Below are 144,179 nucleotides of genomic sequence, written 5' to 3'. Positions count from 1 at the left end.
TTCTTTCAGACCAAACCAGATGTCATTATTTTTTTGCTGACTGATCTGCATCACCAGCAGCAGTGGGTCTCTTAGGAAAATGTATTTTTTTCCTGGCAGCTGCAGAAACTGAAGGAGATGATGCCAATGCACATGCCGCTTGAGCTGACAATTTTTTCACCAACAGCTCTTTGCATCTTTTCAGATTTATGTCCGTCAGAAAGAAAGACACAAGGTATGACTTAAACCTAGGATTAAGTATGGTCACCAAAATATAGTGATCTGATTTCAAGAGATTGATGATCCTTGGCTCCTGGTGAAGCGAATGAAGGGCTTGATCTACCAGTCCGACATGCCTAGCGGAATCACTGCATTTCAGCTCCTCCTTCAGTTTCTACAGCTGCTTTTGCAAAGTCTGATTAGGTGAATGACCTGACTCAAGCTGGCAGTGTCTGAAATAACTTCACATGTGACAAGTTCAAAGGGGTTGAGAACCTTGCAAAACACAAAATTATTCTCCACTACACTTGACTAAAGTACATTCCTGCTCCTCTCCCTATGTCATAGGCTGTAGTGAAGCCTTGGATGGCCTTTTGCTGTTCCTCCATCTGCTGAAGCATATAAAGGGTAGAATTCCACATAGTTACTACCTCTTGCTTCAGCTGATGGCAGGGCAAATTCAAAAGTTCTTCCTGGTTTTGCAATCTTCGACACGCAGTTGCTAAATGTCGAAAATGTCCCGAAATCTTTCAGGTCACCAAGAGCATCTCCTGCGTGCCCTTGTCATTTTTTTTTAAATGTTGCACCACCAAATTAATTGTGTGAGCAAAACATGGGACCTGTTCGATTTGCCCAGATTTAATGCTCGCACAATACTGGTGGCTTTGTCAGAAATCACAAATCCCGAGGAGAGTCCAAGTGGGGTAAGCCATTTTGCAATGATTTCCCTGAGTTTTATAAGAGGTTCTCAGCAGTGTGCCTCTTAGTGAAACCATTGATACACAGAGTAGCCTGCCTCTGAATGAGCTGGCATTTGTTTGATGCTGCTGCTGTTTGCACTGTTGGAGGCAATACTCCTACACAGTGGGAAGTCACAGTCATGTAATCTTTAGTCTGCCCTGTATCACTAGTCCACATATCTGTGGTTAAGTGGACAGTGGGCACAATGGCATTTCAGAGGATATTAATAAAGTTTATTTTAATGTCCTTGTACAGATTGGGAATTGCTATTTGAGAGAAGTGGAATCTAGAAGGGACATAGTAGCGGGGACACAGCACCTCCATTAACTGTCTAAAACCAACTTCATTAATGGTGGATACTGGACACACATATAATACCAGTATAGCTGTTATGGCATCAGTAATCCACTGTGCAATTGGGTGTTTGCTATCATACTTGCTCGCAAATGCAAAGGAAGGTTTGACAGTCAATTGTTTGGTTAAACTACTAAAAGTAGTTTTCTTCCTGGTCCCCTTCTGAGATGAAAGTCCACTCACAGAAACAGAAGCAGCAGGTGTAGCACTCAAGGATCCTTCTGAGGAACAGTGGATAGGAGAGGAGTCAGTCCTTATGATATTGGATGCAGGACTACTTCCAAACACAAATGAGGATGTTGATGATGATGCAGGTGTTGGTGGAGGAGATTGCAGGCACTTGGATCCAGATAGAAGGAGGCAGCAAGGCAACACTGGACTGATTGTTGTTCATTTTTTTTACTTCAAAGTTTCAGAATTTGAAATACCCTTTCCAATTTGATGAATGCGCTGCAAGTGATGTAACAGGGAGGAGGTTCCTAGATGGTTCTACTCACTGTTACATGGCAATGGTTACAAATGGCTTGGAATAGGTTGTCTGGATCTGGGTGGAAATTATTCCACACATGAGAAGTGGATTTTTTGGTCCTTTGCCCAGGCATGGTAACAATGGGATTTTTCCCACCATGGGCAACAACTGTTGCCCGATTTACAGTTCTTACACAAACATACTCGGCATTAATATCCTCATCATCATCATCAACATCCTCATCATCCTTGTTGTTACCGCCAACTATGTAAATATCCTCCTCATCCTCCTGGTGCAATTTCACAGAAGCATCCTCGATTTCTACATCAGCATGTTGACTTGTGCTGCTCATCCCCACAATTGCAGAGGGCGCATAAATTGTGGAAGGAGGATCCTCTCCAAGTACAGTATTAGAAAGGTCAGGCTCACACATGGCAACCACAGACTCACTTGGATTTTCCTCGGGGATCTGTGACTATTCTGAGACAATTTTTATTTTTTTTGTACCTCTTCTACAAGCAGAAGGGCTTAATTCATCACAACTAGAACCACCAGTTATACATAAAGGCCAAGGCCTTATCCTTTCCCTGCCACTTCATGTAGTGAATGGCATATTGCCAATTTTTTGTTTTTCTAAAGCTGACTTAGCTTAGATTTTTTTTCTTTAACAGGGTAAAAGTGGATTTTTTTACATGGCTTGATGGCTGGTGCATTGGCCTTCATAAATGATGTTGACGGTCTTGCATCATCTTGACTGCTGCTGGCAACTACAAGACTGGTATGTGGATCCTGCTTTCCTGTCATGTGACTGTCCTCCATACTCACTGCAGTATTACAGCAGTGTCACCAAGCAATTATAGATCAGCTAAGTTGTGGCTAATGCACACAACACTGGGGATGAAGAGCACCCCTGAAAGAGGCAGCAGCCCCTTGATAAATGACACAGGCAGCACCCCTGCATGCCTACGTTGCTGACAAGTGTGGCTAATGTGCACACACACACAGAAAAAAAATGTTTTTCTTTTTTTCACACTGGGGTGAAGAGCACCCCTGAAAGAGGCAGTAGTCCCTTGATAAAGGACACAGGCAGCACCCCTGTGCACCTACATTGCTGATAAGTGTGGCTAATGCGCACACACATAGAAATAAAATACTTTATTTTTCACACTGAGGTGGAAGCACCCCTGAATGAAGCAGCAGCCCCTTGATAAAGGACACAGGCAGCACCCCTGTGCACCTACTTTGCTGATAAGTGTGGCTAACGTGCACACACACACAAAGAAAAACAAATTATTTTTTTTTCACACTGGGGGTGAAGAGCACCCCTGATGGACAGAGCACCTCCTGGACACCACAGCAGCACAGCCAGCCAGCCCATCTGGACAACAGCCAGCCCCTATGGACAGGACAACAGCCAGCCCCTATAAGAACAACAGCCAGCCCCTATGGACAACTGCCAACCCCTATGGAGTGGACAGGACAACAGCCAGCCCCACCCCTATGGACATTAAGCAGCCAGCCCTTGAGTGACAACAGTAGCCAGCCCCTATGCACAGCATCAGCACAGTGAACACATTCACAGCCCCCTCCCTCTTCACTTTCCACAACCAGAATGAAGTATTGCGGCGATCATGTGACCTTTTATACAATCCAAAACCCACGAGAATCCGACAGCAGGCTGATGACATTTTGCCTCATTTTGAGATCCAAGTCAGGCGAGAAAACTCGAGCCGACTTGGATCTGCTTCATATCTCTTAAGTTTGGGTGGGTTCGGATCTCTGAAATCTGAACCCGGTCATCTCTACGTGTAACCATTCATTGGATACACTGTCTCCAAGTTGAGGAGCAGCATAGTATATTATAAAACAGGACTAACTCATAATCTGTATTAAGAACTTGTGAATGTGTATATGGGATGAGTGAATACTTGACTGTATTGTGCTATAACATATATGTGACACGCTAAATCCTTAATTGTGATACTATAATATAACTATACATTTTTGCATTGATTTTAAATTAAATATATGATAAATTCACATGTTGCAAAAGCAATCAGCTCCTGAGGCAGGAGTAATTAAGCAGATGTGAGAGATCTATACGTGGTATATAGTTAAGTGTGGGACTGATCAGTTCCTGATTAAACACTAGGGATTCATCACAACATCATACAGGATGAGTCTCCCATAAAGAAGTGTCCAAAATCCACATACACCTTTCCTAAAATTGAGCCATGTCGCCAAATTTGCCATGTCTTTGAATCTGTGTATTATCCATGCCTTGTGATTTTTCTTAAAATTTGCTACTTTAATCTGATACTTTATATGAATACTTTTGCAGAAAAAAAAATTGGGATATATCTAATTGCTACTCGTCGTTGTGCATCTTAACTGTGACGGCATCTTGGGCCAAATTAAGAAAAAAAGGAAAAGTGAATATTCCGGAATATTTTTAGCATGACTGATATAGTGAAATCTTTGATTTTTGATGGTTCATGTACATAAACTTTGTTTAAGTCACAAAATTCTTAAAAATAAAATATAAAGTGACTTATAGGTTGTGTGTATAAGGTGTATATGAAACATAAATGAATTTCATATATGCACACAAACTTTGTTTGATGCACAAAATTATTGAAAGTATTCTATAAAATTACCTTCAGGCAGTGTGTATAAGGTGTATATGAATCATAAATTCATTATGTGTTTAGATTTGTGCCGTATTCCTAAGACATTTCAATATAGTATACAAATATTCCAAAATACGTAATATTCCGATATCCAAAATAGCCCAATAATTTATACTCTGCTTTAACTGTGGATGGAATTGAGCTGATGCTTTTTCAGATTGTTTAGGATAGCAAGTACAGGTTTATACAATTAAAATATAAAGAATTTCTGTTGTGATATTAATGAGTGGATGTATGTTGGACTCACTTAGACACACTATATGGGACTTACTGGATTTGTGAGAAATGATAATTGATTAATAGTCCAATGCAAATCTATGAACCAAAAGTAAGATTCTGAAGATTTACTGTGTTATTTTCATTAGATTATACACATAATACTCTGTTGCATTTTATTTCTCAATAATGTGATGTGTATATCTCTCATTAAATAAGGAGAATAACGAATCAGCAACTTTTTTGTCGATAACATTATTTTAATATAAGTATATACAGTTTTTAAAAAAAATAAACATAAAAATATTTTGCTGACCTTATTTTTAAGCATATAATAAATGTTATGTTTTTTATCTCATTATGGGTCACTATATGATTTGCTTCTGATTGATATCAGTCCATGAGTGCCCCTTATTAGGAATACTTTTTTTCTTTTTGTTCGAATTGTTACCTTATTCCTGGGTGCACCTCCTCCCAGATCAAATTAGACTATACCCTATTTTCAAGATTGGGGAAGGATGGTATGAAATTTAAGGTTTGTGCGAAAGTGTTTTTGCTTTCTGTTGGTAACATTGGATCCCAGAAGACATACTAGTGGGTTTAGGTCCTGGTCGGACTTCCAATTGGTGTGTATGCTGGGCAAAACCCGTGGAGCCTGTTTAGGGCCTTCCACAGGATGAATTTGGATAAAAACTTCACATGGGGGGTGTCAATTGGTCTGGGATTCCTAATAGAGTGGTAGTGGTCCCGGTCAGACCTCCCGTTGGTGTACGCTGTGCAGACTTTGACCCACAGAGCCTGTACTGAGCCTTCCACTGGATGGATTTGGATGACATTGCATAAAACTTAATAACTTGAAGATTTAAACCCAGGCAATGCCAGTGGCTTATAAAATTTTTAATATCAATGCTTTTAATAGCAAGACACCCCATGTCCTTTTAAACTTGGGATTAATCACACCAGGAAGCAGTCACCACTTAGTAAATAAACCTCTCTTTCTGTTTTCATTGCAGTTCAAGGCAATTAGTTCAATTATCTATAGTAACATTTTCAGATATACTATTCTAATTATAATCTAAACCTGCATATTAGACATTTTACACCAGTGATTCCAAAACTGGGTGCCATGGCACCCAGGGGTGCCTCAGGGCACTTGCATGGGTGCCTTGGGTTGGTTGTTCAGTACAAATAAAATAATTTTTAGTCAGTGTGATTGGCAGCAGCCAGCACTGGTTTTGCCTATCAAAAAATATGTGGACAAAAAAAAGTGAAGCCTTGTCAGCCACCACATGACTGAACCTAAGGGTGATAAATAAGCACAATTTACTTCATTTAAGTTTTGCTGAATCTCCGAATAAGAAACTTTTGCCCCAGGGGAGCCATGGAAAAAATGCTGATACTCTAGGGTGCCGTGATTCTAGTTTGGGAACCACTGGTCTACACCAATAGTTTATAATGTTTAAAATTACATTTACTTCCTCTATGCAAATACAATTATACTGTACCTACAAACATTGGCAACAAATTCATGTTTATTCAAGTACATTGAGGTAGTTTTTACATCAGAAACTCATCACATTACTCAATCATTTTAAACTGTTGATAGTACTTGAAAATTACAATATGATGATGTCAAACACCTTTTAATCCAAAGGTTATTCCCTTGTGCAAATCCATTAGTTACTTAAGGTGTTTTATACAAAACAATTTTCTAAAGAAAAATATGAAGTGTGCATCAAAAAGATATTAACTAAAATAGCATCATATTACCACTTAATGCATATTCAAGCATCTCAAAACAATATAAAAATGAGACAACATGCCTAAGAGCCCAATATCCTGGGATCCCTAAGGTATGTACAACATACATTTCTCGATATTTAATGTTTTTCTATTGTAATTTTCTTGTTATGCCTAAATATGTATATTTATAGCTGGAAAAATTTAATTTATTTTAGGTCAGGTATTTTATATTTAATCCTTTTGTCTTGTTTCATGTTTCATATTATTTGTTACTATTTAAAAATACTGAATATTTGTCTTTTTATTTTATTTTTTGAGTCATTGAGAACAGATATTTTATTCACTTTTGATCTAGTGGAGGAGAATTCTTAAGTATAAGATCAGGCATATCTAGGTCACTATGATAATTTGAGAAAACTGCTAATAAATGGTGAATTATACAACATTGATAAATGAAAGATGAATGAAAATAATGAATTAGAAAACCTATATTTTGAATGTATTACAAAAAATACACAAATAATTATTTTTTTAATATAATATTTCATTTAATATATGTCAATGATCATATACTTTATATCTTTTTATCTTTCCTCTAATTTCTATAAATCTCATAAGCATATATCATGAGTCAACATATAGTATGAAGGCATTTGGGACTTGATAAGTGTGTTCAGAGACTTTACACACCACAATTTACAATCTCAACAGTGATGTGAGTTATACCATAGAATGCGCAAATTATTTGCACTGGTGCTGCCCCAAATAACACAAATTGAAGGAACACCACCTTCAGAACATACAAGGATAATGCAAATATTAGTGATATTTGGTTGGCGCTCCTTGCCAATTAGAATGTATACATTATTCTTAATTGAATGACCATTCAATTAAGAATTTTTGGTATTGAAATAGAATGAATTACACAACATATAGGGCTAAAAAAATAGAAGGTTTATTCAAAACAGTACATATAACAAATAAAAGCTTTCAAATATAAGGAAAAGATACAATAATAACGCAAATATCTGGTGGGGTATAATTCCAATTATCAGCTTCTCACCATAGTTGTGTGCTTCGGTTGGCTAGTGCTTATTGCAGCATATGGTCCCAGGCTCAGCAGCTCAGCACCACCGCAGAGAGCATTTGTGTCCAGAGGATCTTTGCTTGAGGAAGGATCATAAGATCTGAAACGCATTGCAATGGACTGCATGTGAGATGGAGGGGACATCTATAAACAGCATTTCTGGACATATATTTGCTCTCTGCGGTGGTGCTGAGCTGCTGAGCCCAGGACCATATGCTGCAATAAGCACTAGCCCACCACGGCACCCATTGATGGTGAGAGGCTGATAATTGGAATTATACCCCACCAGATATTTGCATTATTATTGTATATTAAGATTATTATATGTTTTGCTTATATTTTAAAGCTTTTATTTGTTTTATTTGTTATATGTACTGTTTTGAATACATCTTCTATTTTTAGCCCTATATATTGGGTATTGACTAATTCAGTAAAAAAAATCTTAATTGAATGGTCATAATGTCACAATGTATACATTCTAATTGGCAAGGAGAGCCAACAAAATAGCACTAATATTTGTATTACACCACAATTTACAAACAGATGTGACATGAGCACACTGTTCTATAAAGCATACAGTTATTATGATTGCTGAACCCATGTCTGAGTTTTGTAGTTGTGCTGTCTATTTCCATTATTCTGACCCACAGAAGCATTCAAGGACTGGAATTATCCATATGTCTATATGAGTCAGAACATTGCTCTCATATCATATTCTCAATATACCAGTCTAAAGATCCCAAATGAAAATTGTTTTGTTATACTGTATTTTGCTACCACAAGTACAAATTCAGTTTACAGCTTGTCAAACTATAATATGATTTCAACCCATCTAAACAAGCTCCATGTCATTGTCTCATTGGCTGAAATTGACTAAGTGCAGTTGTGTGATCATTGACAGTGTAGCCTATCAAATAACATGAGAAGAAAGTGATGTCACAAGACATGATATCCATTGTGTGCCTAATATACCTTAAGTGGAATTGCTTATGTAAATTGTATCTCTTCCATCAGAATAGGATGGATGTAATAATAATTTGTTACAGTATATAGTTGCCTCTTGTCTGTACTGAGCCCTGTCATTTCATTATGAACAGATTTCCTGCTAACTATCCATAAAGATGTTCCTTCAGGGATCTCTTCTCCTCTCTGTATTGGTGTGTCTGGTGACTTGTCTTCCTCAACCATTTGATTACTGGGGAAAACTTCCTGGAGTTCCAGACGCTCCAAAACTAAATGTGCTTCCCAATGTAGATACAGAAGTTCAGGGTGTAGAAGGTGGACTAATTGAGAAAACTTTACTGAAAGGTTTGTGATTTTCTTTTTATAATCCCTTCATAATCAGAGGTAGTTTGCACGCAGAATATTTTTACATTATACTTCTCTTATAATACTAGCTCTTCATTTCTGATTTATGTATTTTTTCAGAAAATTTATGGCTATAATTTGCATATTATATTAAATATCCTTGTAATTTATGGGCATTAGATATATGGTAAAATATGGGGGGTAAAAAACTATTTTCCACCTGACCTCTTCCCACATTTCTTTTAGTACAATTAGTGCAACTGGTGAAAACAAGTGTGACATAACCCCCTAAATTCGAATCACATGTAGATATAAAATCATTATGTAGTTGATATTATTGTAAAATGATTCCCTACAGGATTTGCATGTGTTAATTATTGTGTTTGCTATCAACAGAAAGTTGACTAAACACTAATGGTGTTTTTGGTCATTGGCATTCAATCAATAAGCAAGTAATTACAGCTAATAACACCAGAATCAATGATCAATAATTTAGGAAATTCCACATACATATGAAACCAGCTAAAAGATAGACTAAATTGATCTGGAAGATATATTTTAGATAGTGTTTCAATAGGACATTATGTTTTTTGCATTTCTCCCTAAAGGTCTACTGGCAATGTTTGGAGGAAATATACTACCTAAAACTGATGTAAAGGATAGCCTTCCACTACCTAAAGGAGATTTAGATGTGCAATGTGTTAATGTGGACAAGTCAAGCTTACCATACATAGGAGATTCAGGTAGATAAGATATAACACATTGGATTTGACTTTTAGTTACATGCAATAAATTAAATGTACGTTGAATATTTTTACTGGTACACAAGTTTTCCTAATTTACTGGTACACAAGTTTTCCTAATTTACTGGTACACAAGTTTTCCTAATGAACACTAGAGTGATTAAATTAGATATCTCAGATATCTAATTACATAAATGTCTAACTATATTAGTGTTTTTTCTAACCTTTGTTGAATATTTTTTTGTATTGACTTCTTGGTAAGTATGTGGGAATGCAAGCTAAACAAGAACTAATAAGAACTTAAGACAAAAGATCCTAATACTACATTTGTTTTTTTTTTATTTTAGGTGTGCCTGCTGTTTCAAATCCATCTGTGCAACTGCTTGATCTAAATAGACGTATTAGTAGGCTGGAAGCAGGCAAGTACAGTAGCACTTTTTTAATGTGTATTTGAGGCTAGGCGCTTTTGAGTAGTAGCTGATCTCTTTATTGTTTTCAGTGTTAACCTCCTAATAATAACAATAATAATAATGTGAAAAGGGAAACTGAGCAAGATGGAATACACAGACTGGTAGTTATGGTCCATCTTACAGTGGGGTAATCCTTCTTAGTTGGCTCAACCAATTTTCACAATATTCAAGGTATCACTAGTAACTAATAACATCACTGATTCATACCTTACTAATGTCACTACTGTAGTTCCTATTGAATGAAGAATGCAGATATAGTGTACCTCATGCATCAGTGATGTAATTAATTCCCAAACTGATAACCTGAATGTTGATTCTGCCTACAAACTGGTGTCTCCACTTATGTACAAATAAAACAGAGTTTAACACAGGGAACAACTTTACAATGCCTTGACATTTTTTGGCAGTTAACTCAAATTTATCAAGTTATTTGTAGCTAAACTAATAAAGAGCAACTGATTCTCCACATAATCCTTAGCCATAGTGGATGCGCTGTTTGCAGTTTAAAAACTTTAAAATTGATATTATACAGTCACTAAACCTACTACAATTATTTTGTATGTTTCACTATTTGGAGAAAACCATGAATGACTAATGGTCAGATTCACTACGTAACGCTAAAAATAAAAATACTGTCTGCACATCCACTGATACTTAACCCTCTCAACATGCCCTGATATATGTGGAAATTGATTGGCACACTAAATTGTATCATGAACCATCGTGACTATCTAATAGTGTCACAGTATGATTCTATGAGTATATATAAGTAAAAATATCTAATGTACTTCACAACACAAACATAGGATAGTCAAGATAGCAAAAAATTATTTAATATACCATAAGAACTAACATATAAAATAAAGAATGAATTAAAATAAAATAAAATAAAATAATGAGAAAATACACAAGTAGTATCACATATTAAAAAACATATGACCCTAAAAACCTCTGGTAAATATTAATTGTACAATTGTTGCAGACCTCATGAATAACAAGCAATAAAGATCGCTCTCAGGATTAAAGTCCCATCAATGTGGATACTTTTCTGTGAAAGCGTATCAAAGAGTACTCTCCGGCTATATACATTTAAGTCAGACCAACAAATTGGTGAAGGTAACTTGTCACAGGTACATATAGGCCTTCCTTGAGAGTTAATTAGTGGAAATGTCAAGCATAGACCTATATAAGAGGTGTATGGTTACTCACAGGATCTCCTGCTGTCTGGAACCGTTGTGACCATTTACATCAATATACTCACAATCCCAGTGGGTGTGATCCTTATGTTAGGCAATCAGTGGTTGGATAATTCAGCTGGTTATGTGTTGCAATATCCTTGCCAGTGGCAACACTCGGGAGTAAAGTATGTTCGTGTAATGCGGGGGGTCCTCCTGCCGGTCATACACCCAGGCTCTACAGAATGCAACTGCGAATGTAATCCATTGTGATTGCTATCCCATCACAGCACTACACAAGGACACCCACTTTACTTAGCACACACCCGTAATGTTTAGCAAGACTGTGAAACCATTGGTACAATTGAGTACCATCTCAGTTCACGCACACTTGCACAAGCTCTAACCTTACTCAGGAATTGCTAACTTCCATGCACACTATGAGACCTCAGGCTGCATAGGCTATTGAAATGAATAATTTATGCACGCCCCTGCAACGGAGTTCAAATGTACTGGTACGGCTGTGGTTCGCCGACTACCCACATCACCACCAACAAATGGCATTTCCTGTCAATCACTCTGCAATGGGTCTGCATAGTCACTGCGATCGCAGTCCTGATCGCAGTGGGCGGATCATATAAGTGCATACGCATGCACAGTACGCAACAATCGGCCCATTACATGATTATTACCAACTGCGTTCCTTGCTCAATCAACCCGAGTCAGAAATGACTGCGCAACTAGTATTTTTATTAAAATTAAGATATTTTAATTTGCCCTCAACAAGTTTACAAACTTTTCTCAATGAAATGTTAACTTTGTCTTTTAGTACTGAAACTGGAAGGAATGATCCAAGTGGCTGGAGAAAAGATAATGGCCACTAATGGAAAGCAAGTGGATTTTGAAACTTCTGCATCCACCTGTAAAGATATTGGTGGACATATTGCTACTCCCATAAATGAAGCAGAGAACAATGCTATGTTATCATTTGTGAAAAAACATAATAGCTATGCATACCTGGGAATCAAAGCGGGGTCATTGCCTAACACCTTTAATAATTTAAATGGTATTCCTGCAGTTTACACTCATTGGAATAAAAATGAACCAAGTGGCAAAGGACAAGAAAGTTGTGTTGAAATGTATACAGATGGTACCTGGAATGACAAGGCTTGTAATCAAAAACGACTCACCATCTGTGAGCTATAATTCCCCAGAAACATATTATGGTCTTGAAGGTTAGCTCTAGCCTAGCATAGCAAACATTATAGTGTGCAAAGTAAAAAAGAGATTATTGTGTATCGCTTGCTTCAGCTGGGCACGTATTTAAAATCATTGTCAATAGTCCAGAAAACTGAGTGATATATTTCAATATTAGTGTTTATTTTATCCACTATATTTGAAAAAAATTGTAAAATGCCTTATAAAATAAATCTACATGCATATACTGTCTTTATTTGGTTTGATATAACTCATTTCCTTTCAAAGCTTTCTCTCATTTAAATGTGAAATAAAAAACTGGGAGCTTGACTTAAATAATCAAAAATACATTGTAAAATACTAGGAAATTCTTGGTTAACCATTAATCAAATTCTATATGAGTGATTTTTTGTACATCCTGCTTTGCATTAAAAGGCCAATTCATACATAGATACATATACACTCAGAACATATGTATAAAATATGCACAAAAAGGCATTTTTTATACATATGTTCAGTTGAATGCATCTCAAAACAGAAGCAATTGCATTGTGCCAGTTATATTGTAATTTAGGCATAATTAGTATGTATACCTCAAGTGTGACATGACAGTGTTAGTCATAAATACACATTAGCCTATTTATACACAATATAACATGTAAATAATTGGCAAATACACAATATACATTATGGTTAGTAATAAATGTGAAATCAAGAAATAAAATTATTGGCATGTACTTAATGTGTACTCATATATATTAAAAAAAAATTATGTGGACACAAAATTACCAATTTTCTAAGTATTAATGACCACAGTTGAAGAAATCACCTCAATGGGAAAGATCCATCACAATACCATTAACCACATTTATCAGTATCAATGGTGCCAGCCTCCCCCTATGTTATCAATAGTACCAATAGTTTATCTCTGCCACTGGGAACTGGAATTATGATACTGAATACATTATTCATACCTTATCGTGATAGAAATGCCAATATGATCTTTGTAATATATGGTGGTCACTAGAAATTTATAGGATGTTTGGTTTATTGTTTGGTGGTAACAAGATTGTTCTTTGTAGTGCATGGTAATCATGAGAATGCTCTCTTTATTTTGTGGCCTTCGCAATGAGGCTCTCTGTATTTTGTAATAGTCAAAAGGATGCTCTCTGCATTATGTGCAGGTCACAAGGATGCTCCCTGTATTGTGTGGCAGTCTCAAAATGTTCTCTGTATAGTGTAGTGGTTACAAAGATGTTGAATACTGGTCATATAGGGCTGGTATATGTTGTATGTGATTATAGCGCTTTGGCATAACAATTGTTAGACATTTTATTTGTTTAATATATATACACCCACATTTTGTCACACCCAATTTCTGCTGCTGGTGAATTGGCAATATGAGTTTGGAATGTACATGATAATTGATATTCATGAGCACACTCTTTGTAATGCCATGAGTATGCCACCTGTACTTTCTATTTTTTACATATTGTCAATGTATTTTATCATATTTACATATTATTAAAATATAACATATATCGGGAAATTAAAATGATTAAATCCTGTTTTATATATATAAAAAAATTGAAGGATGGTAATAGAAAGAAAGGAACATATCAATGTGAGATAAATTTTATGTTAGACTGCATTATAAGAATAGTTTGTAAATGTCACCTAAAATGTAACTAAGCATGTATAACTCACTGTGCTGGATTGTAGGGAGAGATGTATTAAGCCTTCTAAAGAGTGGAAAAGTGGACTAGTGGAGAAGTAGCCCATACAAATCCAGATACATACTACATGTAAATATATAAAAAAGCGAGAACCACACTACTTTATATATAAATATACAGAACATGCCAGATCCATACTGATTAGACTACATGTAAATTTACAGAAAAAGATGGATCCGTACAAAATACTAAAACTGATCATTTTGTTAGCAGGACCATATCAATGGCTGTTAGTAAGCATAACTAAAGTATTGGAGTATTTTTCAATGGTGTCAAATGGCTTATATTTGCATTGTTTGAATTAAAGTTAAAAATTCTAAAAAGCAAACTTTTTTTATGTAATCTCAACAAATTAAATGAAAAATGCAAAATAGCAGGAAACATGATTTTGGGGTAATTTTTGGTAAAAAAAAATTATAAAAAGGAATAATTTTTTCAAATAACAAAAATACTGTAATTAGATTAGGGTGTCTAAATTAATGTAAAAGTTGATGTGAGGGTTATTTGATGCCATTTTTTAAACACCCAAAAACTGTAATTATTGGGCCACTTAAGCTAATTGAAAACTTCCAAATGCCTAATTAGTCATTGGGGGGGCTCTCTAAGGTGTTCGGCGCTGTGCCTGAAAAAAAATGAGTTTAGAATTGGATTGCAAATGCAATTCGCAGTGTGAGTTTGCCCTAAAAACGGCTCAAACAAGCCTACTCGCACCAATTTAGGTTGACCCTATTTAGTTTGTGTTAAAGACTGTTTGAAGACTGCTTTTTCTGTGCATTTAGTACGAATTCAACTGTTTTCAGGTGATCTGGCTTTTTCTGTTTATTTTGTATTAAGGACTGACTAATAAAGCTTAAAGTATCCACAGATGGTACAAACCACAGGTGGTACTTGTGCTTATGTGATGATCAAGCATACTGTATGTATTGTACTTAATATTTACCACATCCTGTTGCTAAACATCAATATCATAAATCAGATATTCTTTATAATGTCCTCTTCAATTCAAGCAAGAGATATGACTCATCACCACAGACCATTCCACATACACTGCTGCTGGCTGGTCATTCTGTTGCCATCCAATGCCAGAAGCAGATGATGCCTGGCTGCTCAATGCACTATTTTATGATGGTATTTGAGTCAGGTCACTCATCATACAATATCTTATGTACTATCATATCATATCTCATATAATACTTAGAATTATCAGGCCACTTATAGTATTATCAGTATTATGAGACAATATTGTATATAGGATAAATATTAAATGTGCCTACACTGTAATTGTATTAACACAGGTATTAATTTCCTCATATATATGATAGTACAGGTTGAGTCTCCCATATCCAAAATACTTGGGACCAGGGGTATTTTGGATATTGGAATCCAAAATACCCCTGGAATATTCCGTTGTTTGGAATATGTGCATACCATAAAGAAATAGCTTGGAAATGGGACCCAAATCTAAACACAGAATGCATTTATGTTCTATATACACCTTCTACACACAGCCTGCAGGTCATTTTATTCAATATTTTTAATAATTTTGTGTATCAAAAAAAGATTGTGTACATACATGAAATTCATTTATGTTTCATAGTCACCTTATACATACAGCCTGAAGGTTATTTTATATTATATTTTAATAATTTTGTGCTTTAAACAAAGTTTATGTACATTGAACCATCAGAAAGCAAAGGTTTAACTTTCTCAGTCATGCTAAAAATATTCCGTATTTTGGAATGTTTGGATATGGGAGACTCAACCTCTGTGATTATTCTTACTGTTTATAGAGTGTGTTATACATAGCTAGTATCATATGCATATAAGTATTTTGAAACCGTACATGGAAAAGTCCATTCATTCCTATGGAGGCGCATCTGCGTAGGCAGTGTGCGCGTCTCGAGCTATGCGTGACCTGATTTGGATGACCCAGAACAGGCTCCCTGGGACACAGTTCTGCCCGTTGCACTCCACTGTGAGGTCTGACCAGGACCCCAGCCACTACATTAGGCATCCTAGACCAGTTGTCACTCCTCTGTGAAGTTTTCATCCAACTTCATCCAGTGGAAGGCACAGAAACGGCTCCCCAGGTCAAAGTTCTGTCCAGCGTACACCAATGGGAGGTCCGATCGGGACCTCAACCCCCTAGTATGTCTTCAGGCATCCAATGTTACCAGTCTGGGAAGTTTTTGTCCAAATTCATCCAATGAAAAGCCTAGAACTGGCTCACTGGGTCAAAGTTCTGCCCACCAGCGTAAACCAATGGGAGGTCCGACAGGGACCTCAACCACTCTATTATTCATCCCAGACAAATTTCCACCCCTATGGCAAGTTTTTATCTAAATCCATCCAGTGTAATGCCCAGAATAGGCTCCCTGGGTCAAAGTTCTGCCCAGTCTCCCCAGGTCAAAGTTCTGCCCAGCACACACCACTGGGAGATCTGACCGGGACCTCAACCCCCTAGTAGGTCTTCTGGGATCCAGTGTTACCACTCTGGTAAGATTTCATCCAAATCCATTTCAGTGGAAGGCTCACAACAGGCTTCCCGGGTAAAAGTTCTGCCCAGCGAACACCAATGGGAGGTCCAACCGGGACCCTAACCCCCTTAAAACCTGTCCAGGATCAAACTAGACCACCTTGTGTTGGTTTCAGGGGTGTCCAAATGCATAACCGGACAGACAGACATACAAAAAGACCAATTCATTTTATATATAAAATGAATTGTAATCTGCGCATGTACTACAGGGATCATTAGTGTACAATACAACGAACACAAAATACACTTCAAATATTTGCAGTAGTATACGAGTACAGTATATGAGTATTTTTGTTAATCTTACAAGCACTTTTCCTGTATTTGACCAAGTTTATAATTTGTATCTGTCCCCTTTTAATTGGTAAAGCACTTTGTAGTCAAATTATTTTTTCTGCCAAGATGCTGTGTCACTTTAGCTAAAAACACATGACAGTCGATGAGGGGATAAGAGTGGAAGTTAATCAAATTCAAATAAAATGATGATAGATACTGTAGATACATAGATACTGTAGATACAGTAGATAAATACTGTAGATACATAGACACTGTAGATAGATAGATAAAATGCCAACAATATATAATTTTTAAGAAACCATTTGGGAAATAATAATATGCTGGCGGTACACTCCAAGGTTGTTAGTATACAATGTATACACTTATAAGGAGTTTTTCTGCAAGATCAAATAAGAAAAAAAACTTTTTGGGTGGAATTCCTCAAAGAGAAGATAATGAGCATTTGTTATATGAAAATATTATAAGTATACATTCATTTATTAGTGATTGTCATATAAAATACAGGGGAGATAATACTCCTGGGGTAAATTAACTAAAGTGAGAGTTTGGGAGAGTTTGCAAACTCTGTAGAGTTTGGCCATTTTTTCCCACTCTCAAATTTACTAATGTCAAACTCGGGAGCGAGATCTCCTTTGCTACGGGAAAATACTGGAGAGTTAGCAAACTCTTTTCAATTCACCATTGGCAAAACTCGATAACCTTTTCACTGGTGAAGATAGGATTCGGGAATTTACCAAGCAGAGAGTTTCTAAACTCTCATGAGATGGGAAAACTCTCATAAAATAAATACATCTGCCTGTGATCTGCGAGTTTGGCAGAAACATACACAGACCAGTGTGATCCATGTATGTTTCTGCCTGTAAATTGTGAAAACATGGTTAAAAGTAACAAAAAAAATGACATAGGGTCCCCCTCCTAAAGCTTTACCAGCCCCGCCCTTGCCAGCCAGTCCTGGTTTCTAAAATTATGGGGAACAAAAATGTGTAGGTTCCACCGTAAATTAGAAAGCAACACCAGGCTGCAGGACCAGTCCTGGTTTTAAATATAGGGGGAAAAACTAGTGTAGGGTACCCCCTATATATAAAACCAGCACCAGACCCAAAATGGCCGGCTATAATGCCACAGCCTGGAGACCGTATTACCGGGTCTCCAGGGCGAAAGCAATATCAGCACAAGCCGCTCAGGCCAAACTGGGGATCTCAGGGGAAGTGGGGACCACCCCATGAAGGGGTCCCCCCCAAAACCGAAGGATTGGACTTAAGCCCGGGGCTCTTCCCCGCACCTCTGGAGTATTGGGTACGGGGGTAATAATATAAAGAATAGAATTCAACTATTGTATTTTGCAGTGGGACTACAGGTGCCAGCATGCCTACCCTTTGGCACTTGTGGAACTACCAGTGCCAGCTAGCGGCCAGCACCCGTAACTCCACTGTAAAATAAATAGTTAAAGAAAGACAAAACACACACACAGTGATAAGAATAACTTTATTTTATAACCCTGCCCACTCATACATACTTATCTATACCAGCCGGTCTGTCCACTTACCTATACCAGCCGGTCTGTCCAGGGATGCTGCGGAGACCAGCGCCAGGATTAAGGTGAGTATAGATTCTTTTTTGCAGGGCCAGTCATTATGGATTCTACATGGGACAAGTGGACAGGCCAGCTGGTATAGGTAAGTATATGTGAGTGGGTAGGTGTATGCAATAAACTTTTACTAGTCACAGTGTATGTGTTTTGTATAATTATTTAACTATTTATTTTACAGTGGGGGTACAGGTGCCACCCATCTGCTGGCACTTGTAGTTCTACAAGTACTAAAGGGCAGGCATGCTGGCATCTGTAGTCTCACTGTAAAATACAATAGTTTAATTTTTCACTTTATTGCCCCCATATCCAACACTCCAGGGGTGCGGGGAAGAGTCCCAGGCTTCAGTCCAAGCCTAGGGTTTCGGGGGGAGACCCTTTCTTGGGAGGTCCCCACTTCCCCTGAGATCCCCAGCTTGGCCTGAGCAGCTTGGGCTGATAATGCTTTGACTCTGGAGACCCAGAAATAGGGTCTCTGGGCTGTGGCATTACAGCCCGGCCATTTTGTGTCCGGTGCTGGTTTTAAATATAGAGGGTAACCTATGCAATATTTTTCCCCCTATATTTAAAACCGGGACTGGCCCTGTAGCCTGCTGTTTAAAACCAGGCCTGGCCCTGCAGCCTGGCGTTGGTTTCTAGATTACGGTGGAACCCTACTCATTTTGTTCCCCATAATTTTAGAAACCAGGACTGGCTGGCAAGTCTGGGGCCGGTTAAGCTTTAGCAGGGGGGGGGGCTATGTCATTTAAAAAAATAACTTTTAACCTGTTTTTTTTACAGGACAGAACAAAAGCAGCCTTCACATATCTCACTGATATTTTATTTGCAGGCTGCTTGCTCAGAAAATTTTTGCAGAGAGAAGACACTGCAATCTCGGGTGAGCAATCGCCTGTAAAACCCGCTACTTGGGGGAGAAATCTCGTTCTGCTTCACCATCGGCCATCTCACTCTCACCTAAACTCACTTCTTGGTAAATTTGAGAGTCTCAGGAGCCTCATATCACCCAAGTTTCGGCGTAGCTAATCAAGTTTAAAAAAAAAAAGCAATCTCACTCAGACTCGATTCTTGTAAATTTACCCCCTAGTGTTAGTGAACCGAGCTGTTCCTCACTATGGCCCTGATTCAGTTATGGTATGCCTTCAACACAGATTGTGATAGACCTGTGCATGCACAGATTGCACAGCCCATGTGCAGGTCTCTCTCTGTGAGATTGCTTGCAGTCGCACAAGCCGCCTCATGATTGACATGCTGCTGCGTTTTTAGGGGGTGGAGTGGGAGTGGCACCCGGGACCTTACTTAAAAATGGGAGTGTGTCATCCCCATTTTGTAGGCATGGCCAGAGTCTGCGTCTTATCAAGCAGACTTCCTGTCCCTAGCTAAGCAGTCCCCTCAGTCATTCTGAGTAAACTGAGGCTTACTCAGATGGCAGATGGCTGCAACCATTTATGGTCTTGATAGTGATCTGATGTTGCATCCTAGGATGCAACACTTGGACCTGCAATGCCAGCAGTGGAGGTCTTTACCTTTAGACGCTTCCTGCTCATTAGCAATATTTAGCATGACTGCTGCATGCAAAGATGCAGTAGTTATGCTCTTACAATACAACTCTGAATCAACACCTATGTACACTCACAAACATAGGGCCTGATTCAGAGCCGTTCGCTATTTGTGGTCGCTCGTTTAAAAACAAGGGGTGGCTATTCAAATGATCCGTACGCACATTGCAGTCTGTTCACACCTCTAAGTCTGAACGAGCGAGCAAAACATACGCTCGTTTATTTGTTAAAAACGCCCCCTGGCCGCTCGCATCCTACGTCATGTCCGCTATTTATTAGATTAATCGAGTACATCGACCAGCGTATAAACTGCTCGCTATTCTTGTGGTTGGTGTTTGCTACCACAAATTTGCGAGCAGTTCTGGCTATAAAATAACCCAGTGACGTGGTCAGTGACGCTGCTGTTTTAAATATGCACACCCATAAAATGCCCGTTTTGACCTTTAAGCACGCCTGCGTTCGGATCTCCACTCCCCATTTTCAAACACCTTCTCCTGTTACCACCCACATACGCCTCATTCTGTCACTCAAAATAGCAGGCCCTCGCTATATTGTGTACCAACGATTTTCGGCCGCACTGACTGGTTCGCGCATGCGTACTAAAAACCGTACGCATGCGCATATGTGCAAACATCGCTCGGAACGAGCGTACTGCCGCTAACGAGCGGCTCTGAATGAGGGCCATAGTTTGCAAATCCATTACTAACCAAGAAATTACCATAAAGTGAATCTTCAATTTTGTATCAAAATGTGGTAGGTCAGCATTTAAGCAAATATTGGTTCACAAATGGGTTAATAAAATATATCTATAGAATAGAACATCAAATCCTGGCTACCATCATTTGCGTTATCTAAGGGTAAATATTTTATATATAGATGGTCAGTGTTTCTTTCTTGGGACACATCATTCCAAGACAAAGAAATTATAAATACGCAGGCCAGCAATGTATGATATCAAGGGCTAAGAAATCAGGATGCAGAACCTAATTCCTCAGAATAGCTCATTTTACCCATTTGGGTATATGGCTCTGATTCAGAGCCGGACGCTCTGACAGAGCGCTCGCTCTGAATCAGAGCCGGCCTTCTTGTTTTTTAGAGTGGCCTCCAGGCCACTCGAATAGCTGTGGGTGACCACCCACAGCTATAGCGAGCCGCCAGGAAGATGGTCGCGATGGTCAAGACCATCATGACCATCGGGCTTGTGACAAGACCCTTGTGGTAGGGTCTCGTGGCCACAAGCCGCAGAGAAATTTTGGCTCTCACATGGGAACGCCTATGTTTGGGCAGCCACTCCCCCGGCCCGCCCACCAAATGGGGCATGCTGTCACTCAACAGCGACAGCACGCCCCCTTTGGTACGAGACCCGGAGCGACGGCTTGCTACCTGGGTCGCGCACATGCGCACGATGGAGCCGGCTCCATCATGCGCACTGGGCCACCATCGACCCGCTTGCGAGCTCGCGAGCGTGTCTGAATTAGGCCCTATGTTTTGTGTGTGTTTCAAAAGTATATAATGTAAACTGGTTTGCAAACTACAGGTAATCAGGTTGTCACAAAGGAAATTAAACTTCAACACACAGAAACCACACAAAACTCATTATCTATCTGTCTATATATATATATATATATATATATATATTTTAAGGGCACAGTCATGCCCTTATATTAAGGATGAATCAGAAAAAAATGGAAATCTCCATAGAGAATTCTGGAGGGGGTCATGGTGTTTAAGGGGCTACACCTCAAAAGCTATTAAGAGTACCAGGCTGAAATTTGGCATGGGGCGGGTAGAACTGTTGCTTGGTGCTGCTTGCGAAATTTCAGGGCAAAAAAAAAAATAATAGGATTTGGGAGTGATTTCCAACTGTCACTTTTTTCTGACACTTTCAGGACAACTTTTCTGCTGTTCTCTATGGGGGATTTTTGGGAAGGCATAACACAGGGTAAGGGGTTAATTTAGACTTGGGGTTTGTTTTATTAGATAGCTACTGTTCCAGGGTAGGGCATTTCCGGGTTCAGATAATTGAGAAAGTTACAGTTTTTAATTAACCTATTACTTCACAATTGTGCTATTATAGAGATAGGAAGATTTAATTCCTTGCGCAGCCTCAGTAGGAGCCTCCAGCAGGTGTACTCACTGTGGCTTAACTTGGGTGCACCAAGATGGCTGGCCAGTGCAGGCAGTAGCACAGGATGGCTCGAGGGAAGAAAGCAGTTGTTAGCTGTGGCCGGGACCTGGGGGAGGGGGCGTGAACTTGGGGATGGTAGTGGGTGTTAGCAGCGATGCAGTGGTAGTGCGGTCAGCGGTGGTGCAGGCGGCAGGACCCAGGGGAGGTAGCAGCAGACAGATGCAGGCTTGGACCTGAAACATCCGTGAAACCTGCATCTGTATATAAATAAACACAGAAGCAGGGATCAGGTCAGTGAGACCTGTCTGTGCTTCTGTGTTTCAAGAAAAAGAAAACTTGTGTAAAAAAAATGGCATAGCCCCCCCAAAAAAAAAATACAACAAGCATCGGGCTTTGGAAAGCCAGTATTGGTTGTGCTAAATACAGGTGACAAACGATGTAGGGGTCCCCTGAATGAAGCATAACAAGCACCAGGCTTTTCAGAACCAGTCCTGGTTGCCAAAATATAGGGGACAAATGACATAGGGGTCCTGGTCCTGGAAATACAGGGGGGAAATGTGTAGGGTCCCCTTGTATTTACCAGAACCAGCACCGGACCCTTTCTAGTGGGGGGTCATGTCACAGCCAGGGGAGCTCTTTCACCGTGCGCCCCAGCCAAAGCATCACCCCTGGCCGCTAGTCAGCCCAGGCCGGAGATCCCTGGGGAGCTGGGGAACCCCCAATAAAGGGGTCCCCCTCTCTAGGGCACAACAGGCCAAGGCTGATAGCCCGGGGCTATCCCTGGCACCCCTGGCCAGTGAGTGCCAGGTTGATTATGTAAAGTGTTGTGCAAGTAAAGAGTTAAAAAATGTGTCTTTTGCTGTGGAACTACAGCTCCCAGCAAGCCTCACCTGCATGCTGGTACTTGGAGAACCACAAGTACCAGCATGTGGGACATTATGGGCCTGCTAATACCTGTAGTTCCACAGCAAAAGCAATATTAAAAAACCACAGAGAACACACACCATAGAAAGAAAAATTTTATTCAAACATACATGCACACACACACATGTATACACACTTGTACACATACTCTCCTATGTATCCCTGTGGCCCATCGGTCCTCTTCTCCTTGTAGATAATACAATGGTGTACCTGTAATAAAAAAATCCATACTCACCTCACCTCATATGCGTGGGTCTTGGCAAAAAAACAAAATGAAATATGCAGACCAGCGAACTTTAGTACTGTCCTCTAAGAACAGTTCTACCCTAATGACATCTCTGATGCGGGATTTCAGCACAGAAATCCTGTTGCGGAGCAGTCTTTTGGCTTAGAGTGGTGAGCCTTCCACCTGTCAGCCAATGAGCGGTTCTCACAATTGACTTCAATGGTAGGAACAGCGCGTGCCCATTTAAAAAATGGTGACTCAGCACCATTTTTGAAATTCAGAAATGGCCGTCGTGAGCCAATCAAGGCTCGTGACGTCATTGCCCCCGCCCCCTCTGCTGGCTTATATAAGCCAGTGTGAGGAGACGGCATGGTAGTCTGTCGGCCGGATGGCAGCAGAGAAGACCTACCGAAGCAAGAAGACGACGGGGAAGTCCTGAATGGACCGTGGGCATGAAAAAGAGCTTAAATGCCACCACCCTCCAGGTGAAGACACCATGGAGGTCCTAGGGGAAGTGGAAGCAATGAAAAAGAGCTTAAAGGCTGCCACCCCCCAGGTGAAGGTGCAGAAAAATAAAATGTTAAAACAATCGGTGTCCTTGTTTTATTTTAATATTTCTTTTAAAGGGGTACTTTAGATACCAGCAGGCCCTTGTGGTTTTCCAAGTACCTTTATTGGGGGTCCCCAGCTCCTCAGGGATCCCCGGCCTGGGCTGACTAGTGGTCAGGGGTGATGCTTTGGCTGGGGGGCCCAGTGAAAGCGCTCCCCTAGCTGTGGCATTACCCCCTGACTAGAAAAGGTCCAGTGCTGGTTCTGGTAAATACAGGGGAAAGTTTTGCATTTTTTTCCCCTGTATTTGAAGAACCAGGACTGGATCAGAGCCCAGTGCTGGTTGCACTGAATACGCAGGACCCCTACATCATTTGTCCCCTGCATTATGCAACCAGGACTGGTTCTGAAAAGCCTGGTGCTGGTTGTGCTTCATATGGGGGACTCCTACATGTTTTGTCCCCTATATTTTGCACAACCAGAGCCCAGGGCTGGTTGTTCCTGGGGTGGGGGAGGAACGCAGTTTTTTTTTTAATATACTTTTATTCATTTTTTTAACAGATCTCACTGACCTGTCCATGCATCTGTGTCTTATTGATATTTTTTCAAATGCAAGCCACACAGATTGCACTGATCCATGCGTGCATCTCTAAATCATTTATTTTACACAGATGCCTGCATCACGGATCTCACTGACTCGTGTATGCAGTCAACTTTCTTCAGATCTTGCACAATAGTTCCCAAGTCAATATGTGCTGTTTAAGCACCATATCTTGTCCTGTAGTGACGGGGAGTGTTCAAGGGAAATCGTTCATGATATCACATCGTGAGCACATCGTTTTGTGTTTAGGGTCTTAAGAAGCAGTTCAGAGCTGGGACTATCAGTGCCCGTGAGCCTTTCTGTCCCCCACTGCTGCCCCTGTTCACTGCTCCACTGCTGCCACTGCCCTGCATTCATGCAGCCTGCCCCCTAAGCCGTCTCTCCCTCTGCACCCCCATAACACCTCCTGTGTGCTGTCCCCTCCACCACCAGTGCTAGTGTACCATTTTGTTGCCCTTCTCCCTTGCAGGTGGCCTGGTTTGCTGCTCTCATCCCTGATGGTTAACAAATTATAAAACAGCAATGAAATTCCATAGATAAAAAATCTTATAGTTTCACATGTCCCATTAAGGATTCTTAGACATGATCTGAGATTTCACAAAACCTATAGAATTTCTGCCAATCAAACTTAAAAAAGCAATGAAATTCTACTCATTAAGGCTGATGCCTTAATGGATGTATTCCTTGCTCAAAACAAAGGATGCCATCTCACCCTGTGGTTTACTGCAGATTCAGCACTCTCACAGAGTGAGATTGCTGTCACTCACAAAATGGTGGAGCTGCTAATTCACAGAATTGTGTGCTCATTGGAGAACACACATGCAGTCTATGCAACTGAGGTCTGAGCAGTTATGTGGCGCCCACATCCTACTCAGTGCCCACAATCTTCCCATTTGATCATTACTACAATCTCACTGGGTTCCAACATCCGTCTCACTCCATACATCCATGTTTTTCAAAATACACATTCAGCTCCCTAATTGCTAATAATAATTTAATAATGAACAGATAGGTTTATGTGTCTCTGAAAAAGTATTTGTTGCCAATTAAATGGTCGACACCTGAAACTGATGTTAATTAGAACTAACACTAGTGAACTGAACTGCTAGTGATCTTGCAAGTAAAGGTGTCTAGCTGACTATCAAAACCTATACTTACAAGGGATCTTGTCCAATGCTACAACACACACAGAAGACATAGTGGAATGTTTTGACCACAAAATTATAGATCTGTATAGGGAATAAAGTGCTTAAATTAATTGAAACAGTAGAGGACAAAATAAAGATCTCTTCTACTTACTAAAGTAGTTGATTTTAAATATGTTACTGTTTATTAATTGAGTAAAATAGTCTGTGTATAAACAGTTATATTTCAATGATATCTCAGACCAGTGCACTGAAAACACTTTTATCTTTTTGTTAATACTGCTGTTCGACTACAGTGAGTTGCACCCCTCTATAACATGCTGAATTTGATGATAAATTAATTTTGGTATATTTAAGAGAAGCAGGATCTGCAACTGGTGCGGCTGATTCCCATGTTGTACTTAAATAATAATATAAAATATAGAATAGATGTGTAGGAAAGGTTAAAGATGTGTTTTAAAACATTATTTGAACCGCTGGTCTAATCCTAATATCATAAAAATCTACTACTATAACAAATAACTGTCTGGCTTATCTGCCAGATATCTTGCACTGTCTGATGTGATAAGAAGGATTTTGGTGCAGCTTCCTCACTGTCCATACATGCTGTACGTTACCACTGAGAGCTGTTGTGCCTTCCCCTACGACTCACCACTCCCCTGAGTTGCCTTACAATTTCTTTAACTCCCTGTCTGTGGTTTTACTGCATTATCTGTATTTATGCTTTGTACTTCTGCAACTATCCACTGCTGTGCATTGGATTTATGCTGTTCACTTGGTTTTATGTCTTGTACTGCGCTGCGTACACCTTGTGGCACGTAACAAATAAAAGTTAATATTAATTCTATAATATTATAGAATAAGAATAATATTCCCCACAGAATTGACCTTAATATCTGTGTGTATGTTCCATGTGAGCCTTGTATATTTATATTATAGTTAAATTTGATAGAATGGAACACAAACATATGCAATGAGGAAATTGCCCAGATTTACCCTGCATAATATAGAAGGCCTTTGGAATTTCATAATACTAATATGTAGACAACAGAGTTATCATGACTGGGTTACAGATGTGTCTTCATACATTATGGCTTCATTCATACCATAGTCCCTCTCTGTGCGACTTGGCCTCATGAATGTCTTGTTCGCTGAAAATGTACATCTTATTTGCTACTTTGCTAGATTACACTGATCAATTTGATTTGTTACATTTGTACATCATGGTGAAAATTAAGTCTGAATCTTTTCTCGTGCCAAATTCCTTTGTGGTTAAAGGGCCTGATTCAGCAAGGATCGCAATTGCAAAGCTGCACACAAGCAGCTTTGCAATGCGATCCTTGCAATCATGCAAACACAGCAGGAAGTGTATGACACCCCTGCTGCATTTGCAATCCCAGTACTGCAACAGATGTCGCAGTGCTGGGATCAGCATCGCAAACCATCAGCGGTAGATAGTCGCAATGGTGGATGGGGCCCATCGGCAAAACGGGGTGGACACGCCCCATTTCCGGGAACGTTGGATGACCCCCAACCCCACACCGCTCCTTAAATGCCTCGGCCTGTCAATCAGGCAGAGGCATTCAACGGCTAGCATGCATGTTAGCAGGACCCATTCTGCACACTCGTAGAATGGGTCCTATGCATGCGCAGATTCCCAATAATTGGGAATCTGTGCACTGCTGAGTTAGCCCCAAAGTCAAATCTCAGTGCCTGTAGTACACTCTGAGTGGAGCTTTGCTGCAGCTGTGATGAGAATAAGACAAAATTTAAAGAAAAAGATGATACACCTACACCTCTCAGATCGGCTCAGTGGCACTGGGCATCTTGAGCCATATGGTGTGTTGATGCTAGGTGTATGAGAACACATCTCTAGTTTTTTTTTTTTTGCAATTCAAGGCATTTTTGTGCAATTAAATATACAAAAATACTTCAATTATGCTATTTTAATCATGTACCTCCATATAATGGAATTTCCAAAGGCAAATTCATGATTGCCTTACCTTCCATCTGCACAAATACAATTATACAGTATGTACAGTACAAACATTGTTTAATCATTCAAGTTCTTTGCTCAGGTGCATTGAGGAAGTCATTACATCACAAACTGATACATTTAGTGATGAATTGCTTGAAAAATACAATTTGAAATGACCAAATATTTCTTAAACTAACATTTATTGACCTGATCAACTACATTAGTTAATGTAGGCACTTTATGAAGAAAAAAAGTATTGAGTACAGTTAAAGATGACATTTATTTAATATCTGACCAGCCATCATCTCAATATTAACCACTTTCATTATTTTTAAATACTTCTTAATACATAAGTTATTGCCAAATACACTACCGTTCAAAAGTTTGGGGTCATCCAGACAATTTCATGTTCTACATGAAAACTGACTTTTATATATCAAATAAGTTGCAAAATGAATATAAGATATAGACAAGACATTGGCAAGGTTAGAAATAATGATTTTTAAATTAAATAATAATTTTGGCCTTCAAACTTTGCTTTCGTCAAAGAATGCTCCTTTTGCAGCAATTACAGCTTTGCAGACCTTTGGCATTCTAGCTGTTAATTTGTTCAGGTAATCTGAAGAAATTTCACCCCACGCTTTCTGAAGCTCCTCCCACAAGTTGGATTGGCTTGATGGGCACTTCTGCATACCATACTGTCAAGCTGCTCCCACAAGAGCTCAATGGGGTTGAGATCTGGTGACTGCGCTGGCCGCTCCATTACAGACAGAATACCAGATGCCTGCTTCTTCCCTAAATAGTTCTTGCATAATTTGGGGGTGTGCTTTGGGTCATTGTCCTGTTGGAGGAGGAATTTGGCTCCAATCAAGTGCTGTCCACAGGGTATGGCATGGCATTGCATAATGGAGTGATAGCATTCCTTATTCAAAATACCTTTTACCTTGTACAAATCTCCCACTTTACCAGCACCAAAGCAGCCCCAGACCATCACATTACCTCCACCATGCTTGACAGATGGCGTCAGGCACTCTTCCAGCATCTTTTTATTTGTTCTGCATCTCACAAATGTTCTTCTGTTCATCTCAAACTTCCATAACATTCTGTCCATAACATTTTTTTCCAATCTTCCCTTGTCCAATGTCTGTGTTCTTTTGCCCATATTAATGTTTTCCTTTTATTGGCCAGTCACAGATATGGCTTTTTCTTTGCCAATCTGCCTAGAAGGCCAGCATCCCAGAGTCGCCTCTTCACTGTAGACGTTGACACTGGCGTTTTGTGGGTACCATTTAATGAAGCTGCCAGTTGAGGACTTGTGAGGCATCTATTTCTCAAACTAGAGACTCTAATATACTTGTCTTTTTGCACAGTTGTGTATCGGGGCCTCCCACTTCTCTTTCTACTCTGGTTAGAGCCTGTTTGTGCTGTTCTCTGAAGGGAGTAGTACACACCTTTGTAGGAACTGTTTAGTTTCTTGGCAACTTCTCGCATGGAACAGCCTTCATTTCTAAGAACAAGAATAGACTGTCGAGTTTCACATGAAAGTTCTCTTTTTCATTTGGAGAGTATAATCGAACCCACAAATGTGATGGTCCAGATACTCAACTAGCTCAAAGGAAGGCCAGTTTTATAGCTTCTTTAACAAACAAACCCGTTTTCAGCTGTGCTAACATAATTGCCCAAGGGTTTTCAAGGGTTTTTTAATCATCCATTAGTCTTCTAATGCGCTTAGCAAACACAATGTACCATTTGAACACTGGAGTGATGGTTGCTGGAAATGGGCCTCTATATACCTTTGTAGATTTTCTTTTAAAAAACACGTTTGCATCTAGTAAAGTCATTTACCACATTAACAATGTATAGAGTGTATTTCTTATTAATTTAATGTTATCTTCATTGAAAAAAACTGTGCTTTTCTTTCAAATATAAGGACATTTCTAAGTGACCCCAAACTTTTTTTAACGGTAGTGTACTTTAGTTAATAAAGGAATTGATGGATTTTATTTATTAAGAATACAACAAAAGAGAACATTTACTAAATCTCTCACCAAATCTCATCTGAATACTGACCAGTTTTTTTAATGCTACTGTACATGTTTTGTAATACAATGGATATTGCCTTGAGCATGACCATTAGTTTGTTAAGGCACTTATGGAAAAAAAATGTTCAATAAAAAAAGACATTTACTAAAGTAGCATTAGATTAACTAAAACTCTTCAAATGGAAAAGTTTCTAATTACCATTTCAAGAATATACTAAATAAATGATAGCAACAATCTTTGTTGGTTTTTAAGCACTGTCATATCTTATCGCAAGAGGTTTACACCTCAAATTTATAATAAAATGAGAATAAAGCAAAAATTATAATTATTACTAGATATGTAACATTAGATTATTTGTGTGTCTGTCTTCTCATTAAAGCTACGAAAGCAAGATAAAATTACAGCAGATCAGACCTTCTGTTTATAACCTATAACCACCATAAGATTTTAATCATTCTCATAAACTCATTCTATGGGTAATCCTACCTTCATGTGTTCATTCAGACAATGTAGCCTGTTAATTGACTAGAAACTAGTGAGACCACTGGCACATGTTGTGTTGCTTCCACTGTAGGTGTCCATTTTTTTTAATTCAAACTAATACTGTATAATAAAACAAGTGCTGTGATCACACTTTCTTCACCTACATTGGAACTGTTAATCCAGAAGTACTAGGAAGTTGTTACACTATATACTGTTTTTGCAATTGTCTACATTCTACATACTGTATCTACAACCATGTTCCTTCAGGCTTCGCTTCTGCTCTCAGCAGTGGTGTGTGTTGTGACTTGTCTTCTTCAACCGCTTGATAACTGTGCAATACTTCCCGGAGTTCCAGGGTTTAAAAAGATAAATATGCTTCCCAAAGTAGACACAAAGGTTCTGAATGCAAATCAAGGAACACCAAAGAAAACTGGACTAAAAGGTATGATATATGTAAATACATATCTGTATTTTTCTCAGAATAATGTAGGTATGTTGGATATGATGTGTGTGCAGGTGTTGAAATTGCAGAGTTATGTAGGCACACACCAGTGCATGACTCAAACTATGAACAGCCCAGTTATTTAACAAAGGGTTTGGGTTTATTGATAGTTATAAGGTATAGCTGTACTCACTGTTACATGTACACTGGTAATGGAGTGCAGCTTGAGTGGAGCAGGGTTCAGCTCAGCAGCTGGTGAGTGTATGCTGCAAATGGATAGTGGTGGAGCATGCTAGAAAAGCTTTATATGCAACCGGGTCTCTCATAGAAACGAAGTTGGAGATTGCCATCTCTAAACATGTCACTCTTACACAGGTAAAGACAAGATGGCCACTGAGCATGTTCAGTAGTGATCTCAGCAGCCATCTTGGACCAGGACATGAAGCCTCCCTGGAGGGACAGGAAGACTGGAGTCTGGGCTGTAGTGCACTCCTCTTTCAACAAGATACTGTATGGCTGTCATTTGTTATCATATTGAATTAAATATCCTTGTATTTTTGGGCCTTATATAGGAAAACATGGGGAAGATAACAAAAATACACACTTTGGAAATAATAAAATAGGACAACAGACCTGGTGCAAAAATAGGGTTTCTAAGCTGCCAGTTTCTAGTCAGGGTTAACACCTTTTAACCCAAAGCACTAAATGACAAATAATACAGTTGACAAGAATTCCGGCGCTAACCCCTTCTCAATCTATAAAGCATATGGTATACACAAAAAGAAAGAGAAAACACACTTCCCTGTTTATGATGATCTTCTCTTCCTCAGCTTTATAGGAAGTTTTCAAGGTTTATATGTTGACATGTTTCATATATGAAAAATATAAAGTATAAAATAGCAACATAGTGCAATAAAACAATTTATTATAAACAATGATATGTAAAATCGATGAATTTCCAAGCAAATATCAAGCAAGTTCCTGACAAACTGCGATAATCACACAGGTAATGAATGGAGATGTTTACCAGAAATTGGTGATATTCAGGCATATAGATGGAAAGAGAGAGTTGTAGGCGCCGAACCTCCAGTTCAAATGCCTTTATCCCAAGTCTCTGGTTCTGCCTCTTGCATTCACCTAGAAAAAGGTTTCTTCTGTCACAGACCTTGTTTGTCAGGAATTTGCTTGATATTTGCTTGGAAATTCATTGATTTTACATATGGAAACAATTTTAAGCTTTCATTTATATGTAAACACTGTTTATGTTGCACTCAGATAATTTAGTGTTTTTATGGTCCTGATTTTGAGCACACAGCTCAGATATGCTGTACAGTTCAGTATTTCAACACAGCACCACCAATGACATATTTTAGAGACTTTCCAATTAAATGTGACATAACTCCTAAGTCAATTTCTTATATGCATATTATGTTAAGTAGGTTGTAGATCATTATGAAATGATTCCCTACAGGATTTGTATGTGTGAATGATTAGTTTTTGTTATCACTGGAAGGTAAGCAAAAAGCCAGTGTTGTGTTTACTCATCAGCCTATTGTCAATATGTTCCTTTGTATGCAAGTGACTAAAGCTAATAATATCAGCATTTGTTAGCAATCTGTGAAGTACCACATACATATGAAATCTGCTAAATACATAAGGGGGAATTCAATTAGCAGAGGTAAATTATTGGATGTGGAAAAGGGTGGTAGTCTTTGGTTATAATGCTCAGGCTATTCAGTTAGATCCCCTTTTTCTCGACTGGTAAATAACTGTTAACGAGCATTAAGCCCTAGAATCTGAGATAAATCCATTGGCTTATGGGTTCACAAGGTGAGACACCCACTAACAGGCTTTATAACATGGATTTCTTTTTGAGACGGCACAGGCTCATAAAATATTATCCTCTGCAGTCTGTGGTCTGCCTTTGACTCTACTCTAAATGAATATCCCTGCTGCTTTAAATTTCCATGGTTAATCGATTCCTCCCATAGACTAAATTGAGTTGGAACTCTTTACATTGTCATTATAACTTATATATTTCTTTCCAAAAGATGTACAAGGAATTCTTGGAGGAAATAAACTACCCATAATTAATGTAAGAGATAGCCTACTACCTAAAGGAGATTTAGGTGTAATGGGGAACAAGACAAGCTTAACAAATGTAAGTCTTCCAGGTAAATAAGATATATAATATGAATGTATGGATCTTCAAAGATATGTCATTGTATAGTTTGTGTTGTTGTTAACTTTAGATTAAAACCAATAAAATAATTATAACATTAATTTGAATTTCATCACAACATATCACCTACATTGCTCAGTGTGTATGCATGTTTGCACTCTCCCAAGGTTACTAGCAACGGTCACCAGGTTTGATGTGCTGCACATTAAACCTAGTGATATTTCTAGTGGCCAGTGCATTGTTAATGAATTACATAATGGTGATCGTTGCATCATTCAATAAAATTGTCCAATGTGGACGAACAATTATTGTTGACTGGCATAAGTTCCGATGTCGTAACAAATGCCTGTCCCTCCACTGTGTGCCTAGCTTTACTTAAGTTAATTATATTTTGATACTGCACTCCAACTGTCATTTGTATGGATATTAGTAGTCACTAAAGGGTTCTGTGACCATATAGAAATTAATCTTTAGCTTTAGTTCTTTTATAGACTGTAGGTCATGGAAGTCTATGGGTGTATTTTGTCATTGGATACTAGTGGGTGGCTGTTACCATCATTCTTTATTGCTACAGATGTGCCCAGCTAGTTTGTTGCTCCATACAGCCATGTAGTGCGCCATGTATCTCGTGCAACACAGAAGCCTTGAGTCACGCCACACAGAATGTTTCTTAATGGAACATAGTTTAGAACTGGAAAACAGTCACATTATGTAATACAACTTTTTGTCCACCAGGTGTCACTTTTCCTAAACTACACAGCATATGCTTCAGTGTTCCAATGCATTTTCTGTATCACCACCCAATGATTGACTGACAGAAGCTGTGATTGGGTACACTACATGACAAGTGCAGCTCTCAACATGGCTAGAGTGTGTAGGCTAGTGGGTAAGGTCTGCACCTTGCACCTTGAGGGCTGGGGTTCGAATCATGGTAGGGGAGTTTTTTTTTCTTTTGAATCTTCTTTACTATCACTTGGTGGTGTGTGTGAATTCTGTTATGACATGGCGTGACTCGGTAGCGCAAGCATCTTTTATGCAACTTTTTACCTTCAAATGCATCTGAATTATAAAGCAAATTGAGCTGATAGCACAAGCAGCTTCTGCTGATTAAAATGATATGCAGCATGCCTATATTCTGTGAGCCAGTTCGGGTGTATATGCACGCAAAACGTTACGTTACACTAATAGCGACAATAACACTTTAACATGGTGATTTGCTTGCAGATACACCCATATTGGCTCACAGAACATAGGCATGCTGCATATCATTTTAATAAGCAGAAGCTGCTTGTGCTAATACGTTGCATTTTAGGGTAAAAAGACACACAGCAATACAGAGTCACACAGCACTCCTGCATGTGTGGAGCAACTTGTAGCACACGGAGGATAGATATATGTGGACACATCTCTATTACTGTGCTGCAAAGTATCTGTCCCCAAAAGTGACCCTACATTAGATGCATATTACTGTACTGAGTCCCAATAAAGCAGCCGTACAGTAGCTATCATTGACCAGAAGATGCACACTAAGCATTACATAATAACAGAGCAACTAAAGTTCAGTTATTTTAATGAACTCTACGGAACTAAAAGCATTTCTTTCAACATCCCACCACAGTACAAATTTTATTAGTGGAGCACTCGCCACCTAGAGGTTAAGCAGTGTAATACATGCCATGGCTTATCTTTCATTGTAAAATACCATGGTACACCACAGTACAGCCATCACGTAACGTTCCATGGCACGACACAGGAGGACTGAGTGGTGCGCTATGAGCAACAAAATAGCTGGGCACATCTGTACATACCACAGTGATCTACAATAATTTATTGCAAAAGGAAGAGTTTTTAGGCTATTTGATCTGGTAAGGGACCCAGCCTTACTTGCAGCAATTTCATTGTGCCAATTTGGAGTATACTGTAGATATGCCAGGAAGAACTAGTAACTAGATTAATGTTGGAGAAATCTCTGATTTTCCTGGTATTAACCCTCTGTAAAATAGCATAAAACTTTTTTTCAACGTTACATAATAAAACAATACACTGCAGACATTTTTTTCACTAAATAATTTGTTACATTGACTGTTACAATTGGATACAAAACACATTGCAAACAGCAATATCACAAAATAATCAAGTTATATTAACTGTAAACACCTGATAAAAAAACACATTGTAAACAATTATATCACAAAATTAAGTTATATTAACTATTAATAGCTTTTTTTCTTGAATATATACTATTTCACTGAAGTTTAATTATCTGACAAGTTCTGATCTCACAGCTAGCAAAGAGAGTACTGATAGACAATCTAGGCCCATGGTGATTCTTGTTCAAATTTGAATCTTTTTAAACAGAAAAATTACCTCTCTCTCCACTGGCATTTTCAATAGATATTCATAGAACAATATGTAGCATTGTTTACAAGTCACTGTCACAACTTGAATCCTTCTAACAGGTTGCCCAGACAGGACGGGGTTACTTCAGTTGTTCCTGTTGCTAGGCAATCTGCATGCCTCAGGATGTGATGTATTCCACAACTGCAAACCTGATTGGGACTTCAGCCTATTTATACTCACTGGAGTATTGCAGCTGTGCCGACTATAGAGTATCTGTGAGTTCCCTCAGCCAGGCTGCATAGTCAGGTTGTTCCTGTTTTTTCTTCATAATACTTCTTCCATACGCTTTCCTAGCCGCACCAAGCAGCCCCTGTGCTGCCATCTGTTCATCAAGCCTCCATACGGCTTCTCAGCTGCACCAAGCAGTTCCCATGCTGCCATCAGTTCATTAGCTTCCTAAAGGCAATTGCCACACCATTAGTACTATTTCCGCACCATCGGCTCCCAAACTGCTGTCAAAACCAAACAGTATTCTAACAGCTATTGCCGCACCATTGGCACAATTTCCACACCATCGGCACAACTGCCGCACTGTCGGCTCCCAAGCCATTGTCAAAACTAAACTGTATACTAATGGCCATTGCCGCACCATTGGCACTATTGCCGCACGATCTGCTTCCAAGCCATTGACAGAACCAAACTGTATACTAATGGCTATTGCTGCACCATCGGCTCAACTGCCGCACCATCGACACAACTGCCATACCATCAGCTCAAAAGCCTTCAGTAGCACTAGTTTGGTGATGGTTTGGGGTCTTCAACTCATTAAGTGCTTCAATAATATTTTATAGCCTCTTTTTTAAACATTTGTAGCATTAACATGAGCAGACCATCTTGTATTAGACAAACACTAGACAGCCTCTGATGACATCAGTACTATGATTCTGCTGAGCAAAAGGTGTCAGAGGATCATGTGCTAGGCTCCTGCAGTCACACCCCTGATTCTACATCATGGGACTGATTCACTGTGATCGTGACTGTGTCAGCTCAAGGGACCTCTTTTGCAGCTCTATGTTTCATGCCTCATTAGCATGTCACCCTCACTAACCATCCTCCCCTGCTTTCCACATTGGTGCCACATGCCCCTCTCCCTCAATGTTGGATCCACCCTTGAAATGACAAGTCCACTTTATGTACAGATGGAGCAGAGTTTATTGCAGTGAATACATGGCAAGGAATGTATCTTGCAATTAAATTAAATATACCAATATATTTACATCTAAATTAATCAAATATCAAATGTTTAATGACAAATTTAAAATTATAATATGCAGTCATTAATTTAACAAGTAAAACTTCATATATTTAACTATATAGAGCAAACAATGAATGAATAAGTACAGTAAGAATTGATTTGTATGTTTAAAAAACTGTAATTGTTATTTTGTTTTTGTCTTTTAGTACTAAAACTAGAAGGATCCAGGTGGCTGGAAAAAAAGATAATGGCCACTAGTGGAAAGGAAGTGGATTTTGAAACATCCTTTTCCACCTGTAAAGCTGTTGGTGGACATATTGCTACTCCAATAAATGAAGCAGAGGACAATGCTATCTTAGCATTTGTGAAAATAGCTATGCATACCTGGGAATCAAAGCAGGGGCAGTGCCTAACACCTTTTATTATTTAAATGGTATTCCTGTAGTTAACACTCTTTGGAACAAAAAGTAACCAAGTGGCAAAGGACAGGAAAGTTGCATTGAAATGTATACAGATGGTACCTGGAATGACAAGGCTTGTAATCAAAATCGACTCACCATCTGCGAGTTATAAATTTCCCAGAACATGTTCTGGCCAAAAAGTTTAATTCTAGTAAAATAATTAATTTAGGGCCTCATCTAGAGTTAGGAGCAAATTCAGGCAATGGGTTCAAACTTGCATCTCAACCAAACCCAAATGGTAGACTTTACATTTTATATCAGGTTAGGCAACATGTGGCACCGCTGCTGCTATGAAACATGCCCTAACAGCAATGTGTCAGAGCATGCTGGGATGTGTAGTTCCAAATGTTTTCTACCCCTGTTTTAGACTGTGCATTAGTGTTTAGCAAGGTCACTCTCTTCTATCAAGTCTAAATGTATTCACATAGTTTAAAACTGTCACACTGTAGTAAAACGTGATTTTACAAGATTCATCTTTAAGCTGGGATTACTGCTAATTCTAAATGAGGTATTTGTAGATGGTTAATGAAAAAATCAAATATCTTATACAGTAGCTTGCTTCAGGAGGACAGTTATTTAAATCAACTTATATAAGAGCACATACAAATTATTGTGTTTATAAACCAAGATCAAAACCTATTTTATCTATTAAATGTGTCAAATTATTTTCTGTGATAAAAATATACTGTAAATCAAAATTCATATAATGTCTCCATGTGTTTTCATATGACCCATTTTTCTTTAATTTAAATGTGAAATAAGGGGGGGTTGAATGATCACAAAGTAAAGTAAAAATGAATTACTTGGAAATATTTTGTCTTTCCTTTATCCAATTGTAAAACTGAGAAATTGTTGTAGAATTGGATTTTCATGAAGCACAGACAGTGTCAGATGACATTGATTGAAGCACATACCAGAAGCCAGTTCTAGGGGTAATAAATCCTTCAATTTAGCATTTTAGTAAATCTTGAGCATAAACTTCATATAATGGCAATCCATGATAAGACTTGAACAGGTAATCATTTTTAAATATTCTAAACTTCACACAATATTTTTGGAAACTCAAGAGTTTACCAAAATCTAACATATGGGAAATATTGTCCATCGCTGTGAATAAACCCAATGGTGCATATATGCAAGGATGTACTTATTGAAAACTTTGAATGAAGATTGCTAAAACATGGAAAAACTATTATAGGAGGACCTTAGTTTCCAGAACAGAGATTTTGTGGTTTTTACCAACTGTTGGTTATGCTGCAGATATTATTGTGGAGAATGAGACTACAGACTGTTTTGGTTGACACCTTCATTTTGTACTTTGTATGAAGAGAAAGTAAACCTAGGACCTTACTTGTAGCAAAAATGTTTGAGGCAAGTTGGGTCTTGATGAATAATTATATCAAGTAGTGGAGCATGCAAACTTATGTTGGTAATTGCAATTACCTTCATTACGCTAACAATAAGTAGAGACGTGTGGGGACCCCATGTTTTGATATTGGTTCTAAATATTCATTGTGTTTTGGTTTTAACAAAACCACCCTCAAATGTTTTGGTTTTGGATTTCTTTCAAATTGATAAAAACAACTGAAATCAAGTAAATTTGACTTGTTTTTATTACTTCAGTATTATTGACATCAATGACATAAATTTCCAGTCAATGTTGACCACTTTAAAGCTCACAATATTGTTTTACTAATATTGGCCAAAGGATGCAGGAAGCTGGCAGGCTAAACTAAGTGACAGACCAGCGGCACAAACACAACATTTTAAAAGAATATATAACATATTTGAAACATACAGTAGCAACACTGCAGTGGCAGACAGGATGGCAGATTAGTAAACTATACAATCCTATCAAATGTTTTCATTACTTAAGAACTTGATCAGAAGCCCGAGGCCATCAAAGTTAAATGGAGGTGAAGTATTTAGTGAAAGCCAGGTAAAGCACTGATGGATTGATTACTAACAGTACTAGTAATAACAATAAAGAAAAACAAATATTGTGCATGGAAAAAAGCTATAAAAAAAAGCTTCCAAAATCCCAATGAGATTTTTAAAGTGGAAACTGAATCTTAACAGCAAATCACAGGCTTCAGGACAATACATGGGATTCAAGGCAGAAAAACAGCCTAGTTGAAGTTACATTATCAATTATCTAACTATATGATTTGATAATACTACTCTTTATCTGTGGGTAAAGCTGCAGGAAATGCTATATGCCTGGATGAGAAGCTGATGATGGTTTTGCAAGATGCAAGAGAATATAAATGCTCCAGTAAAGTACACTGCCTGTCAAATGCACACAATTTTGGCAAAGCCCTTAATGAAAAGTGGTGCATGATGGAATTTTCCTTGGGACCTCCCATTTTGTTTTACACACCAGCAACAGAAAAGATCTCCTTTACAATAATTGTTTTGGGGTGCAGATGATGGAGATCCCACTGCACACAGAACAGTAAGACTGCAGGGATTTTTTTAGACAAAATGAAAATATTTTTTTAGCAATTATTATTTGGGGTGCAGCTCAGACACAGTACAGTATTTTTTGACAAATAATCTTGATATCAACACTGCATCTGCCCTAATACACAACAGTCTATATATATATATTTATATTTATATGTATATATATATAGAGAGAGAGAGAGAGAGAGAGAGACAGACTACAGAAGGTGGCACTCTCAAGACTTTCAATAGTGCATAGAGATGAAAACGCTTAGCCCAAGCTGTTAGCCGATGTTTCAATCTCCTTTATTTCATGTAGATATATTTCCTTGTAAACAAAAAGCAGAGAAATGGACAACAGTATTAAAAAACATGCATTCAAAATGGATGGCATTGCAAGATACAAAACAACACTGCAAGGTACAGCAATATCTGTCAGACAATCACATTCTTGGCAAAGCTCATAATGAAAAGTGGTGCTTGATAGAATTGTCCTTGAGCCCTCCAACCCACGCTTATGTTATACAGTTAAAAGTAAAAGCACAGTTTAACAAACCAAGCAGTTCAGCGACAGGGACTGCCACTTTTGTGGCTGAAGTGTTTGGTTCGTTTGGGCCCCCACAAAACAAGCTACAAATGAGTTTAAGGCAGCTAACAATATCTTTTATCATCTCTATAGTTGTAAGATGTCATTATCATCCTCACCCTCATCAGTGTTGTTATTATCATCACACAATATTAACTCATCCCCACTAGAATCCACCATTGTAGAAGTTTTTCCAATTTTGAGGAAGTAGCCTTCTATGCTGATTGCATACAAAGTTTCTGACTGTGCTAAACACTTTCCAAGTACACACTAGAGGGGGGTGGGGCAACTTAAGTACAGCAAAGCTAGTTTGAACAATAAACAATGGGATCCAATTTTACTTTTTTCTTCCCAGTAAGCAAAAAGATTGTGTGACATGCTAATTTGTTCATAGTCATTTATATAATCCTCCACCATTCTAATAATGCTTAGTGTATCTTATTGAGTCACAGTAGAGGTGTCAATAATTTTGCCATTTTTTAAGCCTCACCAGATGTCAAAATGGTGTTTTACTTTGGTGCACTGAGTTGACTCATCCTCCCCACCAGTGGGTTTATTGGAAAAGGTAATTTTTTCCTGGCAGCAGCATTTACAGGAGAAAAAGAAGCAGGATATATCATTGTGTCATGTGTCACTTGAGCTGAAAACTAGCAGACAAGCAGCTCTTTATGTTTCTTACAATCTATGTCAGTTTGAAATAAAGACATTACATATGACTTATATCTAAGATCAAGCATGGTTGCCAAATTGAAGTGATCCATTTGCAAGATGTTGACAACCCTTTCGTCCTGGTGATGTGAATAAAGAACTTGATCTACAAGTTTAACATACTTGTTTCATATCCACCTTAATGTTGTGTAGCTACTTTTCCAGTAGTTGTATTAAGTAAATCACCTGACTCAGGTTGGCAATTTCTAAATTTACTCAGTCATTACTTCATATGTTTTCAGTAGCTTGCAAAAAACAGATAGTATTCTTCAGTGTTCTAGACTAAGATGCTTTCTGCCTCCTCCCCATTCGCTGAAGCATATAAAGGTGGAATTCCACCTGATCACAACCTTTTGCTTTGCTTTAGTTTGTGGCATGAAAAATGGAACTCTTCTTGCAGCCACTGCAATATTCTACAGGCAGTTGCTGAATGGCAAAAATGTCCAGAAACTTTCAGGCCACAGACAGCATCTCCTCCAAGTCCCTGTCTTTAAAAAAAAAAAAAATTCTGAACCACCAAGTATATTGTGTGGGCAAAACATGGGACATGTTTAAGTTCACCAAGTAATGCTCTCACAATTGTAATTGTGTTATCAGGAATTGCAAATCCTGAGACGACTACTAGAGGGTAATCCAGTTTGCTATGACATCCCTGAGTTTTTCTAACAGGTTGACACCAGTATTCCTGTTAGTGAAGCTGGTGATACAGAGAGTAGCCTGCCTCATAATTAGCTGGCGATGTGTGTGTGGGCTGTCATGGTCATGTAATCTTTAAATTGACCAGTAACATTTGTCCACATATCTGTGGATAAGTGGATAGTTGGTACAATGGCATTTTCTAGGCAAATAACTATTTTTTTTAACATCCCAGTACAGGTGAGGAATTGCTAATCTGGGAAATTGGAGTTGAGAACAAATTTGGTAGCGGGGACACAGGACCTCAATTAACTCTCTAAAACCAGATGCATTGGTGGCGTATATTTGATGCAGATTTAATGCTGGCATAGTTATCATGGCTTCAGTGATCCGCTGTGCAACCGGATGGCTGTTTTTGTACTTGTTTCCTCTAGCAAAGCATTGTTTCACAGTCAATTGTTGTTTGAAAATAGTAGTCTATTTGGTCCCCTTCTGGGATGAAGTTTGAGCCCCAGCAGTAGCCACAGCGCACAAGGATTCTACCGGGGAATCCTGGATAGGAAAGCAGTTAGATAGCCTACACAAATTGGATGCAGGAGGACTACCTCCAATTATTAATGAGGAGATTGATGATAAAGGTGTTGACAGTGGATATTGCATGTGCTGGGATCTATCCATGCTGCTACTAGCTGATGATAGGCTGCTTGGTATTATTTTAAAACTTTTTTGAGATTTTACCAAATAATTTGCATGAACTCACTGCAAATGACATAACACAGAGGAGGTTCCTAGATGGTTAACATTCCTACCTCTACTTACTTTAGCTTCATAATCAGTACATATGGTTTGGCATGTGTTGTCAGGATTTGGGTAAAATTAACTATTTCTTATCATGGGTAATAACTGCTGTCACTGGTGGCTGACTTACTTTGCAACAAACAACATCCTCATCATCAACATCCTCATTAGTGGTAGATGAACAAATATCTCCCTCATCCTATTGCCCTTCCACAGTAGCATCCTCAATTTCTAGGTCACCATCTTTACTTTTACTGCTGCTCATCCCCACATTTGTAGAAGGTGTGGAAATGGTGTAGTGGGCTTTGCTAGGAATACAGTGCCAGAAATGTCATACACACATAGCACTCATGGACAAAAATAGGGGGGAATTCAATTAGCCCTGATAAATTAACAGAGGTGAAAAATGGAGGTTGCCGTGGGCTTTATCACCCAAGCATATTCAATTAGGCTCCCTTTTTCTACCAATTCCCTGTGTTAACGCGCACTAAATAAATGTGTTAATGGGTGTTAACATGGGTTATCAGATGTTAGCACTCAGGATCCATGAAAAGTTCACAGATTTGGGCATTAAGTGTCTGTTATCACTGATAACTGTTAAGTAAGGCTAATTGAATAGCTGCCAGTCACCAATTAGCCAACAGTTAATTGCCATGGCTAATTGAATCTCCTCCTTAGACTCAGGGATTTGTGAAATTGTGAACACACAGTTTGTTCTTCAGTCTTAGTTTATTTTTGGTGAACTGATTTGCTTGTTTTAAAGGTGACACCTTTAGTAGATATTGAAGTACCATCATGACTGACAGCAGCTGCTGCAGCACTAGTACTGGGTTGCTGCTCCTGCGCTTCTGTTGACTGATCCATATGTACTCTCCTACTAATAGCACCTAAATTATGTATTTTTTAACAGTGTTTTATTTTATTTTTTTCACAGTGTCTGAACACACAACACAGTGCCTTACTGTACTTCAATTTTTTTCAATAAGACAGTACCCGTCATGTCATAAATTAATGCCTGGCCCTGAACACACAACACAGTGCCTCATAGTGCTGCAGCCTGCTGTCCACTGTGCCTCTATAATGACTCAATATCCCTTTAAGTTAAACACAGTGCTCCTAATGAAATTTTTAATAACACTGTGCCCCTACTGCCTTTAACACAGTGCTCCAGTCTTAATTGAGTTTTTAATGCTTCACAGTGCTGCAGCCTATAGTCTTACACCCTCTCCCCCTGGTCTCCTGAGGGGAAATGATGCCCAACCATGAGGGATGTATTTTATATGCAATCCAAAACAACTGAGATCTGATGCTGGGAAGATGACATTTTGCCCTGCTTTGGGCTCCATGTATGGTGGGAAGACACAAGCCAGGGCTCGGTTTTACTCTGAACCGCTAAGTTGGGGTGTATTAGGTTTCCATGGATTCCGAACTGCATATCTCTATTTATTAGGGGGTTTAGGTAAAGTTCACTACAGTCTTGGAAGGATGACTTCAAGAAGATTGGTAGATCTTACCTTTAAAAAATTCTTAAAAAAGACAACAAATACCTGAACTAAATATTGTAGCCTAATATATCTACAGATTATCCATGTTTATGTATTTAAAAGAAGCTGTCTGATCCCAGAATCTACATAAAATCATTTAGTACTTGGGCCTTTCACTATTTGACTCCAACACAGAGACACACACTGTGCTTGCATAAACATTAATAAACAAGTGAGTTTTTAGTCTGCTTTAAAACAATTGAAGTGCCACTTTTAAAAATAAAAAAATATCTGATACTTCTCCTGCAGAAGCCCATTATTCACAATGCAAAATGTTTAATGAAAACATTACATTTTTGAAAGAACAGCAGCATCTATAGGTGGCAGCCCAGCTGCAACTTTATACAGGGCCGTAGCTAGGGTAATGCGGCCGGTGCCATCGCACAGGGCACCACAGGGGCACTGTTTGGGCCTGCCAAATGTCTGTTTATTATCATTCTCATTTGTAGCTTCCTCTTATTTCATCCCCAGCATCTCCTGGCCTCCCCTATCTCTTCCCTGGCCCTTCCCCATGAGGCCATTCCCCTTTTTTGGGTGCATTATGTCCCTTTGAAAAATGAGGGGGGCACCAATGCTCTTTCTGGCACAGGGCACCAAAAAGTCTAGTTACGGCTCTGCTTTATACAAATGGCCTACAAACTCCTTCCCTTTTGTACACCCATGAGGGCGAATAAGCAAGGATGATTAGAACTTGCACTAGCCCTATGGCTTGTACAGCTTCTTCATCTGACCACGGCCTCCTAAGGCTAATTGTGTGTATCTGTGAATGCTTCCACTTGCATTGACATGCCTGTGATACTCCCATAACATGCCCACTGAATTACCCACTTTTTGCTTACGCTACAAGTCACCTCCCAGTCAGCACCCATGCCAGGGTTATATCTATGATGGGTTCTGGGTGTGCGATGCACACGGGCCCCTGGGTCCAGGGAGGCCCACATCGCACTCCCTGCACCCATATTTTTTAATACTTACCTCTCCGAAGTTCAGCATTGGCAGTATCAGCACTGCACTAAACGCCTGGAAAATGTCCACTGTGATCATTTTCCCGACATTTTGTGTGTGCGCAGTGCGGAAATCGCCAGGAAAATGGCGAGGTGACCTGCACATGTGCAGTAGACTCTTGGCACAGACTAGTGCCCAGAGTCTACTGCTGCAGTCAGTGTGCTGCCAGCTGCCAGGGAGAGAGGAGGGGCCCTGTATGGGGAATACACAGGGCCCCCTCCTGTCTTAATATGCCCTTGACCCATGCCCATCACTTTTCCACCACCTTTATGATACCGAATGTACCATTTGCAACAGCAACTTTGTGTTGTACACTCTGGGCCTGATTCATTACCGACTGCAACTGCAATTATGCATGCAGACGGCTGAATGTTGCGTTCTGTGTATGCATCGCAGTGCATGTGCGCAAAGGCTCCACTGCGATCGGACTGTGATCAGGCGGTGTTTGAACGTCATTGCAGGGGCGTGCATAAATTAATCATTGCGATGCCATATGCAGCTTGGGACTTCACTACGTGCGATGAGGTTAGACATTGTGCAAGTGTGCGTTAGGCCCCCGAATGTACCCAATGTTACCGGTTTGGCAGACTTGCTAAGTATTACGGATGTGTGTAAGGTGAAGTGGTCGTATAGTGTGTGACTCAAAATCAGATCCTTTCATTTTTCATTAAGTAAAAAATACTTATCCAAGGTGAATGAATATAATTGACACTTTCTCAGACCTTTCTCCTATATGTACCTTAAATAGATGTATTCCAACTCAGTTTCATGCATTAAAAGCCTACATACTGTTTAACTGTTTATGGCGCTGACAATCACCTAAATAAACAACCTAAGGAAAATGTTGATGGGCGAAACAAACTTGTTCCTGTGTTTAAATAAAAACATCTGCAATGTTCTGTCTATTCCTCAATCATCTTGTGATACTAATCAGAAGTACAGGAATACTGCTATGGCTGAGGAATTTATTTCAAATACTTCCAAATATGCATACTATTCACACATTATAATCCAAGGCTTTCAAAAGTATTATGTTTAGAATAACTGACTCCAGCTGGTTTTGCCTGTCTAGTCTCTTTTGTCAGAGAACATCTGAAGGCACACTAGCATGTAATGTTAAGAGACATTCAACCCATCATTTGCAGTGCAGCTAACATACTTAAAGTACCAACAAAAATGGATGAATTTCTCATTTAATAAGGTGAGGGTTTTTTAGTACTATTGCTGTAAAGTTTAAACTTACAAAAAGGGCCCTACTGTACTTTATATTGTATCTGCCTTTATTTCTATCATATTGGGTCTGCCTTTATTTCTTTAATATATAAATGGCCTGTGCGTTAAAAAAAATTAAATAAACATATGCTCAAAATATGGTTACAATGTCAAATGTAGTAGCTTGCATAAAATGGGGAGTATTCTCCAGTGTGCTTTACTAAGGTAACATGCTCCCCCTCATGGCTTGTTCTGTACTTTTGGATGGCTTGTTGCTGTTCCTCCAGTCACTGAAGCATATATAGGGTGGAATTCTACCTTGTTACTACCTCTTGCTTTGGTTTACAGCATGGCAAATTGCAGCTGCTGCAATCTTCTATATGTTATTGCTGTATGCCAAAAACGCCCACAAATTTTATGGGCCACAGCCAACATTTCCTGCAAGGAGTGGATATTTTTTAAGAAATTCTGAACCACCAAGTTTATAGTGTGTGCAAAATACGGTACTTGATGACAGAGCCGTAACTAGACTTTTTGGTGCCCTGTGCCAAAAAGAGCATTGGCGCCCCCCTCATTTTTCAAAGGGACATAATGCACCCAAAAAAGGGGAATGGCCTCTTGGGGAAGGGCCAGGGAAGAGATACGTGAGGCCAGGAGATACTGGGGATGAAATAAGAGGAAGCTACAAGTGAGAATGATAATAAACAGAAATTTGACAGGCCCAAACAGTGCCCCCTGACCTGTGGTGCCCTGTGCGATGGCACCGGCCGCACTACCCTAGCTACGGCCCTGTTTGTTGAAAAAGAAAATAGCCACAGGCACTATAGAAGGAATAAAACAATTTTACAAAAAATACTGAACACAAATTTAAATTATATGAGACAAATACACCAAGTTGCTGTAATAAATGGTTGCTGACCAAATTATCTAAAGTGGATAATAAAGGAAAAACAGTGCTTTAGGAGTATGAAATAATAGATGATAATAAATAATATATAAAAAATATAGAAAATGCAAATATGCCAATCTGAAAAATGTATTAAACATCCAATGCAACAATAATTTGTCAATATAAAATGATCACTGAAAAAGTACACTGAATACCAGCAAGAAAAACAAATGAATACATTCATAGAAGTCAATAAACCAATAATAAACAATTTGTTGAACCATAAATGGTTACGCTTCTGATATCCCAAAAAGGTCAATTTCCTTTCAACTGTGCATTTAAATGTGAGGAAATACGATAATATATGGTATGAGTTAGTGATAGTATAGGAATAAAATCAATCACTTTTGTTCATGGTTTAGAGTCTCGAAACAGTGCAGTACATAAATGCAGAAATCTGCTTTTAATATACTCAACTCTGCAGCCGCGTCCGGCTGCAGGTATAAAGATGGATCTCACCTATTGTTATCAGTGTCAATCTGAGGTTATCATTTGCTTAAATAAAGGTAATGGTTATGCCCTGTGTGTTCCATTGGTATAAGCGAGAAGCTGCTGTGGTGTGCGGTCTGTGAGCCTGTCCAATCATCACCGTTAGGAAAGCTCGCTCCTATTACATCAGCTGCCTCTAGCCGCTGCAATATACTGTTAGGGAGGACTGGATACACTGTTGCATTCGGCAGAATGAAAGGAGAACCATGTGCTGTATGAGTGTTACTCAGTTGTTCCCTGGATAAAAGCCCTAAATGCGTTTCTTCCCTTTGGAGATTTCATCAGAGGGGTGTCACAAAATATATGTATTTTCGATTATGTGAGAGTTAGTATGCAACATATTTATTGGACCTATGTTTTTTATGTTTTTTTATGTTTTTTTCAAATTACTGTCTAAAAATTACTATAGAACCCACAAACCACCCTAAAAAGATGACACTATCTCAGAAGATATAAAAATAAGCTCAAAACACAATCAGGATATTTTGGTGATTAGGTCAGCCATAGCAAATTGTAAAATCACATTTTGTTAAACAACTTACCGTTGCCACACTTCATTCACTGTGCGTACTATGGGTGTCTCACTATTAACATCATCAGTAATTTCTGCCCATAGTTTGTCCTTTGCTGAAGCACCCATATCCCTTTGTCCATGATGTATTTTCTCCATAGCCCTGGAATCAAGTTCTTTGACAGAGAAACAGGGTTATTATTTTTTTTACCTTTGTTGGTCAGTGGCCTGACTGGTCACTGGGATTGCTTCAACCACAGCATTGTTATTTTTTCTTGTGAAAAATATATAGTTTTTGTGGCTTGAGAAGCTTATATATTTGTGTTGATTTACCTAACTCGCCACTTTTGAATATGTTTAAAACATTTATAAAAATTATAGACAAAAACATGTCTCCTTCTATTTAGTCCTTGCATGTGATTATGTAGTAGTGTCTATCTCTGACTCAGGCCCAGTGCCAGCAATAGTTAGGTAACACATGCATGTGCTCAACAATGATGACATATTTGAACTCCATAGAGAAGCTTAGCATAGATAATAGCCATAACAGGATGTGGTCATAATTCCGATGATGGGGATTCCGGCACTCAGAATGCCATTGCCAGCATCCTATAGGTAAGTAACATGTTTAGGGGGTTAGGCACTAGGGGGAGGGTTAGGATGCGGGGAGGGGGATATTAGGTTTAGGCACTAGGGGGGAGATTAGGTTCAGGCACCGGGTATGGAAAGGGGGAGGGTTATGATACCTACCGACAGGTGTCGGTATCCTAACTCTTTTGGGACTCCGGCATTGGGATTCTCACCACCGGGATCCTAAGCACTGGCATCCTTTACCCAACCCAGCTGTAACATAGTCTTGGTAGTAACCCATCTACTGTATCCCAAGCCATGATTTGTTACTAAAATGAGGAAACATCAATGTGCCTTCAATTTAGAGTATCTCTACAACATATAGATGAATAATAAATAAAGCATTGTGCACAATTTCTTAGAAAAAGGAAACTCTACATTTATTTTAATGTTTTCTAGTTCATGTATTTACTCTTGATGTACAGCCAACTTTCTGTCTGTGTGACGGTATTGTAATAAATCCTCTGAATGCCATTGTTCGGCTATTGTGTAATTTTATTGAAAAGCTTCCGTTCACTTTTCCAATGATCCACTATATTGGGGAAGGTGCTATCAGACAAGGCTGCATGGTTAATTAATCCTTTCAGTGTACTTCCTGTCTGACGAAAGACAATACAAATCAGCTTTGTACTGTGTTGTATTTACATAATATATGTGCACATCTCCGCATTCCAAATCTGTTCTACTGTAGATGTTGTTCAAAAAAGAGGCTTCTCCTGATCACCAGCAGAGTTATTCTCTCTCAGTCACTTTCTGGAGTAAACAGTAAGTAGTTTTATTTATATACCATTGGATGTTGCCTGTCAAATTCAACTTAACTTGTTGTGTGCTACAGTAATTAATAAGGGGCCTAATTGAGAGTTGATTGCTATCAGATTCTCACGCAGTTCAGCGATTATCAGTGGTCTACGCATGCATCACAGCATTGTGCTCGCATGATGAATTAATTGTTATCTAGCTTGCTGTGAAGTTACTCACAATTGATTGACAGCCAGAGACCATTTTGTGGGTGATAACGGGGAGTTCCGGCCAAAACGCAGTCGTGTCAGGGCAGTTTACTGGGTTTGTACTAGCCAGCGTCTGCAATTGTTCACACAGAGAACAAAGCTTCAGTGTCTCAGTTACTATGGCCAGTCTGAGTGACCATAGACTCCCTCAAGTAGTCGATGTTTTCCTGATCTGCCTCCAATGCTGCGTTTGCATATGCAGGTGCGGGCAGCTGCGAGCGCTCTGGTGGGCATCTCAAAACAAATTCCGCCACGCTGATGCATTAGCTTATTTTAGCAATTGCTAAGCGTAAAAAATGTAAATGCGTTTGCATTAACATACAACTCTAAATTATGTGTCTTTATTTACACTAATAAAATATTAAAATTGTACATAATCTAATGTATTCTCTTGCAATGCCAGGTTGAACATATCTGTGTTAATTGAAAGGTCTAACTGTGATCTATAGAAATATGTTTAAGTTGTTTTTGTTTGACTCCAGGATTACCCTGATCATTTTACACTTTGGCTCTATGTTCCTCGTCTATGCCTATGCCAAATACAATGTAAGCATTTGATTAGTGTTTGATAAAATAAGTTACTTTTTGAGTAAGTTTAGTTTTATCGTTATGTAATACACAAGTGATGCCAATATATGTATAAACTGCTGTAATAATATCCATATAAATGGTGAGTTCTGATGTCATTACTCAGTAGATCTCAACCTGAACCCCCCAATATTCCCAACAGGTCATGTTTTGAGGATCTCTCTGTGGATGCAGGTGGGATAATTACTGACCCAGCAACATAGATTAACTCACTTGGGCATAATTAAAGAGATCCACAAGACATGACCTGTTGATGGTACTTGAGGACTGGAGTTGAGAACCCCTGTCATTACTTATAATAACTTTTGAAAATACAGTAGGGGTCCATGGCCGAGCCCCTAGGCTTTCAGGTATTTTGCGACCCCTCCAGCACAAAAATGTTTTACCCCCACTATAGGTTCCGTATGTAAAGTGGGTCTGGTATGTTTGAGTGGAAAATGAGCAACAGTATGTGGTCTAATACAGCATGGCCAAAATATGAAATTGAGCAGAGTGTATGGTATCTAAGGCAATTATGGAGTGATTTGATTCAATATAGAGTTAGTTTTTGTTTATTAGATTGCTAAAAATTGAGACAAGGTGCTCCAGACATTCTCAATAAGATGTACATTAAATTATTACTGTTGTCAGGTTTAATATTGGCGCAATAAGCTGGCTCCTTTGTATGTATACAAAATATTGGTGATATTTCCCTGTGGCTTGTCTGCTGTGTAGTGTCTACAGATAGCACAGTCACACACTGGGAATGGAATGTGTAAAATGACCCTTCTCCCTCACCCTGAAGGAGGTCATCAGGGTTTTTTGATGTCCTTGTGTGTGTTGTGGTGGCACCCCAGATTACCAGTAGGCTGAAGAATCCATCCTTGTGTGTGCACTCTGGATCTTCAATCCATTTGGCTCTACCCCTATGCTAGGGTATTCTTGCTCTGCACTTGGTGGTGGTTCTCAGAATCCTCGCAAGTCCAGTGAAATCTCCTGTCCCTGTGTGTGCTGAGGTCTGGAGGAGAGAGAACTTCTTCCAGATAGTGGCGGTGACAGCAGCTGTGAAGGCAGCAGTCATGTGTCCTCTCAACCTTGACATTAGTGTGCTGCTGGTCCACTGTCTCCCCCCCCTCACCGTTGTCTCAAAACAAATCGCTGCTAACTACTAGTGTGCCTTGCAGCTTCTCCCTAGGCTTCAGTCTAGTCAGCCTTGTGAATAATATGGCCCTGTAGGTTGTGCATTTTTCCAAATGTGGTGGTATTAAAGTTTACTGAGGTGAGTATGTCTGTGTTATATTATTATTATTAAATTTTATTTATAGCTCACCACAAGTGGTCCGCAGCGCCGTACATACAGTAGAGGGTACACAGAACATTACATTACAATACAGTAACCAAATTATAAACAGAGCACAAGTAACAATTAGCAACACAATTCTCCATACACAATACAGCTGGGAAGGTGAAGGCTGTCATAGAAGTGCTAGAGAAGGGCTGTGAGACAGTGGGCAGGAGGAACTTGCTCCTAGGAGCTTACAATCTAGGGGAGATTTCAAAATAAGTTTCTATATTTTGTAAAACTATTCACCTGATATGTGGTTAACAATGTTGGAAGAATAGGTAAATATAGATTGAATATACTATTCAACCACACTTTAGTAAACTTAATGATTTGAAAGCAATGTACTGATTTAGAATAGTGAAACATATTGAATTAATGCACACCTATTACTGCTAGGATTAGTCATGCCTTAGCTATTCAGATTTCATTGATATGTTGATTATTTCTGAAGAAATTCACTGTGACGACAGTCAGCTATTGACTTAATAATTATAGAGTTAGCACTCCAGTGCTTGATGATGATTGATAAGGAAAGCATTGTGAAACCCTACTTAAGAAGCTTAGCGTATAAGCCTAATAGATCCCAAGGATGTATTTCTAAATTATATGTTTTGACCAATTGCCAAGTATGTTTCAGTTACTCTACCTCAGATAACTTCTGGTGTGCAAAACTGTTTGGGTCCCTAATGTATACATAGTGTTCTGTCCTGGATTTATATTTTATCACACATTTTTCTATGTCAGTGTCCAGTAGGCTAGTTATTCTGCGTAACAATTTAAGTGCTACTGGACAGTGGCCCTGATTCAGAGCCGGATGCTGTGACAGAGCACTCGCTCTGAATCAGGGCCGTCCTTCTTGTTTTTCAGAGCAGCCTCCTGGCCGCTCACATAGCTGTGGGTGACCACCCACAGCTATAGCGAGTGGCCAGGAAGATGGTCACGATGGTCAAGGCCATCACGACCATCGGGCTTGCAACGAGACCCTTGAGGTAGGGTCTCGTTGCCACAAGCCCCAGAGTGCTTTAGACTCTAACAGAGCTGAAAGCACTCCCACTGACATCACTTGTGATGTCAGTGGGGACGGCCCCAGATGGTAGGCATTCCCATTGAATGCCTCCGTCTGGGCAGCCACACCCCCGGCCCGCCCACAAAAGGGGGCGTGCTGTCACTCAACATCGACAGCACGCCCCCTTTGATACGAGACCCGGAGCGATGGATTGCCCATCGCTATCCAGGTCTCGTGCATGTGCACAACGGAGCCAGCTCTGTCGTGCGCATGCGCACTGGGCCACCAGTGCGCATGGTTCTTAATCAGGCCCTCTTGCCATATAATATATGACTCAATAAAAAGAGTGTTTTTATTTTTTCTTTGTATTGAAAGATTTCTATTTTTAGCTAGGCAGTGATTTCTGATCTGCCATATGATTAAAAGAAGAGTGGTAAGGTAGCAAATTGATGCTGATATACATAGACACACAAATTGATACAAGTAAGGTACTTTTTCAGAGTTGCTTATATATGCTGGCAATCCATCCTATAGCTACTTACTCTGTCATTTGTATTCTATCTTCAGTTTTTGTATTGAAAACAAAATTTTAGCACCAGGATTAGGTCACTTTTTTAAGTATTTAAACATTTCCACCCTCTTTCACTTTCATTGTACACTTCCATACTGCCAATATGAACTAATGTTCTGTTTCTATTATTTCGACAGGCTGATAAAAAGGTTTGTAAAAAATAAATGTGCTTCTATAAAATAAAATACATTGAACCACAGGTACCTATTGCAGACATTTAGCAGTAAATTTATTGAAAATTTTGTCTGGTCTGAGTTTAAACTCTCACAGCATTGGTCGAAACTTGGGTGACTTTTGTCAGCTGAAACTCTCAAATTTACCAAGAATTGTGATTTGCTGAATCAAGTTTCTCGATGGTGTATGTGATTGAGATTATCCCCAAGTTTCCTGAGTCTGACCACAGGCAAACTCATACGGACATGCATCCTGCACATAGTGTTAAAGGTGGAGACTGCTAATGTGGGATTAAAAAATAAAATCAAGTGTTAATGTTAAAAAATATTATGTATGGTTTCCCCTCTCAAAAGCATAACCAGCCCCAGGCTCCTGAGCCAGTGTTGGTTCTAAAATTATGGGGGAAAAAGTGTAGGGTTCCTCCTTATTTTAGGAACCAGCACTGGGCTCCCAGAGCCAATCCTGGTTTTAAAAATAGGGGAAAAAATGTTGTGGGGTTCCCCCTATTTTTAAAACCATTTCCAGACAAAACTAGCCAGGGTATAATGCCACAGTTATAACCATCTGGTTAAAAAAATAAATTGCAGTCTCTTTACGTGTTTCTCCACCTCCTTAGCACTCAGTGGCTTCCTCAGAAGCTTCCTCTGAGGAAGCCGCTGAGTGCTAAGGAGGCGGAGAAACGCGTAAAGGGACTGCAATTGATTTTTTAACCATCTGGTTGATTTTCACCATATATCTCCCGGGAGAACTGTGAGTACAGGCTTTTTTCTAAAATGAGCAGAGGACTGGATTTTGTTCGTTCCTGATTGCCTACAGATGTGGATTGAAGCCTTTGCTGCATGCTGTTAATAGCCTTTGCTGCATGTTGTCTAAAACTTTTTTACTAACCATGCAGGCTCTTACTAACAAATGACTTCACACTTAACAAGATATAAATCCAAATCATCCACTTACCCACCTGTTGGTTTTTTGCTTTAACATAAAAAGATGGTCGCTTTATTGATTGCTGTTATGCTTCATTACTAACATAAGCAGTAAAAAAGCCATATAACTGCTTTTTTTGCTTGACTAACAATTTAAGCAATACTATAGCCACCGCTGGAGCCTTGTCTAGATTATATCCTGAAGGATACACAGCACCTCTGTGCTAATTGATATATGTTATTATACAGATCTGTATTTGTTTTTTAATATAATGTTTTTTAATTGTTGTCTCTTGGGGTTGTTATAATATATTGATTCAACCAGTCGGTTTTACAATTAAATATTCTATGTTTATATTTAGTTTTTTTAATTTGTTTTCTTATATTATGAAATATGTGCAATATTTAATTATTCAATTTTATATGCAATATAATAAATAATTTCTGATCTAGTAGCGCTGTCTACCCTTTTGTTTACTTCTTATTTTGTATAGGTGTCAGAGATTACACCTATATTTGATAGCAGCTCTAGAATTAGAAATGTATTATTTATTTATTTATTATTGTTTTATATATTGTCCTTGCATTGGGATTTGCTTTTAGTTATACTATAGTTACGTATCTGATACTGCTCGGAGGAAATGCAAATCAGGAATAGTCAACTCTAAAGTATTTAATTTCTTTTCTAGATGTAAAGATTAATTGAGTAATATGTGCTTGTACAATTGCGAAAAGTCAATGTTCTGTTGCAATCAAGAATTTCACTTGACAAGAGGAAATATCTTCTTTTAAAATAACATTACAGTGTAGCATTATAAAACAGTCAAAGATCTTCAGCCATAGTAAAATTTTACAGTAAACTGAAGTAGGCGCTTCTACCACATTCTACCCACTTCCTAGTGAAATGGGCAGAGTGGGGAAAATTTTCTTGCGGATCCCTGATTATGGGGCGGAGGCTAATGATGCAATTATATGATAATATATATATATATATTAATATCTAGAGAAGAAATTACTAAAGTTTGCTTTTCGCACAATATTTATTAAAAATATATACGCCATTTGATTGAATTAATCACTTGTAATAAATGGAATCTTCACCTAAATCTACACTGCAGCATTGGTTGCTCTCCATATATTAATGAATACAAACTCCCTTTTAGGTATGTAGTATCACTGGAGTTTAATACAGCAGCAATTGTTAAAGGGCCTAAGTATTTATGTTAGATTAATCTATCTCTATAGGATGCAGTACAAAATCTGCAATAGGCTTGTTCACACTGATATAGTTCTTTGCAGCTTTTATTATGTATTTATTTATGCCTTGAAATAGTTTGTACATATAACACATAATTCCCTGTGTAGCAGATCCGATGAATGCATTCTGAAGCATGGATGGATAAAAAGTTTGAAGGTAAAGTTGACAATTTTTTTATTTCTTAAAGACTACCCTTCCCTGACACACAAAGGAGGCTGCCATTTTATGTGCAATACCAGTAGTCCAGCAAATGAAGCCCTCAACTGGTGCCTTATGAACATTAAACATGGTTTCTCAATCGAGGTGCATTTTCAAGAACATTGATATAGCACAAAAATGACTGCTTCCAACTTTGTGTGCACAGTGAGTGAGACAAAAACATGTGTGTGAGCGTTGTGTCTGTCATAAAATGGGGACAAGGCATAAGGGGAGCTATGTCACCAGTCCCTGCCCACATACCCATATACAGGAAGTAGAGTCCCCGGTCTCCCCTGTATAGTTAGGAGTCAGTACCCAGCGCTACATCCACTTTGATCTCATGCCCTGCAGAGAATCTGGGGAGCTGAAGTCACCGTACAGCCACCTGGGAGGTAAGCCTTGCAGCATGCTGAGATCTGTAGTCCTCTACATGAGTGACATGGGGAGGGGGGGCTGGGTTCAGAGGAAGCCTGAAGAGACACAAAGGAAGCCCGGAGTGACACATGGACTCAAAATGATACAGGGGAGCCTGGAGTGACACAGAGGATCCTGTAGGGTGTAGGTGGGAGGTGTAGCTAAATCAAAATTTGGTAGTTCTTATAGAAGAAAAATTATATTTCTATTAAAAATAAGTTGAATAAAGAGTTTAGTTGTGTTTAAAACCTATTTATTATTTTAGCAACTGTGTATGTGTCAACTATCAATAAACACTGTCTTTATATACAATATAAACATTTAAAATACTGGTTTTCCAACCTGTCATTAGTCATTTTCCATATTTTCTATTTGGAGTTAGAGCAGGTGTATTTCAAATTTAGAGGCACACAGGTGCTTTGTGCATCATCATTTCACACTTGGCATCCAAACATAGCAGGCATTGTAAACACTGATATCCAGTCACAGGACGCTGGTAAGCTGCCAGCAACATTCATACTGCAGAGGTTACCAGGGCTAATGAGCCAGGAGATTGACATTTATATTTCCACTATGTGCAGACAGTGTGTTAATACCTTTTATTACAGGGACAGTGCTAAAGTAGGACATTTTGGTTCCTTATTAGAGCAGGAGAATCCCACAAGTTCATACAAATCAAATATTCATTCAGAAGGGATGTAGTTGGCATCCCGTTGTGCAGGATGCCAACAGTCTGAATACCTGCACAGAAAACCCGACAGGTTGGGATCCCGGCACCAGTATTCCGACTGCCGGCATCCTGAAGGTAAGTATCGGGGTGTTAGGGGGAGGTTAGGGTGTGGGGTTGGGGTTAGGCACTAGGGAGAGGGTTAGAGTTAGGCATCAAGGAGGGGGTGTTAGGTTTAGGGTGCGGGGAGGGGGAGGTTATGTTTAGGCACTATGGGGGAAGGTTAGGGTTAGGCACCGGGAAGGGAGGGTTAGGGTTAGGAAAGGGGTTAGGGTAGGGGTTAGAAAAATACTTACCTGTCTTCCCTATGGGTGTCAGGATTCTGGCTGTCGGGATGCCCCTGTCGGTATGCTGACCAGTGGCATCCCTACAGCTGGCTATTTCATACCCAACCCATTCAGAATGTGGTTGTGTGTATGCAATATGCCTTAGCTTCTTATACTGCTTAGACTTCAATATACTAGTGTTTGGTAAATTAAGGGGTTCGTTTGTCACTTAATACTGCGATGGTTTGCTCATGTCAAACACGACTACATTAGAAAGATCATAGAGTACTCAGAAGATCATTATTAGTTTAGAAATTATGCAGTCATTCTCAAGCCCCAAATTATCAGTAAAAATGTAATCATCTGTTTGATCTTTGAAAAAATAACTTTAAATATACTACATTTTGTGCGATCAGTTTATTATAGTAGGTAAGCTTTTTTGAGGAGTATGTAGTAGTGCACAGGTTCTCAAACTCGGTCTTCAGGACCCCACACAGTGCATGTTTTCCAGGTCTCCTCACAGAATCACAAGTGAGATATTAGCTCCACCTGTTGATCTTTTAAAATGTGTCAATGAGGAATGACTACACCTGTGCACCAGCTAGGTGACCTATAAAACATGAACTGTGTGGGGTCCTGAGGGCTGAGTTTGAGAATCTCTGTAGTAGAGCACTCAAGGAATACAGAGAAAACCAGATCTTTCTCTAAATATAAGTTAGTATATGTTGAGCATTGCAAAATCCAATGATATATATAGCGAAAAAATACTGCATGTGTGAATAATCCAATATTAGGGATAACAAGACCACCTTCACTTCTTTTTTGGTATAAATGAAAATTCAGTTTTTTTCCCCAACCATAAGAATTTTGAAAATATCTTAGCACAGTGTGCAATATCTGTAGGTCACCATACACCTACCGACCAGTCACGCAAGCCTGCAATCGGATCATAAAAAATGATCCGCCGGTCACAAATGCCGACCGGCGGCCATCCCTGTTCTGCAATCCATCGGAGGATCAGTGAAATTCTCCATATTGAATTTCACAGATGTGCAAATCACGATCATATTTTGATGAATTCCAACATGCTGGATCTCACTGATCCTGCAATGCCGGGTTGCAGGATCGCAGGAACGCGGTGATCCATTGGTAGTGTTTGAGCCCTTTAAGTTAGTCAACCGCAGAGGAATCATCTGTATAACATAAGTTAATTTCGGGAACATGATGCTTTTCAAAACAGCCATCTGGCTCAGCAGAGACAAAAGCAGATTAGTCCAGTCCTCTAGTTGTTTAGTAATCTTTCGTAATAAGGGAGGAAAATTGGATTAATTTAAATCCATCAATTTAGAAGGGATGTTCTGCATCAGGCCCATTGTGACAACAGATGGAAAATAATTTATTTGCCTCAACTTTTACTCTTTCAGATGTAAAAGAATTGAACTCAACACACTTTACGGAAATGCCCAAATAAATTCCATTTTAATCAGTAAGCTAATCTTATTTCTTTTGCATAATAGTAACACCGTTTTTCTTTTCTACAGGTTCTTCTACCTCAAGAGAATATGGTGTCCACCATTTTGGAGCCATGGCTTATTGCGTTTCTTATCTTGCTGACTGCCCTTGTGATGTTTTCCTTGGTCCTGCTGCCTCCAGGTATTGTCATTTTATGGAGGAGAAAACACATGCCAGTAATCTCTTTAGATGGAACTGTGTAACCAAGACAACTGGACTCTTCACATTTACATGTGATAATAGTATAAGGATGAGAGATGAAAACAATTAGATGGAAATTCACAACATAATAGCATATTCCAAACGGAGGTAAAACACACAAATGTAACAACTAAAATCGATGGAACACTTGAGCAAGAAAAAGACTGACAGCATATTGAAAGCAGGTGATCCCATACTGGTGTGGTTCCTGAGTTAATTACGCAATTAACACCCCAATCATGTTTATAATCATGAACTGTATCAATATGTTGGACAGGATTGCTGCCAAATCTTTGTAAATAAAATATACATACTCACACTAAATTGACCTTAATAGGTGTGTGACTGTTGGAAAATACTTGGCAGGAACTACAGGGACAAATATTTGTCAAATTACAAGGAAACAATCTTGTTAACTACTTGAATATTGTTGCTGACTATTTGCATCCCTTTCTAATCACAGCCAACCATCTTATAATGGCAACTAACAGGACAGCATGTCATGTCAACAAACATGTCCTCTCAAGCTTATATCACATATATGACAATAAGTACACAATCACCAAATCTCAACCCCATAGAGCACCTTTGGGATTTAGTGGAATGCTAAATTGGCAGCATGAATATCCAGCAACTGTGTAATGCTATCATGTCAACATGGATTAGGATATCTAAGGAATATTTCCAGCACGGATCTCAATACAAGATTCAAAACAATTCAGGCTGTTCTGAGGGTAAATTCTTGTTCAATCAGTCTCTAATTGCCTGAATCTATTGGTTCCTTTTATATAAGCAATGGGGCCCAAGTCCAGAAAGAATTTGTCATGGAAGTGTTATCCGTTTCTTCGGTTCCAGAGGGTGTCCGCTGTTACCTAATGCTACTGTATCTGTAGAGGCTTTGCATCTTGTCTTGACTAGTTTATTTTTTTACATCAACCTGGCTTTCTTTCCTTCTCTTGATGAATACCTACCGATGGCCTCTGATGCTTGTTGGTCCAGTTCACACTCAAGCTATAGGTCAGTGAACCAGACAATCTTAAGATTGTATAGAAGTCTGTATTAGTCACCAGAAACAAAAACATTACCCCACAAGGTGACAAGGCAATGCTTTGTCTTCTAAATGAAAGCTTGCTGCACTATGTTGTATTGGCAAATATGCATGATTATGCCTAATAGTCTTAATTTTTTGAAAGTGTAAATGTCCATTAATTATGCAATGTAATACTAAAACTAGTCAACATGGTCTCAAGATTGAAATGACATTCATTTGTTAGCAAACCTCTGCCCACATGCATATTTTAATATATAAATTTTTTTTATTTATCTACATTCCTTCTGTGTTTTAGTCATATAATTATGTTACCAGCAGATTGTGTCCCCTGCATTGGACTCTTCTCTGCTGTGCTCTCTACATAGTTTATGTCCATTGGCAAAGAAGGTTGAAAAATGGCTGATTATAAAATGACATGGATGAAAAACATATTTTCCTAGCATCTGTGTTCTCTGTGGGCTATTGGAGAATGGACCATGCTAAGGAAATGCAGTTCAAGTTTACTTTACTTCAGTTGGATGCATAGGGAACATAAAGTAGGCGCTAGGATCACTGCTTGTTTAAACTAGAGATGTGTGCGTACCCCCGTGTTTTGGTTTTGGATCTGGTTGAATATTCAAGTTTTAGTTCTGGTTTTGCAAAACCAACCTCAAATGTTTGGTTTTGGATCTGTATTTTTTTAAACAATTGATAAAACAGCTAAAATCATGTAGTTTGGTCCTGTTTCTGTTCCTACAGTATTATTAACCTCAATAACATTAATGTCCATTAATTTCCAATCAATTTTGATCAGCTCACAATATTTCCTGAAAACCAAACATCGCCGTTTTAAACAGTGGTATTCTATTATATGGTTCCCACAAGTAGATCAATTTTAACTTAATTTAGAGAAATTGGCTTATTGCACAGGAATAGTATAATTCATTATTATAAGCAAACTTCTATCATTAGATGTTCTGTTTCCAGTGGTAGTCAGTGGCATCTAATATTACAACTTTAGATAGCATTTTTCTTGAAAGAGGAGTGTGCTACTACAAAGATCACCACTTTATGTCTCTCCAAGGCAGCTGAGATCAGTACTGAACATGTGCAGGAGCCACTTATCTTTGATGTGTAAGTCTCCTAATTAATTCCTATGAGAGACCTGTGTTAATACTTGCATATAAAGCTGTCCCAGCATCCGCAGAGCTTTGACCCAGGGAGTTTGTTATAAGCCTTCCACTGGATGGATATGGATGATAATTTCACAGAATGGTACCATTGGAACCCAGAATACATACTAGGGGTTGAGGTCCTGGTCAGACGTCCTGTTGGTTTACACTTGGCAAAACTTTGACTTAGGGATGCTGGGCAGAACTTTGTCCCAGGGAGCATATTTTATACCTGGATGAAAACATCATAGGATTGGCAATTGGTCTGGGATGGCTAATGGAGTGGTTGGGGTCCTGGTCAGACCTCATGGCAGAGTGTGCTGGGCAGAGCCTGTTCTGGGCCTTCCACTGGATGGATTTGGATGACATCACATAATTTAGATCAAAATTTCACGGTGGTAACATTGGATCCCAGAAGATATACTAGGGAGTTGAGATCCAAGTTGGACCTCCCGTTGATGTTCATGGGCAGAACTTTGACTGCCTGTTCTGGGCCTTCCACTGGATGGATTTGGATGACATCACATAACAACACTTAATAACTTAAAGATTATAGCCGGGTAATGTCGGGTACTTCAGCTAGTACTTCAATAAACCAACATCACTGGCTAAGTAACTGGGCTGTTCATAGTTTGAGTCATCTGCTGGTGTGTGCTTATAAAACTCTGCAATATCAACACCTTGACACACATAATTTCCAACAGTTTTGTCTTTCTTATATAACACTGCTAAAGATACAGATTTTGAACATTCATATTTATGTTGTTTAAACTAGTTAGATAGTAGAGAAGAATAATGTTTGTTGAATGCATTAATTTATTATTATTATGATGATGATGATGATGATGATTACATTACACCATTTCTTATCCTTTTTGGTAATTGAACCTGCAAAATATGGGATTTTGGAACCTTGAGGCAGACTTGGATTTCATTTTTTTTTTACTTTTGCCATTTTATCAATCTCCACAAACAACAAAATCCAAGTTGTTCTTGTGATCTTTGTTTATGTCATAATTTCCCAGTTCCTTTATGAATTCATCTATATATTTCTGCTCCGTGCTCTCTACCTGTTCTTCTTTCACCTTACAAACAACGTTTTGACACTTTTCAGTCTTGAAATAGGCTGATGATACTCCGCTTACTTCATTATTTGAAGCTAGAATAAAAAAATTGCATATACACATTATTGAATTGATCTATAGATCTGCAATGGACCATATTATGACAAACAGATAAAGACCCAGTTTCCAGAATTAGTTATTGTATATTATGTAATTTCTGCTGTATATTAGAAGACAAATAGGAACTCATTCAGAGATAGATGCAATGCTGATTTTTACAGACTTAAGCAATGTTTTTTGTATTGCACAAGCATTTTAGTCACACTGAGCATGCACCACATTTGATTACCAATGGAAGTCGCAGTGAGGACTTGGACGCAGTATAATTGACAGTCAGGAAGCATTTGTGAGTGGTAGCAATTTAAATGTAGGTGTGTCTCAACCATTATTGGAGACTTTCTCTGCCTTCGACTGCGAATTCAAACGAAGTTGTAAAGGCCCTGGTGTCTTACTTCCGATTGACAGTCAGAGTAACCACAGGAACAACCCTGTGGTTGCTCTGACTGTCAATCGGAAGTAAGACTTCCGCATAAGATTGCTGTGCACCCAATGTGTGACTGAAGCGCTGTACGCAAGTAACAGAGATTAGATGCAGCCAGTAGGCTGTATCAGTGCAAATACCAGTGGCTGTGACATTTGCACATTTTTGCTGAACCACTGCTACAAAGCTGCAGCTCTGACGGGTTTAGCATCCACTTCTGAATCAGGCCCTCTGTTACTTCATAGAGGAAAATATTACAGGTCCTATAGCATAAGAAGTCGTAGGCATAATGAATCACTCTTTTAGACAAGTGAGTACTCCTGTGGTGCAGCACAGCTAAAGGCACGTGGGGCCTGACTCTAAATAGAATGCATCTGCAGCCATTTTTCCATATGGCCGCAGTAGCCTGAGTATACATCCATCTTCATGACGGTGGACCAATGTTTTACCATCTGCAGCCACAGTTATCATCAGTGTCGGCACTTACACCCACTATATGCTGAGGACTAAAGATCTATCTAGAACAGGTATCCCAGCTCCATCTACATGTTGTGAATGAGCACAGAAGTTTGCTTACAATCTCATGGCCCTCCCATGACACATACACAAGACAGATCAATCTGTCTGTACAATCACATAGTTGCTGTCCAGAAATTTCCAATTCACAGAATTGCTCTGTTGATGGAGGGAACAACCCATCCACACATACAATCTATGTCTTTGTGCATATGAATGGCATAGTGCATGCACAGTCTGCAATCGCCAGCCTGGTGCCCATCGCAGTCCATGTGAGTTGTAAATAAAATGCATCTAAAAACCAAAAGAAGTTGTTGTCCAATATAAATGAGATCGTTGGACATCTCCTCCTTATCTAAAAAGTATTTTACACCACTAATACCTTTTTGATGCTGAATGATGGTATATAAAAATGTTACATCTGCCGTCACTAACCAGTTTCCTGGTTCCCATTTTACTGAGGAAAGGTGTTATAAAACAGAAATGGTGTCTTTTAAGTATGATCTAGTTTTGATCACCATAGGTTGTAATAGATGATCTAAAAAATTAGAGAGATTCGAAGTAATAGAATTTGTGCCCGCCACAATAGGATGCCCTGGCGGAGTTTTTATATTTTTGTGTATCTTGGGCAAGATGTACAAAACGGGGACGGCGGGCTTTTCTATTTTCATATACAATTTCTCTTTTTCATCAAAAGCTCCCTTATTTGTGTAGAGGGTCAATAGTTTATCTAGGTGTTTTCCTATCCTTATTGAAGGATTTCCCCTAAATTTCTTATTATTGTCTTATTATTTCAGCATTGTAATCATTAAGATCTAGGATTACCACACCACCCCCCCTTATCCACCGGCATCACCACTATATCTTTATTATTTTTCAACAATTTTATGGCTAGACACTGTTCTTTTGTTAAATTAATCTTTTTATTACCTTTTATTTCTAAACGGTCTAAATCATCCCGTACTAGTTTTTCAAAGGTATCAATGAAACACCCTTTTTGTGGATTGCGTTAAAAGTTGACTTTCATCTAAAAACTGATACAGGTTCTTGTGGAACTAAAACAGTATCATTATTTATTTTCTCATTATCAACATCAGAGAAAAACTTTTTTAATGTGAATTTACGAATACATTTCTGTAAATCCACAAAAATTTCAAACTGATCTGCCCGATTACTCGGTGTGAACTTTAACTCTTTTTCCAGAACCTCCTGTTCATGAATATTCAGATTATATTTGCTTAAACTGTAAATGTTTGTTTTTCCTTCTTTGTCAAGGGGTATCTCATTATTTACTATTTTTTCCGTACTGGTTGAACTTGTTTGGACATGGATTTTATTCCTATGAATGTTTCTTCTTTTACTGTTGTATTGTTTTAGTGTCCCTCTCCTCTTGCCCCTCTTTTTATGTTTCTTAAATTTGGGGGTCTTGTTTGGGTTGGGGCTTTCCCTAAAAAATGTTCCTCTATTCTGGGGGATTGGGAACTTGTTCTAACTGGGGAATCCTCAGGAACCTGAAGTTCTTCCCTAGGCTGAGCATATGCATAGTCCTCCTTTTCAGAATTTCTCCTTATGTGGTATTTATTTCACCTGAGTGGATCCCTTTTGTGATTAATTGGTCGTCTCCTCCCTGTTCCTTTCCACCTAAAGCGGTTTTCGACATCCTCCGCTGGAAACAACCTTGGAGCTCTATATTTTGGAGTCCTATGTGTATAATATGGAAGAGTATTTCTATAATTGAAAGATGGAACATTTTTATAGGAATCTGGTTTAGACCTGTGCTGTCCATTAAAGTTTCTGTACTCATAGGGATCCTCCCTTATTGTTTGGTTACGTTGTTGAAATTTTTGTTCCTTTCTAGTTATATGGTGTTGTATACCTTCCTTATAGTAATTTCTGTCCAGGGCATATTTGTTTTGTTTCTTTAACCTAATATCTTTCTAATTTTTTTCAACTTTATGGCTAATTTCCGACTCTATCTCGTTAAAATCCTCTGAACCCGCATATGGTTTTATCAGGGTACTGGTACATTTCAATTACTTCCTCTAATTTTGCTAATTCTCTCTTTTTTTCCTTAATGATTAATTCCATTAGTGAACACGAACAGGTGTCCAGGATTTTAATGTGACCGGACGCCTTTTGTCTAGGCCAGCCCTGGTCACGGTTTAGCGCTTTTGGACTCCCACTCACCATCAGTGACCGCCTGTCATTGACTCTGCCCACTGCGCCGTGGGCATTTACTGAAGCTGCCACCACCAAACTCCTTTCAGCGGGGCTTGGAACTGCTTTCTATGTACAATCAGGCTCCTACCTCGGCACCTGGAACTGCATCTGCTGCATATGCGCTTGATTAGCTGTGGACACACCTCCTCTTTGGTGTCAGCTGTTCCCACCTGATCCCTTGCAATGGACCAGGTCTGCATGGGCTTGAACTTGGAGATGCTGAGCTCTTACCCAGAACAGCAGGAGAACAGAATACCATTTTGGTGCAATTCTGTTGGTCGCAGGGTACAGATGTAATTGAAGTAAAGGCAAAAAGGTGTTTATTGCTCACAGTCTTAAAGAAGACTCAACCTTCCAAATGAAGGGGAATAATCAGCATAGAGGATTCTTATCAACTCAGAAGTTCTTCTCCTCAAAGAAGTTACAGGGTTGTATACATACAGGGCTCACAGGCCCTCCTTTTATATCATTCTACACAATATCACAGGGGGGTAAATCCGCCCTGTGTTCAACTCAACCAATCATGCTGTCTCACATAATATAATTTAACAACATATTACAGTAAATTTCAAAGGAGTCACCCAAACCTAAGCACAAAACTGATTTATCATATAGCAATAACTGTCTCCTAAAATGTTGATATAACATTTCACAGGATATAGTAAATGACATTCATCCTTCCCAATGGAAGTATCAATCAGTTTGGCATTTCCAACCTTAATACATTTAGTGACCTCCAAAAGGGGTTTCTCAAAACAAACACTTTTTCCCCTGAAGTGCACACACATAGGAGACAGGTCTCAGGCCATTTCAAAGGAAGATTTAACAATTTGACTCTCTTCAAAGGAAGCTTTGTTAAACAAAGGGTTTGACCACTACCATAGGTCAGGATGATTAACATATCACTTCCTATGTCAGGAGGTGAGAATGTCTCATAACCATTTGACTTAAATGTTATAGCCTCCTAAAACAAAACAACTTATACATTCCTTATAAGTGCATAGGCTAAACATTTTAAAAGTACATTTCCACAACTGCGCACAGCACATTGAATGACATGTTCAAACACATTACTTATACATTCGCAGTACGTGGCGCACTGCGCCTAGAGGTCCTTTTAAAAATGGTGCCACGGCATGAGAGTTAATCTCTTCAGTGCCATGACAGCCATTTTAATCATGTGTGGTTGGCCTCTGGCCACAAATGCGTTCTTGAACTCCTGTGTTTCTGTATCGAACGAAGGTCATTTATTAAGTCTAAAGCCCCCTTGGGATCATCCCTTCAGCTAGATACTTCTCAAGGGATACCATTTCCCACCAAGTTTTGCCCTCTTTAAAGAACAATTTTTCTAGTGTATACATAGCACTTTCTAAATTCACATCTGTGGCAGAGATCTCATGGGTATCCATATTGAATACATCTTCCATATATAATTGTCTCCTTTTTCTATGATTAAACATGTTATCTACAAGAGACAAAAAATATGTACAAAATATATAATAAAAATGTATTCAAGTACAATAACAGAGCAATAGCAGCAGGTCTAAACAAAATAGTGAGGTGCAATAATTTTCAAATAGACCATGTAACTTGCCCTCCTTCCGTCGCAAGAGTCTGAAACCTGGTTCACCACACCATATGTTATCCAATCCGAAAATAGGTAGGGCCACCAAGCGCTGGATTCTGTTTATGTACTCAAGGATAGAAGAATTCTTTATCAGTAAACATGTATTTCAACAAAGATTCCAAAGTCTTTAAATTTCTAATCAGATTCTCACCTTATATAGGTGAAAGGAGTTCCTTGAAAGGTATCTTTTTCTTCCCTTTATACCATCAGCATATATCCACAAATGGGGAAGAAACCCAATGCTGGTCCTTAGTATATGGACATCAACCTACAATGCAGACAAACATGGAGAAAGAAATCTCTCATAGTGTTTTAAAAGTTTAACAAACTATTTTATTCCATAACACACAAAAAATCAAACAGTAAGATTCCTTCGTACCATATAGAGCCTTGTCCATATACTAAGGACCAGCATTGGGTTTCTTCCCCATTTGTGGATATATGCTGATGGTATAAAGGGAAGAAAAAGATACCTTTCAAGGAACTCCTTTCACCTATGTAAGGTGAGAATCTGATTATAAGTTTAAAGACTTTGGAATCTTTGTTGAAATACATGTTTACTGATAAAGAATTCTTCTCTCCTTGAGTACATAAACAGAATCCAGTGCTTGGTGACCCTATCTAATTTTGTATTGGATAACATATGGTGTGGTGAACCTGGTATCGGACTCTTGCGACGGAAGGAGCGCAGGTTACATGGTCTATTTGAAAAAAAGTGGTAAAGTGACCAGTTGTATTAGTGAGTTCCGGATTCCTGGATTATATTTATTTATTTATTTATTTTTTACAATACATTTGCATATGGCATCAGTAACATAATTATAGGCACCCATCAAGAAATTGAGTATGAAAAATTAATTAATAGATGCATCTAAATACATATAACTATTTAAATGTTTATCAAAAATGTTATGATATATTGTTTACCATTTATATAACAGACATTGGGATAGATTTATCAAAGCTTGGAGAGAGAAAGTACCAACCGATCAGCTCCTAACTGACAATTTTCAAACTGAGCCTGTAATATGGCAGGTTGAAGCTGATTGGTTGGTATTTTATCTTTCTCCACTTTATCTCTCTCCAAGGTTTGTTAAATCTACCCCATTATTCCTTCTAAAAGTTGCTTTATTTTATGACTAGTTTATTCAGCCAATAACATATGGGGCAAAATTATATTTTAAATAATACCAAAGTAATTTGTATCTTAGTGTGCGGCTCTGTATTTCTGAAATCTGAACACACCAGAATTTAGGGGTTGATTAGAACCAGGTTAAGGCTCAGATTCACTTTTTTTTCCCGGTTCGAATCTAGGGCCTGATTCAGACCTGTTCGCAAGGCTGCGTTCGCATGTAGCCAGCTGATGTTTGCAATCTGCGCATGCGTATGCATTGCAGTGCGTGTGCACGAACTGACCGATGCGAATGAGAAGCCAATCGCAGCGAGAGTGCCAAGCCTTCACACAGTGATTGACAAGAAGTGACCATTCAGGTGTGAAGAGAGGGGTGGTCGGTGGAACGCAGGCATTATAGGGGCATGCATAATTAAGTCCCTGCGATTACATATGCTGGCAGAGGTCTAGCAGGCAACAGGAAGTTTAGCAGCTTGTGCGGCAGGGTCAGGTCAACCATAAGCGGTGCGAGTGGGTCCAATGTTACTCAATGTTACCAATGTTTTCGCTGACTTGCGGATGCATGTCATGGGAAGTGAGTTGCTTTACAAAGTGATCGGCATCTTGGTATAGTGCTGCAGTTTACGTGCGATTGGATTCATTAGCATATTTTTACACCGAGATGGTGTGCGTGAATGCAGCCTTGCGACCGGGTCTGAATCAGGCCCCTAGACCCAGTTCTGTCTCTTGCCAGTTTGGAACTCAGGGCCTAATTCAGAGACGGACGCTCTGAATGAGCACTCACTCTGAATCAGGGCGTTTTTTTTTTTTTTTGTTCGGCCTCCTGGCCGCTCACATAGCTGTGGGTGACCACCCACAGCTATTGCGAGTGGCCAGGTTGATGGTCGCGATGGTCAAGACCATCGCGACCATCGGGCTTGCAACGAGACCCTTGTGGTAGGGTCTCGTGGCCACAAGCCCCAGAGAGCCTCTGGCTCTAATAGAGCCAGAAGCTCTCTCACTGACATCACTGGTGATGTCAGTAGGGCCACCCACGAATGGCAGGCATTTGCTTGGGAATGCCTCCATTTGTGAAGCCACCCCCTGGCCATGCCTACCAAATGGGACGAGCTGTCAATCACCACCGACAGCTTGCCCCCTTTGGTGCAAGACCCGGAGCGACGGAGCCCCCATCGCTAGCTGGGTCTCGCGCATGCACACGACGGAGCCGGCTCCGTCGTACGCATGCTCAGTAGGCAAACATCGACCCGGTTGCGAGCGCTCAGTGCTTGCGACTGGGTCTGAATCAGGCCCTCAGTTTTAAAAACCGATCTCAGGTTTTGGTTTCAAACATTTTAGCTGTTTTTACCAATTTTTATCAATTTTTAATTGATTTTTAACCAAAACACTTGACAGAGCCGGCCCTAGGCATAGACAAATTAGGCAAATGCCTAGGGCATTTGGAATGCCTCAGGGCAGGCATTCCAAGCTTTGGGCCAGCTCATTTTGACAGCAGCGGGACCAGGACGGGCAGACAGCGGCTCTGCTCTGGCTGCCCTACCACGATCGGAGCTCTCAGCCCACCTCTGATTGTGTGGCAGCACATAGAGCTGGCCGCAGCAGGAGTGGGGAGGAGAGACAGTGGGGGTAGCAGTGCAGTAACAGAAATGGCTGCTGGAGGAGGGCTGCTTTGCATGCCCAACTGCAGAAGCTCCTCCTCCAATGGGCCTTTGTGGAGTCCAGCAGACTGAGCCTCTCTTCAGGGAGACACACAGTGCTGACACTGATGAGCTGAGCATAGAGTGAGGAGTGGAAGCATGGCGGTTTCAATATCTGCAAAATCCAGGCAGGCTGAGGTGACGATGTCACAGTTTTATTGGCCAGGGGAGTGCTGTGCAGTGAGTTGCAGGGAGGTTGGGGTGTAATAATGTGTGGCATGATGTTTAAGGGGCATTACTGTGTGGCATTATGTGTATAAGGGCAATACTAATGTGGGGCATAATATATAAGGGGCATTACTGTGTGGCATTGTGTGTACAAGGTACACTACTGTTTAGTGTAACATGTATAAAGGGCACTACTGTGTGGCATAAGGTGAATAAGGGATATCTGTGATATCTACTGCCTTACCTTCTTGATGACTGGCCCAAATACTTTTATTAATTTTTACAATTGTAGGTGAAAATGCTGATTAAGTGATGATGAATAGTCCCATAGTCTTTTTTATCCTCCTGGGCTCCAGGAACTCTTTGTTGGCTGTGACCATTTTCTATTTTACTGGTATATAAAATTGTGGTTACACACATGTAAATCCTTTTGTCATCCATCAACATGGCTAAGAGCTGGAAAAGTTGAACCCAAAGATTCCATTTTCAGAACTGCGCAGTTTAGTTGAATCTTTAGGTTTTAAAATTTCAATATTCACTATCAGATGCCACTGCCATGACAAGAAGCTGTTTAGAAGTGTTCCACGGAAAAAGCTTTTCCTAACAGAAAGATATTGAGGGCCTGGACTTTCAAAATGCCATTTGGAACTGCAAATGGAATCATATGATATGGTCAGATGAGGCACAAATGAAACTTTTTTGCCATGTACATCATCATCACATTTGGAGAAAAGGACCTAATATGGTGGGAGATCATTGATGCTTTGGAGTATTTTTTCTACTAGTAGTCCAAGGTTCTTGTAAAAATCATATCAATTATAGCATAATGAATTCCACTTTAAACCAGGAAACCTAAAATCTACCCTCCTCTGCCAAAAGGCTGAAACTTGGTCCTTGGTGAACCTTTAAGCAAGATAATGATCCACACACCTATTAAAATCCATGCTGAAATAGTTTTGGAACACCAAATAAAAGTCCTGCAATATCTCTCTGTCTCCAGATATGAACCCACTTGTATTGTGTATTGAAGAGGGGAGCACACAAGCAGCAATCCAAGAATATCAAAGAACTGGAAATGTTCTGCTTGGTGGCGTTGTCCAAGATCTCTCAACAAGTATTCTCCAACCTTGTTAAGCATTACAGAAAGTATCTCAGCACTGTAGATGCACTGAAGATAATTCACAAATATTAATAATAATGGGAGTTCTAATATTTTTGGAACCTATATTTAAAAAAAAAAAGTTCCAAAAGCCATTGTATGTGTGCTTTATTATTAATTTTAGCTAATTTCCATGAAGAGTGCCAATAATTTTTGGTTATCTTCCATCTGAGTGCACTCATTCATGGGGCTGGAAATGTTGTAGGGTAGGCAATACATGTGATGCACAAGCCCTGCCACAATGTTGCATCTCCTTTATTATGCTTGTTAATTGGAGAACATATGGAGCCGGGCCTGAGCATGGTCTCAGAGTGGTTAGCATTACTGCTTCATAGCACTGAGGTCATGAGTTCAATTCCTGACCATGGCCTTATCTTTTTGGACGTTGTATGTTCACCTTATTTTTGTGTGGGTTTCTGCCAGGTGACCTGGTTAAATTGATTCTGACAAAATCGACCCTAGTGTGTAAATGTATATGTGCTTTGTATTTTAGGAAATTTAGACTATATGCTGAAATGGGGCACAGACTGATATGGATGAACACTTACTGGAAATACATGGCTACAACATGCGTGATTATTGTCAGAGCAATACATTTACCAATACATTCCGCTAATCTGGATCCACCAATATATTGAGATGTCCAAGAAAAGCCAGTTTCACGCCCACATTTCTCATATAACCTGCTTCTCCGCAAAAAGGAAAAGTCATAGCCCTAGGGAAAAAAAAATATATATTGTACACAGCATTATTAATATTGTGACAGTTTTATATAGATATACATTAGATGCATCATTAGAAAAGTAGACATGGTAAAGACAAATGAAACACTGCCATACAATACTCCTGGTTTCCAAAAGACTTCTAACTCCCTGCACACTACAATTGTAAAGCACAACAGAATATACTGCAGTATATAAGAAACTGTTATTAATAATAATCATAATAATAATAATAATAATAATAATAATAATAATAATATAATTAATATTCTACACAATGTGAATGTATTTTTACTGTCATTACTGTCATGAATACAAAAATCATATATTATAAGTTCTATTGATTAAGAAAACATAAATGATATACCTGATTACACATTGGTTTGCAGTAGTAGATGCTGTCAAAATAAACACAAACCAAACCGCCATTTTTCGGAGCCAGAGGCATCTTGCAGTTGGTTGAATTCATAATCTTCTCATAAACTTTAAATAATGACAACAAAAATAATTAAGCAGATGCCTCCTTAACAAATCTAAGGTATATTTCGTTTTATTTTACCTAGTAAACTATACCTTTGGACTGATGCTCTTTATATGTGGAAAGTGCTTCTTGAAGCAAAGATATTAGTGTGTTAATTTGAGACCGGTCCATGTTTGAGGTATCAGCATCAATGCAGTCCTGAAAGTACAGTAATAACCTACCAGTTACAAACAGTCCTAGCAAAGCAGGTTTTAACTTACTGTAAAGGACATTTCTGCTTCCAAACAAGTTGTTTCCAGTAACTACGAGGGTGGTTCGATAAATGCCTGCCATTATAAATTTATTCAACTCGTAAATACAGTATACGTAAACTTAATAGTATGGCCTTGGTACAGATAATTTTTCCACAAAGTCCTCATACTTGTCTAAGCATTTGTTCCAACAATACACCAAGACATATATCCGAGCATAGAAAAAAATCAGTGTCAAGCACCTGAAGCTTCGAGACTCAGCGTGAACACTTTTTCCTCATGAACAATGTTGTGCACAGTACCCACTGAGATGTTCAATTCATCAGCAATATCACTAACTCAAATGAATTTGTCTTCCTGAATCAGACCTTCAGAGCGGCACATATTGTCATCTGTGGTGGACACGCTTGGCCGGTCAGATCGCTGCTCATCTTTAACGTCTGTCCTGCCGTTATCTGTCCTACCATTATAATGGCAGGACACCAAACACAAACCTGTTTCTGTAACATGATGTACTGACCGCACACCTTCGACAAGTTGGCGATGATTTTCAGCGGTTGATGTGCCCTTTAGAAGCAGAAATGTAATCACACTACGCAGTTCAATGTTTGACCTTGTTTTCCGCAGCTCTGCCATCTTACAACTGATGTTGGGACAGTATGACTGATATGAGGCGCAATCTAATGGCTGTGAGGGAAAGCAGTGCTCTACCTGCTCTGGCCTAGTGGGAAATTAGAATTAAATAGAGAACATTACACACACAAGAGGTCTTGTTACCTTACTTATTGAACCACCTTTGTATATTAGGCATAGGCATACTGTACATATTTCTCAAGACAACATGGTAGCTGTGAGCTCTAACTTAGAGGACACATCACTACCTGGTTGCCTCTAGAATAGTAATGGTCAATATTATATTTTTCAAGGGACACATGTGCCCTAAAGTTCAGTAATGAAAAAGCATCCCTAAAATGACAATGGCAACACCCCATCACTCATCTTTAACTACACCCATATGTCATGCTGCCACTTGCTCTACAATTGCCCTCAGACATCCACAAGCCCTCATATTCCTCATGTACTGCAAATGTACCCCACATGTCACTCAGGTCCATAACCCACTCAGATCTACCCCCATGCCACTATTTTCACCCCACATACTGTACCACTCACACCTCATCTTATGCCTAATCTACAGTCTAAATATAGATTATCTTCACAGCAGGAACCCACAGAGGAAGGAGAGAAACCACATGTTGCAGCATAAATTTGCTCCCTTCTCCTCTGGTATACAGTGTGACTTCTGCATTGTTCAGGAGTTCCCAGGTCTTGTCATGGCTCTGATAATGACATGCTCCAAAAAAAAGTTTTCCTGTACCCTGCTAAGCATGTTCAGTATAACTTTTTTTGTAAAGGCCCAAATTCATCGAGTGTCTCCATAGCTCAGAAATATGGGGTCAGCACCAATGAGGTACATTACTCTTTTTAATAATAGGAGAGCAAATGTAAAACTTATTATTTTAATTACAGGACAGGACAGGACAATGGCAGCACTACTGTACTGCCCCGCTGTAAGTGTCTGACAAATTTGGAGCAGCCAGCATAACCAATACTCTATCTTCCAATAATCCAGTCAGATGTGATCTGAAGAACTAAGTTTATTATTCGATAGAGGAACTTGCGTGGAAATGATAAGTAATGACAAGTGATGTGAAGTAATGATATGACAAGTGATGTGAAGTAATGTGTTGGTAAAACATCGGATGCTGTACCAGGTTGAGCATATGTAAGGATGACTGTCTGGGACCATGTGAAAAGGAAAATGGCTGTTTACAGCTTAACCCAGAATGCATTGCTAGACGGCTATGGAATGTTAAGAAGGACAAAATAAATCAGATTTAAACTGCTGCTGTCCTGACCACTAGGTGGGGCTGCTAATGTGAATTAGTGCAACATAACAAACCCTATGCTGAAGGCATGACACTCCCTGTCTGGTATCATTGATACCACAAATTTAAATTCTAAGTAGGTAACAGTAAAAACAGTTCAAACACTGGTCTGAGAAACAACTTAGTCTCTCCTTGCTTACAGATCTTGCCCTCGACCTTACAAACTTTTCCGTCCTTGCTCGGGAACTTGGTGATAATACTCAAAGGCCACTCATTATGCTGTGACTGACAATCTCTGACAAGCACAATGTCACCAAGTTTTAGGTTGGATTTGGCAACTTGCCACTTGGTCCTTGGCTGCAGGGTAGAGATATATTGTCTTTTACACCTGTCCCAAAAGGTGTTTGCTAGGCTTTGAACTGCCTCCATTGTCATTTGAATAAGTCTTTGTTGGTGAACTCTCCAGAAGGAGCACAGATAGTCCCGGTCTTCTGAGTAAGAAGAGTAGCAGGAGTAAGCAGAAACGGATCTTCTGGGTCATTAGAAACTGAAGTCAAAGGTCTGGCATTGACGATAGCTGAGACTTCAGCCATGAAAGTTGTTAAACTCTCGTAAGTCTTGCAGTACCTACTTGTAGGAATATGGAATCAAGGATTCTGCGTATTATGCCAATCATCCTTTCCCATGTACCTCCCATCTGAGAGGATTGAGGCGGGTTGAAAGTCCATGTACAACTTTGCTCACTGAGGTATCTCTCTACACCTTTAGTGTTGATGTTTGAGCAAATTTGTAGTTCTTTGGTTGCGTAAATATTTTGACAGCAATGCCAACCTATACATTCAGTCACTCTTAGAAATGTGGCATGTTTAAATCAATGGGCTGTATGAGTTAGGCAGGTAATTGCTCTAAGAAGTGATTTCCAAGTTGAGAATCTTTGGAATCTGTGTGGCTCAAGTTGACAATTTGAGATCATGGTATGGATCGTTGTCACAGCTAGAACTGCAGCACAAAGTTCTAGCCTGGGTATGGTATGCTCTGGAAGTGGTGCTAACTTTGCTTTGCCCATGACAAACCCAATATGACACTGGCCTCTAATATCCACAGTTTTAAGATATGCAACAGCGGCAATTGCTTGGTTTGAAGCATCAGAAAATACACATAGTCTCTGGTTTTGTACTTCTGTAGAAGGCACAGGCGCATATGAACATGTAATATAAAGGTTGGTTAAGGTGGACAGAGAACTTTTCCACTCCCCCCACAAATCTCTTTTCTGAGGAGACAGTGGCGCATCCCAGTCAGATGACTCGCAGGTTAGGTCTCTGAGCAAGGCTTTACCTTGGATAGTGACAGGAGCAGCAAATCCTAAGGGGTCATACAAGCTGTTTATAACAGACAAGACACCTCTGCGGGTGTAGGGTCTTTCCCCACTGTTCACTTGGAAGGTAAAGGAGTCAGATTTTAAGACCCATAAGAGTCCAAGGCTATGTTGAGCTGGTGGAGAATCAGTTCCTAAATCTAAATCCCTTAAGTCACTGGTATGATCTTGAGAAGGGAAGGCTTCCATCACTCTTTTACTGTTGGAAGCTATTTTGTGAAGCCTGAGATTAGAGCAGGCAAGCATTTCCTGAGCTCTCTTGAGGAGGCTGATTGCTGTCTCATCCATTGGCATAGATTTTAAACAGTCATCTACATAGAAATCTTTTTCCACAAGTTGTCTAACATCAGAACCATACTCTAGCTCACCCTCTTGAGCTGAACATCTGAGTCCGTAGATGGCAACTGCAGGGGAAGGGCTGTTACCAAAGATGTGTACCCTCATGCGGTACTCCGCAATATCTTTAGAGGGGTCATTGTCTCTGAACCAAAGGAATCTTAGGAAATTCCTGTCACTTTCCCTCACGAGGAAGCAATGAAACATTTGGGGAATGTCAGCTGTGAAGGCAATAGAGTCCTTACGGAAACTTATGAGTACTCCAAGGAGTTTGTTGTTAAGGTCTGATCCTGTCAGGAGAACATCATTTAAGGAGATGCCTTCGAACTTGGCACTGGAATCAAACACAACTCTGATCTGACCTGGTTTCTTTGAGTGGTATACTCCAAACATTGGTAAGTACCAGCATTCATCTTTGTCTTTAAGAATGGGAGCTATCTCAGCATGACCGTTCTCAAATATTTTGTCCATGAAAGAGAAGAAGTGATCTTTCATTTCTGGCTTCCTGTGGAAGTTGCATTTTACTGAAGAGAAGCATTTAAATACTTGTTCTCTGTTGTTAGGTAGGCACCGTCTGTGTGTTTTAAAGGGTAGAGGTGCTACCCAACTGTTGGCATCATCTTTAACTAGTCCCTTTTTCATTATTTCCAGGAATAGATTGTCCTCTATGGACATTGTAACTTGGTTATCACTTTTTGTTCTTTGGAAGACTGTGCAAGCCAAATGTGCTGTCACAGATGTGGTTGTCACTAGGAGAGTCTATAACAGTGCAGTGTGGTAGTTCCTTTATGAGGAAGTGATTGTGACATGGTTGAAATAGAGAAAGGTGTCCATTTTCTAAAGTACAGGTAAGCATGCTGTTGACAGTAGCTGGTTTATGCACTTTTCCAAGACATACTTCTCCTATTATGACCCATCCTAGGTCTAGTCTTTGAGCATAAGGAGCATTGTGTGGACCATTAATCTGACTTCTGACTGTGGACTCATAAGATATCTCTCCCAATGAGTAGAATTATCTGGGCTAGTGGGTCCAGTTCTGGTATCAGATGTGCTATACATTTCAAATGTGCATGATGTATAGCTGCATCTGGTGTAGGGATATCAGACCTATTATCAGGGATCTCATTGCATTCAGTGATAGTGGGTAAGGGAAGGCATGTCTTTCCGTCTAAGGACTCGACTTGATAGCCGATTGCTCTTCTCCCCATTGTCTCGAAACTCCCTGCACAAGTCCTTAAGGAGTATGTAGTGCTGGGTCCTTTGATATTAAAGGTCTCAAAGAAGGTTGATCTTACTAGGGACTTGTTACTTTGGTCATCTAGGATTGCATAAAGTTTGACGCCTTTCTCTGGTTGACCGTTGGGGTAGGCTCTGACTAAACAGATTTTGGAGCAAGATTTGCCACTAATAGTGTCTTTGCAGACTTCAGTACATTGTGAAGTTATCTCTGGTATTACCGCAGTAGTGTCTCTTTGCTCCACACTGAGCTCCCGCCATGCTCTGTGTCACCATAACTGTATTGTAAAGTCAATGGGGAAGGTCCAGGGTGTAGAGCTGTGTTCTGTTCTGTGCTGTGACATTCTATACAGTTAACACTAACCTTACAATCCTTGGCAAGGTTGGTTGTAGAAGAGCAGCACTTGTAGCAGATGCCGTTTTCTCATAGGAATGCTTTGCGGTTCTCCAGGGACTTTTCTCTGAAGGCTCTGCATGTCAGGAGAGGATGCGGTTTGTTATGCAGGGGACACTGCTTGGCAGGATCTTTATCTTTATTCTCTTGACGAGTAGAATAGGTAGACCTGTGGGAAGAATCTGTATAATGCACATTAGTCTTGTGAACTATGACTGACATTTTGCGGGGTTTAGGTAGAATAGGGGTTAAGCTAGTCAGGGTAAAGGCAAAACTAGGATCATTCCTGGTCTTAGCTTGTTGTGCTGCTGCTTATATTTGGAACCATGGATGAGCCATTGCTCCTGCAGATTGTTAGGTAGCTTTAGCACTATAGGGTTAATGCCTCTGGCTGTGTCGAGGAAGGCAAGTCCTGGTAAGTCTCCCTTGCACTTGGCTACTTGAAGCTCCATTAGTAGGTCACTTAATTCTCTCAGTCTCTGATAGCTTTTGTTAGGTAACCTAGGGAAATCATCAATTCATTTGAATAGTGCACTTTCTATTATCTCTGGTGAGCCGTAGCACTCATTTAATCTATCCCAGATCTTGTTAAGGCCATTCTCAGGGTGGTTAATATTGATCACTCTTATCCTTCTAGCATGTTCAGCGGATTCATTCCCAAGCCATTTAATTAAAAGATCTATCTCTTCACTATGTGAAAGGCCTAACCCTCTGATTACATTTTGGAAAGAGGATTGCCAGGCTCTGAAGCTCTCGGGGCGATCATTGAACTTTGAGAGTCCGTTTGTGACCAGCTCACGGCGAGCAAGAAACTTGGCAAAGTCTATTGTGTCTTGATTGGCTCTGGAAGATGCTGTTTGTGCATTAACATGGTGAGTAAATGGTGCATGGTCATACCTGTTAGGATTGTATGGTTCCTGCTGGTTGTATCATACCACATTTGTATGCGGGCAGTGGTGCCTTTGTTGTAGTTTGCAGATTCAGACACCTGGTGTGGGGGAGAGTTGTCTCTCATGGGTTCCCTGTGCCTAGAATTCTCTTGTTTGCAAGTTTGCAGTTCACTGTTGACTAGCGGGGGCACTGCATTGTGTGTTTGGCTTGTTTCACTGACGAAAGCTGAATACATGGTTTGTACTGATTTTTGGTTTGCTGCTCACTTTGGATGCTTGATTGACATATTCTGATGTGCGTTGCAATGAATTCTGCGATCCAAGCTCTGCGTCAAGCACATTGATCCTCCTTATATTAAGAAGTTTTACAGACTCTAAGAATTCTGCTTCAGCCATGGCTGCTGCCGCTTCCTTCTCTGCTTTGAGCTTCTCACTAATAGCTTCTAGGCATTGTTTGTCCATAACTCTTTCTGCATCCAGACGTGACCTCTCCATATCTCTTTCTGCATCCAGACGTGACCTCTCCATATCTCTTTCTGCATCCAGATGTGACCTCTCCATATCTCTTTCTGCATCCAGACGTGAACTCTCCATATCTGTTTCTGCTTCCAGACGTGACCTCTCTATTCCTTTCTCTGCTTCTAAACATGATTTTTCTATTTTCAATTGCATCTCTTGTTCATCAAAGGTGGCCCACACTTTTGCAGCTTCTGCTTTTGTGCGCGCCATTATGGCTGCAATGCTGACAGATAAAGATTTGGAGGAACTAGAGACTTGGGACCTTGTTTGGTATGAAGATGTCGTTTTCTGTGGCATGATGATGGAATGGAAATGCTTGACTGTGTAGAGGCTGCTGTATTGTAATGTGCAGATAACTGAGCTGACACTGTAGCAGGTCTCTGAGTACTCAGGGTCTTGGGACTGTTGTTAGGCTGTTTGACTGTGCAGGGACTGTTGTATTGCCATATGCAGGTGGCTGTATTGACAGTATGAAATTCCTGTGTAGTCAATGGTGGTACTCCTATTGCTGAGCTGTGATGGTTAGACTGTATAGAAACTCTTGTATTGTCATATGCAGATAGCTCAGGCTGGCAGTGTAACAGATCTGTGAGTCAGTATGTGTCCCACTTGCTGACAGAAAGTGTTGCTGATGAAGTCAGATATATGCATCACACGCTGGGAGCCCGATGTTTTACTGTACTGCCCTGCACTAAGTGTCTGACAAATTTGGAGCAGCCAGCATAACCAATACTCTATCTTCCAATAATCCAGTCAGATGTGATCTGAAGAACTGAGTTTATTATTCGATAGAGGAACTTGCGTGGAAGTGATAAGTAATGACAAGTGATGTGAAGTAATGATATGACAAGTGATGTGAAGTAATGTGTTGGTAAAACATCGGATGCTGTACCAGGTTGAGCATATGTAATGATGACTGTCTGGGACCATGTGAAAAGGAAAATGGCTGTTTACAGCTCCTTTAGCCCAGAATGCATTGCTAGACTGCTATGGAATGCTAAGAAGGACAAAATAGATTAGATTTAAACTGCTGCTGTCCTGACCACTAGGTGGGGCTGCTAATGTGAATTAGTGCAACATAACAAACCCTATACTGAAGGCATGACAACTACCAAATAATAAGTTATAACTTCATAAAAATCATGTGGACTCAATTATAAAGAATATTTTATATACAGTATTAATTTCACAATATTTGCAATAGACATATTCACATGACCTCTATATGTTCTATAATTAACAACTGTATTTAAGAAATTTCTCTCTAGATTGTAAACTTGCGAGCAGGGCCCTCTTACCTTGTCTCTTTAAGCCCAATTGTAGAGTACAATGTAATATGCTGGTGTTACTGAATAGAAGTATATGTTAATATATATAAATAAATAATTTTTGGGGGATTGCTGTTGTTTCAGAGGAGCCAGCCAGGATTGCTGAGCCCGGTGGCTGCTAGAAGATTACATTCCTTTAGCCAGCGGCAAGCATCTCTAACATGGTCACATCAGATGAGACAATATCATGGAAAGCCCTGCTTGGCATAATCACATCAGATCCTACAATGCCACTCAAGTGATTAAAGGGCATAATTGATCTAACTATAATGATTAATTACCTTGTAAAAGTATAGTTATAATCCTTTGAATTTAAGCTTATTTTACCTTTATTATATTTGTTAGAAATCCATAAGTGAGAGGAGTATTCTTGATTTTGACCAAGTCTGAAAGAGAAAGAAACATTTGCTATTGACATAACTAATGCTATTTATAAGGATTGTTACATTTTATGCTTGCACACTCCTCCATTTGAAATACTTATCACTATTTCAACAGTGCTTCACAGGAGAAATTTGAAAGTGAGAGCAGTATACAGGAATGGTAGCATATTATTGGATAGTGTGATTATCATATCCAGGGGCAGGTGTACTAAGCTCTGGAAGGTGATAAATTAGAGAGTGGGGAGATGAGTGGCTTGTAGTTTATCATTCTCTAATGTATCACTTTCCAGAGCTTAGTACATCTCCCCCCCAATGAGGATGGGTTTTAAATGTTCGACTTATAATTATGTACATGTAGTTTATTGCAGTGCTCCCTTTTTATAATGCTAACTTAAAACACAAGCTGGAACTGTAATAATAATAAGAGTGGCATTATAAAAAGAATGCAATGGAGTACTCTTTAATGTACTTTAGTGTAGAGAATATAGATCTGTACTCATACACCTAGTATCAATACGCCATATAACTCAAGATGCCTTATGCGACTGGGTCGCACCGAGAAGTGTAGTGTAGCAATGTTTTCTTTAACACACAGATGCTACAAAACACCAAAGTGTACTAAAGACACTGGGCTGTGACATTAACCACACAGGAATTAGTATTAAACACATACAAAGTCACAGATGAAGCACAACAGAACTTTAGAAAGCTTGTAGCACTTGCTATACAGATTCAGACTCATTCACATACTGATGTACAAATGTTGCACATTAAATTGTTTAGTGCAATCTAGCAAGGTAGTTTTAATAAGATGAACATTTTGAGAGAAAAGGCGTTCCGCTTGGCTGAGTCACACTGGACTTGTCACACTGGGGGCGATTCAATTCAGCGGAAATTGAATAGCACTGGGAGGGAGCTCCCAGAGCTATTCAGTTCAGCGCACTATTTAGTCCAACTAATGATTTCTTCTCGCACCCTCTTGAGAGTGCCGGCCAAAAGATTTTTCTCTGGCTGGTGCAGCGCCAACAGACTAGTGGCCAGCACTTTAGTTGGAGGATGACAGTTCTCATGACTAAATACCAAGGTTAAGGTGCGAGAACCAGCATTCTCTGACTTACCTGCTTTCCGTCGGAGTAAACATTGCAGTGAATTGAATAGCGCCGTGAGCTCCCTCTTGGCATTATTCAACTTCCACTGATTTAAATCGCCCCCATGTTTGGTGTGAGTAAAGCCACAGTATATGATCAGACATCTATATACTGTATGTGGTGGCAAGTAAGAATGATATTATAAAAGGGGAATTGTAAAAAGAAAGCACTGTGTTATTTATATATATATATATATATATATATATATATATAATATTCGCGTTACTGTAAATTACAGCACACATGAAGAATAAAAATCTCCGTGTGTGCTTTCATGCACCTATATGATCATGGAACCCCATGTAAATTTCTGAAGGGTTACATTTTCCTATAAATGAACACTTACACTGATAGATTAATAAAAAAAATGTATTTTGATGCATGTTAACTACACTATAAGATCATCCCACTAAAATCAGATCAGTTGCATTACTACATATTAAGATTGTATGAAAAAAATAAAATATAAAATTCTACAAGTTTCTTTGCTCATCAATAGCATCGCAGCATTCATTACACAATGTTTTCATATTTACCTATGGCATAAGTGCCAGACTCTTCAGGGGTTGTGCTACCTAAAGAAAGAAAAAATAAAAACACAGCTTTTACAAAAAAAGCACTTTTTATTTAACTGAATCAAAAAATATTAAATATACATTAGTATATTTGCTTCACTATTCTATATTACTCAGTGCTAAATCAGATAGAATAGTACACCCTTTAACACTAGGGTTGTGCACTGGCCACTTTTCGTGTTTTGGTTTTGGATCTGGATCTTTCTTCATGTTTTGGATCTGGATTGGTTTTGCCAAAACCACCCTTCCGTGTTTTGGTTTTTGTGTTTTGGATCTGTATTTTTTGGGAAAAAAGCATAAAAACAGCTAAAATCACAGAATTTGTGTTTTTTTTGTTCCTATGCTATTATTAACCTCAATAACATTAATTTCCACACATTTCCAGTCTATTCTGAACACCTCACACCTCACAATATTGTTTTTAGGCCAAAAGGTTGCACCGAGGTAGCTGGATGACTATGATAAATGACACAAGTGGGTGGCACAAACACGTGGCCCATCTAGGAGTGATACTGCAGTGGCAGACATGTTGGCAGTTTGAAAAACTAGGCCCAAACAGTACATAATGCAAGAGGTGCAAGATGGAATTGTCCATGGGCCCTCCCACCCACCCTTATGTTGTATAAACAGGACATGCACACTTTAACAAACCAATCATTTCAGCGCCAGGGTCTGCCACATGACTGTGGCTGAAATTATTGGTTCGTTTGGGCCCCCACAAAACAAGCTGCCAATTAATCTGTCCCTGCACAAACTGTCTCTACGGAGGCAAGAAGTCGTCCTCATCCTCCTCATCCACCGATTCCTCACCCTCTTCATTGTAGTGTACATCCTCACAGAGTATTAATTCATCCCCACTGGAATCCACCACCACAGGTCCATCTGTACTTTCTGGAGGCTGGTCTTCCTGGAAGAATTGATCATTCATTTTGATGAACATCATCTTCTCCACATTTTGTGGTAGCAACCTCCTACGCCTTTCACTGACAAGGTTCCTGGCTATGCTAAAAACTCTTTCAAAGTACACACTGGAGGGCGGCAACTTAGGTAAAATAGAGCCAGTTTGTACAGGGGCCTCCAAATTGCCGCTTTTTCCTGCCAGTACAAGTACGGACTGTCTGACATGCCTACTTGGGTGCTGTCACCAATGTAATCCTCCACCATTCTGTCAATGGTGACAGTATCATATGCAGTGACATTAGACATGTCAGAAATTGTTGCCAAGTCCTTCAGTCCAGACCAGATGTCCAAACTTGGTCCTGCCTGCCCTGCATCACCACCAGAGGGTTGCTTAGGATATCTAAGTTGTTTCCTGGCAGCCCCAGTTGCAGGAGAAAATGAAGCAGGAGCTGTTGACGTGTCACATTCCGCTTCTGTTTTCACCAGCAGGTCTGCAGGCTTGTGTCAGCTGGAAAGTGAGACACCACATAGGCTTTAAACCTAGGATCGAGCACGGTGGCCAAAATGTAGTGGTCTGATTTCAACAGATTGACCACCCTCGAATCCTGGCAAAGCAAATGAAGGGCTTCATCCACAAGTCCCACATGCCGAGCGGAATCACTCCGTCTTAGCTCCTCCTTCACTTTTTCCAGCTGCTTCTGCAAAAGCCTGATGAGAGGAATGACCTGACTCAAGCTAGCAGTGTCTGAACTGACTTCTTGTGTGGCAAGTTCGAAGGGCTGGAGAACCTTGCAGAACACAGAAATCATTCTCCACTGTGCTTGAGTCAGGTGCATACCCCCTCCTTTGCCTATGTCATAGGTGAATGTATAGGCTTGAATGGCCTTTTGCTGCTCCTCCATTCTCTGAAGCATATAGAAGGTTGAGTCCCACCACGTCACAACCTTTTGCTTCAGGTGTTGACAGGGCAGGTTCAAGAGTGTTTGCTTGTGCTCCAGTCTTCGGCACGCAGTCGCTGAATGGCGAAAGTGGGCAGAAATTTTTCGGCCCACGAAAGCGTCTCCTGCACGCCCTTGTCATTTTTCTGAAAATTCTGCACCACCAAATTTATTGTGTGAGCAAAACATGGGACATGCTGGAATTTGCCCAGATGTAATGCCCGCACAATATTGGTGGTGTTGTCAGATATCACAAATCCCCAGGAGAGTCTAAGTGGGGTAAGCCATTGGCGATGATTTCCCTCAGTTTCTCTAAGATCTTGCTGGTGGTGTGCCTCTTACTGAAACCAGTGATACACAGGGTAGCCTGCCTTGGAATGAGCTGGAATTTCTGAGATGCTGCTACTGGTGACGCTGCTGTTGTTGCTGTGTAAGGCGATACATCTACCCAGTGGGCTTTCACAGTCATATAGTCCATAGTCTGCCCTGTTCCACTTGTCCACATGTTCGTGGTTAAGTGGACATTGGGTACAACCACATTTTTTAGGACGCTGAGGACGCTTTTTCTGACGTCTCTGTACATTCTCGGTATTGCCTGCCTATTGAAGTGGCATCTAGATGGGATTTGGTACCGGGGACAAGCTACCTCTATCAATTGTCTAAATCCCACTGTACTAATGGCGGATACCGGATGCACGTCTAACACCAACACAGCTGTCAAGGCCTCAGTTATCCGCTTTGCAAGAGGATGACTGCTGCCATACTTCATAGGGAAGGACCTTAGCCGTTCCTTGCCACTCCGTGTCATAAATGGCATATTGGCTATTTTACATTTCTCCTCAGAAGATTTAAATTTATTTTTTAAGGTCATTTTCCTGATCTTTGGCATATGGAATTTTATATGCCCTCTACTATGACATTGGGCATCGGCCTTGGCATAGGCATTTCATCATCTATGTCATGACTAGTGTCAGCAGCTTCAGTACTTGGAGGAAGTGGTACTTGATCTTTCCCTATTTTATTTTTATTGGACAAAGATTTGTCCTCCATTCATGTGATATTGATACATGTGGCTAAGGCGCACACAAACACAGAATTTTTTTTTTTTCCGGCACTTTGGAGGTTACACCACCCTTCAACAGATGAGCCAGCCGGCCCTTGACTTATGACACAAGCACACGCTTGGCACTGCTACTTTGTTGATGCACATGTGGCAAAGGTGCACACAAGTCGCAAACACAGAAATTATTTTATTTTTTTGGCACTTTGGGGGTTACACCACCCTTCAACAGACGAGCCAGTTGGCCCTTGATTTATGACACAGGTGCACACTTGGCGCTGCTACTTTGTTGATGCACGTGCGGCTAATGCGCACACAAACAGAAACAAAAATATTTTTTTGCATTTGGTGGGAGCACACCTGATGGACAGAGCAGCCCCTGGACAACACTACAGCACCCCTTTGGGACTACAGACTTTATGGACTTTGGAGTGGTCACAGCCCCAATGGACAACAGCAGCACCAGCACAGCAACCCTCACCCTCCCTCCCTCTATGGACAACACAGCCTTTATGGGACAACATCACTGCACAATACAGCCCAGACAGCCCCTATGGACTTTGGACACAGCCCTATGGACAACAACAGCACCAGCACAGCAAACCCCACCCTCCCTCTTCACTGTCCACAGCCAGAGTGAAAATTGGTGCTGACACAGGGCCCTTTTATAGAATCCAAAACCTGCGAGAATCCGACAGTGGGATGATGACGTTTTGCCTCAATTTCATATCCGAGCCAGGTGGGAAAACCGAGCTGGACACACATGCACTCATTCTGATCTTCAAGGCCTAGAGGACTAATAATTATTTGCAGAGAACTTAAATGGATGTTCACTTACAGAAGTGGCTTTGTGACAGTTATACTATTTTACTAATTGATATGAACTGTATTGTGGGTTTACTCCAGTGTGGTGTTACCCAGTATCCATTTGCATTATTGGTTCTGAGCAATACCACATAGCTAGATAATGGATTTGGCAACAACATGATGTTTGTTCATAATTGTTTTTCACATTGGAAGTTATACTTATAGTACCAGCATGAAGCACAATTTAAAGCATTATAACCCTGTGGTATTTACCAACAAGGGTGAGGGAGGACAGACAATAGGATCCCAGAAAACCAGAGGTTTGTGTCATACAGTAGAATTATCTTGGCAAAAACCATTGCCTATACTTGCAAAAAATTTGATAGATGTGTGCTCGCAGAACATTTGAGTCTGTATCAAATATCCTTAAGAATATCTGAAGAGTCAATTATGTATTTATTTGATGTGCTGAAAATAGCATGAAAGTTGTACTTATTATATGTTAATTTAAGAAGTTTGGGTTGATACAATATTTTATGTTTGTTAAAGGTTTGTTTTATTACTATTATATACCTCTTCTGTAGAATAGCTTTGGACCAGTAATACATAATTGTCAGATACTTGACAGTTTTTGTGAAGGCTGCAGGCTTAGTCAAGAATGGAAGTCACGTGGGTCACTTCTACTGAAATTTTAGTTGATAACAGCTGGGATTCCAGGTCTGGTTACAGTGGTACAAAATAAACATTTTAGAAGGCTGTAGAAACATGCCTCTATAGGAACATCTGAGTATAGAAATTCACAAATTGGAGTACTTTTAGGGTGATACAGTATTTTGGGATAATTTGTAAGTTTGTTTGTTTGTTGTTTGTCTGCTGTAGAATAGCCATTAAAGTAATTTCCAGTCTGTATTTTAAATGGTACATGCTTCAGCAACACTTAAAATAATGAGCAGATCATACGCAATGTTTGCCCAGTTAAGGCAATTATTACCAATTTGGCTAAATTTGAATAACCAGGACTGTAACATTAATTTACCAATCAAATATAGGATTGAAGACTTCTTTTCTTGATGCAGGACGTGGGAATATTTACAGAGGTTTCTAATAAAGTCAAGGAAAATCATAATTTAACAGAGAGAAGAGTATATTCTTCAGTATTTTAAGACATCTACAAAGGAGGATATGTTTGAATCACTTGTTTAGTTCTGCAACAAATTTATCATATTCATTGTTATGGAGAATATAATCATGTGATCTACCATTAAGTAGAAAGTGATTACGATGACCAGATCATATAAAAATTGTGAGTCCTTTAACAAGAGTTTGTAAATATGAACAAAGTTAACATGTTGCAAATGTTAGTACTTAGAATACATTTTTAATTAAGTAAAGAATGCCATGAGGTAGGCAGGTAGGTATGTATAAAATTTAACTAAAGCAAGATGTTTCAACAGAATGCGCCTAGGCTGCTAAGGTCAAATCCCCCAATAGGATGCACCCCAATCCTTCAATCAACTGTAAAAATATATAATAGGAGGACCACACCCAAGCACCATTAATTTATTAATGGCGCTTGGGTGTGGTCCTCCTATTATATATATTTACAGGTTTGTATGTATGTATGTATAGAATACATGACTAAGAAACAAGGTCAAATATACAACTGTATAATAAAACTGACCGATGATAACACAGCACATGAATGTCACACTTAATGTGCATGGAGTGCACAGTATAAGCTGGAGAAGAGGCCTGGGAAAGGCATGTAAGTATAGCAAATGGGAGGGGGCAGGATGGGACATGGTATAGCAGGGGAGGCTGCAGATGCAGTGTCCATTTACTAGTAACATTGTAAATAATAAGAAACAATGTATTATATTTAAACTAGGGGTGAGCGGGTTCGGATTTCTGAAATCCGAACCCCCCCGAGCCCCCCCGATCTGAGGCAGATCCGAGTCAGGCTCGACTTTTCCCGCCTGACTCGGATCTGAAATCGAGGCAAAACGTCATCATCCCGCCTTCCGAGTCTCGCGGGTTTTGGAACCTATATAAGGTACCCGCGTCGGCGCCATTTTCTCACTCGGCTGTGGACAGTGAAGAGGGAGGGTGGGAGTTAGGGCTGGCTGGGCTGTGGAGTGTACAGTAGTGTAGTGCAGAGTAGTAGTGTTGTGCTGTGCTGTGCTGCGCTGTGCTGCTGTTGTTCACTACTTCAAAGTCCATAGGGGCTGGCTGTGTTGTGCTGTGCTGCTGTTGTTAATAGGGGCTGTGTCCACTACTTCAAAGTCCATAGGGGCTGGCTGGACTGTGTTGTGCAGTCAGTTGTCCAAAGGGGCTGTGTCCACTCCAAAGTCCTGTGCAGTGTCCCAGTCCTAAAGGGGTGCTGTAGTGTTGTCCAGGGGGTGCTCTGTCCACCAGGGGTGCTCCCCCAAGTGCTAAAAAAATTATATTTTTAGTGTGTTTGTGAATTGTGTGCGCAGTAGCCGCACGTGCATCAACAAAGTAGTGCCAAGCGTGCGCCTAGGTCATAAGTAAAGGGCCAGCTGGCTTGACCGTTAAAGGGTGCTGTAACCCCCAAAGTACACTCCAGTCCAAACCAAAAAAAAAATTATTTTCTGTGTTTGTGAATTGTGTGCGCAGAAGCCGCACGTGCATCAACAAAGTAGTGCCAAGCGTGCGCCTGTGTCAAAAGTAAAGGGCCGACTGGCTTGACCGTTAAAGGGTGCTGTAACCCCCAAAGTACACTCCAGTCCAAACCAAAAAAAAAATAATTTTCTGTGTTTGTGAATTGTGTGCGCAGTAGCCGCACGTGCATCAACAAAGTAGTGCCAAGCGTGCGCCTGTGTCATAAGTAAAGGGCCGGCTGGCTTGACCGTTAAAGGGTGCTGTAACCCCCAAAGTACACTCCAGTCCAAACCAAAAAAAAATTTATTTTCTGTGTTTGTGAATTGTGTGCGCAATAGCCACACGTGCATCAACAAAGTAGTGCCAAGCGTGCGCCTGTGTCATAAGTAAAGGGCAGGATGGCTTGACAATTAAAGGGTGCTGTAACCCCCAAAGTACACTCCAAACCATAAAAATATATATTTTCTGTGTTTGTGAATTGTGTGCGCAGTAGCCACACGTGCATCAACAAAGGAGCAGCGCCAGGCGTGCGCCTGTGTCCCATAAGTAAAGAGCCGGCTGGCTCATTTCTTAAAGGCTGGTGTAACCCACAAAGTGCACTACTCTCCAGCAAAAATAAAAAAATATTTTCTGTGTTTAGCGGCACGTATATATCAAATCGATATAACAAAAATGGAGGACAAAACTTTCTCCGATAAAAATAAAATAGAGAAAGATCAAGAACCACTTCCTCCTAGTGCTGAAGCTGCTGCCACTAGTCATGACATAGACGATAACATGCCATCAACGTCGTCTGCCAAGGCCGATGCCCAATGTCATAGTAGAGGGCACATACAATCCCAAATGACAAAGTTCAGGAAAAATGACCTTGAAAAAAACATTTAAATCAGCTGAAGAGAAACGTAAACTTGCCAATATGCCATTTACGACACGGAGTGGCAAGGAACGGCTAAGGTCGATCCCTAGTATGTTCATGACTAGTGGTTCAGCTTCACATGACGATGGAAGCCCTCCTCCCACTAAAAAAATCAAACAAGTTAAGCTGGCAAAAGCACAGCAAAGAACTGTGCTTTCTAAGAAGATATCACAAATCCCCAAGGAGAGTCCAAGTGTGGTGGTGGTTGCGATGCCTGGCCTTCCCAGCACTGGACAGGAAGAGGTGGCTCTTTCCACCATTTGCACGCCCCCTGCAAGTGCTGAAAGGAGCACCCACAGTCCACTTGCTGATATGCAAATTGAAGATGTCACTGTTGAAGTACAACAGGATGAGGATACTGGTGTATCTGGCGCTGAGGAGGAAGTTGGCGAGGAGGATTCTGATGGTGATGTGGTTTGTTTAAATCAGGCTCCGGGGGAGACAGTTGTTGTCCGTGGGATGAAAAAGCCCATCACGGTCATGCCTGGGCAGAAGACCAAACATTCCACCTCTTTGGTCTGGCAATATTTCTATCCAAATCCGGACAACAATTGTCTTACCATATGTACCTTATGTAAAGGTGGAATAAGTAGGGGTAGGGACGTTAACCACCTAGGAACATCCTCCCTTATACGGCACCTGCAGCGCGTTCATAATAAGCTACTGTCAAGTTCAGAAACTTTGGCTAAGACCGTAAGCAGTCCAGGGACACCTAAATCCCGTTGTCCTGTTGTATCCAAGCGCCTGCAAACCACACCGTCAACTCCCTCCTCGTCAATTTCCTCCTTAGTCAGGATCGGAAGTAGTCCTGCAGGCCATGTCACTGGCATGACTGACTCTCCTATCCCGGATTCCTCCGGAGGATCCTACATTGCTTCGCCTCCTGCTGCCACTGCTGCTGTTGCTGCTGCTGGGAGTCGTTCATCATCCCAGAGAGGAAGTAGGTACACCACTACTTTAACTAAACAATTGACCCTCCAACAGTCCTTAGCGAGGAGGATGAAGTACGACAGCAGTCATCCTGAAGCAAAACGTATAACTGAGGCCTTGACTGCTATGTTGGTGTTAGACGTGCGTCCGGTATCCACCATTAGTGCAGTGGGATTTAGACAATTGATGGAGGTAGTGTGTCCCCGGTTCCAAATCCCGTCTAGATTAAACTTCACTAGGCAGGCGATACCGAGACTGTACAGAAACGTCAGAAAAAGTGTCCTCAGTGTCCTGAAAAATGCCATTGTACCCAATGTCCACTTAACCACGGACATGTGGACAAGTGGAACAGGGCAGACTAAGGACTATATGACTGTGACAGCCCACTGGGTAGATGTATCACCTTACGTAGCAACAGCAGCAGCGTCACCAGTCGCAGCATCTCAGAAACGCCAGCTCATTCCAAGGCAGGCTACGCTGTGTATCACCGGTTTCAGTAAGAGGCATACCGCCGACAACCTCTTAGAGAAACTGAGGGAAATCATTGCCCAGTGGCTTACCCCACTTAGACTCTCCTGGGGATTTGTGATATCTGACAACGCCACCAATATTGTGCGGGCATTACATCTGAGCAAATTCCAGCACGTCCCATGTTTTGCTCACACAATAAACTTGGTGGTGCAGAATTTTCTGAAAAGCGACAGGGGCGTGCAGGAGACACTTAGGGTGGCCCGAAAAATTTCTGGCCACTTTCGCCATTCAGCGACTGCGTGCCAAAGGCTGGAGCGCCAGCAAACACTCTTGAACCTGCCCCGCCATCACCTGAAGCAAGAGGTTGTGATGCCATGGAACTCAACCCTCTATATGCTTCAGAGGATGGAGGAGCAGCAAAAGGCCATTCAAGCCTATACATCCACCTATGACATAGGCAAAGGAGGGGGTATGCACCTGTCTCAAGCGCAGTGGAGAATGATTTCTGTGTTGTGCAAGGTTCTCCAGCCCTTCGAACTTGCCACATGTGAAGTCAGTTCAGACACTGCCAGTTTGATTCAGGTCATTCCCCTCATCAGGCTTTTGCAGAAGCAGCTGGAGAAAGTGAAGGAGGAGCTAAGACGGAGCGATTCCGCTCGGCATGTGGGACTTGTGGATGAAGCCCTTCATTCGCTTTGCCAGGATTCCAGGGTGGTCAATCTGTAGAAATCAGACCACTACATTTTGGCCACCGTGCTCGATCCTAGGTTTAAAGCCTATGTGGTGTCTCTCTTTCCGGCCAACACAAGCCTGCAGAGGTGCAAAGACCTGCTGGTGAACACACTATCAGCTGAAGCGGAACGTGACACGTCAACAGCTCCTTCTTCATTTTCTCCTGCAACTGGGGCTGCCAGGAAAAAACTTAGGTATCCTAAGCAACCCACTGGCAGTGATGCAGGGCAGGCAGGACCAAGTTTGGACATCTGGTCTGGACTGAAGGACCTGGCAACAATTTCTGACATGTCTACTGTCACTGCATATGATACTGTCACCATTGACAGAATGGTGGAGGATTACATTGGTGACAGCATCCAAGTAGGCATGTCAGACAGTCCATACCTGTACTGTCAGGAAAAAGAGGCAATTTGGAGGCCCCTGTACAAACTGGCTCTATTTTACCTGAGTTGCCCCCCCTCCAGTGTGTACTCCAAAAGAGTGTTTAGTGCAGCCGGGAACCTTGTCAGCGAAAGGCGTAGGAGGTTGCTTCCACAGAATGTGGAGAAGATGATGTTCATCAAAATGAATTATCAGCTCTTCCAGGGAGACCAGCCTCCAGAACGCACAGAGGGACCTGTGGTGGTGGATTCAAGTGGGGACAAGTTAATACTTTGTGAGGATGAGGATGTACACACTGTAGAGGGTGAGGAATCGGTGGATGAGGAGGATGAGGATGACATCTTGCCTCCGTAGAGACAGTTTGTGCAATGACAGATTAATTGCCAGCTTGTTTTGTGGGGGCCCAAACGAACCAATCATTTCAGCCACAGTCGTGTGGCAGACCCTGGCGCTGAAATGATTGGTTTGTTAAAGTGTACATGTCCTGTTTATACAACATAAGGGTGGGTGGGAGGGCCCAAGGACAATTCCATCTTGCACCTCTTTTTTTTCTTTGCATTATGTACAGTTTGGGGCCTAGTTTTTCAAACTGCCATCTTGTCTGCCACACAAATTCTGTGATTTTAGCTGTTTTTATGCTTTTTTTCAACAAAAATACAGATCCAAAACACAAAACCCAGAACCCAAAACACGGAAGGGTGGTTTTGGCAAAACCAATCCAGATCCAAAACACGAAGAAAGATCCAGATCCAAAACCAAAACACAAAACACGAAAAGTGGCCGGTGCACACCCCTAATTTAAACTCAAAACATTTAACATGTAAGTGCCATTGAAATGTAGCTTATAGGGCATAATACGAAAAATAAGGAACTCAGAATATGTACTCAAGGAGACATCCTTGATATAATAACTAGAAATCACAACAGATTAGGTCGTAAGCTTTTAACATTGTCAGAGATATATGCAATTGTTCTTAAAACTGTATACGATGAAAATATGGTGGCATTACAAACCTGCTCATTGTAAAAAGTTAGGTGTACAGATCATTTATAATAGTATATTGAGGGTATAATAAGTAATATATATTCTTAGCATAAAAACAACACTGTTGCAGTATGTATTGTAACCCGAATTTTATGATTTATAAGAATCTGAAGTTCATTTACAAAAATATTTGAAATTATATTTTCATATATACACAAAAATTTAAATTGAAAAAAAAAACTATTAAAAGTGTTTTGAGAAGAAAGTGGTGACATAAAACGGAGTGATATAACTGTATCATGTAACCTAAAATGTCTTTTTATTTCTATCCAATTGATAAACAAATCATTGTAAAAGTGAAAAGGAGGGGTTATATAGCAAGATATAGGGATAGATTTGCTGAATATTTTCTGTTTCCCCATCCTGCCCCTCTTACCAACACCAGGTGGACAACTGCAGAATATCTGAGTGCTATAATTAAAATTGTTGTAGAATATAGCAAATGGGTAGGAGAAAATAATTCTAAAGAAAACTGCTTCTCAATTCAAGCGCTGATAAAAAAGGGTTTCCCAGTTAAAACAGATGATATCATTGACACATGACTGAATGACCCTAAAATGATCATATGGAAACCTGAGTGGCACGACCTGGACACATATGACCCGAACCAGATGCCTAAAGATGAATGGTCCTCACAAGAACCCCATCTTACTTTACAAAGAAGACATTATGAAACACTAAAGAAGTTACATTTAGAGGGATAATAGAAAGGGGCTCTCCTCATTGTGTGGAGGCTTTTCCTAAATAACACCATACTATGAGGATTTTCATATGTGCATAAAAGAAAACAGGAGAAACCATTTAGACAGTTCTCTCTTTTTTCTCTACCATTAATACAGTAACTTAACTGCCTGTCACTTTAAAATGTAAAATGACATTGCCAAACTTCTGGTGCCATGGTGGTATGCTGCTTCACCGCTGGACATGCATGGACAGAGACTGTGAACCTGGTGTCCATTGAGCTGCATGGCTTTATTCTCCGGCAGCTGCAGTTTTGTCTTATTTCCTCCTGACTGCATCAGATCTCCTCAGTAAATTTGCGCCCTGCTCCCCTCAGCTTCTCTTCTGGAAGCGTTTACTATACCCCCAAACTTGATCCCAGGACTTCAATGGCTACGTTGGGTCCAAAATGGATGATCTAGACAGCAGAGGTTGGGGAAATAAGCATCAGAATTAGAGGACTTCCCATGGCTATCCCCACGCATTACTTAATTGAGTCTCTCACAATGATCTCAGGAGAATCATGGATCCTAGTGATGCCATCGAGTTTGAAAGAGCTCACCGGGCCTTGAGACTGAAAGGGCAAGATGGTCATGATCCTCAAAATGTGATGTGCAGACATCACTACTTTACACAAAAGGAGAAGATCCTCAAGAGAGTAAATGGTATTGTGTGTGGATTTCAATGACAATAGATTCCAAATCTTCCAGGATCTATCCTGGTGCATGCTTTAGCAATATAGGTTGTTGAAACCACTGAATGAAGCATAAAAATGACATTACATATTTTTGGGGATTCCTGCTTACCCTTCAAGAGCTGCACGATGAGAAACTAAGCCTCAACAAGATCACTATCCCTGACTGGCAAGTCCTTGTAATCCCTACTACTTTCCATTGAATCCTTCCTCATCAGGAGAAATAGCAGACAATCAAATCACTGTCTGACTTTGGGATGGCACCAGCATGAGGCACCACCTGAAGAACCAAGTCTGCAATACTCATTATCTCTCTTTGCGATTTGACTGTTTTCAAGTTTTCTCCTCTCTCTTTTATATGTTCTGTGATTCTTCCTGGTGGATGGTCTTCCACTTTTAGGACCCTCTGTTGATATCTATTGTCTTAGTATGGGGTGTGCCTTACTGGGGTGCTGAGAGGGTGGGGGGAGCGGGTACTGATTACCAAGGCCCTGGCACAGGCCTTACATTAGGCCATGCCCCTTCCCAATACCCGGGCCCGACAAGGCTTTCTACAGCCCTGGTTCCCTATTTCTCATAAGGTGTAAGATACTGTTCTCTTATGCGGCAACTATATCTATTAACCTTTACTGTGTTATTAAGTAAGTATGTTTTTTCTCCGTAATGCCTCCCATTCATTCTCATTATTAGTGAAATAAAGATGTGTCTTCATACACCAACCGTCTATATGCTCTACAGTGCAGGATGCCAGAAACAACTGTGATGCTTTGAGAGGTGTAGCGTACCATCTTTTTCTTTAAATTTGCTTCCTATTTAATGATTGTAATTTCATTTTTTTTTTAGTTTGAGTGGCACAAATTCAGTAGGTTTTGTAAAATTTCAGATCATGTCTAAGAATCCTTAATGGGACATGTAAAACCGTAAGGTTTTTTGTCTATGGAATTTCATAGCTTTTTTATAATTTATTAACCATCAGGGTTTTGATAAGCAAACCAGGCCACCTGCAGGGCAGAAGGACAACAAATGGATACACTAACATGGGTGAAGAAGCAAATGGCACACAGAAGGTGTTTTAAGGGTGCAGAGGGAGAGACGGCTGTGGGGGCAGGATGCAGGGGTGTGGGGCAGTGGCAGCAGTGGTGGTGCGGAGCAGTGGCAGCAATGAGTGTGCACAGAAGCATCAGCAGGTGACAGAGGGACTCACTGGTGCTGGACATGCACTTGAGAAATTCAAATCAAGAAGACACAGATGCATGGACGTATCAATGAGATCCATCAAGGTTTTGTTTTAAAAAATGAATGTGTAATATAAAAAAAACAATTAGGTGCCTCCACAGCACAACCAGCATCGGGCTTTGGAGCCCCAGTGCTGGTTGTGCTAAACACAGGGGACAAACGACGTAGGGGTTCCCTGTAATAAGCACAACCAATACCAGGCTAATCAGAGCCAGTCTTCATTGCCAAAATACAGGGGATGAGCAACGTAGGGGTCCTCTCGAAAAAAAAACGTCATTTCCCATAGAAAATTGCTGTTCTCTATGGGCGATTTTGACATAACTCAGGGTAGGTGGCAAATTTACACTTTGGGTTTGTTTTATTAGGTAGCTATTGTTCTAGGGTAGGTGCTTTTGGGGTTTAGGTAATTGAGAAAGTTATAGTTTTAAAACTATTACCTCATGAATCCGCCATTATAGAGATAGGAAGTTTCAACTTGATGCACAGCCTCAGTAGGAGCCTCCATCAGGTGTACTCACTGTGACTTCACTTGGGTGCACCAAAATGGCAGGTCATTGTGGGTGGTAGTGGCGGTGGACTCAGAGGAAGGAAGCAGCTCTAAGCTGCAGCTGAACCTGGGAGATAGCAGATGTTAGCTGCAGCTGGGACCCATGGGTGTTAGCGGCAGCAGCGGCAGTGGTTCAGGCAGCAGGACCTGGAGGAGGTAGCAGCAGACTGATGCAGGCTCAGATCTGAACGATCCATGATACCTGTATTTAAATAAACACAAAAGCAGGGACAGGTCAGTGAAACCCGTCTGTGCTTCTGTTTCATTTAAAAAAACCTGTGTAAAAAAAAATGGAGTGACCCCCCTCCCCATAAACAACAACCAGCAACGGGCCTTGGAAAGCCAGTACTGGTTTTGCTAAATACAGGGGACAAATGATGTGGGGGTCCCCCGTATAAAGCACAACCAGCACCAGGCTTTTCAGAACCAGTCCTGATTGCCAAAATATGGGGGACAAATGATGTAGGGGTCCCCCTTATTCTGCGCAACCAGCATTGGGCTCTGAGTTGGCCATGGTTATGGAAATATAGAGGGAAAAAATGCTATGTACTCTCTCTGTATTTACAAGAACCAGCATCGGACTCTTTCTAGAAGGGGTGGTGATGCCACAGCCAGGGGAGCCCTTTCACTGGGCCCCCTGCCGAAGCATCACCCCTGACCACTAGTCAGCCCAGACTGCATGTGTGTATTCCAATGAGCACACAATTCTGTGAATTAGTAGCTCCACTATTTTGTGAGTGACAGCAATCTCATTCTGTGAGAGTGCTGAAACTGTAGTTAACCACAGGGTGTGATGGCATACTATATCTGTATTGCACAAGGAACACGTCCATTAAGGCAATTTCAGATCATTAAGGAAATTTACGATCATGTCTGAGAAGCCTCAATGGGACATGTAAAACCGTAAGGTTTTTTGTCTATGTAATATATATATGATAAAGCAAATTAAAGAATACTGGAAAATGTCTTCTGTCAAACCTGCTAGAGGAAATGTAATGGTCTGGTTCCGGTAAGGTAGTAGATTTACACAGTGCAAGGACTTGTGGACCAGAAAGGCTACTACTCTACTTGACAATGTCATGCCATCCACTGTGTTCAGCATTTTTCTGTATGGCCATGGCAGTCGGCTTACTAGTTTATACTAATGTGAGAATCTGCCTTTGTATACTACAAACTGTGTGACTGCATGTGGGAGCCTATCCTGTCCATGGTTCTTACATCCACAGCTGCAGAAATCATCATTAGTGTTAGGACTTACACCAGACCAATGCAAAAAAAATTGTTGAAATAGACATCCCACATGGTGTCAGAAATTTTGTGAAAAAGTAATGGGCATTGACTGGGATGTGGATACAAATGCAAACATGGTGCGATCAGTGGGCGTGTTATGGGAGTGTCGCCTGCATTTTAGTGAATGCTATTGCATACACAGATGCTCAGCCACACGCATAGGAGGATATAGTCAGACAGACAAGCTGCACCTACTACGGGGGTGGTACAAGTTTTGGTGATGGGACTGACAGACACATCTAATGATGCACCAATCGGTATTGCTGCTAGTACAGATGCTGAAAGTGAGCATCTCAGTCTCTGCACATTTGGCCACATGGATGTACATAAGGGAAGGAGTTTGCAGCAGAATAAAGTCAAAGATCGGTAACCGCTAATAGGTGCTGATGAGTGCATTTCTGCATCTGACTCAGAAATAGGCTCATGTCAAGCAGCCATAGACTGGTAAGCTAGGGGCTCGAGTCCTTTTAGGACAACCAGCGGGCTCTTCTCCATACATCTGATGCAGTGGGTAAAGAGGTACTATAATAAAGCATTACAGTACAAGAGGACTACTGGTCTCAGCAAGACTACCAGGGCATGATGGCAGTTGGAGAGCCACAAGGGGGATGCAATCGGGAAGCCGGCTGACGTAAGCCCGACAGCCAGCATCCCGAATGTACTATCCCGGTGAGGGTTAAATGACAGGCATCTAAATCTAGCCACCTGTCATTTTTCCGATACCGGGAGACTGGCACCCGGCATCCCGATCGAAGGGATGATGGGTGCCGCCAGCAGACAGCAGAGGGGGGGAGGGTTAGGTTAGGGCTCCCAGGAGATACTTATGGTTAGGCACCCCCCTAGGCTGCCGCTGCCGGGATTCGAACTACCCGGCCATGCGGCCGCCGGGGTATCATACCGATTCCCCACAAGGACCCACTGGCACCTGTTAACATTTTTTTTCAATAAACACAGAACAGCACACCATTTCCATGTTCTGAACAATCGGTGCAGCCCTATTCATTACTATGGAGATTGTCTCATCCATAGTCCTTCCCGTGCTTGGCGCCTGTCTCTACAGGGCTGAGCATGCTATGGTCTAACCTGACAGCAAAAGCAATCTATGACAATTATCCTGCCTATTATTTAGGGCAATTTAGCTTCTCTCATCCACCATTCAATGTGTTTCACAAATGGTGGAAAGCAGTGGGAAACCGATCTGAACACATGAGCTGTCATCTATGAGATGCCTATAGGTGAGTTAGTACTCAATTTAGAAATACATAAATGTATGACCCAAAGTGGTGCTATTATCATGTAGCTTAGGACCACCAGAGCAGAAACGTGGCTGGGGCTTACCATATGTTTGCAAATGTACAACTGAAATCTCTGCATTGCTATTATCATGTAGGATAATGTCTCTTTTGATGGCTCATTGCGGTGTGATGGGGGAATGTTTTCGGTACTTTTACTTACTACCAACTCTACTCCAACTACCAACTACTACCAACTCCAGAATTTGCATGAATAGAACCTCACTAAAGTTTTCCCATGTGAGAATGCCTCATTACAGCACAGTTCCACCTCTTTGGTCTCATTTTCTAAGCAAGCACTGTTTGAATTTACACTAGAAATGCTCCGCAAATGGATGTACATTTAATTCTGCATCAGCCTCACTGTGTTGAGCTGTGTGGTTATTTCACTCTACATATCCATTACACCCACCCTCCTTTCAATTAACAATCATTTTTTATATCCCCTCTGAAACATTATCTACTTTTCCAAATAGAAGTTACCATATCCTTCTCCTACTATACCTGTATTACCACTTATTAATGAACATGTTTGTATGGCTTGTCCCCAACACATTGTCTGCATCTGGGCAAGTTAAGCAGACAAATCCCAAATTAAGCATTCCAGGAGGGTGACTGGGATGCAACATGGGCTGGTTGAAAAGACACACAGAGATGTTACTTCATATGGGAGTGTCATACGCATGTCATGGACACGTCGCTGAAAGTGATAGCATCCAGTGACGTTGAACTGCTCTCACACATGAAGACTGGTGCAAGTTTTTATGGTGTGACTGATGGTGCTGCTAAGATGCACAAAGCAGTATATCAGCATCTTCAAATGCTGACAGTTGGCATCTCAGTCATTGCACATTCGGACATATGAAAATATACCAGTGAAGGACTTTATAACAGAATTAGCATAAGGATGCAAACACAACTGTGACAAAACGTGCAGCCACATCTGTGTCCGACTCAGATCAACCCTATTTTCTGCTATTGCTGTGAATTCGAACAAGGAAAATCTGGCTTGAGATAATACTACACCATTGTAATCAATTTAGAAATACATAAATATATGACTCTAAGTAAGTGCTATTAACATGTAGCATTAGGTCCACCAGAACAGAGATGCCTTGCCTGGGCCTGGTCGCTTACCATATATTAGCAAATGTATGCAACTGAGATCTCTGCATTGCTATTATCAGGTAGAATGTAAGAGGTATATTTACTAAAGTAAGAGTTTTTAGAAGTGGAGATGTTGCACATAGCAACCAATCACATTCTAGTGGGTACATTTACTAAGAATTGAGTTTGGGTGAGTTTGCAAAATCATGCGAGTTTAGCCTGTTTTTCAAACTCGCAAATTTACTAAGACCAAACAGGTGTGAGTTTGGAAGTGAGTTTTCTCTTCTCACTGTTAAAACTCACGTGAGTTTGCAAACTCGACTAAACTTACCATGGCCAAACTAGGAAGTACTTTACATGAAAAAGTTGCAACTCGCAAATTTGCAAAGAATCGAGTTTACAATCTGGGGTGAGTTTGTAGCAAACTCACTGATAAATTGATGTTTCAAATAGACCACTCCCTGAGCTACGAGTTTGACAGAAACATGCACAGATCAGTGTTATTTGCATATGTTTCTGCCTGAATATCTAATATAAAGTGTTTTTTTATAAAAAAAATTACTTAGGGTCCCCCACAAAAACCTAACCAGCCCCGGACTTGCCAACCAGTCCCGGTTCCTAAAACTACAGGAAACAAAATGAGTAGGGTTCCACCGTAATTTAAGAACCAGCACCTGGCTGCAGGGCCAGTCCTGGTTTTAATTATGGGGGAATAAAATTGCATAGGGGTCCCCCTATAATTAAAACCAGCACCAGACCCAAAACAGCCAGGCTGTAATGCCACAGCCTGGAGACCCTTTCACCGGGGCTACGGGGCCAAAGCATTATCAGCCCAAGCTGGTCAGGCCAAGCCGGCGATCTCAGGGGAGATGGGAACCCCCAAAGAAGGGTTCCCCCCCAAAACCCCAGGCTTGGTCAGAAGCCCGAAGCTCTTCCCCTCACCCCTGGAGCATTGGGTACGTGGGTTATAAAGTGAGAAATATAAAGAAACTATTGTATTTTACAGTGGGACTACAGGTGCCAGCATGCCTGCCCTTTGGTACTTGTGAAACTACAAGTGCCAGCAGATGGCCAGCACTCGTACCCCCACTGTGAAATAAATAGATAATTAATGACAAAACACACACACACACTGTGCCTAGTAAAACTTTATTTCATACACCTACCCATTCACACATACTTACCTGCTGCAGATGTGTCTGTCCCCTTCTCAAGTAGAATCTATGTGCCTGAACCTGCAATAAAGAATCTATACTCACCTAGATCCTGGTGCTGCTCCTCGTAGCATCCAGGGTCTTGGTAAAACAAATAAACAAGTTACCCGAACCAGACCGGACATGTGTAAGTATATGCTGTTGCATACACGTACACCTGGTGAAATGACAGATGACCGAAGTCAGCTGTAATTTCTCACGGGGCACAAGCCAATCAGTGGCCGCTTTACATGTAAAGTGGCCGCTGATTGGCACGCACCCTGTGAGAAATTACAGCTGACTTCAGTCATCTGTCATTCCCCCTATAATTAAAACCAGGACTGGCCCTGCAGCCTGGTGCTGGCTCCTAAACTATGGTGGAACCCTACTCTGTTTGTTCCCTGTAATTTAAGGAACCAGGACAGGCTGGCAAGTCCAGTGCTGGTTAGGCTTTTGGGGGGGGGACCCTATGTCATTTTTTTTTTAAACATTACACCCGTTTTTTACATGAAGACCACACAAGCGGCCATCACATATTTTACTGATATGTGCAGGCTGCTTGCTTGGGTGAGTTTTGCAGAGAGAAAACACCGCAATCTCGGGTAAGTAAGTTCATGTAAACTTGCAATATGGGTGAAAAAACTTGTTCGGCTTCACCATCGGAAAGCTCACTTTCAGCTAAACTAATTAGAATTAGTAAATTTGCGAGTTGACAAATGGGTAACTAAACCGAGTTTTGGTGAGTCAAAGAGAGTTAAAATTTACCTCTAGCTATTATCTTCTAGAAGGTGCTAGTTAAATGTTAAGCAGAATCTGATTGGTTGCTATGGGCAACATATCCACTTCTAAAAACTCTCACATAGTAAATATACCCCTAAATCTCTTTCTGCTGGCCTGTTTGCAATGTGCTGGGAAAATGTATTTACTGTTCTTTCTAGTCTAGATTAATCAATCCCTTACATGCACCTGTGATGGACTTACAAACTGATTTGAGCAACTTGCATTCAGTGTATCATAACCCTATGGTCACAAAGAATGGCTGCGGGAACTGAGACATCAGAGCCATTTTTACTGCAGACGTGATCACAGTCACAAATAAATTCTCATTGCAAGCGACAATGCAAATTAAACTTGACACATGCGCAGTGCGACTCAGACATGTGCAGATTACCGATAATCGCTCAAACTGTAAAAATTGGAGTTGCATCCATCTCTGAATTAGGCTCTATGTGCTAAAGATATGCTTTCGGCTAAGGCTGGAAAAGATAGAATGCACAACATTAAATATACTGTGCAATGGAATCAATAAAAGCCTACAGTCCACAGAGGAGGAAGGGATGCATAGTATCAGCCCAAAAGGTAAATGTACACATATGAAAAATGATGTATAATTGCTGAATGAGTATTTCTATCTCTATAGATGAGCTTGAAAGTAATGGCAAGATAAATGGTTATGACTAAAATACATCATGCATATTGTTTTTCATTTGTGATCAGAAGCCGCCACTACTAAAGTCTTTCTGGACTAATATTTAAGTGACACCTTGGTAACTTCATACACTGCATTATTGAATTGGTCGTAAGGGTCCTGTTCTGCATATTATTTGATATATGATTTATAGACCCCCTAACTTTAGACTTTACACTACAGCATTTAGCTCTGGACTCACAGTTACCACACAATAAGTTTACGATTTGCTCTGTAAACATTTTTAGCATGTATAGCTGGCAAAAATATGTCATAATCAACCCTATGTTGTTACATAACTGTTAATGTTTGTTAAATAAAGTGTGACAGTGCTGTAGCATGTAATATCTGCTTGCTATGGGTTATAACTCATTCTGTATGTTGACTATATTTTAAAATATACCTTGCATTATAAGTGTGACAATTGTTAAATATTAGAAATGTATAGTAAAGCATTTACCTGAGGCATGAATAGAAGACTTGAAGTAAATAGCACAAATTAATAAAATGATTTTCCCCATGGCTCCTCTCTGAACACTCAGTCTCTGAGTAAAGTACTGAAACCACCAAGCTGAGAATGTGATGTGTCACAGTATTCTATCTTTGTACTTTATATTTGAGCTGATTGCCCAATGTTTGGTAAATCGGGAAGTTGACGGATGCATGTAAAAAGTTTGAAAAATGCTGAGAAAAGCAACTAAGAATATGCAATGTTAAAAACAAATGCTTGGCCACTAACAATGGTTTCACAAACAAAGTTAATAACCATTTCATGGCTACACTTTGCATCAGCTGTATGTATAAGCTCTACTTACCTTTATCTTAGAGTGTGAATTGTGGCATTGTATGGGGTCGTACCATTTAGAAACTGGAACTCTTTTGAAACATGAATAAGTTCTTTAATCAAGCTTTAATTCTGTACATCACAATAAAGTGATATATATATATATATATATATATATATAATTCAATCAGCATAAAATTGTCATAGTACTTTGGGTAATGAATTGTTTACACTAACATTTAATGCTACAATGAGTGTCAATGTAATTCTCCAAAGTATTTGAATGGTTAAGCTACAGTATTATCTCTAAAATTTTATTTTTTAGTCTTAAGCGATTTATATGCAACTTATGCATGTGTTTAAAATTTGTGAGATTTTGTGAGCTCTGTTTTTAAATTCAATAGACTATATGTTTTCTTTACCCTATGGCCCTGATTCAGAGATGGACGGTATTGCACAGCTGCAAGGAAGCGGGGGTGTAATGCAACAGCCGGTGAACGCGCTTCATGGGGTCACCCGACCAAAGCATTTATCACCCCAAACTAAGCCCAGGGATCCCTGCATTAATAATTAATCTTTACAGACAGAGCTTAAGTATAGCTCAATGCTTGTACATTTTCCAAACTTTGACCCTATTACATTTACATGCTGGTAGTTCTACAAGTACCGGCATGCAGGGGAGGCTTGCTGGGACTTATAGTTCCCATGTAAAAGACAAAATAAGTTGATATCTATTATTTAACCCTATCAACCATGCATCCACCAGCCAGAGATGCAGGGGATATCCCCAGGCTTGAGTCCCAGTCTGGAGTACCCTGGAGAGGGGGGCTCCTTTATTGGGGGGTCCCTACCTCCCTACTGATTCCTGGCATGGGCTGACTAGTGTGGCGTGATGAACTCTTTGGCCAGGGGACCCTGTGAAGCATGTCCCCCGGCTGTGGCATTACATCCCCGCTGGTAAGAGCCCCGGTGCTGGTTGATGGAACTATCAGTGAACTCCACTAATTTTGCCCTTGTATTTCCAGAACCAGGACTTGCTCAGATGCCTGGTGCTGGTTCATTAATATTCTGTATTCTGTATTTAACCAGCACCGACTCACAGGGCACCACAAGGCAGGGGGCGCTGTTTGGGCCTGTCAATTTTCCTGTTTATTATCATTCTTACTTGTAGCTTCCTGTTCTTTTATCCCCAGCATCTCCTGGCCTCACCTATCTCTTCCCTGGCCCTTCCCCATGAGACCATGGCCCTTTTTCAGGTGCATTATCCTATGTCCCTATTTAAAAAATGGAGGGGGGCGCCAATGCTCTCTCTGGCACAGGGCACCAAAAAGTCTAGTTACGGCTCTGCTTCTACTCATCTCACTGCAGGGATTTGGGAATTCATGTGCGATTTAGGGCCAATACAGGTGAACTTTCACATGCCACAACACAACCATTATTATCACCATCAAATGACAATTGTTAGCACAACATGCTACTTAGTAAATTTGAGATTTGCTGTAGGAAACATTCCGGTGATAAGCTCCAATTTGTAATCGCAGCCCAACAAGATTCTTAGTAAAACTGCCCCTAAGACTTGCTGGATCTAGGGTTGATAATTTTATGGAAATGAAAGTGGTCAGTAGTCAACCACAATGCTCATTTATTTACAGGACACAAAACTTCAACTTCAAATATACCTAACTAGTCTGCAGACAGCTTGTCTATATGCATATGCCTGCATAATCTTGTAATGTCTTAAAGTGGTTACTAAACAATATGATGTACTGTAGTGTATATGCATTGTAAAAGTTCCTTTATATACTGTATTTGCTGTATGGCACTGCTGCTTTTTGTAGCACTCAATAAATGAAATATAATACATGTATTCAAAATATTTTTCCAGCATATCTCGCCATAATCATTGAATAATAATATAAACACTTGAGCAAAAACTAAAAACAGTTATTTGTAATAGGCTTTTTTTGTTTGAACATTCATTCAATGAATATAATATAATGAACTGAATGCCTTGTTATATAAAATTTATATAAGCGTGGAATTGATATGAAACACATTGAATGGTGGATGAGAGAGGCTAAATTGCCATAAATAATAGGCAGAATAATTATCATAGATTGCTTTTGCAGTCAGGTTAGACCATAGAATGCTCAGCCCTGTAGAGACAGGCGCCAAGCTGGGGAGGACTATGGATGAGACAATCTCCATAGTAATGAATATGGCTGCACTGATTGTTCAGAACATGGAAATGGTGTGCTGTCCTGTGTTTATTGAAAAAAATTTTTAACAGGTGCCAGTGGGTCCTTGTGGGGAATCGGTATGATATCCCGGCGGCCGCATGGCCGGCGGTTCGATTCCCGGCAGCGGCAGCCCGACATCAGCAGAGATCCCGGCAGCGGAAGCCCGACAGAGCTGGAAATCCCAATCGTGGATAGGTAAGTATTGTCTAACCTAACCTAACCCCCCTAACCCTCCTTAGGGGTGCCTAACCCTAATCCCCCCTCTAAGTGCCTAACCCTAACCACCCCCTTTCCCGCTGCCTAAAACCTAAGTCCCCCCTGGGGTGCCTAACCCTAACCCTCCTTCCCCCTAGCCTAACCCTAACCCTCCCGGGGGGGTGCCTAACCCTAAGCCCGGCATTTCACCCTTGCTGGGATATGACAGTCAGGAAGCCGGCTGCCGGTATTTAGGCAGTCGGCTTCCCGATTGCATACCATAAGGGTTATAGTCACAGAACATGTTGGTTTGGGTGTAATTGCATGTTTTGTGTGCCCGGGATAACCCTGGTTGCAGAGCTACAGTATGCACCTCTATCTGAGGAATGAGGCCATGGCTCTTTTACAGGTGCACTATCTTATGTCCCTATCTAAAAATGAAGGGCGGAGCACCAATGCTCTCTCTGCCACAGGGCACCAAAAGTCTGGTTACGGCTTCAAACACTGCAAGAGGCCTGGGCTATAATTATCAAAGTTTGATTTTGGTCGATTTTGTAAGATATTCGATTTGGATGTGATTTTGCAAATTGAATATCTAACTGAATCCCCTAAGAAATCGAAAATCGGTTTAACATCGGTTCTTTCAAATAGACACATATAGGATTATCCCTTGATTTACAAAAATTTTATTTAAAAATGGGGCTCCAAATCAAACACCAAGAGTTAAATGTCAAAATGTCCGTGTTTTCCCTGTGGGGCAAACTCTGACCTTCTCGCACTTTTGAAGGTCCACATTTGTACCACAAATCACCAAATGTATTAGCCTGCAAACTTGTGAGTTTGAGGCAATTACATTATGCAAGTCTGTGCAAGTTACCCCTACAGTATGAAAACTCTGACCTTTTAATGCAACTAGCATTAAAAGGTCCTGTTATACAGAAGCCTTTGCAGACAGGCTTCTGTGTTAAAAAATAGTAACACCACAAAAAAAAAGGAAGAACGTCCCCTCTCCACACTTGGTTCTTAAAATTCAGGGAAAAAAATGCATAGGGTTCCCCTGTATTTTAAGAACCAGCACCAGGCTCTGCTGAGTCTGTCCTTGTTGTGGAAATACAGGGGACAAAATGAGTAGGTGGTCCCTTGTATTTTCTATAACCAGCAGAGTACTCTTTCTAGCGGGGGTGTAATGCCACAGCAGGGGAACCCTTTCCCTGGCCAAAGTATTATACCTGACCTCTAGTCAGCCCAGGCTGGAGATCCCTGGGGAGGTGGGGTTTCCCCTCTCCAGGGCAAACCCGGGTCTATCCCTGGCACCCCTGGCCGGTGGGTGCTAGGTTGATCATGTAAATGTATTGGTAAAAAATTGATTTATTAATATTGTCTTTTACTGGAGAGCTAGAGGTCCCAGAAAGCCTCCCCAACATGCTGGTATTAAGAGAACCACAAGTACCAGCATGCGGGGCAATAAGGGTCCACTGGTAACTTTAGTTCACTAGTTCACCTGCAAAAGAAATATTAAAATAAAGACAAGACTCACAGACCAAGAAAGTAAAATTTTATTACAGCAAACATGCACACTCACATTCACGCATACTCACCTAGAATCTCTGTAGCGATTCACGTTCATGTCCAGTAGAATCCAAGGCACCGGTAAAAGAAAAATAAATACTCACCTGTTCCTAGTGTAGATTTTTTATTTTTTTATCTTCAATGTTAACTTTTTTTTACACACAGATACATGTATGGATCTCACAGATCTGTGCATCTTTCTGTGTAGCTCGGACCTGCTCATGCTAGACTTGCTGCCTGAAGCAAGTCTGTTTTCTCACAAGTTTTCAGGCAGTAATAGTGTGCGAGTTAAACACGCACTCTATTACATTGCACGACTGGTATGATCACAATGGCAGAACATCTGGTTGCGTGTTTTGCCATTGCAAGTTGCTGTGAGAAACAGCTCTATACTTGCACATTTTCCAAACTTGGACCCTATTACATTTACCCACAAATCTCCAAATTAATAGACTCATTCCAGACAGGCAATTTGTTAAAACATCATTGTGATCCTTATAAATGTGGACACAAGAATGTGATGCACTGTGGCTGTAGAAATAAAGACTAATCCAGGCTACACTGCTGTTAACTTTCCTGTCATATTCAAATCACCACCTGACTCAGAGGACCCAGGAACCTGAAGCAGTGGAACAACAGCAGCTTACTGAGGTACCACAATGCCTGCGCAGGCCTAGCTTCTTCTGTGGGTGGTTAAACCTCAATGCATTGTCTGTTGGTGAGGTCATACAGATGTACCACCTCACATGTTCCAACCTTATGGTGCTGTATGACCTTGTGAATACTCAGTTTGAGCCAGACACTGCACAGGCACATACTATATCAGGCCTGCACAAGCTGCTGTGTGCTCTGCATTTTTGCCACTGGCTTCTTTCAGTTAGTGTCTGGGAGAGTGCTAGGTATATCTCAGCCTACCTTTAGCAGGCACCTTGCACATGTTATGGCTGCACTGACCCCCCTTTTACTACATCTACGTTCCCATCCAGGAGTAACAGTGGCATACAGTTAATGTAGCATTCTATAGCCTTGCAGGCATGCCTAATGGAAGCTATAGATTGCACACACATTTTGCTGACTATCACCTTGGCCTACCGCACCATAATGCATATTCTATGAATGTTGTAACTGGCTATCCTGGTTCATGTCACGATGCCTACATTCTCAGTAATCCATCCCTCTCTGCAAAGTTTGAAGTAGGACAAATGCCAGAGACATAGTTGCTGGATAAGGGAGGTTTTTTGTATCTGTTAACTGAGCTGCTAATTGAACTTGTTAATATATGTTAATTGCTTTTCTGCCAGGTGATTTAAACTATGGTTGTAGCTCCTGGCTTCTGACATCACTGTCATATCTGCTTATTTCTGCTGAGCTTAAGTATAACAAGGCACATATAGCCATTGATCCATTATAGAACGCACTTTTGTGCTATTGAAAACTAGGTTCAGATGTATTGTTAAATCGGGAGCCATATTGTTATAATGTCCAGCCAAAGTATCCAATAATGTGCTCTGCTGCAGCCTTTTGCATAATCTGACATTAATCAATTTCTCCCTTCAGGTCATCAGGGAAGATACAAAGGAAAAAGATTTATATCTGCACATATCTATCTATCATTTAATTAAACCCCATATTTTATATCCTTGTAGTTATGTTTGGATTGGGTGTGCTGCCAGCAGACAAAAGGTAATAATTACCTGTGTTTACAAATGTACAAGAGAGAAAAATAATTTATTTCTCTCTTGTACCCTCCAGATTATGCAATAGACAGTGAGCAAGCTTCGAATGCCTCTGAGAGCACAGAAAGTGGAAGGCAGATTAGGGCTTCACATACAGTATTAACAACTATTTTAGGTAGTTTGGGACCCTTGGACTGAATGGAGGTGCAGATGAAACAAGGAAGTTAAATGTAACTCTTGTGCATGGATATAACAGGAGTGTAGGAACCACAGACTTGTGATATGCATGGATACTGAACTGGAACTGGAGTAAACAGACCAGGTCCACTGGGCAATACCTCACTTAGTGACCTGCAAAGGCCAGCAAGATCATGAATACACTCCAGAAACAAGAGTGAACTCCAGGACTCAGAACAATATAGTACTGAAAGATAAGACTCAGATTCCTAGCTCGAATTCTGAGTTACTGTATAGTCAGAATACAACTTGCGAAAGCTGCAACTCTGGTACAGCTCTGATGCAAGACCCGGAACTGGAACCAGTGAGGAACTCAGAAACTTAGAGTCAGAATAAGTCATACAGCTTACTGTACATCTGAGTGTACAGACTGTATACTGCACACTGAATGTTAGCCCTGGAACCAGCACCCTTCTCTGAACCAGTCTGAGACAATAGCACACAGAACAGGGAAAACAATCGAAGGTCATCACATTGTAGTATAACCCAATAACCTGGACAACCACCAAGCACAGAGTAAAACAGAACAGGTAACTTGCATGCACTGTCCCAGCGGTATTATGGAATGAAGATGGCAGCACGTTGGCTCAGCACTGAGGAGTAGTAACTTTGTATGTGTGGTGGAAGCTGCACGCTGATAGCTGGCAATACACAGCGACAGATGGAAGGCAGTATACTTGCTGGCTTAGACAAAGTGATTGGAACAGGTCTGTATGCAGCATGGGAGCTGCGGTGCTAACAGGTAACAGAACACAGTGACATATGGTAAAAAGTGAGAATACATGAAGTAATAGTCACAGTGAACATGATCACAGGATACAAGGAGTAAAACTGGAGCCTATAACTATCCTGGGAAGGAACATGTTGTTCAAGCAATGGGTTGCTCACAGGAACTGGTTTAAATAAGTGATAGTGAAGAGCCATTGGTCTAGCTGACCAGATGAGCACACAGCTGAGCTGCTCAGATGCATCAGGTGATTGAAATGGAATGTTTCTACTAGGAGTGAGCGGGTTCGGATTTCTGAAATCTGAACTCCCCCGAGCTGCCCCGATCCAAGTCAGGCTCGACTTTTCCCGCCTGACTCGGATCTGAAATCGAGGCAAAACGTCATCATCCCGTTTTCCGGGTCTCGCGGGTTTTGGATCCTATATAAGGTACTCGCGTCGGCACCATTTTCTCACTCGGCTGTGGACAGTGAAGAGGGAGGGTGGGAGTTAAGGCTGGCTGGGCTGTGTAGTGTAGTGTAGTGCTGAGTAGTGTTGTGCTGTGCTGTGCTGCGCTGTGCTGCTGTTGTCCATAGGGGCTGTGTCCCCTACTTCAAAGTCCATAGGGGCTGGCTGTGTTGTGCTGTGCTGCTGTTGTCCATAGGGGCTGTGTCCACTACTTCAAAGTCCATAGGGGCTGGCTGGACTGTGTTGTGCAGTCAGTTGTCCATAGGGGCTGTGTCCACTCCAAAGTCATGTGCAGTGTCCCAGTCCTAAAGGGGTGCTGTAGTGTTGTCCAGGGGGTGCTCTGTCCATCAGGGGTGCTCCCCCCAAGTGCTAAAAAAAATATATTTTTTCTGTGTTTGTGAATTGTGTGCGCAGTAGCCGCACGTGCATCAACAAAGTAGTGGCAAGCGTGCGCCTGTGTCATAAGTAAAGGGCCAGCTGGCTTGACCGTGAAAGGGTGCTGTAACCCCCAAAGTACACTACAAACCAAATAAAAAAATATTTTCTGTGTTTGTGAATTGTGTGCGCAGTAGCCGCACGTGCATCAACAAAGTAGTGCCAAACGTGCACCTGTGTCATAAGTAAAGGGCCGGCTGGCTAGACCGTTAAAGGGTGCTGTAACCCCCAAAGTACACTCCAAACCAAATAAAAAATATTTGCTGTGTTTGTGAATTGTGTGCGCAGTAGCCGCACGTGCATCAACAAAGTAGTGCCAAGCGTGCGCCTGTGTCATAAGTAAAGGGCCAGCTGGCTTGACCGTTAAAGGGTGCTGTAACCCCCAAAGTACACTCCAAACCAAATAAAAAAATATTTTCTGTGTTTGTGAATTGTGTGCGCAGTAGCCGCACGTGCATCAACAAAGTAGTGCCAAACGTGCGCCTGTGTCATAAGTAAAGGGCCGGCTGGCTTGACCGTTAAAGGGTGCTGTAACCCCCAAAGTACACTCCAAACCAAATAAAAAAATATTTTCTGTGTTTGTGAATTGTGTGCGCAGTAGCCGCACGTGCATCAACAAAGTAGTGCCAAACGTGCGCCTGAGTCATAAGTAAAGGGCCGGCTGGCTTGACCATTAAAGGGTGCTGTAACCCCCAAAGTACACTCCAAACCAAATAAAAAAATATTTTCTGTGTTTGTGAATTGTGTGCGCAGTAGCCGCACGTGCAACAACAAAGTAGTGCCAAGTGTGCGCCTGTGTCATAAGTAAAGGTCCGGCTGGCTTGACCGTTAAAGGGTGCTGTAACCCCCAAAGTACACTCCAAACAAAATAAAAAAATATTTTCTGTGTTTGTGAATTGTGTGCACTGTGGCTGCACGTGCATCAACAAGCCAAGCGTGCGCCTGTGTCCCATAAGTAAAGAGCCGGCTGGCTCATTTCTTTAAGGGTGGTGTAACCCACAAAGTGCACTACTCTCCAGCAAAAATAAAAAAATATTTTCTGTGTTTGTGTGCGCCTTAGCCGCACGTATATATCAATATAACATAAATGGAGGACCAAACTTTCTCCGATAAAAATAAAAAAGGGAAAGATCAAGAACCACTTCCTCCTATTGCTGTTGCTGCTTGGAGTTGTTCATCATCCCAGAGAGGAAGTAGGAACACCACTACTTTTACTAAACAATTGACCCTCCAACAGTCCCTAGCGATGAGGATGAAGTACGACAGCAGTCATCCTGAAGCAAAACGTATAACTGAGGCCTTGACTGCTATGTTGGTGTTAGACGTGCGTCCGGTATCCGCCATTAGTGCAGTGGGATTTAGACAATTGATGTAGGTAGTGTGTCCCCAGTTCCAAATCCCGTCTAGATTCCACCTGCATCCTCAAAGCAGCAGCGACAAGCGTGCGTCTGTCTGTTAAAGGGTGGTGTAACCCTCAAAGTGCGCTCCACAAACAATAAAAAAATTCTTCTTTTTTTTCTCTTTGTGAAATGTGTGGGCTGTTGCCGCCCCTGCATCCTTAAAGCAGCAGCGACAAGCGTGCGTCTGTCTGTTAAAGGGTGGTGTAACCCTCAAAGTGCTCTCCACAAACAATAAAAAAATTATTCTTTTTTTTCTGTCTTTGTGAATTGTGTGGGCTGTAGCCGCACTTGCTTCCTCAAAGCAGCAGCGACAAGCGTGCGTCTGTCTGTTAAAGGGTGGTGTAACCCTCAAAGTGCTCCAAAAAATAAAAAACTATTTTTTTTATGTGTTTGTGACTTGTTTGCGATGTAGCCGCACGTGCATCAACACAGTAGCAGCGCCAAGCGTGCGCCTGTGTCATAAGTCAAGGGCCGGTTTGGACATCTGGTCCGGACTGAAGGACGTGCCAACAATTTCTGACAAGTCTACTGTCACTGCATATGATACTGTCCTCAAAGCAGCAGCGACAAGCGTGCGTCTGTCTGTTAAAAGGTGGTGTAACCCTCAAATTGCGCTCCACAAACAATAAAAATATTCTCCTTTTATTTCTGTCTTTGTGAAATGTGTGGGCTGTAACCGCACCTGCATCCTTAAAGCAGCAGCGACAAGCGTGCGTCTGTCTGTTAAAGGGTGGTGTAACCCTCAAAGTGCGCTCCACAAACAATAAAAAAATTCTTCTTTTTTTTTCTGTCTTTGTGAAATGTGTGGGCTGTAGCCGCACCTGCATCCTCAAAGCAGCAGCGACAAGCGTGCGTCTGTCTGTTAAAGGATTACATCGGTGACAGCATCCAAGTAGGCATGTCAGACAGTCCGTACATGTACTGGCAGGAAAAAGAGGCAATTTGGAGGCCCCTGTACAAACTGGCTCTATTTTACCTGAGTTGCCCCCCTCCAGTGTGCACTCCGAAAGAGTGTTTAGTGCAGCCGGGAACCTTGTCAACAAAAGGCGTAGGAGGTTGCTTCCACAAAATGTGGAGAAGATGATGTTCATAAAAATGAATTATCAACTTTTCCAGGGAGACCAGCCTCCAGAACATACAGAGGGACCTGTGGTGGTGGATTCCAACGGGGACGAATTAATACTCTGTGAGGATGAGGATGTACACAACACTGAAGAGGGTGAGGAATCGGTGAATGAGGAGGATGAGGACGACATCTTGCCTCCGTAGAGCAAGTTTGTGCAGGGCCAGATTAATTGCCAGCTTGTTTTGTGGGGGCCCAAACGAACCAATAATGTCAGCCACAGTCGTATGGCAGACCCTGGCGCTGAAATGATTGGTTTGTTAAAGTGTGCATGTCCTGTTTATACAACATAAGGGTGGGTGGGAGGGCCCAAGGACAATTCCATCTTGCACCTCTTTTTTTTCTTTGCATTATGTACTGTTTGGGGCCTAGTTTTGGCATCTTGTCTGCCACTGCAGTGTCACTCCTAGATGGGCCACGTGTTTGTGCCGCCCACTCGTGTCGCTTAGCATAGTCATCCATCTACCTCGGTGCAACCTTTTGGACATAAAAACACTATTGTGAGGTGTGAGGTGTTCAGAATAAACTGGAAATGAATGGAAATTAAGGTTTTTGAGGTTAATAATAGCATAGGAGCAGAAAAATCAACACATTCTTTGATTTTAGCTGTTTTTATGCTTTTTTTAAAAAAAATACAGATCCAAAACACAAAACCCAGAACCCAAAACACCGAAGGGTGGTTTTGGCAAAACCAATCCAGATCCAAAACACGAAGAAAGATCCAGATCCAAAACCAAAACACAAAACACGAAAAGTGGCCGGAGCACACCCCCAGTTTCTACATAGGCCTGGATACAGCAATGAAGATGTGTTTGAGCTTGTCAATTCTCTCTTTATTTGAGGAATTGCAACTTATAGAAAAAATAAATACATAAAAACATATTATACACAAACATAATACACATAAACTGTAATATTCACAAACCATAATACACTCAATATAGGTTGCTGACATTTTTAGCTCAATTGTCTTAGCACAAATCATAACATCTTGGTATTCTACCCAATTCTTATAAGCAAAGAAATATGCAACTTAAGTCACAACATGACCTATAACTTAACATAATACAGAAAATAACTTCACAACCCACTTTGGCTCTTGCCAAGCTTCCTGGGTCTCTAATATGTGACCACCCTGAAACACTTCTAAACATAAAAGGCAAACATTCATTCCATTGTGACAGGATAACATTTAATCTATCCCACCACCAATCTACCTCTAATACCTAAATTAACCCACCACTAAACTATTCCTTAACAACTACCCACACTAAGGGCCTGATTCAGAGCTGGACGCTATTTGCTCTTGCTCGTTCATTAAAAAGGGGTGGCTATTCAAATGAACTGTTCGCACTTTGCGGTCTGTTCACGCCTCTATGTCTGAACGAGCGAGCAAAACTTGCGGACGTTTATTTGAAAAATACGCCCCCTGGCCGCTTGCATCATAAGTCATGTCAGCTATTTATTAGATTAATCGAGTACATCGATCAGCGTATGAACTGCTCGCTATTCTTGTGATTGGTTTTTCCTACCACTATATTGCGAGCAGTTTTGATTATAAAACAACCAGGTGACGTGGTCAATGACGCTGCTGTTTTAATTATGCATACCCATAAAACGCCCGTTTTGACCTTTAAGCACGCCTGCGTTCTTAATTCCACTCCCCGTTTTCAAGCACCTTCCCCTGTTCCCACCCACATATGCCTCATCCTGTCACTCAAAGTAGCAGGCATTCGCTATATAGCGAACAAACGTTTTTTGGCCGCACTGACTGGTTCGCGCATGCGTATTATAAACCGCGAACATCGCTCGGAACGAGCGTACTGTCGCTTTCGAGCGGCTCTGAATCAGGCCCTGAGGCCCTCATTCAGAGGCGGTCACAAGAAGCGATCGCTCTCTCTGAATGAGGGCGGCCACTTGATTTTTTAAGTGCGGCCTCCTGGTTGCTAGCTAAGCTGTGGGTTACCACCCACAGCTTTAGCGACCGATCACGGTGATGGTCGTGATGGTCAAGACCATCGCGACCATCGGGGCTTGCAACGAGACCCTAAGGTTAGGTCTCAGCAACCGCAAGCCCCAGGGAGCTTCCTGCTCAATCACTGCTGATGTCAGTGCGGCCACCCACAAAACGGCAGGTGTTCCGTCAGGAACGCCTCCGTTTGTGTAGCCACCCCCCACCCCACCTCTGCATGGGGCGATTTGTCGATCAACATTGACAGCCGCCCCTTTTGTAGTGAGCTCCCGAGCGAGTGAGTTCCTCTCTCGCTCCAGGGCTTGCGCACGCGCAGGGCCTTAACATCGACCCGGTTGCGATCGCTCAGCACTTGCGACTGGAGCTGAATGAGACCCCAACTCCTTTAACATAGAGAAAGTGAATGAAGCTGTTAGATACATGTAAACTATTCTAAGAAAACACTACAGAGGACAGTGAAAGGTAGAAAGCCACAGCATGAACAAGGGATAGTTTTCAACCACCCACTAAGGGGGATTCAGGTGTCTCCACCTCCTAAACCACCCAATAGCATCCACCCTCCCCTTATCCATCTCCATCAACCTCTTAACTTTGTGAAGAATGTTGCCCACCACCTTTGCACAGGGAAGGACTTTGTTTCTAAGAGGAACTAAACACAGTGCATTCCACGTGTAATACCTAACCGCTAACCTGACTAAGAAAATGGTTAAATCATATGTCCCATACCCTTTGAAGGCTCCATAAACCCACTCAAGGTAACTAAGCCACGAAAGGCACCGGATACATAAGGCTCTTGAAACCATCTTACACACCTTTATGTTGAAGGGACACTCAAGGAGGAGGTTGGTCCATGGTCTCCTACTCCCCTAGACACTCCTCACATGGGCAGCAACGATCATCGGCACTTCAACACTTGGGATTACCTGCACATAAAGTTTTCCTTGGAAGGAAAGCCAGGCAATGTCCCTGAACTTTAGAGGGACTCTCTGCAAATTGATCAGAGAAATCCCACCTGAGCGGACTCTGCCTGGGCAGTCCTTTAGTGACAGCGGAGCATAGAAATGAGAGAGCAAAATGCTTTTCCCCAACTCCCTTCTCAAGAAGGTTTTGATATAACCTGCTAACAGCTCCCAATGCCTTGTCAACTTAAAGCACAAGATGACGTAGATCAGAAGGTAGCCATTCCAGACTCTGAGGGTTTTTGCATGGCCATGAATTAATCACAGCTCAAGGAAAGGAAACACCCAGGCTTTAAATTCTTTACCCATTGAGGTGGAGTCTCTAAAAACAGACTCCCTAATTTGAGCTTTAAAAAAGTTATTGCAAAAAAAAACACAGGGTTAACCATTCCTAGTCCACCCTCTTCCTTTTGCCTCTAGGTTATACCTCTTTTAATGATGTTCATCCTATTCCCCTCAAGAGTAGGAAAATAAGGAGGTCATTCTGGTCCACAAAGATTGGCAAGAAACACACATAACTGACATATAAAAAGACTGGTATCAGGTAGATTTTACACAAGTGAACCAGAAAATTTCCATTTTCTCCATGCCTGCACCTTCCTGATGGCATCCTCTTATCTTTTCTCCTAATTTTGAGTAGCATAGTTTCCACAGCCAAATCTTATGCTTAAAATTTTGATTTCAGGACTGGCTTGGGGGAGGCTGTCTGGAAAGTTATACTCATCATCTCTCTACCCCATCCAGATAGCTTCACACCCATCTTTGTTCACTCTGGAGCACGAGGCCTTAGCGTATTCCAAGATAAGATGTTCCACATCACGTGTCTCTGTCATGGATGAAAGGACAACAGTGATGTCATCTGCATAGGCCACTACTCTCAATGGAGTTTCTGGGCCCAGCTGCACCCCTCCTACAGTGCCGCTATCAATCCTCCTTATGAAAGGATCAATTCCAAACACATACAGAAGGTGGCTCAGGGGGCATCCCTGACAGACACCAGAGTCAACCTTTAAAGCAGGGTTTACCCAACCATTAACAAGGGGAAGGCTCTCAGTCTGGTTGTAAAGAACTGGAAGTCAATCTACCACCCTCACTGGGATACCATATGATTCCAGCACAGCCCACAGGTACTTGTGGTTCACTCAGTCAAAAGCTTTGGACTGATCCAAGTAAGTACTTACCCCACTTTTCAGCACGGCATCATTCCATGGCCTCCCAGATGCCAAGGATAGCACTAAATGTGCTTTGACCTTCACGGTACAGTGTTGAGCTGTGGGAAGTACCAGCCAGAAGACTTCCATCAGCCGATTAAACAGTATTTTTGGCAGAACCTTTCTGTTTGTATTAAGAAGGGCGATGGAGTGTCAATTCTCAATACGAGATGGATCCTTACCTTTTATACAGTAATATGAGGGCAGAGGACCTCATGGAGGGAGGGGTCAAGATGTCTGAAAAACCATTATAAAATTCATATGTTAAACCATCTGGACTAGGTGTTTTCTTGACAGACAATCCATCTATGGCTCTCTTGACTTTCTCCACCATCACAACATCACCCATGGAGTCAAAGGAGGCATCAAGTTTTCCAAGCCCTGGTGTTTCTTTCAGAAATGTCTCCATCCTCTCTCTTATAAGCAGCTGCTCAGATAAAAAGTTGGAGTTAGAAGACCTAATGACTCCCAAGATACCCTTCCTATCCTCACAGAGATTTCCCAGTCATCATACAAGCCCCTGACCTCCCTCAAATCGACCAATCTTCTGCAATTCTGGTAGGGATCAGGCAAGTGGTATTTACCATAATATCTCTCCAGAATCAAAGAAGACAGACAACTGTAGTGATATTCTTTTAACTGAGCCTTCACCCGGGAGATTTCTTCATCATCTCCACACTCAGAGATCAAGAAATCCAATTTCTTTCTCAAGCTTTGATAGACGCACCTTTTTCTCAAGTTCCCCAGATTACCAGCCTCTAAAAAAGCTTCTTTTTGCATTCCTCCCATCACTCGCATTTACTCCAGCCAGCCTCCAGAAATGTCTCTTGCAGTTTAAAAAAGTCCCTAAAGGACTGACTAACCCTTTCCTTCTTCAGAAGCTCAGAAATCAAGTAGCAAAGGCCCGTCCTTTCTGAGGGGTTTCTGAGGCATTTGAAGTGACTCTCAGAAAAACATGATCAGAGAATTCTACATGATCGTAGAATTCTACTGAAGACTCCTAAATGAAAAACCTATCTATCCTAGATCTACGGGTGCCACTAAAGTATGTGAATCCCATGAGATCTGGATGATATCCAATGTGCACATCAACCAGACCTGCCTCTCTAATCATCCTAAATAAAAAATTAGCATCATAGCCCAGGGTTGTCTTTGTACCCCCCTGTCTTTGGGCCTAATGATGGTGTTAAAGTCACCACCAAAGACAATCTGCTGGGCTGATAAAAGAAATGGTTTGATCAACCCAAAAAGGAATGTTCTATCCCATTCCGATTGCAGTCCATAGATGTTAATTAGCCTAAGGTCATTCTGCCTTATGTCAATATCCAAAACCATGCATCTACCTACCTGTAATTCCATAACCCTGTGTATGGTTACCATATCGGTAATAAGCACTGCCACCCCACTGTATGGGATAACCTCATAACTCGACCAATGGACCTCTTCCAAATCACCCTCCACCACAATTTACCAACAACAACTTCAGCAGCCATGGCCTCACCCTGTGTGTTACCTGACCCTCCAACCCCACCACCTCCCTCGACCTCACACCCACCCTCCACACCAAACACCCTATCTGGGGGAGGGTCTGGTGGTTTTGGGGTTGCCAGACATGACGCAACTCCCCAAACATCATACATTTCTCCACAGGACAGTCACTGGAAAACGGTCTAAAGTCATCACATTTATGACATGTCCGCAGCTGTCCCGGGTAAAAGCACTGAAGGGGATACCTTCCAATATACTGTAGATCGCTGCTGTAATGTGCCTTACCTCTATCCCAATCTGGTGAAGGCACACAAAGACACAAAGGCCACGTATGCACCTTTTCACGCACCTTTTGTATAGTCGATGGGGGATAAAACTACACAATACCTTGACATCAAGAATAGGATATCTGCTACAGGCAAGGACTCATTCCTTACTAGCACCGTGACTTTTACTCTGTCCTATCTGATAATGGCATGGGACTTATATTTACAAAACGGTTCCTCCTTCTTCTTTGCCTCCCATTTTGTGCTAAAGTCTTGCAAGCCCCTGAAAGAGAGAAAACTGAGATCATAATCCGATGTACACACCAGATGTATGCATTCGTACAGATCAACATCTTTGAAACGCAGAGATAAGACCATCTCTAAATAAGTTTACTTATTTAGGGGCTCTCCCTCAATGTCCCATTTGAGTTGGACTACTGTATGTTCCTTCTCTTTGAAGGGTACCCCTCCACTACCACTCCCAACTAGTGGAACAGAAGGAGATTTATTTCCCACAGCACCAGCATATGAAAAGGGCCTGGTCTAATAGGGGGTTGATGCACAGGGATTGGGGGTTGCCAAATCACAACAGGGGGATCAACCACATTCCTCCTATTACCTTCCCCACTCTTCCCTCCCCTCCAGCCTTTGCCTGCCCAGTCTGATCAGCCAAGATTAAATCCACAGCAGCCATGAATCTTACAGGCACATTCAGTTCACCAAAAATTGTGTCCACAACAACATATTATCCTTTTTTCAGAACCGTCTTGTCCACTACTGGTAGGCCTTGCATCAAGACTGGGATTTTATTTGCTGCAGACACGTCTTCACTCTGGAACTTTAGTGCCTCACACTCCATCAACTCAAGCTCCTGTACCATCAGTGCGTACTGGGTATGGTCCCCAATAATCATCTCAGAGATGCAGACTGAACCTGCCCCTGCCGACTGCACAGGGTTACTTACCTCTGCACTTCTCTCTCTGGCCAGCACCAGTTTCCCAATCTGTGTCCGCGGCTCTGGTCTTGCTTTAGACAGACAAAGAGGAAAGATCGCCTTGGTCACCATGGAAACAGCATCAGCCATCTCCATAGTGCCCTCCACGCCACCAATTTTGTCATCTGCAATAACCATTACCTGAGGGAGCTCCAACTCCCTCTGATGTTCCCCATGGAATGCCTCCTCAGCCATGCCCAACTCCAAACCAAATTCCGAGCCTGACACCATGACTTCTTTAAGAGATGCCGCATGACCACCACTCCCATCTTAGTCTCATGGGCCACACCATGAGACACAACCAATTTCCAGTCCTCTTTAATTCTGTGAGGACTTTACCTGGTGAGTTCCTGGCATGCTCCGCCTCCACCGCCACTTTGGGACCGTGACCAGCATGTTCAAACACACCAGCCACTATCTTCTGGCCGGGTTCCTTATTAGCCAGCCCTTCAGCATTCATAGCGTCAACCTCTCCCAGTGCCATTTTAAGAGGATCAGCGGCCTTCACCTCTGTGTCTTCTGGAATCAAAATCCCGGCCTCCTGACCACCATCCACGGCTGAACCAGGCTCCACTGGACCCGCCACCAAACTTTGCAAATAAGAAATTATTTCTTTGTATTTTTGTAGCCTGGTAGCCAATACTAGTAACTCCTCTATAATAATAGCACTCTCCCAGCTCTTGCAAGCCTGACACTTCTTTCTCCTTATAGCTATCTATGCTTGCACCCTCCTCACCTACTTTTTGAGGCCATCCATATCTATGGCCAGAAACTCATCCTCCTTCCTACGGGTTCCATAGTCTCCCGATTCTTCCAAGCTAATGAATAGCTCCTATGCATTGGTACAAGTTATCCCATCCTCACATAAAGTTATCCCATCCTCACATAAAGCCAGGTGGAGTTGCCTCCATACTCCCCTGAGTTGTTTCACTCATTCTCTCACAGTTTGAAAGCCATGCTTCAATTCAGGCCCTGTTGCTACACAGGGCCTTCATCCACCCGGCTGACCAGTAGTATAGGCCGCCGGCCTCCTCCTCCACTCCGGGTCTGGGACAGCGCACTTTCCCTTGGATCAGGGCCTTACCTCCAGCTCAAGGCCCCAGGGTCTCCATTGTCCTCACCCGGGGAGGGTTCCATCCTCCCTGGGGAAGGTTTGCAGGAAACTATGCTGCCTCACACAACAACCAGGGACCAGGGAGCTTCTGGTCTGAGACATGTTGTGTGTTGTCGGAAATGCTAAGACCCAGATTTGTGATAAGGTGTAAGTATATTTGCATAATGTTTGTGTGTCACTTGTAACATAACCATCCATTGTATAGTTAAGGGTAGATGTATGATAGAGTGTAAAGAGGTTTCAACTGTGAAATTCTTAAAACTTCCATTATCTGTATGTTTTTAAATAAACCAAAGTTATAATATATTTGCCTACAGCTGTCACTTACATGTTTCAACACAACACAACAAAACTAATATTTAAATGATTTACACATCTTCATAAATCAATACTTGTTAGCATTTACAATGTAACAATGAAGATATCAATAATTTGACCATTGGTTATTGCCAACAATTTAGCTGTATAAAGCAACAAATAATCTTGTTTATTTATAAAATTCTTCAGAATGCAATGTAACACAATAAAATGGTTGGTAAGTATATTTCCACCACTCAAAAATAAAGTACTAACATGTATTACAGTAACTTTTTCGTTTAGGATATTTTGCAGGCAGTGGAGGATCTGCATTCCTGCATGTTATTCCAACATGGGTTCGTAGCCCATAACTTGGTGGTATAGATGGGCCTAAACTGCTAATTGAACTTACTCCTGACCGTCTAGTAAGCATTGTAATATTTGTGTTCTGATTGTGGAAATATCACGATTATGCTCCAAAATAGCATTTGTGAGTGACTGTTGAATTTTATTAATATTCTTGGTCATTGCTTGTTGGGTTGAGAGGAAGCCACTGACTAGAGCCTGATGTTGTCAAATGTTTTCAGCACTATGTGTATCAATGGATGTAGCCATATTGTTTAATGCACTAGTAACCTGTCTATCTGTGTGTGCATAAATTCCAGTCAAAAGCATAAATGGCTTGTAGAAAATCTGAACCACTGTTTCTTTCAGGTGATGGTGCTGTTTGTTCGATTTCTGCAGGTTTGGGAACATATTCTTGCGGTGTGGGTGAAATTGCCCTTAATTAAAAATTTCTTCCTCAACATTTTCTGGCCATGCCTGGGGCATGGGACAGTCATCCAACATTGAAATCAAAATCCGCATAGAAAAAGTTCAGGTAATAAATGTAATTAATGATTTTTGTTGATTAATTTCTTTTTTATTCTTTTTTTTCAAAACACAAATGTTTTTACCACCTCAAAAAACTGATTATACCAAGTTGTGTTTTCAGAAAGCTTAAAAGAACCACATAAATCATAAGCCACATCATCACTTTTTTTTATTCAAAAATATGCTTCTTTGATGTTTGTATGAATTTTCTAGGATACATGTCCCTTCCCAGAATCCAGTCCAACAGCTGGAGATTATGCCAAATGTGGCAGTGTGAAGAGAATATCATCAGTGTGAACATTTTGGGTTGCCATGTCACCAGAGCGCTGTGGCATCATGGCACCAGATGGACCTATGTTATGTGGTTGAAAAAAATTATGTTAGAATTTTTGGTTTGGAACCACCAATATTACATATATTTATTACTTTGTAATCCAACAAATGGTGTGCACTAAATAAAGAAAAAACTTGTTTCAAACAGTTTCAAATGATTCCTTAGTTGGTAGCATTGGAGGATAAATCCACAAGCTCTAATTATGTTTTTGCACTGAAATTTATAGTGTGTGTAATTACACAGTATTTTGCAAATAATTGCTTTTACAAATGGAAGTAGCTGCGGAAAATGGCAGTGTAATTTTAAATTTGGCTCAGTATACAACAAATGATTTCTTTAATTACCAGCACATTCTTGATGAAGTTTTGTGCCTTGGGTAGCTGCAGCTTCTTGGTTGCAAACAAACAGTTACATTTACTTACTAGTACTTATGGTGTCTGTTAACTTGTATTGTGTATTTTCACAAAACATGACTACTAAAATGTACGCTACAAGTACATATGTACCCAAAAAAAACGTGTGTCACATATGTTTGTTTTCGAGTATGGAGGGAGTTTTCAAATTACTCACCAGGCACAGGCCGAAGTGGTGGTGCATGTACATTGATCCTGGCCACCAGTTCCATTGGCATTATAGCTGTTAATTGTTCCTCATATTCGTTGTATTGTATGTCCTCAGATATCCCACCCCCAGTGGTACCATTTTTGCTTTCACCAGTTAACATATATCAGAGAAGCGCTTTAGGCACCGTAGTTTTGTTTGCTTGATATTGCCTAGCCAATTGACGCCATCTACAGTCGCTTGCCACATGGCACACTTATATGTGCCTGATGTATGCTTTGCCGGCCTCCCAAATAATTCAGCATAATTAGATAGCAAAGATTTGACTAAGGCACAATTTTCAGAAAAACTAAAGCGGATATTCCGGCCAGATTTAGTTTTTCCAGGTTCAGTTTCAACAATAAACTCCAACTCCTGGCCCCCGGCATCCTCTGGAACACTTTTACCAAATGCAACTTCACTCTCCTCTACAGAAGGCCCTTTCTCAACCTCCACATTCTCCTCCACCACCCTTTCTTTTCACCTTCTACTACCAACCTCCTTTGCAATGTATAGTGAAACAAGACTTGCACAGTTATTATTACACTGTTAATTGCAAAGCCCTCTCTCTGCTGTAAATAATGTGAATCACCCAGAAAACTCCCTTTAAGTTTCAGATTGAAAGGGGGTGTGCCAGGGTATTTACTAATTGCTATTTCCCTTTTATGTGGCTTGTGGTCTATATTGACCAATATTAATCATTGAGGAAGTGTAAAATTAGATTTTGTGTTCATTTTTAAGTTTGATTTTGAGTTCTACAGTCAAAACTGAACAAGAAATGACTAGTTCAAATCGATCAATTTCTAATCCAGTTTTAAAATCAAACTAAAAAAATTGGATTTGATTCAATTTCATTTGATTTTAAATTAACTTAAATTTGAATGTAAAACCAACATTTAATAAATATAACCCCTAATTTGATGTTATGTACTGCCAGCTTCTAATTGCTTATTGCTGTATGCATGATGTCTGTCGCTGGGTTTAATAACTTAAAAATATGTAATAGGGTGAGGATTAGCCTAAAACACTTACCCTGATTAACTTTTACTTCCCAATAATTCTAGTGCCTCCACCCAAGACATAAACTCTTCACTAATTTCCTTAAGTGGACTTGGAGACTCCCCAACAAATTAATGTCTGTTATGTATAAACCGTTTAGTTTTATATAGTACAGATAGGATGCAGCCTAACTTTAACCCTCCCCTCCCACCCTCCACCTAGTGCCTAGAACTAACCCCTATCCCTAAACCTAACCATAACTTTAACCCTAATACTCACTGTTGAATTCTGGAGCCGGGTTTCAGACTGCTGTCGAGATTCCGATGCTTGGATCCCGACTGTCTGCATCCTGAAAACAGTCCTCCATCTGAGGTTGCCCAGTCTCTTGTTGGAAATAATCAATACCAAGGATATGAAATCACTTTATTGTACAGGGTATATTTCTCAGTTGAGCTCCAAATTTTCAAAAAAAACATTATCAAATTATTTTCACACTATACAGCAATTGTTAAAACATACTAATACATATGGCTGTAATTTCATGTAAACTCTCAAGGATATTTGTCCAAAGTAACAGTTAACTACCACTAAAACTCCATCCAAATTACATTTAACTAGATTGAAGTTGTACTTGTTTGAGCACTTATTATAACCTTAAAATAAATGCTATGTCATAAAATATCTATACTTATATTTACCAATGTCCGTATTCAGAGTTCTATGTCATTAAAAGATTAACTAGCAGCTGCTGAGGAGGGTTACCAATAATATTTCAATAGTTCTGATCCTCAATTAGTATCGCGTTAGAATAAATTACAGTAGCTCCTCTTCCTCAGCACAGTACTAACTGCATTTAGTGTTATGAAATATAAGTTCAGGGCACAATACATCTGTGGAGTAAAGCTCAGAGTCTATCCTCTCAAAAGGGCTTTCAGTAACAGACTTAAGCTGCCCATCCACTAGACGAGCTGAAAACGACTGCACGATTATGACATTGTAATCATGCAGTCGTTTGTCAGTGTGTGATAAGCCTGCACTGAACAAGCAGTCGTTCAGTGCAGGCTCATCAGTCATCTGCAAACATGCTCAACCTGAGTTATCGTCAGGTTGACCAGCTTGTTTGCAAGGTGATAGCTGTCTTTTAACGACCAGCGGGAGTGCGCATCGCTGGTCATTTTAAACATTTTAGTGAACGATCTTCAAACGATTAATCAACAATTGAACAATAACGCCATCGTTATCGTTCAATTTAATCACCTAGTGGATAAGCAGCATAAGGGATTAAGTTATCCTTTGTTAATTAAGTGTAGCTGGCTGTAATGTAATGTCATGTGACTGTGTGGAGCCCTGTGTCAAGAGGTTTATTACAGACCAGTTTTATGCCACTGCTTCTCTATTCAGCACATGAGATTCAGACAGCTCTTCAGTCCCTCTGCTTCTCTTCAGTGACAAACTCTACTGGATCTGCCTCCCTTCACTGGCAGCCTACAATTACTTCACTCCCAAATACCCACACAGCCCGGCAGTTTCCAGACATCTGTGCTGCTTCAGACCTCTCCTCTCAGGTGCACTGCTGGACAAGCCTCTTGTCCCCCAGTTATATATCTTCTCACTGTATCCTCAAGGCTTTTTCTACCTAACTCAATAGCCCCTCTAACATGATGGGCCTGCAGGCTTCTAGAATTTACTAGATGCTCTCCTTAATACTAATTACAGCCTTACACTGTAGACTTTTAGACCGTTAGCATTGATTTCTATTAAATAAACAATACATTAAAATACACATACAGATGTGTCCACATACATCTAGCCTCCTTGCGTGTTAAACAGCCCAGTCTAGACTATGACGTGGCGTGACTCGGTAGTGCTGAGCAGCCTTTTGTGTGACTTTTTCCCCTTCAAATGCGTCTTATTCGCACAGCAATGCTGCTGATTCAAATTATATGCAGCATGCCTCATCACTCATGCACTCATGACCTCACTCATACAGTAGACAACCACCCAAAGCAGGGATAAGAAAAAATTATAACACAGAAGAAAAAAACAGAAGGGCTTGTTGCTGGGGCACTCTTTAGATCAATATTTTACATACAGGATAAACATAAAATATAACGTTTAATAATAACACTTACAAAGGCCACCTCGCTCCACAAGATCATTTGCAAAAAGTTTAAATTAATTATATAAATCTATATGAAATGTAGCAAAAATATTCAAAATAGGGGTAATCGATCTCCTACAATAATATAGTAGAAGTCTGAATATCGTATTAATAAAGTAAAATAATTGAGTAGGAAGATAGTTACCCTAGTAACCCTGATAGTGTAATAGAAACCCAAATAGTTGATTAACAAACAAATAGATATGTGGAAACAGTAATATAAAATTACTTTGCTGTGTTACCACTCTGTCCCAATCTATCTCCTATATACTTCAATCTACAGCACCTGGTATTCCCAGGTGGTCTCCCATCCAAGTACTAACCAGGCCCAATGCTGCATAGCTTCCAAGAACAGACAAGATTGGGCATAACCAGTATGTCATAGCTGTAGGTGTGTCACCAATCGGGTGAGTATGAATGCCCGGGTACACACATGCAATGGTGTTTGTAAGACTATCTCATGTTAATTGTTCCACAGGTAGGTCATCGCATATATGCACCAGTCAAAAATATTGCATATGTATTGTCTGGTATTTGTGCAATTCTAAATTCTTATAATGTATTTGCAAATTCAATATTATACATATTCAGACATGAACGGTATCATTTTCATAAGAACATGTCTGAAAATGATACCATTCATGTCTGAATATGTATAATAATAAGCTTGGAATACATTACAAGAATTTATAATTGCACAAATACCAGACTATACATATGCAATATATGTGATGACCTACCTGTGGAACAATTAAAGTACGCTTATACAATATTTTCTTTGAATTATGTGTTATTTAACAAAGCAGACTCCTCATACACACATACATACATACATAAATGTTAATTTCCCCCGGTCAGTACTTCAGACGTACAGTATGTTGTACATCGATTTGACCTCCAACCACCTATAATCAGTGGCATCTAATTTAATCCCATGGTGTGTAGATAAATTAGGGGATTATTATCGGTGTGGACATTAAATGACACACTATAGAGGTCATCATGCAGCTTGTCCACCAGTGCCTAATTCAATGCCTGGAATTCCAGCTTGTGGGCAGAATAATTCCTTTTACTAGGGGTCAACCCGTGACTTAAATAAGATACTAGTCACAGATAGAGCCATGTTTTTGATAATGTATTTTTGAAGGTTCTATGGTGATACCTTCACAGCCTTTTGAAAAAAAAAATTTCAGTAATTTGACTCCATAGTTCATTAACATATCTAGTACCTTCAGAAGACTCACATTATGCTCCTCAAGGGTTTATATAATTGATATATTCTACCACTTCCCGGAGATTTATATCCACCATTGTCTTCTACATGCTTCCCTGAAAGGTGGCAGGAACACCATTAATCCCCATACTGTATGAATGCAGTGTTTTGGACATCATCAGAATTTTGTATAAACCACTCCTAAGGAAACCATTGGCTAAAAACAATCCAAAGCCTCATCCACCTTTGGGACCATATATTGGTCTGGGATTGTTCTTTGGTTTAGAATACAGTAATCTATGCACTTGTGTATCTCACTGGTTTTGTTTTTTCTATTTTTCATTGCAATCACTAAATTACATGGTCTGCCATTTTAGTCTGCATCTTAAACATGTCATCTGAATCATTGAGTAAAAACTGGAGTAGAGTTTTAATACCATCTCTCATCTCTTTACAGGTACATTAATTCCATTTTCCATACCTGATGCTGTTCATTGCAAGAATAGTCTGAAATGAAAGTTTGTTTTGCAAATGTGAAGCTGCAACTTCCCCCACCGTTAATTAGCTTGTTGAAACAACTGCTCGAATACTGCCTCCCCTTGTACCAGCTGATTCAGGATATTGTACAAAATCCTTCACACACAGGCTTGGCCTGCCATCCTATCCTGCATCTTAAGCATGTCAACTGAAGCATGTAGTTAAAACCAGAGTTTGAACTAGATTTCAACTTTGGCCGAGTTACAAACCTCAAATTAAAGAATTTCTCAAACACCGTAGCTTGGGAATGCATCCTCCTTACAGCTGCCATGAGACTGAGTTTGGGGGCAGTCTCATGCTGCAGCCCAATCACACTCAAGAAACTGATGGATGCAACAAGACCGCACAATTGAGCAGAGGAGGCATTTGTTGCAGGCTTAGTTGCGTGGCTTGTTGCTGTTTACTCCAATAGTTTTAATTTCTGAATGCTGCCACCATTGTGTTAATACTGCCATTTTATACAGCTTCCATTTATTTTTTCTTTATTTTCTCTGCCTGGATATTATACTTCCACTAATTGTACACCCTGCCAGATGTAACCTACGCAGTGTGCCCCAGATGGCTGCCTTGGATGGTTATTTCATGGGCAGGATGAATAACACATGGTTCTAATCATTCAGTACCTATCTTATTACATATGTTTCAGTCACCTGTATTGGCCACAGTTTCTTGCATGGCTTATCCCACACATTGTAACCTTTGTAGTTTGCTCAAGATGGCTGCCTCAACTGGTAAGCCCATGGGTGGGATGAAAAAGATTTGGAACTGATGGTTATGTAAGGGCTCTGCTTCTACCTTTAGTACACTGCAACTTACCCATTTTGTGTCTTCTCTTCTAGGCATTGCTTATTTCACCCAGGGTAATCTATGTAGCACAGCCAAAATGGCTGCCTTACCAGGTACCTTTCATGGATGACTTATTTAACCTGTGGAATTTATAACCCAAACTGACTGCACCAACCTTGAATTGTGTCTGTTCACTATGTTCATTGTTTTTCGGTATATTTTCTTCTTGCTGTAATACTAAAACAATGTGTCTTGCTAGGATGTAGTTATTATCCCAGCTGTCAGGATGCCGGCACTCAGAATGCCAGTGCTGGAATGCCGACACCAGTCAGAATCGCGGCGCAAGCAACCCCACTACTGGCATCCCGACAGTAAGAATTGAGGTTAGGAGTTAGGCACTAGGGGGAGGGTTAGGATTAGGATGTTGGGGGGTAGGTTTAGGTTGCGGGGGGAGGGTTAGAATTAGGCTACGGGGAATGGTTTGGCTGCAGGGAGGGTTAGAGGTAGGGTAAGGGTAGTATACTTACCTCCTTCTGTCGGGATTGTGACCCAGTCAGGATGCCGACATTGTAATTTTGAACGCTGGGATTCTACGCGCCGGCATTCCATACCCAACCTGTTATGCTTTTGATGCATGTAAATTGACTTTGAGACCTGCTGGAGAAAAGCACTATATAAATAAAATTATTATTATTATTAGAAGTATAGGGGCTTGTGGATTCAATATTCACTTGATTATCCAACAATTTTCTCCAATGTTGTCTAACTTCACCAGGATCAGCTGGTGCTAATTTACAAGACTTTTTGCTGAAATAATTGACATCTGTTAACCTTATACAGTATGATGGTCAACATCTTTAGCTAGCCCTACTGTAAGATCCATTCATGTTGCAAGAAGGCTGATTTCTGCAATGCTACATCTTTAACTAGTTGGTCCTTGCTTGGAGATATCACTTCCCTGAAAGCAGACATCAAAATCATCAGGAGACCACACAACTGTTTTAGGTCTGTTTTTCCTCTTTTATTTGATGGTATAGCATCAAACAATGTGAGTGAATGTCCAAAGTTAGAGATAAATTGCTCCACCTGTTTCTTTGCACATACAAGCCAAAGTTCTGAATATATTTACATTTGTTCCTATGATTATATATCTCTGTTGTGTATGTTGTATATATGATGTACTCCTTTATCCTCTGATTCTAGACAAATTAGGGCCATTATGGTTATTTCTGAAATTTCACCAGCCATTTCAGGGGAAATATGAGGGTTATTGTTATGTGCCCCAAATATGGGAAGCACAATGTGTTGAAGCCTAAAGTAAGTATGGACATGTTTTGCAGTGCTCCCAAGACTTCCAGTGATCTGCATCTCCAAGTGTTTCCCTGGTAGCTCCATAGGGAGAATAGACCCGCCTGGGGTTGACGAGGTTGGATAACCAGCGACTCTTAGGCCTTGCCTAAGGGCAGACACATCCAGGCATGGAGTGACAGCAGAGGACTTGTGGCCTGATTCAACAAGGATGCACAGGAGAGAACCCACGCACTTGACCGATGTTTCAGCTCTGCACATACATATGCATCGCAGTGCGCGTGCGCGAATTAGCTATTGTGATGGGTACTGCATGTGCAGAGGCAACACAGATCCATAGAAAAGTGATTAACAGGAAGTGCCATTTTGTGGGGGTAGACAGGCAAACACAGGCATGCCTGTGCATTTGAAAGACTTTTTAGGGTCATGCATAATTAAGCCCTTGCGGTGACAGTCGTAGCTCTAGGTCTAGTTGCATGCAGGAAGTGGCACACATCCTGCATGGAGTCAGGTCAACCACTAATATGCTAATGTGTTCAATGGTTCTCGATGTTACCGATGTTTCCGCTGTTTTGCATGATATAACAGAACACACATTAAGGGAAGTGGGAGGTATTGTGTTTTGCTAGGTGTCTGCTTATTCTGTGTGTGTATGCATTTATTAGCTTATACTCACAGCGGACTGGTGCGTGCATCTGCATCAATGCGTTCCTTGCTGAATCAGGGCCTTGGTCCCATTAGGGGTCTGATCTGCAGAAAGAGTAGGAGAGGAAATGGAGACTGAAGCCAGCCTGGTAGCTGCAGATGAGGAAGCCCCTGTGGAGCAACAGGGGCTTTCAGCAGGAGAGGTTTCCCTAGAATAGTCTGCAGGTCCTCCCCTGGGTGAGGTAATCCATGGTCGTTAGAGTGCATTCTGCTATCCTGCAGTGTTGTGGTGTGTTGGGAAGCATGGAGAATACACAGCTTGTTTGTGCTGACAACAGTTGTTCTGAGAGTACAAGTGACGCTAGTGATCAAGATAAGCAAGAACCTAGTATGATACAGTTAGTGGTTGAAATAAAAAAAACTGCAAGTCATGTATTGTGACAACAAGGAGAAAGAGAAATACAGCCTAAAACTGGGAGAAGTCACTAATAAATGAGGAGTTCATTAAAATGGGGAAGGATCTGCTAGCAAAAGAGTAAAAATTGGAGCAAATGGAGCTAGCATTGGTAGAAAAACATAATGCTTAGGTTCTACCAGAGGATTTGTGTTCTTTAAATCCTAATGAGCCAGTGGAAGTATGAAAGGTGGAGAAGGGCAGCCATCCACTGTATGTGGCCATTTAAATACAGGAAGTAAAGGCAGTTCTCCAAAATGTGGCAAACCTGTCTGATGATGATGGTATCAGAAGAGTTGTTGGTTAGGTAATTGCCATGCAGGAGGGACAGGAGGCTCTCCAGGACATGGCAAACCTGTCAGGTGGTGATGATATGTGGAGTGCTGCTGATCTGGTGGTTGTGGAGAAAGTGGTGACTGCTATTCCTGCAATGCCTTCTCATGGATCTGTCCCATGTGTAAAATGATAAGTGGGCTGGAGCAAGCCTGAGAGTTTTCAGCCACTTCTGCTGCTGCAGAGGTTGACAGTGGAAAAGGGTGTGGAGGCTAGGTTGATCCCCAATAGGCCAGCCGAAGCTAGGAGTAAATCAGCATTGCTTTGGATATCTGGAGCTGGTGATGCAATTCAAGGCTTGGAGTCAGTGTTGCTTTTGGTTTTCATGGGAACCCAGTCTCCTAGACAACCAGAGAAGCTGGCGCAGGGTCTGCAAGTTCTGGAGAGAGAATAGTTGTTGGAGAGAAAGTGATTGTGGAAACTATTTTTGGACAAATGGAATTGCTGTTGAGAGCACTTACTTAAGTGAAAAGAAGACACAGACTGTAATGATTGCGAGTGAAAGTATTAATAATGATGAAACAAGAATGTGTAATGTACAGTAAATTTGCAATGATCTGCAAGTGATTCTGAAAATGCAGTAGCTCGGAAAGGGGTTAAACCTTTGCTTGCTCCTAAGTCAGGGGTTATGTCATATGCCCAGGCAAAAGCAGTGGATACAAGTAGGGGGAAGCCAAGTGGGGAAAAGAGGGAATGTTGTTCAGGTAAAGTGGTCTGCATCTGGGTATCTTATTATGGTCTCCAGGCATTGTGGAACAGTTGGCAGAAAAATAAGGAAAAGCATCATTATCATTGCTATAAGGTGTTTGTAGAGATAAAACAGGATAGGATCAAAATTACACTTTTGGTAGGAAACAAATCCTTACCTTAACTTTCTAGTTGTTGAGACATTGCGATAAACGTTGTAACCTAGAAAAGATAGACTTTGGCCGAGACAATGGGCCTCATTCAGAGGCGGTCGTAGGATGCAAGCGGTCATTCTGAAACAGGGCGGCCGCTTGCATCCTGAATGGCCGCCTCCATGACGGTCGTTAGGCTGTGGGTTAACACCCACAGCTCTAACGACCGACAAGGGTGATGGTCGCGATGGTCAAGACCATCGCGACCATCGGGGCTTGCGACGAGACCCTAAGGTAGGGTCTCGTCAACCTTAAGCCCCAGGGAGCTTCCTGCTCTGATCGAGCAGGAAGCTCCCCACTGACATCACTGATGATGTCAGTGGGGCCACCCCCAAACGGCAAGCGTTCCTACTGGAACGCCTCTGTTTGGCCAGGCACGCCCCCGGCCCGCCCAGAAAATGGGGCGAGCTGTCACTCAACATCGACAGCTCGCCCCATCTACGACGAGACCCCTAACGAAGGATCACCCATCGTTAGCCGGGTCTCACGCATGCGCATGACGGAGACGGCTCCGTCGTGCGCATGCGCTGTGGGGCAACATCGAGTCGGTCGTGAGCACTCAGCGCTCACGACCGACTCTGAATGAGCTCCAATGTTTTTACCCAGATCAACCCAGCATGTGTCCCAAATGTGGGGATTTTTGCAACCTTGACAGGAATTGTATGGTGCAGAAATGTACACTCTACGGAAATGAATGGTCATTTATAAAAGGAATGCAACAAAATTACATGTAACCATTGCGAGCTGGAGGGACACCCTTACATTCATTGTCCCTAAGCTTCCAGCAATAGGGATTTTGAGGAGGAACCTGTTGAGGTGGTCATTAGTTCAGCCAAATGTTGTGAAGAATCTAATCTAGTACCAGCCTCTTCTTTATAAGATAGTATGGCCCAGAAAATGTAAAGAGGTTAGGGAGAAAACATCTTTTCAGAGGTTTCTGGAATGAAATAAGATAAAAAGAAAGGTAGCAGACTCAGGATTAGTGTTTTCCAGCAGATTTAATGTCCGCACATGTAAGGAAGAAAAGAAGGGTGAGATAATCTCAATTGGAGGTGAATTATATTTTAGACCAAATGTAAGGAGGAGGGAAAAAAAAGTCTGAAGTCGTTTCAGTAGGAAAAACGCAAACAAGGAAAAAAACTATAACAGCGCTGCATTCAGAACCTTCTCAAAAATCTTTAACAGACAATGCTGCAGCTCTAGATTCAGTAAAATACAAATAATGTAGTGCTAGTACTACAATGTATCAAATTAAAAAATATGACATACAATAAATAACAACTTAGATGCATGAAATGAAAACACATCGTTGGTGCAGTTTATCTTTTAAAAACACAACAATGTATAACACAGAATTCCGCTGTGGTAAATATTGTTAAGGAATAAATCGTCCAATATGTGCATAAAAGTGATCCTCCTTATGAAGCTAATAATATTAAGTCACTAGTCACTAGAAGTCAATAGAAGGCAATGTGCACAATTCTCAGATAACAATTAATAAATAGCCTAGTCAAGTATATTAGTCAGTCCAGCTGAATAAACATAACAATGTATAAAGAATCTCTTTGGTTTAGTCCTGATTCAATGTCAGCAGCAGATATCACAATCACTGAATTGGCTAAGTGTATACATATCTCCCAAAGGGATTCTACTTACTTCCAGTATTATTTGTGGTACACAATCCACAGTAAGTATCACCAGCCTGGGTAGCATCAAGCAGTGGCAGCATCTCTCCAAAATAGCCTTGGCATCTGTGTTGTATAAAGACCGCAGTCCATAGTGCACGGTCTGCAGTGACTTTTCACAGCCTTGATGATTTCAGACCACAGGGTGCAGTGGCAGTGTCTCTCCAGTAGCACCGCTTAGTTGGTGTGGTTAGCAGGCTGATGAGGAAATCCTGGTGAACAGGAATAAATGTATTGGAGAATGAACTTGGCACTTGGGGACCCTCCAACAAACTTTGCACTACCGAAGTCACTGTTATTGCAGCCTCTACATTTAAACAGGAGCCTTTGTATGCAGGGGTGTATCTAAGGATCCGAGCGCTCCCGGCAAGGTTATGAACTGGCGCCCCCCATAATTTCAGGAAGTGCCCCCAGTAGTAGTCCCCACTATGCAGTGTCCCCAGTAGAAGTCCCCCCTATGCAGTGCCCCCAGTAGTAATCCACTCTATGCAGTGCCCCCAGCAGTAGTCCCCTCTGTGCAGTGCCCCCGGTAGTAGTCCCCTTTAGCAGTGCCCCCAGTAGTAGTCCCCCTTATGCATTGCCCCAGTAATAGTAGTCCCTATACAGTGCCCCCAGTAGTAGTCCCCCTATACATTGCCACCAGTAGTAGTCACTATACAATGCCAACAGTAGCGGCCACCCCCCCCATAACATGTCCCCAGTAGCGGCCCCCCTATACAGTGCCCCCAGTCGCAGCCATCCTCCCCATAATGTGCCCCCAGTAGCGGCCCCCCCTAGTAGCCACACTCCCCCCTGTGCTGTGCCAGAAAAAAAACACACACTCACAGAAGAAAAAAAAGCAACTTACCTGGTCCCCGCTCCTGCCGACGTCCGCTGCTTTCCACTCCTCTGGGCCCTCTCTCGCTCTGCACTATGGGATGGGAGAGACTTCATGGGAGGAAGACGGAAGGCAGAGCTCATGAGTGAGCTCCAGCCAGCTCCCTCCGTGGATGCAGCAGCCAATGAGAGTCTGTCTGACTCTCATCAGCTGCTGTAACAAGCACACAGCCGCCGCTGTTTGTTACTGTGTAGGGCAGACCTCTCTCACTGTGGTCTGCCCTCCACTTGTGAGGCCAGGGGGACTAGCGGGGCTAGTTCAAGCCCCTGCGGTAGTCCACCCATTGGCTGCTGGTGGCACTGCTGGACGGCACCCCACCTTTGGCTGGCGCCCCTGGTGATAAGGTAGGAGGAGGATTTCAGATCTCCCCTGTGATATTGCTGAAGTCCACAATACATTAGTCCAAACTTTAAACATAACAGATCACCAACTGAATACTAAGAAAGGACAGTAATCACTCAATAATGCTAATACTGTAAGTACAATGAGGACAGAATTAAGTAGGGTATATCCAACAAATTGTTTAAAAATCAATGATTGTGCATAAGCTGCAACTTTGTGATGTGATACCATTATATGTGCAGTCCAGGAATCTTTCCTATATACTCAGAATACTGTACTGTAAAAACAATATAGTGAACATTGGCACCCTCTGGTGGACATAACATAGAATAAGAGTTAAAAACCAATATATATAACAATATATATATATATATATATATATATATATATATATATATATATATATATACTGTCTATATATTTATATATTTAACAAACTATATATACACTGTGGATATATATATATATATATATATATATATATATAAATATTTATTTAAAGGGCACGGTCAAGCCCTTATATTAAGGCTGAATGTAATAAAAAACGGAATTCTCCCATAGAGAACTCCCAATGGGGGGGGCATGGTGACTTAGGGGCTACACCTCAAAAGTTATTGGACGTACCGAGCTGAAATTTGGTATGGGCAGGTAGAACTGTTGCTTGGTGCTGCATGCCAAATTGAGGATTTGAGAGTAATCTATAGTTCCAACTGTCAGTTTTTTCTGACACTCTCAATTAGGACTACTTTTCTGCTGTTCTCTATGGGGGATTTTTGGGAAGGCATAAGTCAGTGTACAGGGCGTATTTAGCCTTGGTGTTTGTTTTATTAGGTAGCTATTGTTCCAGAGTAGGTGCTTTTGGGATTCAGGTATATTATAAAGTTACAGTTTTTAAACTATTACCTCACAATTGTGCCATTATACAGATAGGAAGCTTCAACTTGTTGCGCAGCCTCAGTAGGTGCCTACAGTGTACTCACTGTGGCTTCACTTGGGTGCACCAAGATGGCTGGCCAGTGCGGGCTTAGCAGCGGTGGGACTCGGGGGAAGAAAGTGGGCATTAGCAGTGTTCAGGACACAGGGGAGGGGAGTGGTAGTGGGCGTTAGCTGTGGCTGGGACACGGGAAAAGCAACGGTCATTAGCGGCAGTGTGGGTGGCAGTGGCAGTGCGGGCTGCTGTGGTTCAGGCTTCAGGACCCGGGGGAGGTAGCAGCAGACAGATGGAGGCTCAGGAAGTTCCATGATCCCTGCAACTGTGTATATATAAACAAACAAAGAAGCACAGATGGACCAGTGAGATCCGCCTGTGCTTCTGTGTTTAAAAAAAAAATGAAAAGCTATGTAGAAAAAAAAAAACAACATGCGCCCTCCCACTCAAAAAAACAAACAAACCAACACCGGGCTTTGGGCTTTGGAGACTTAGTACTGGTTGCCAAAATACAGGGGACAAACAACATAGGGGTCCCCTGTATTAAGCGAAAATAGCACTGGGCTCTGAGCCTGTCCTGGTTCTGGAAATACAGAGGAAAAAATTTGTAGGGTTCCCCTGTATTTACCACAACCAGCACTGGACCCTTTCTAGTGGGGGGAGGTTTCACCGGGTCCCCCAGCCAAAGTATCACCCCTGATGGCTAGTCATCCCAGGCCGGGGGTCCCCCAATAAAGGAGTCCCCCTCTCCAGAGCACCCCAGGCCCAGGCTTATAGCCCTGGGCTATCCCCGGCACTCCTGGCCGTGGGTGCCGGGTTGATTATGTAAAGTGTGGTGCAAGTAAAGAGTTAAAAATATTGGACCTCATTCAGAAGCGCTCGCACAAAGTGAGCGCTCGCACTGAATGGGGCGGCCAGGTGATGGTCGCGATTATCATGACCATCAAGCTTTCAACAAGACCCTTGTGGTAGGGTCTCATCTGCTGCAAACCCCAGTGAGCTTCCTGCTTAAATAGAGCAGGAAGCTCACTACTTACATTACATGTGATGTCAGTTGGGCCGCCCATAAACTGCAGGCATCAACATCGACAGCCACCCCATTTCTTGCGAGCCCCGGAGTGAGTGAATTTCTCCCTTGCTTTGGGGCTTGTGCAGGCGCGCAGCACGTGCACAGTGCCCCATAATCGACCCGCTTGTGAGTGGGTTTGAATGAGGGCCATTGTCTTTTGCTGTGGAACTACAGTTCCGAGCAAGCCTCCCTCTCATGCTGGTACTTGGAGAACCACAAGTACCAGCATAAGGGGCATTACGGGCTCACTGGTACCTGTAGTTCCACAGCAAAAGCAATATGAAATAACCACAGAACACACACACTGTAGAAAGTAACATTTTATTAACATACATGCACACTCACATGTACAGTACACACACATGCGCACACGCTATCTCACATACTTACTTATGTATCCCTGAAGCCAATCACGTCCACTTGTCCAAGTAGATAATTTATAGGGTACCTGTAATGAAAAATCCATACTCACCTCCAGGGTCTTGACAAAAAAAAATAAAAAATTTGCGAACCACGGACATTAGTACTGTCCTCTAAGGACAGTACTACCTGAATGATGGCTCTGCCATGAGATTTCAGTATAGAAATCCCGATGCGGAGCCCTCATTGGCTGAGAGAGGTGAGCTTGTCTTCAATGGTGAGAACCGCGCATGTCCATTTAAAAAATGGCGCCTCAATTTCAAATATGGCCGCCAGGAGCCAATCACTGCTCACGATGTTGTCGCCAACACCCCCTCAGTTGGCTTATATAAGCGAGCGAAGGCAGCGGCACGGCAGTCTACCAGCAGAGGGGCAGCAGTGAAGAACTGCTGAAGAAAGAAGATGCGGCGGCCTTGCAAAAGAGCTTAAAGGCTGCCACCCTCCAGGTGAAGCCAAAGTTGAAGTCCTGGGGGAGACGGCAGCTATGTAAAAGAGCTTAAAGGCTACGGCCCCCAGGTAAAGGTGCAGAACAATAAAATATTAAAACAAATAGTGTCTGTTTTTTTTTCAATATTTCTTTTACAGGGGTACTATCAGTACCAGTGGGCCCTCAATGCCCCGCTTGCTGGTACTTATGGTTCTCCAAGTACCAGCATGCGGGGGAGGCTTGGTGGGACCTGTAGTTCTACTGCAAAAGACAATATTTTAACTCTTTAATTTCCACTATATTTTTATACAAATAACCCAGCACCCACCAGCAAGGGGATGCTGGGGATAGCCCCGGGCTATCAGCCTAGGCCTGGGGTGCTCTGAAGAGGGGGATCCCTATATTAGGGTGTCCCCAGCTCCCCAGGGATCCCCGGCCTGGGCTGACTAGCAGTCAGGGTTGATGCTTCAGCTGGGGGAACCTGGTGATAGTGCTCCCCTGGCATTAGCCCCCACTAGAAAGAGTCCAATGCTGGTTCTGGAAAATACAGGGGAACCCTATGCATTTTTTCCCCTCTATTTCCAGAACCAGGACCGACTCAGAGCCCCATGCTGGTTGCGCTGAATACGGGGGTCCCCTACATCATTTGTCGCCCCTTTTTTGGCAATAGCCCAGTGCTTAATACAGGGGACCCCTACATTATTTGTCCCCTGTATTTAGCACAAGCAGTACTGGGTCTGCAAAGCTCAGTGCTGGTTGTTCTTGGAAGTGGGGGCACGCCATTTTTTATTTTTTGTATTTTAACACTTTAATTTTTTAAACACAGCAGCACAGACGGATCTCACTGATCCATCCATACATCTGTGTTTATTTTTATAAGACAGATGCAGGCATTACGGATATCCCTGATCTGAGCCTGCATCTGTTTGCCACCGCCCACACTGCTGCCACCAATGCCCACTACCCCCTCTGGACCCTACCCGCTTCCTTTCCCTGAGCCCCACCACTGCTACTGACCACACAGGCCAGCCATCTTTGTGCACCCAAGTAAAGCCACAGTGAGTACACCTGCTGAGGGCACCAACTGAGATTGCACAACAAGTTGAAGCTTTCTATCTGTATAATGGCGCATTTGTGAGGTAATAGTTTACAAAACTGTAAATTCCTAATTTACCTGAAACACAAAAGCACCTATCCTGGAATAATAGCTATCTGATAAAACAAACCCCAAGTCTAAATTTGCCCCCTACCCTGAGTTATGCCTTCCCAAAAATCCCCCATAGAGAACAGCAGAAAGTGGTTCTAATTGAGAGTGTCAGAAAAAACCGACAGATGGAAATTTAGATTACTCCCAAGTCCTCATTTTTTTTGCTTTTGCCCTGAAATTTGGCACGCAGCACCAAGCAACAGTTCTACCCACCCTTGTTAAATTTCAGCTTGGTACCTCCAAAAGCTTTTGATGATTATCCCCCTAAACTGGGGGACCCCCCCTTGGGAGTTCTCTATGGGAGAATTCCACTCTTTCCGAGGGGACCCCTACGTAATTTTCCCCTGTATTTTGGCAACCAGGACTGGCTCTGATTAGCCTGGTGCTGGTTTTGCTTAATACAGGGGACCCCTATGTTGTTTGTCCCTTGTATTTAGAATGACCAGGACTGGAGCTCCAAAGCCCAGTGCTGGTTGTGCAGTGGGGGCACATTACTTCTTTTTATATTACATATTCATTTTTTAACAGATGCATGAATGGATCTCACTGGTACGTCCTAGTATCTGTGTCTTATTGATTTCATTTTCTCAGGTGCATATCCAGCATCAGTGAGTCCCTCTGTTGCCCGCTGATGCTCCTGTGCACGGCCCTGTTGCTGCCACTGCACTGCACCACCACTGCTGCCACTGCCTACACACCTTCAGTCTGTCCCCGCAGCCGTCTCTCTCTCTGCACCCCCAAAACACTTCATGTGTGCTGTCTGCTCCTCCATCCGTGCTTTGCTCCTCAAAACCCTGATGGTTAATAAATTATAAAAAAAAGCAATGAGATTACATTGACAAAAAAACTTACGGTTTCACATGTCCCATTAGACGCCTGTCATTACACCCCTGCTGGAATTAGACAGTCGGAAGCTGGCTGTCGGGATAATGTCTGTCGGCTTCCTGTCTGCTACCCGTCTCATTAAGGTTTCTGAGACATGATCTGAAATTTCACAAATCCTACTGAATTTGTGCCACTCAAACTTTAAAAAGCAGTGAAATTCTGATCATTAAGGCTGACGTCTTAATGGACGTGTTCCTTGCGCAATACAGATATGGTATGCCATCACACCCTATGGTTAACTGCAGATTCAGCACTCACAGAGTGAGATTGCTGTCACTCACAAATTGGTGGAGCTGCTAATTCACAGAATTGTGTGCTCATTGGAATACACATGCAGTCTATTATCCTTAATATTGTACGAGTCTTTATTGTATTTTATTAAAGTATTAAAGTATGTGTTTATTTCATTATACCACACGATTGGAGGCTTTTTCTTTATATCTCCCTTTATGTATGAGTACCTACTTTTGATGTGACCAGCCACAGACGACCATATGTACCTGATTTTGAGTGAATATATCTGGTATGAAGCGTGCATTATCTGTGTCTATAAATATGTGCTGGGAGCCTATACTAAGCATGAGTGGAGTGCTTTTTTCTTTTTATATCATTGGGGATTTAAGTTTAGTTTATTTTATTTTTCACCACACACTTTCTCTGCATGAGAGCACGTACACAGATATACTGTATATCAGTGTTACACTATGTTGGTTTTTGTTTGTTCCATTATTTGCAACACCGTGGGAGTACCGTATGAAGAATCCTCAGAGGTGTCAATAAGGACGTTTTGGAACCCACAGAACAAACCGAAAAACAAAAAAATTACTTTCACCACTAAAGGTCTTTTCAATAAGACACTGCACTGAAGGCACTATTTTCTTCACCTTTGTACGAATACTGTTGGATGGTTGTGTGAATATACCATCATTTGGAAGAACAGAGCAGCCACCTTAAGAGGGAGTACCATTTGTGTATATGTACTTTTCATCACTACAACTTAGACTTATTTATTGGTTTAATTGACACAATTTATGAGCTGATTACACTGCTTACACACTTGTTGGTATATATACAGTATATATATATATATATATATATATATATTGTGACACAGTTAGGTTAGGGGGTCCCTCTCCTGGGTAGAGGACTCCTTCCTTACACACACAGCAGCAGGGAAGCAGCACACCAGTCTGGATGCAAGTACAAGCTGGTCGGCGCCAGTCTTTATTGTACAAGGTCAGAAATAACATAAAGAAAACATAAACATAAATCCTAGCCCTGTCGGGGCACTAACTTCACAGGTAGTTCCCTCACTACCAGAACCTGGCAGGGCCTAATGCCCTCACCAGCAACAAAGGCACAACACTCACAGTTAGGTTTTCAAGTGTCTCTGAGCAAACTCCCTGTCTGCTCTCCCAGGTGAGACAATCAGCCCTCAACACACTAGGCTTATATTGGCCACTCTCAGGTGGAAACCCTAACAAGCCTGTTACCAGGCTAAGAGAACCAAAACCTGGAGTGGCCGTGGGTGGAACCCTCCCTCTCCTCTCACCCACAACCCCCAGGTCCCAATCCGGCTTTTCAAAAAGCCAAAACTCAAGCCTGCTACACTGCAGACTTTCTCCTGGGGGTTTAAAACACATAAGACAGGAATCTGGGATAAATGTCCCTGTCACAGATCACTTTACCAGTGATCCTATCACAATATATATATATATATATATATATATATTACAAACACTATTCTCTAAGCGCTTCTAACAGTAAGAGTTGCAGAGTCTCAAGAAACTACAAGTCCCAGAATTTTCACTTGCACTCAGACCTCCATAATCAGGCCGGCATCTTCCCCTTTATAGATCCAGATCCAACCAGCGGGTATTGTATGTTTCTAGAATAAAGCAAGGGTGCGCCAATAGTGCATGAATCAATCAAATTGAATCTAGAAACCTTTAAAACAATTCTGAAACTTTGTACCAAAAATGGCGTTATATATGACCGCAAGTGTAACAGCATGAGAAATATAACATCCACAGCAATATAGCTCACAGCAGGATGATTGCTCCGTATGTCTCCTTCCAAAACTGGGCCACGCCCCTACTAGTATTGTCTCTGGGACTTCGTCAGACACTGAACTTTAACATACATGAGCATAGGCCTGGATATACACAGGCACATAACAGAAAATAAGCAACTGCACATAAAAGGTCCCATCACTCTCGTGCTTAGCAGTCAGCAGTGGCTTGCAGCCACAATCGGCCATGCTCTCCCAGGATAGCCCTTGGTCCCTAGCACTACAACACTAAAGGCCTATTAAACTGGCTGCTAGTCAGCATTAGTGCCAAGAGCATCAGGTGTATGACAGTTTAAACCCTTCCTGTGCTGTTGACTTTCTGCTGGCTCTGGTGACCCGGAAATCCAAGTGTGGCACTCAGTGGGCTTTTAAACAAGACAAACAGCGCAGCATGTGCAGCAACATTTTGGGCTTTATTCGCCATCTTCAGGCTACATACAAATAAGAGTGAATACATAAAATGTAACCAGCAGAGAAAACAATACAAAAATACAACCACAATGTTAGGTATAATAAAAATACAGTTTTAAAATCAACTGGCATATTGACTAAGGCTAACAGTGTCTAGAAGACCTTAAAGTTAATAAAAATCTATAAGTATAAATATGGATAAATATTGGAAAGAGGATTAAGTGCTATATATATATATATATATATATATATATATATATACATATACACTATTGTCAGATCTTTAAAAATGTTTTCTCTGCTGGCACCAGGTTGCCTAGGTTACCATAATGGCAGCGTGCATGGGGTCAGTACTGGGGATTCCCCGAATGTCCAGTATGCAGCACGGGAGGTGCCCGACGAGACACGGTAACTGGAGAGGAGGTAGTTTAAGGTAACATTTTATGTATTCACTCTTGTTTGTATGTAGCCTGAAGATGGGCGAATAAAGCCTGAAACGTGGTTGGCAATTGAGGATGTTTCCATTCCATACTCTGCCGTTTACTCTCAGGCTTGTAGTGATGAATCCACGTCTCATCACCAGTAATGATTTTTTTTAAGAAACTTTCATCTTCTTTAGAGTAACAGTCCAAAATTTGTTTGCAGATGTCCAAACGCTTTCCAAACGCTTCTATTTGTGCTCTTCCGTGAGTTGTTATGGCACCCATCTCGCACATACCATTCGAATCCCAAGTCTGTTGTGGATTATTGCATAGGCAGAGCCATGGCTGATTTGCAAATAATTTGCAACATGATCCACTGTCACTTGTCTATCCAACAGAATTAGTTCACGTGCTC

The 144,179-nt window shown here is 41.1% G+C and overlaps 2 protein-coding genes and 1 pseudogene across 5 annotated transcripts; 1 reads left to right on the top strand and 2 right to left on the bottom strand.

The window, feature by feature from the left end:
• Positions 1-8,619: 8,619 nt before the first annotated feature.
• LOC148443253 (pulmonary surfactant-associated protein A-like) lies at positions 8,620-12,403 on the top strand. Its single transcript, XM_088463094.1, has 3 exons — positions 8,620-8,806; positions 9,897-9,968; positions 12,024-12,403. Exons 1-3 carry the CDS (start codon positions 8,620-8,622, stop codon positions 12,398-12,400), a joined length of 636 nt encoding a protein of 211 aa, XP_088319220.1. The 3' UTR covers positions 12,401-12,403.
• Positions 12,404-61,551: 49,148 nt separating this feature from the next.
• On the bottom strand, positions 61,552-103,311 carry LOC148443252 (uncharacterized). 4 transcript variants are annotated; one of them, XR_015875712.1, is made up of 8 exons: positions 103,206-103,311; positions 82,355-82,393; positions 80,615-80,673; positions 72,162-72,267; positions 71,956-72,071; positions 71,467-71,581; positions 69,952-70,355; positions 66,904-66,978 (listed from the first exon to the last, which is right to left on the bottom strand). XR_015875712.1 is itself a non-coding variant. In XM_088463062.1 (7 exons), exons 1-7 carry the CDS (start codon positions 103,264-103,266, stop codon positions 61,702-61,704), a joined length of 696 nt encoding a protein of 231 aa, XP_088319188.1. In that variant the 5' UTR covers positions 103,267-103,311; the 3' UTR covers positions 61,552-61,701. The 4 variants fall into 4 exon arrangements, 3 of the variants coding, with proteins under 3 accessions (XP_088319188.1, XP_088319189.1, XP_088319190.1); XM_088463062.1 differs by lacking the exons at positions 66,904-66,978; positions 69,952-70,355 and adding an exon at positions 61,552-61,901; XM_088463064.1 differs by lacking the exon at positions 66,904-66,978 and having other exon boundaries at positions 68,879-70,355.
• A 23,808-nt stretch (positions 103,312-127,119) lies between these two features.
• On the bottom strand, positions 127,120-127,238 carry LOC148443251 (5S ribosomal RNA; annotated as a pseudogene).
• Between the last annotated feature and the right edge of the window lie 16,941 nt (positions 127,239-144,179).

Source organism: Taudactylus pleione, unplaced genomic scaffold (assembly GCF_031769625.1).
Source record: "Taudactylus pleione unplaced genomic scaffold, aTauple2 ptg001314l, whole genome shotgun sequence".
NCBI classification, from domain to species: Eukaryota; Metazoa; Chordata; class Amphibia; order Anura; family Myobatrachidae; genus Taudactylus; species Taudactylus pleione.
This window is presented reverse-complemented; position numbering and strand designations above follow the sequence as displayed.

Bases quoted from the DNA above. Each gene is read 5' to 3' on its own strand.
- LOC148443253 (XM_088463094.1), top strand. From the start codon at position 8,620: ATGTTCCTTCAGGGATCTCTTCTCCTCTCTGTATTGGTGTGTCTGGTG. The intron at 8,807-9,896 runs GTTTGTGATTTT...TTTTTATTTTAG, and splicing joins TGAGAAAACTTTACTGAAAG to GTGTGCCTGCTGTTTCAAAT. The intron at 9,969-12,023 runs GCAAGTACAGTA...TTTGTCTTTTAG, and splicing joins TATTAGTAGGCTGGAAGCAG to TACTGAAACTGGAAGGAATG.
- LOC148443252 (XM_088463062.1), bottom strand. From the start codon at position 103,266: ATGGGGAAAATCATTTTATTAATTTGTGCTATTTACTTCAAGTCTTCT. The intron at 72,072-72,161 runs GTATAGTTTACT...CATTATTTAAAG, and splicing joins TAAAGAGCATCAGTCCAAAG to TTTATGAGAAGATTATGAAT. The intron at 71,582-71,955 runs GTATATCATTTA...TTTTTTCCCTAG, and splicing joins GCAAACCAATGTGTAATCAG to GGCTATGACTTTTCCTTTTT.